General features: G+C 45.6%; 1 protein-coding gene across 1 annotated transcript; it reads left to right on the top strand.

Moving 5' to 3' along the window:
• Window positions 1–21649: 21649 nt before the first annotated feature.
• PAPPA2 (pappalysin 2) lies at window positions 21650–127307 on the top strand (the record flags this gene model as incomplete). The annotated part of the gene is made up of 22 exons (XM_081915009.1): window positions 21650–22103; window positions 38187–39249; window positions 53247–53392; window positions 57759–58052; window positions 62182–62374; window positions 66156–66277; window positions 66651–67143; window positions 68263–68391; window positions 69817–69908; window positions 72745–72938; window positions 74963–75094; window positions 79418–79553; window positions 80836–81046; window positions 87014–87185; window positions 89615–89792; window positions 89994–90207; window positions 102128–102296; window positions 104044–104176; window positions 104906–105015; window positions 106958–107029; window positions 125628–125726; window positions 126855–127307. The coding sequence occupies 22 exons, from the start codon at window positions 21650–21652 to the stop codon at window positions 126927–126929; spliced, it is 4881 nt and encodes a 1626-aa protein (XP_081771135.1). The 3' UTR covers window positions 126930–127307.
• Between the last annotated feature and the right edge of the window lie 1875 nt (window positions 127308–129182).

Here is a 129182-nt window from a genome sequence, read left to right as displayed (position 1 = left end):
AGAGGTAGGGAGACACTGGGCTCTTTGGAGATACGGCTCACAAGATACCTACCAAGACATTTTCAGACCACATCCTGTTGAAGTGTGCTCATAATCTCATAATCTGACATTCTTTTAGGTCAACTCTCAAAGATCATAGTGACTCTGGCCCTTTGAAATCCCTGAGCAGGGTAGGGATTGAGAAGCTGAAACTCTGTTTTTCATCTGTGTCCACCCACTGCATGAGACTGGTAAAGAAATCCTTCTGAAACAACTGTTCAGGCAGATGTTGAGTGTATATTGCTTCCAGCAGCATGGTGCAACTCTTACTGTAATGATACAATCTAAGAAGTTTTGCCACATGGCCAGCCTTTTAATTACGTAAAGGTTCTTGCAAGAGATCAATTATTCTGTTTATTGATCAACTTAAATTAGATTAGTAAAGTGCACAAGATACACACTGTGAACGTACTGGAAGAACAGGAAAAGGAGCTCCCACTATGCTCATCCTTTTTAGCCTTAACATTTAGCAACAGGAGGTGTATTCATGTTTGTGCTTAAAATCTTCTTATATTGGCTGGGTCAGGAAAAAGAGCTTAAATTTCTATTTTCTAGATGCTGGCAGATGAGATCAACAGAGTGTTTTACACACAGGCCCAACTACATTTGCTCAGTTAGGTGGATGGCATCCAAAATTACAAATCTGGAATGAGAAAATTGATGCAAACTGGAGAAAAAATTATAAACCATGGGGCAGAGGGCAAGAAACATAACTCATTAATTGGTCTACTGAACTTCAGATCACAAACCCTGTTGCAGCAGATTGGATTTTTTAAAAAAAAAAAATGCAGCGTTTTATAATTTTATCAGTGACAAAAGGAATCATGGAGGGACGTAGGTGGTGCTGTGGTCTAAACCACGGAGACTCTTGGGTTTGCCAATCAGAAGGTTGGCGGTTCAAATCTGCGTGACAGGGTGAGCTCCTGTTGTTCTGTCCCAGTTTCTGCCAGCCTAGCAGTTCAAAAGCATATCAGCACAAGTAGATAAATAGGTACCGCTGTAGCAGGAAGGTAAATGGGGGTTTCCGTGCACTCTGGCTTCCGTCACAGTGTCCTATTGCACCAGAATTGGTTTAGTCGTGCTGGACACATGACCTGGAAAGCTGTCTGTGGACAAACGCTGGCTCCCTCGGCCTGAAAGCAAGATTAGTGCCACACCCCATAGTCACCTTTGACTGGACTTAACCTAGGGGCCAAGTTTACCTCTTTTTTGACCTTTAGTTCCATCAACAACCATGTTGTTTAACAGAACGTCCATAAGGTGAGACAGTAGACCTCTTGAGCACCCAGTGCTAAGGACCAAGAACAGGCTGCTGCCTTGTGTTCCTCTTCTAAGCTTCCCAGGTCCTGCCCCACCATGACCACTCTTGGTAAAAAGGCTGGGCTAAGTGGACCTTTGGTCTGGTCTGGCAGGGCTCAAGACCTTGCTTCTCTCCAAGTTCCTGAAGTGTCTCCCCTCCATGCTGACCATTGGGCCATGCCTTGTCCTCCCTCCTCAGTCCCCCCTGACATGGTTTCCTCCTCTCCCATCAACCCATCTGTACCTGTTTGTCCAAATGGAGTGGCTGGTGTTGAGAGAGGGAGGAGGCACAAGAGCAAGGTTTCCGAAAAGAAGCCTGAGCCCAAAGCAACAGCAGGCAATGAAGCTCTTTGAATATTGGATTAAGGCTGTCTCCAGCCTTATTGATATTCCCATAAGAAAGCAGCCAGCCAGCCAGTCCACTCACTTTAGTGCCCTATGAATATTTCATCACTTGAATTAAGCTCTGCGAGAAAAATAATTTCACCACTCAAAGAGCCTTTTTGGCTCACGGAGTTCGTTCCAATCAAGCACTCGGCACTCGCTTCAGCAATGAGGTCACCACGGCTGGCCGCTGGAGCCACCCAACACTTAGCGCTCCACATATCTGTCTAACCAGGGTGGTCTTTAGGCACAAACAAAGGCAGAGATTTTCAGGAGACAGATAGCTGATATAGCTTCAAAGTGCATTAGCTGCCGACTGAATAACACAGGGAAAGGATTCCAGGAAGAGCCTCGAGGGCCAGGGCAGCCAGGGCATTCGCACCAGGCCTCACGCCACAAAACTGCCTGCCGCAAATGGCGGAACAGCCCATGGTCAACAGAAGCACCCGACCCTGCCTATTCCTGCCCCCATTTAATTTGCTTGGGTGCAAATCAACAGCAGTCCCCTCTTCACCAAGGCCTTTACCTACAGGTAGTTGAGTGGGTGCCAGAGCAATGCTGGTGTATGATATATCCTGTAACGTAAGGCTAAGACTGTGAGGAATGATCTGGGAGGCTCCTGGTCCAAATGTTGCCTCAGGGCCTCTTAAGACATTGCAAAGGCTTCTGCCATTAGTCTTTAAGGTGCTTTCTTTTTCAGCTTTTGCTGCACAGATTAAGATGGCAACCTCCACAAATTTCTAGGTGTATATTTAAAACGTTTAACTGTATATCTAAAATGTTTAAGTATACATCTTTAAACCATCGAAAGTGAAATTGTCAGACCCAAATTTGCCATCAAGCACAACTGACAGGTGCACTCGGCTTGAAACTGCCCTCAGCCTTGAACTCACAAGTCAACCTGAAGAAGAAGAAGAGTTTGGATTTGATATCCCGCCTTTTACTCCCTTTAAGGAGTCTCAAAGTGGCTCCTTTTCCCTTCCTCTCCCACAACAAACACTCTGTGAGGTGAGTGGGGCTGAGAGACTTCAGAGGAGCGTGACTGGCCCAAGGTCACCCAGCAGCTGCATGTGGAGGAGCGGAGACGCGAACCCAGTTCCCCAGATTATGAGACTACCGCTCTTAACCACTACACCACACTGGCTCTCTACCTTACACAGTTGTTGTAATGATCTCAAGGCAGTGGCTTTCAACCAGTGTGCTGTAGCACCCTGGGGTGACTTGAATGATGGTCAAAGAGCACTAGCCCCCATCCCCCATCCCTTCCCTGCCGCCTCTGATGAAAAAAACCCACAACTTCCAACGCAAAGCCGGAAACTCCCTACTCAAGCAGACAAACGAGATACGGTATGTTTCTCTACTTTTTCATGCATCTCTGTGCTATGTGATGTTGGTCATCTTTGAAAGAGTGCTGCCCAAGCATGCACTGAACATGGTCCTAAAAAGGGTCGGGGACAGAACAGGGGAATCCCCGCTTATGCACGTTCAAGTGATGCACACCATGGCCTGGAATGGAACTCCTGCATAAGTGGGGATTCCCTTGTACAGTATTCCACAGAAAGAATGTGGTTGGTCAAGGCAGCCCTGGACTCAGAATGGTTGAAAACTTCTGTCTCAAGGTAATGTACGTAGAGCACACAGAATATTCAAAAGTCTGCAAAATCGATGATGGCTGACAGGCAATAGATTACTATTCAGAATGGATTACTATTCTGAATCTGGCAAACAAGTTAAAATCCAATGTTATAAACCCAGATGAAAGCTCACCTGTGTTCATTCTTCAAAGCAGCTCCAAATTGTTGGACAATGCATGTTACCAAAGCACATCTTGGGGACTTGGAATGCACAATATGACATTTGTTTTCTACAATGTGCACCACAACATCATGCATTATGACACATCCCTCCCAATTATGTTGTGCTTCAAGCAATGGCCTCAGAAGTAGGAGGGTTCCATTCCAAGCATCCCATGATGGGTGTTCTTGTTCTAGTGAAGAAGGCAGAGGCAAGGCCAAGAAGGGAAGTTTTCAGGCTCCAGCAAGAACTTGGCAGTGCGCAGCAGAGAACTCTCATGATGATGAGGTTCAGGATGCTTCCTCAGGAGCAAGGAAGCTCTCTGCACCTTACTCAGCGACCTCCTGCCTAACCTATAGTGGCCTGCCACCATTCTCTGCCTCAGAGAGTGAAAAGTCTTGCAGGACTTCTATCCCCAGAGCCTTGGAGGTATTGAAGAGTTAAAAATAAGGGATGCAGAGCTTACTCACTTCAGGTCTAGTCAGGTTTGTAAAGCTTCAGTTGGGTCCTGTTTCTTGCTGAGACAACACCTTCCTGTAACTGCCTTACAAGGAGAGGGCTTCAGCCTTGGGGCTGTCCAAGGTCCTGTTCTTGTTCACTTTCTGCTTTGCCCTGACTTATCTTCAGTGGGCCCTGCCTGTTCACCCTGTAAGCCTCCAGTGCTCATAAACCAGCCAGCTGTTGAATCCAGTAGAAGCAGCAACAAAGTCTGCATGGCAGCTTGGCAGAGGACTCCGTATGTTGCCACTGTCAAGAAGGCACCTGTCTGACAACCAGTTTCTGTCTCAATTCCAGCTGGAAGAGCCTGGTTCCAGCAAGAGTTGGATAGTCAACTCTTTCACTTCCTTTTGAGCCCAGCTGTGTTGCTGGAGACTGACGGGGGTTGTGTGGCAATCCAAAAACAAGCAGCTACATGCCTGCCTATCTCCCACAGCATATGCCAGTCAGAACATGGTAAAAGTAAGTTCCACAATTTACTCTCCATTATTCATTCATCTCCTGTCACTATTCTCAAAGAGCAATTTTAAACAAAATGCTTTCTTTGTGTTATTTTACTCCCCAAGGGTGAAACCACGGGGCAAGGAGAATAACCACGCATGGTAATCATGTACTGCGTAAATCTCAAATCTGATATCATTAATAAAGATTAATCCATGATGGTTTATCATGTGTTAATTCATGCTGCTTGCAATTAACTTGCATATGCATTTTGTGCCCATCTGTCAAGGAGCTGGAGCGACGTTCAGAAGAAAGGAGCCAGTGGCTGTGTTAAAGGCTGCCCTGTGTAAAGGTCTTACCAGAATAACATTATACAAGCAAGTTTTTAAAATTAGCTGAAATCTGATTGAGCTCTGCTGTTTTTTGTGTTGTCTTTTTGCCACATGAACAGCCAAGCATGAGGTGTCAGGCAGAGGAGGCCTCAGAAGGGATCACTGATGGGCCACCGTGAAGGTGATACACCTGTAGTATGGGATGGAGTCAGAGTTAATCAGCTGGACTAGCACTAGATACATCCCATCATAAACACTGCCTGAACCAGCTTGAGTTGAGCTGACATGATGATGTGAATACTGGGATGGATTTTAAATTATTAAAGTAGATTGTTGGCAAACATCCTCTGTAAAGAATGGCTCTCTGAAGAAACTGCCCGTCCTCCTCTTCTGACTCGTATTTCTCCTCCATGTCTGCTGCTGCACCTATGCATCTTGGCTGGATTCTCCTGAGTGAATTTCTAATGGTGTCCACTCAACCCAACTAACCCCAACTCTTGTTCCAAGAATGAAGAAGAGCCATAGCATGCGCAACCAGCATTGGAAGAACTGTTAGCAGAAGATGTGTTGCTGCTTGAGGAAATATCTGCAGTTATGGATTCACCCTCACATGCAAACTGGATCTAATTCCCATTATCCCTATCTGAAAACACATACAATGTGGTCTAGCGCACCCAGGAAGATGGTGGAGCTACTGTGAAACCTGGCGGGATACCACTGAGTTGGGGTTCCTTTTCAGGCTGTCCATTTGTGTGGTTCTATTTCTGCCTGAAGCTGAACCCTAATATTCATCCACAGGTTGCCAGCCAAGTGCCTGTGCCCACCAGTACCTCCTATGGCAGCTGCAAAATGCGTCCATAAATATAAGAAAGAATATTTTATTTTTGTGATGAACTTTTGTAAGGAAAAGTGGGGTATAGGCACATATCCACAATGCACGAGGGGCCATTTGCTCTTCTTGCTTGTTCCTGCCTGTACTGGCTTAGCCTCTCCTATACAAAATATACGTCCACATTTCGTTAGATGCTAGAATTAGACACCCACACAATCTTCCATTTTGAGCAAAGCAGAGGTGCAAACAGCTTCTTTCTGTGGGTGGCCAATGTAGGAATGTCGCCCCCCTCTCCCCCTCCCATTGATGGTGGCAGAGGAAGGGGTCTCTTTTTCTGCTCTTTTAAGTGTGGCAGCCATTTTGTGTTATGTCTCCCAAGTAGCCATTTTGTGTTATTGGTTGGTTGTTCACTATTTTATTTTATTTTTTATCGTGTTTTTATCACGTTGTAATCCATCCTGGGAACTATGTTGAATAGTGGGTAATAAATATGCTAAATAAATAACTAAAACATAATCACTAAACATAATAACTAAAACATAATCATTACAAAGAATTATTTAGAGAACAGTTCTAAATAATTAACATAAAGAGATAAGCATCTCTTCATCAATTCAAATAATCAACACTTACAGACACAATACAAAACCAACAATCCTGATGAGAAATATCATATATACCATAAATATACTACTGTAGATGCCTCAAATTTTTTACATGAGATGCGTTACATTACAACCACCAAATTATATATAAAACATTTCCGTGCTCCAAAATATGCATAATATATCAAACATAAGCCCACCTCATCAATAATTCTTCACCTGATAATAATATTTCACACAAAGTTAAATGTAGAATATCTGTCATTGTCCAGATTACATCTTCTCTTCCTAAAACTGATGAATGGCAGTCAGTTCCCATAAAACATTCCTATCAATTTCATTTCCTAACTTAATGGGATATTCAGTCATTTTTGCCATCTCTGCCATATATCACACCTTAGAACAGGTACCTCTGACCTTTCCAGACCCAGCACTCACTTTTCACCCAAACTTGTTTGGAGACCCACTTCTTAGTCTTTCACCATAACCTTCCTGGGCACTGGTCTCCTGTTGCCCCCCTCCTGGGATCAGGCTGCCCTGACCCACCAGCTGAAGACCAGTGCCTTAGACTGGCATGTTTTCAGGAGGGTGTCTTATTATTTCTGTTTGGTGGGAAGTACTTTGCTGCTGTCACTAATTCCTAAGGTGATTCACAATGTGACTCATTTAGCTCACATTTTACATAATTCATAAACCTCTTTGTTTTTGTTTTTGTTTTGGTACAATCAAGTGCTATATAAATTCTGTGAAATAAATAGTCTAACAGTGTTGTACACTCTCCACAATTTTGGTATTCTGGGACACACTGCATCCAATATTAGAGGTGTTATGGAGCCCTTGTCACTAGTAGCAGCCATTGATTAACCTTATCCTCCCTTAATTTGCCCACCCGCCCCCATTAAAGCCATCCACCTTAGGGACCAATGCATGAAGAAGGATGTGGGAGTTGCAGCTGCTTTCTGCGTCACTTCTGTCCCAGCCTGACCAGATAAAGGCATGAGCAGACCAGAAGCGGTGAGACCGGATGGCAGTAATTTAGATGTACAGGTACACAACGACCACAAACAAATCCCCCTTTTAAAAATTGATGTTACGTGCCCACCTCCCAGGCATCTCACAGGTGGCTCATTAAATGATCTATATTTTGACAGGAGATCGGCAATTTAAGAACTCTTAGCAGCTCCCACCTGGACCTGGTGATTTGTTCATTTGTTAAATTTGCCAATAAGTCCTAGAACTTCAGCTTTAATTCAGAAAGTTAAAAAAAAAAAACTTTGCAAAAGGTTTTGTAAAGGTTGTTCCACAGGGCAGATCTACACCGTACATTTAAAGCACATCCAATGTTCATTTAAAGTGCATTACTTCCTCCAAAGAATCCTGGGAACTGTAGTTTTTGAAGGGTACTGGGAATTGTAGGGCTGTGAGTGAAAAGAGTTGGTTCCTGGGATTCTTTGGGGGAACTCACATGCTTCAAATGTACCTTGAATGTACCTTGAATGTATGGGGTTTTCTGATGGCTACAGTGTGCAGGTTTGTCCAGGGATTTCACATACCACAGCAGGACTGAACACTTAGCAAGTCCCCCATTTTGTCCAAGCCACCACAATCCAGTTGGAAAGATTACCTGAACTGATTGGACGGGGTTGGGGCAGTGGTGGAGACCACCTCTCTCCCAGATTCTTGCTCCCATCTGTCCCTAGTTCTTCTCACTAAAATAACTACCTGCCTCAACCAAACATTCTCCTTCCATGGTGGGATAATAAAAATTACCTGCTATTAACAAGGTATATATGATACAACCCATTGCCTTCTGTTCCCCCCACTTCCTAGGCTCATTATGCTCTCACTCATAAAAAGCAGCCGTGCAGACAGCAGGTGGAGGAGCAGAATATGAATATGTATTAACAAGGAATTTGAAACAGAGGTCCTTAATTACCTTATCATGGCAGCATCTCAGGCGTCAACTTGTACATTTGTGGCTGGGTCATTCATTTCCTTGGCAACACCAGAGCGTTGCAGTATGGGAATATGTGTTTTCAAAGGGGAGGTGGGGAATTTGACTTGTGTTTTGAACCATTAAATAAGAAATATGTTAGTACCTTAATAGCCAAGGTGTTAGTATAACATTTTTTAACAGAGACGTTACGAAGCAAGGTGTTGGGGGCAGGTCATCTTCAGAGAACGAAAGCAGGGGAGATTTCCTTGCAGCATGCCGGTACTGGCAGGGCATGATGTGGCCCCCAGGTCCATCCTGGTCCTTCAGCACGAAGCAAACCTGTCCAGTCAGTCCCAGACAGTTCTGTAATAGGACAGCTGGGCTCAGTTGTAGGGCTCAGTCCCAGAACTGGTTTTCAGTGTTGGCGTTTAGCTGTAGAACATATGAAACAGAATATTGTGTTTTGTATCAGTATCATGTGCTAATGAAGACAACCTGTTTGATAGTATCTCTCCCAGATACTGCTAACTCCTGCTGTACTCTAGAATATAGAATGCAATTATCCACTGTGGACAAGATGTTCCTCCAGCCAAACAACCAGAACATGTCTTCTATCTGAGGCTTATGCAGCCAGGTTGTTTTCATAACATGAGTAGCGGCTTCAGTGTTCAGTTTCCAATTTGCTCACTGAAAACTGTGTGGGGCCCCAAAATCTGTTTCAGGTGCCAATACAAGGCCCTGGAACCACTCTCCCAACCAGGTGATGTGGTTGTTTATAAAACCCAAAGGTAGGGAAGACAGCATCTCCCTGATGACTCTTGTAGCTCATATCCCTCCCAAAGATGTCACTCCTCTGTTGGGTTGCTCCCTAACTGTGAGTTTGTTGATGTCCATATCCTATTTAATGGTTCTATTCTTTAGTGCTGTGTGTGTTTAAAATTGAAGTCACAGAATCCAGATCACAAGAGAGTTATTGGGTCCTGCCAACGTCATGAGAGCAGGTACTGCCAGTGCCAGATAGGACTCAAGGAAAGCCACTGTGAAAGTGCTTGGCCACTCAATTGTGACCTCCCACTTGAAAAAAAGAGAAGAGCAATCTCCCTGCCCACCCCCACCCCCCGCCAAAAGACTCTCAAACCCAAACCTCACACTTAAGGTACTGTCAGCATTTGCAGGAGAGAGTCAAACACATCCTTGCACAATTAGACAATGAACTGCACTGAAAAGTGTGAAGTCAACAAATGACTCATGGGAAAACATATAACCACCCCACAATCAAATCAGGGTGAACACTCATTCTCATATAACTCTTAACCCCTTTAACTCCCCATATGGACCAACCTGGACCCTGCAATCACCATCTGAGGTCATTCTTTGTGTATCCTCTCCATGCGAGGAGCCCAGAGGGTGGCAGCCTTTTTTGTGGTGGCTCCCAGCTTGTGGAATGCTCTCCCCAGGGAGACTCGCCTGGTGCCTTCATTACATATCTTTAGGCACCAGACAGAAATGCCAGGCGTTTGGCTGATTAACAATCTAAGGCCTTCTAAATGTGTTTAGGGAGATATTGGTTTGTTTTTGTTTTATTATGTATTTTGTATCCTCCTTTTGTATTTTTCTGCTGTGGACCGCCCTGGGATCTTTGGATGAAGGACGGTATGCAAATTCAATACATAAATAAACAGGTTTAAAAGGAAAACAAAATTATCCACTGGCCTTAAAGAACAGAGCCGAAAAAGGAAGAACAAAACCCAACAAAATATTGGTAGTGGCATCATCCTGAAGGAAGGAGTGAGGATGCCCTAGGGTTTCCTGACGCCACCCACCAAGTCTGGCGCCAACAACTGACACCCATGGGCAGCTGATGGGGTTCCAGCGACCTGCCAAGGCCCATGGCCCCCGGCCTGAACCCCTGGGTCTGGTAGCCACTTGTTTTAATCTCCTGCTACGATTCCTGCTGAGGCATCATGGGAAGTTTAGCTTGTGGTCCCCAGAAGACATTTTAACTCCCCACAGTGCTCCAGAATGGGGGTCCTTGGAGGGGAATTAAAATGGCAACTGGCTTCCGTCCACCTGGTGTGGATGGAGGTGCTTCTGCTTCTGCTGTCACCATCAGCTGAGGCTGCTGGGGGCACATTTAATCATGTTGTTTTGCTGTTTCAGTTTGTGATTCTTATATTCTAAGCCCCTTTGAGGGCAGAGAGGTAGATAAGGAAACCACATAATCATGACAACCAGCTGCACTGCAGTATTCGAAACAGAATATGCATGCAGTTGACAAAAATAACAACCATACTAGCATTGCTTTGCCTGCATCTGTCTGTCTTGAAAGACCGTGAAGTGCTCCTCTGGGGGTGAAATCAAACCGCTGTGTTAGCAGTACTGAAGTGACCTCCCCCGGGTGCAAGCCTGGGCACTGCATATGGAGATTACCAAAAGCAGATCAGAAAACAAATGGCTTTAGGGCTCACCTAAAGGAAATCAAGAAAGGGACCAAATGTCACCCTTAGGAAGAGAAGCCCATTAGATGTGTTTGGAGGAGGGCAGAATAGGGGGGAAATGATACTGGGGATCACCCAAGAGAATAGCAGCACCTCCAAGTTGCTCAATTAGCTAAGATACACTGTTTTCTCTATGGGCACCTCCTTCTTCTATGGAATGTTGAGCACAATAGTGATGCCATTGTTGGTTAGTGTCCATGCCATCCACTCCACGGTCAAAAAGGAGACTCTTGAGAGTCCCATGGACTGCTAGAAGATCAAACCTATCCATTCTTAAGGAAATCAGCCCTGAGTGCTCACTGGAAGCACAGGTCGTGAAGCTGAGGCTCCAATACTTTGGCCACCTCATGAGAAGAGAAGACTCCCTTGAAAAGACCCTGATATTGGGAAAGATTGAGGGCCCAAGAAGAAGGGGATGACAGAGGACGAGATGGTTGGACAGTGTTCTCGAAGATACCAGCATGAGTTTGACCAAACTGTGGGAGGCAGTGGAAGACAGAATTGCCTCGCATGCTCTGGTCCATGGGGTCACGAAGAGTCGGACACGACTAAACGACTAAACAACAACATACTCCAGGATGGCAGTTATGGATAGGGTATGAAGCCTCATCCATTCTTCCTTGTCACTGTCTCCATGATATCCAACTCTTTGGTATGACATTAACAGTTGACATTAAATTCTGCAGATAACACCATGTGGTTGTAATGGCTGTCAAAATCTGACCAATTGTTACATTGCAGAATTGGGATAGTTTTCGTCCATCAACTCACTCTTGCAGCCATGATAATTGAGGAACCTAAGAAGCTGCCTTTTATCATTGTTCCATCTAGAGCTATATGGTGAAGTCCTTGACTGGCAAAGGATCTCCAGAGTTTCAGAGAGTGTTCCCTCCCAGCCCTACCTGAAGATGCCAGGGACTGGTCATGGAACCTTCTGCAGGCCTGGGTAGAGGGATTTTTTGCCTGGCACCTAAAGACAGGTAATGATGGTGCCAGGCGAGACTTTCTAGGGAGAGTGTTCCACAGTCAGGGAGCCACCACAAAAAAAGGCCTGTTCTCTTGTTGCCACCCTCTGAACCTTTCTAGTATAGGGGGGCATAGAGAAGGGCCTCAGGCGACAAGCACAGGGTCTGGGTCGGTTTGTATCGGGAAAGATGGTCCTTAAGGTACTGAGGTCCTGAGCTGTGTAAGGCTTTATAGGTCAACACCAGCACTTTGAACTGGGCCCAGAAACAAAAACTAAAAGTATGTAGAGGATGTTTGTGCCTGCAGGCCTCCACCTGTGGGCTCCTCTTAACCCTTTTGTGCATTGAGCATGGCTCAGTTGGGTGTACAACTGTGGCCCTACCCACAGCGGGAATTAAAGCGGTCTGCCTCATAGAGGGAGGAAGCAAAATTGGAAGTTTTTGGCCCTCAGATACAGTGTGCAATGAATGAAAATGCATGCAAGATGTCACCAATGGTTCTTCAGGCTGGCAAACCCTAAAACTATGGTAAGGCCAGGGGACGCGGGTGGCGCTGTAGGTAAAACCTCAGTGCCTAGGACTTGCCGATCGTATGGTCAGCGGTTCGAATCCCCGCAGGGTGAGCTCCCGTCTTTCGGTCCCAGCTCCTGCCCACCTAGCAGTTCAAAAGCACCCCTAAGTGCAAGTAGATAAATAGGGACTGCTTTATAGCGGGAAGGTAAACGGCATTTCCGTGTGCCACACTGGTGCTGGCTCGCCAGAGCAGCTTCGTCACGCTGGCCACGTGACCTGGAAGTGTCTCCGGACAGCGCTGGCCCTCGGCCTCTTAAGTGAGATGGGCGCACAACCCTAGAGTCGGACACGACTGGCCCATATGGGCAGGGGTACTTTTACCTTTATGGTAAGGCCTCCTACTTGCCATGGGGGTGCTTTCATGATGTTTATTTTTATTGTTAATCAGTTAATTGAGATGAGTGTGTTAGGATATGAGAGAGAGAGAGAGAGAGAGAGAGAGAGAGAGAGAGAGAGAGAGAGAGAGAGAGAGACTTTCCATGGAAGGAAACTTTAGCAATAGCTAGTGTAGCTATGGGGGAGCCCTGCCTTTGCCCCCAGATGCCCCCTGTACAAGTAAGAAAAAATCTGCTTCCAACATGGAGCAGAACCAATGTACATGCACAAGGTTTCATAACACCAGGCAGAGCAGTCACTTTCCATTCAGCCAGCGCATTAACCGCAACCACTCTTTCCTTTTCTCTCTCTCAGCCAATCCTCACTTGCCAATTGTGCCATATTTCTTCAGACGTGTGTGTGTGTGTGTGTGTGTGTGTGTGTGTGCCTCTTAATCTTTTCCCTGATGTCAGAAGAAACATTACCAACTAGGCTGGAGGATCTCCAGGCACTTGATGCACTAAATAGTAAGGAACTTGCTACGACGTCTTCCAACGTTACTTCATACATACCATGGAAAGTCTTCCGTGGAGCAGCCAAAAGGAAACAAGATAACACCTCAGACTAAGTGCCTCAGAATGACGGGGAGGAGGAATCGGTTCTGCTGACCAAATCTGAAATTTCGTTTTCCACACCAGGCAAAACTTGGGCGCATGTCTGCACATGTTTAAAAAGAGTGGAGGTTGCTTTTACAGGAACAACAGACCCAGGTAATTCTTATCACTCCCCAACCCCCACTTTAGCTTCCAAGCAGGCTAATCTGCCCCTGCTGCCTTGGGGCCGCCAAATATCCTCTGCACCTACTTGCTCTTGGCTCAGACACCATGAGTATATTTGTTCCATGCTCTTCGTGTGTAGACTGACAGGGAGGAGTGAATGGGAAATCTCTTGTCAAGCCATACAAAGGCCCTCTCTCCTTCCCACAGCTTGATGATGGGCCCTCACAAAGAAACCCTGAGGAGATGACTAGAAAACACCCACTGACACACCTGTTTCTTGGGTCTAGGGTTTATCACAGCCTTTCTCAGCCTTGGGTCCCCAGATGCTGTTGGACTACAACTCCCATCACCCCTAGCAAACAGGACCAAGGTTGAGAAAGGCTGGTCTAACAGCTGATAAAGGTAAAGGGACCCCTGACCATTAAGTCCAGTCGTGGACGACTCTGGGGTTGTGCCGCTCATCTCGCTTTACTGGCCGAGGGAGCTGGAGTTTGTCCGCAGACAGCTTCTGGGACATGTGGCCAGCATGACTAAGCCACTTCTGGCGAACTAGAGCAGTGCACAGAAAAGCCATTTATCTTCCCGCCGGAGCGGTACCTATTTATCTACTTGCAGTTGACGTGCTTTTGAACTGCTGGGTGGGCAGGAGCAGGAACCGAGCAACAGGAGCACACCCCATCGCAGGGATTCAAACCGCCGACCTTCTGATCAGCAAGCCCAAGAGGCTCAGTGCTTTAGACCACAGCGCCACCTGCGTTGATGTTGCTGCCTAAATAAGGTCACTTACTGGCATATGTTCTGGGATTGTCATTTTGTTCCTGTTTTCTGGGATTGAGTGCTGGGAAATTGCATCCAGATATTTGGAACACTGATATGTTTTTTGTTTATTGCTGGTTTTAATTTCCTGAATCTTTTAATTGTTTTTACTAATGATTATTTTTTGTAAATCTCTTTGAGGTTTCTTCTTTTACAATCAAGTAGTATATTAATTTTATGAAATAAAAATAAAAGGACAACAGATGGTTAACAACCAAAGTTAGGTCTGCTCTCCATATTGTTCACACCTTTGATTATATTCCTCCTGTTCGCAGCCCACTGAACTATAACCCTGGACTGGGAGGATACCTTGACTTTTACTTGTGTAGTATAAAAATATGCGGGAGATTATTTCTGTGAAGTAGCTGATTCATGAATTTACAAGTCACCACAATATTTTGCAGCCACGTGGGGACCTTTCTTTGCCTTACATGAACACTCAGACGATGGATCACCTTGTTCCAGCCAAGTATGATTTTATTTGGAAGAATTATTGAACTTGTTTGGCCCGTCATCTCTCCTGTTAAAAAAAAAGACAGACAGACAGACAGACATCAAGCAGTCTGGCAACCTTACAGCTAGAAATGAGGTGATGATAGCAACAGGGAGAAGAGAAAAGAGAACTGTCAGAATACTGGGCAGGAGAGAAGATTCCATGTTTTTGGTGGTGGCCCCCAATTATGAAACGCCCTCCCAGCTGGTATGGATATGGCCCCACCAGTGCAAACTTTTAAATGGGCCTTGAAAACCCACACACCTCAACCTGCTTTTCACTGAGAAGACGGGTTTGAAGACGGGTCAGTAAGCGAAGGAATCATAGTGCTGCTTTTAATTTGCTTTCGTCAATTTGCAATGGTGCGTTGCTGGTCTTTAAGTTTTTTTAGACTGTTGTTTTACATGATTATATTTTATTCTGTGTAAGCTCTCTTGTGAGGGCTCTGCCCTGAAAAGCAGTCTGGCAATATTTAAAATAAATAAAATGAAATAATCAGCAGTAGCTTAGGAAGCACAAGGAGGCTAAAAACAACAACAACAACAACAACAACAACAACAACAATTTATTATTTGTACCCCGCCCATCTGGTTGGGTTTCCCCAGCCACTCTGGGCGGCTTCCAACAAAGATGAAAGATACATTAAAATATCACATATTAAAAACAGCAGTGCTCAAATTCGTTGGATTCCAAACCTCCTCCCTTTTTTGGGACATTTTGCACAGTAGCAGCTTGTCTGCTAAGGAAACTTTTGCACATCTGCACAGCACAGAAGAGTTGGGAGCATTTTCTAGGGAGCAGGGCCTGGGCTGTGTCCACACCAGGATATGAATGCATACGTGGGGTCCTGTGTTTGCTTTTGTCAGCGCACAACTGCTTACAGTTTCATACCTCCGAAATCTATACTGATGTTTCCCATCTGCACTACTGGCTGGTGCTTGTTGGGACACTCATATTGTTGCCCTTCAAGTTAGAACTTCCTCGCCTACATTCAGTATGGAGAAATGCAGGCTGAACTTTTGGATGAGGTGGGTGTCACAAGCAACTTCAAATCCGCATTAAAAACAGGCAGTAGCGAGGGAGAGGTAAGGACAGGTAGGCAAGGGGTAGAAAGCTCAGTGCAAATCTGACCAAACATAGGTAACATTTCTGAGTCTCCTCTATGGCAATGGTGACTGCAAAGAAGCAGCACTTCCCTGGCGACTGGAGCTTGTGTCGTGCCTCCCAGCAGAGCTCTCTGAGTGGTTCATGGCCTTCTTCAATCTGGCCTGCAAAGCTATGGGAAGAACTTTTGGAGGTTAAGGTGACCTTTGGCAAAGCTCTACAAGAATAAAATAACATTCATTCATCAAAATCTGGGCACCACCAGTTCTGCAGTTCAGTCTATGGATGTGGGGCCCGTATGGCAAAGATGTCAGACAAGAACCCTGGGAGACCAGGGTTCAAGCCCCCGCTTAGTGATAAAACTGACTGGGTGGCATTGGACCATTCACTGTCTCTTGGCCTAACTTATGTCACAGGGTTTGTGGGTAGATGAAATGGGGAGTGGAAGAAGCATCCATTCCATGTGGAGGAAGGGTGGGATTGTTGCATCTGTAGGTTGAGACGTAATGGAGTGCACCTCCAGGGGTGAAGTCAAAGCACTGCAGAATCACAGTGCCTGCTGTGGCTGCAAGGACCAGGGTCAACCCCCGTGATTCAATGCAGTTATCCTGGTTTTTTTGTACTGTGGTGACAATGATTGAGAAAAGAAGTTAATAACCTTCACAGTGTGAGATATGGAACATGATGGGCTTGCCAGGTAAACCAAGCATACCACACTTCACAGCAAACTTGGCTCACCGTGCTATCAGGGGGCAATTTGGTATACCTTCCTAGACAATACATGTTTGCAATTCTCCGATGCATGCAATAAATAGCCTGTTAGGTAGCTGATTAAGGAGAGGCCAAACTGATAACATCTCAGATCTTGCATTATTTGTTGGGATTCTTAAATGGTTTGTGGAGAACTCCCAACACCCAGGCAGAGTCCTTTGCAATCTTGATGGCCTTTCTCCTGCCAAACAGCCCTGAGAGACAAGTCTTTACTAATTAATCCCTTATAATAGATGGAGAATTTGAGGCTGGGAGACTGACGGAGCTTTCACAAGTGATGATAAGAATGCCTTTAAGTCTGGAATGCATCACTTCTGAACATCACTGATGTTTTGCAGAAAGCAAGCGCAGATGCATAAAAAAACACTAAAGGTGTATCTTGGCCCCACGCAGCGTAGAGGACTTGGACAGAATCGCTGTTATTTCTTTCCTGTTTGTGCATGTGTGGATTTTGTTAATGCAGCATGGAAAGTCCACATGTTCCATGCGTCCACATGGCTCATTCCTACCAGGGCATGTTTTCCAGAGGCAAGAATCGCACAAATACTGATAAAACAAAAAAAAATCCTTCCAGTAGCACCTTAAAGACCAACTAAGTTAGTTCTTGGTATGAGCTTTTGTGTGCATGCACACTTCTGGGTATCTGAAGAAGTGTGCATGCACACGAAAGCTCATACCAAGAACTAACTTAGTTGGTCTTTAAGGTGCTACTGGAAGGAATTTTTTTTGTTTTGACTATGGCAGACCAACACGGCTACCTATCTGTAACAACAAATACTGATGTATGTCTCACATGTGGAAATGCCCTTACAAAAACAGGACACTTTAAAACCAGTGTTAGTGATGTTGATGAAAACAGACAATGTTCCCCCAAGACCATCCCAGTTTGCCTGAGGTTTCATCGGGGATTGAAACAAACATAATACACAGCAATGTATACCATTGTGGTGTGTCTGTGTGTGTTGGGTTCAAGGCATGTCACCTACGTTGCCTCAGTGATTCTTAAAGCCACCCTCCCCGTATTGTGAAGGGGAGACTTAGGCCCAGCGACTTCCCAAAGGCCATTTCTTCAGTTAATGTCAGAGATGAGATTTGAAAGGGGGTGGAGGGTGGTGTCTTTCCAGTTCGCACTTTTAACTACTAAACCACACAATTTGTTCCTAAATGGATTTCCTCCGTGTCAGTCCGGGTTGAGGATGCTTTGGCTCCAGTCTCTCTGACTTCAAAGAGGGAGTGGGCATTTTCTCTGAAAAGAACGAAATCTGCAACCATCTTTTTTGTAATATTCCTGTGTGTGTTTCTCCGGATTGCTGTCTGTATGTTTTCACCAGAGGTTTCCTGGTGGTGCTTAGATCCTCCTCTCTTTCCTGATCTTCAGATTTCCAGCTCAATATTCTTTCTGTCCTTGTTTGCCCTGCCTTATAGTGCTGTGTTTTCTCCCTTCTCTCTGGCTGTTTATCCAGTCGTCTCTTCCAGTGCCTTTTCCTTTATAAGTTTACCTGCATCCAAGGCGATCCCGCTCCTGCTTTGAGTTCTCTGCCTCCCTCTCCTCATCCTTTGAGCTTTTCCAACAAGTTGTGTCAGCCCCACTTCCCCCCCTACTCCGACCCCAACTTAATATAAATAAATATCTTTTTTTTCTTCTTCCCCAGGCAGTGCCTGCTGTGCTTCCTTAAAATCCGTTCCCTCCAAGTTTCTTTCTTTCTTCCTTTTTTCCTGATTTGAAAGCTTGTACCCTAGAAGGGCCTCCCACTCCCAGCTTTTCGCTGGCAACCTTTGCTTTCGTCTGATCGTCACAGATAGTGTTTTGCAGCGAAGAAAGGAGTTAAAGGGGGGGGGGAGAAGTTCACGTTGAGATTTCAAAACAGCTCCTACCAGCCTTTGTGGACCCTCACTGGAGCAATGGTGGGAGGTGGGCTTTTCATAAACAAATATGCAACTTTCTAAAGTCTCTCCCCCCCTCCATTAAATGGGTTGTTTTTGGCACGGAGCGAGTCTTTCCCTCTGGCACTGCGGGTGGGTTTTTATACGCTTTTAAAAACACACACCAAAAAACTCAAAATCCACTTGTGTGTCTCCTGCGAGGGCGGTGATCTGTGTGGGGTAAGTGTGGGACGGGGAAGCTAGGGGGCAGGTAGGCTTCAAATAAAATTTGACACCCGCTCCCAATCTTCTGAATTCACGCCGATCGGACTTTTGTGTAGCTTACCTTTCCCGCACATGTCACACAGAAGAGGTCGGGGTGGAAGATGCATTTGAGAAGAAAACGCAAAAGCAGAGCGGGGAGAGCTCCCTCTTTGTCCAAACCTTTGCGCTGGATCTCTCTGCGTGCAAAGGTTCTCGCGCAGCCACTTTCACCGAATAAAAGTGAAGGGGGGGCTCCTGCAGGTTCTAGATACTGTGGGTCTCTCCCCTTCCCGGCTTGGAGGGCGCGATGGGGAGAAGCTGAGGGGTGGGAGCTGAAGAGCTAGGAAGGTGATGCGGTATGGCGTGGGGGGGGGGAAGGACCCCCATTTCGGGGGAGGAGGTTGCAAGAAGAAGAAGCAAGCAAGCAAGCAAGCCACCCTCTCCCCAACTTCGGGGCTGCCAAGAATGGAGAAGAGTGTGAAGACGGAGGAGACGCGCAGGGTGGGCGATCGCGGAGATCCCCTGCCGCTGCCGCTTCCTTTTACTCCAAGCGGGAAGGCCCTTGCGAGACCCGCTTTTCTTACTTCGAGGTTGGGGTCCTTCCGCGGTGCGGGGTGGGAGGGAGCGAGGTGATCTCGCTTGCTCTCCTTCCGGACCCCCCCTTTCCTTCTGCACTCCCTGCTCGCTACCTGGCAGCCTGAAGAAGCGCCGGGTGTAACTCGGCAACCCTGCTCCCTTTCCCCCCATTTAGACCCCGGGAGGAGGAGGTGGCTTCGGATGGCGCGGAGGTCCCTCGAGGGGTCCCTTCGCCGGCACGGCTCCAAGCCCGGCTCGTAGCGAGAGGCCCGGGCCGCCCGGCGCATCCCGGCAGAAGGCCCCGCTTGGCCCGCAGACGCGGAAGGAAGAGCCGGTGCGCTGCTGCGCGTCCCGTCCAGCACCGAGGTGGCGCACTGGGAACGCGCGGCAAAGCGCCCCGACTGCTAAGCACGAGGTCTGTCTACCGACTGGGTCGCAGCCCCGACCAGGGAAACCTCCGCGAGGAGGAGCAGGCCTGGAATCGGCTCCTTTCTTGCGCGCAGGCCCCAGGCAGAGGTGGGGCACGAGGGGCCCTCCAGATGTAGCTGGATCTTCGCCTCTGGCTCGAATGGCTGGAAGTCCGGCGACGTCCGGGGGACGACGGGTTCCCCACCCCTGCACAAAACACCCGTCGCCAACTGGGCGCCCTCCAGGTGTTTGGACAACTCCCATCAGTCTCTGAGGGCGCCCACTTGGCGAAGGCTGCTCAACATCATCTGCCTCTGTGTCTTTTTAGTAGCCCATACCGTCCAGGCGCAACCGCCCCTTTTGCCTGCCGCGCCCGTGGGCGCCCTGGGAAGGGCCTTTCCTAATCATTCGTAGGGCCAGCTTCGCAGGAGATTAAAGCTACCACGCAGTGCCCCAAATTGAGGAAGCCGGCGGGTTCTTGATCCCCGCCGGCAGCCAAATTATAATATTAACTTATTCCCTCCAAAGCGCACTCACCCACCCCTCTTTTAGTCGACTGGAGTCCCGCCCAAATCCATTTCGGGAGCGATATCCGCACCCTCCTGGAGCCAATGACAAGGCTTCTCCCTTCAATGTTTTGCTTAACGCGTCGGGAACCTGGAAGTGGAGACTCCGAATTCGAACGCGAGTCCAAGCGCCCGAGCGGGTTTTACTCGGACGTCGCTTCGGGTTAGAAGTGCAGCAATGCGCACAAGTGTCAAGCGGATGAACTGCACTGAACGCAAGTGGGTCTGGCTTAAGAGCAAACGTGTTGGAGGGATCGTCTCCCGCGTCACGGGCATCCCGGTTCTGATATTACTCAGAAGCCACGGGTTTCCACGTAATGCTGTGTTCAGCATCAAGGTTTTGCTGGAAAACTAAGTTCCACGCAAACTAAAGGGACTTACTTTCACGTGGATGTGTGTAAGGTTGGGATGCTGCGTTTGAAAATCCCTAAATTCAGACGACTTCGGTTCCAAAAGCCCCGATCCTGAACATGTTGATGCAGTAGTCCGCACCGAGTTTAATGTCACGCAGCCCGATCCTATGGGCATGTTGATTCAGAAATAAGTATCATAGAGGTGGATGGGATTTACCCTCAAGTGATTTGTGCGTAGCATTGGAGCTTTATCGGCGGGATCGGAAGGGGAAAGGGAGGCGCTGGATTGGGACTGACGGGCTGCCACGCAGGTAGCAAGGCCAAGGTAACGTGAAAAGCAGCCCACACGCCTACGCTTCCTCGGAAGTAAGGTCTACTTGTTTCAGTGGCTGACCTTACTTACTTGGGCGTAAGCCCACCCGAGCACGGCAGTGCTTCTAAGAGTGAATGGGATCCGGTCGCGAAACCACTCCCGGCATCCCCAAGGGGTACCACCCTGCATCTCTCCGAGCGCGCGGGGAGGAGAGAGAGGATGAGGGGAGGCGGGGACGAGGGGGGTGGGGGCACCGAGAAAGGCAGGAGGTGGAGTGATGCGCAGAATTTATGAGATTGGCCATCAGCAGCAGCATCAATCCTCTTCAAACAAAGCCGAGAGCGAGCAGCTCTCCAGACGCACGCTTCTTCCTATTGCCTCCCCTTCTCTTTCGCAGGAATCCAGCGGGATCGAAGGAGAGCCGCACCTGGGGTGGCCACGACGCGAGAAAGCGGGTGCCCCGCGCAAGCTGAGCTCCGGGAACGAGGGGCGGCGCACGGCGCTCGGCCGCCTGGGACCTCCGGACGGAGCAGGAGGGCAGGGCGACACCGGAGAGAAGCGGGCGAGCGGCTGGACCAAGGCGAGGATGCTGGAAGGAAGCCCTTGAGGGCCCCCTCGGTCCTGGGACCCTGCTGCGCAGGGCGCTCGGGGGAGAAGTTGGCCGGGCGAGGCGATGCACCTGACCGCTCTCCGGCGCTCGGAGCAGAGGGGCTGCAGCAGCTGAAGCCCGGCTGCCGTCGACGCGCCCGGGGCCGACCCATGTGAAAGGGAGCCGAGGGACCGGCACGGACCCAAGGACAGGAAGCGGCTGCCCCGAAGGTGCGCCCGGAGGATGGCACGTCTCGCCTGGACGCCGCTGGTGGCGACCGCCGCCTTCCTGGTGGCGACCGCGGGCCTGCTGGGCGGGAGCCCGACGCCGGAGTCGCACGACGGGGAGCGCTGCTGGCTGCGCAGGACTCGCTCTGCCGCGCGGCCGCTGCGCCCCGACGCCACCTACCCGCGTCCCGGACGGACGGCGGCAGCGCCGGGGCAACCCAGGCGCGCCCGGAGCGCCGAGGGCAGCAGCGTGGAGGACACGTGGGGCGAGAGCAGCCCCTTCCCGCGGCGCGCGCGCGCCAGAGCCGGGCCTGCCTCTCCGGGCGCCGTCGCCGCGCTCTACTTCTCGGGCCGGCGGGAGCAGCTGCTCTTGCGCCCGGGGGTGGTGGCCGAGCTGCCCCGCTTGGAGTTCACCGTCGAGGCGTGGCTGAAGCCCGAGGGCGGCCAGAGCAACCCAGCCGTGGTCGCAGGTAAGCGGGAGGGGCGCCGGGAAGGGAAGGGCGTGAAGGCTGGGCCAAGGGAGGAGGCAGACGCCCTCGAACACCGAGATGCGCGGGATCCCAGCGCCCGACGACGCTCGTGTTTCCTTCAAGTTAGGCTGGAGGGATTGCCAGCTGGACCCGAGGGATGGCGCTGGTGGTACTTGAAGTTAGATTTTATCGATCTAACGTGCCCCACCCCGGGGAAAAATGGAACAAATACAGATACCCTTTGCCCACTACTTTTCAAGAAGTTTCGACAAAGTGTTGGGTGGGGGTAGGGAGGGGCCAAGACTGGCCACAAAGAGCCACAGTAGATAGGCAGAGGGTCGGACTGTTAAGAATGCTCACCTTTCCTGGTAGAAGTAGGCTTTTGTTCTGTCTGCCACACCCACTCTGAAATGGAAGGAAGGAAGGATGGCTCAGTAGGTAGAGCAGGCGTCAGTTCCAGCCCCACGTTGGGCAGAAGAGTCTTGCACTGCCGGGGGTTGGACTAGGTGACCCTTGTGGTCCTTTCCGACTCTACAGTTGTATGATTCTACGGTTCTAAATTTGGCAACTTGGCAACTAATAACTGGAAAGCTCTTCAACTCTCTATTCAGAATGATCTGAGTCAATTTTCCTGATTCTTTTGTGGTTCCCCTTGAACCCCTTGATACATTACTCGCTTCACCTTTCTGACTTGATGAATAACCGGACTGTCCAGCAAATTTCTATTCCTAGAGTACCTCCAGATGGGTGTTTGGTGTAGGTTTGGTGCTGTTCATGCATAGGTAAAGGTAAAGGTACCCCTGCCCATACGGGCCAGTCGTGTCCAACTCTAGGGTTGTGCGCCCATCTCACTTAAGAGGCTGGGGGCCAGCGCTGTCCGGAGACACTTCCGGGTCACGTGGCCAGCGTGATGAAGCTGCTCTGGCGAGCCGGCACCAGTGCAGCACACGGAAACGCCGTTTACCTTCCCGCTATAAAGCAGTACCTATTTATCTACTTGCACTTAGGGGTGCTTTCAAACTGCTAGGTGGGCAGGAGCTGGGACCGAAAGACGGGAGCTCACCCTGCCACGGGGATTCGAACCGCTGACCATGCGATCGGCAAGCCCTAGGCACTGAGGTTTTACCCACAGCGTCCCCCGCGTCCCCCGCTGTTCATGCATACTAACACTTTTTTTTGCAGCGTTTACACAGATGGGAAGCCATCAGCATCAAAAAGCCAACCAGTATTCCCCGCTCCACCCAATGAATCCGGATAACCAATAAGTTGGGGGGAAAGTGTCATGCCAATGGCCTGTTTGCAATATCTTGAATGACCGGTTTGCAGTACTAAGCTCTGGTCTGGAAGCACCTTGACAGCAAGCATATTTTATACTCTAACATTTCACAGATGAAAATGGGAGTAGTTGATTACTGGTGGATACTCCTGATAATGCACCAAGAATGAGTGCTGAATGCAGCTCTTCCTTGTGTTCTACACATTGCTCACATTGCTGAAGCATGTACTGCGCTACAGAGCGAGGAAAGCTTTTTAACTTACAAGGAAAACAGTTTCAAATCAACAAGAGTTGTTGCACTATGCATGGCTTGAAGCTGGCCTGTGTATTTCATTTCCATTTCCCTTTTAATTCGTGTCCTGCCTTTCTATATTGCTATGCATAAGGTGGTTTACAAGCTGAAGAAACAAGAAAATAGACAACAAAGATCATACACCTAATAACAATCTGACCCAATACAGAAAAGTCATAATAAAAACACAACTTTTAAATAAACAGCTTATAGGGTGAGTCTTGCTGAATTCACAGAGATCACCTGGGACCTATTTCCAAATAAGTAGGTATAGGTTTAAACCCTTTCAGCCCAATAGTTTTGACCAACAAAATTATATGGATGCATCTTATCATCTTTATCAGAAAATATACACTGTCCAAGGTAAATGGGGACCATTGGAATATATGACATATGGAAGGCTCTGAATTTTTCTGGGTTTTTCACATGTGAAGTTCTTTAGATTTTCATGGAATTAATCAGACAGTGATGTTATTTGTCGTGGGCCTCCATGAGAGAGTGCAGGTTTCTACTTGGTTATGAGTTCCACTGTGCCTTTGCAGCAGCAGAAATTGGTGCAAGAAAGAGAATTCTCTCTTTCTTTCCTGACCCAGGTGCCCAGAAAGTAGATTGGAAACTACTGGTAGATTTCAGGGTTATTTGCAGTAGATGAGCAAAGGTTTCTGACTTTGCAGTTGTTTAACAAGGCAACCACAAAATGACTTATCTCACCTAAATTCATTGCTGAAATGAAGAAAGCCAACTAGAAGTGGATTTGGTGTGAAAGGATTTTGAGCTCATTTAGCTCTGGTACTGAAAATAAATTCCCAGAGTCACCGTGTGTCCTGCTCTTTAATTCTAACTGTGCGTCTTTTACACTTGTCTCTGATAGAAAGATCGTGGTATTCTAGTAAAGAACAACACCACCACCACCAAAGTCAGCCACTCAACCCTAAAGTCTGCCCACTCCTGCTCAAAAAACACCAGAGCAATGCTGCTTCATTCCAAACTATCATGGGAAGCTTATTTCTTAAGCACCAGAAAAGACTAGCTGCATTCAAAGCACATTCTTTCCATCAAAGAATTCTAGGCACTGTAGTTTAACCCTCACAGAATTACAATTCCAAGCAACTCTTAACAGACTACAGTGCCCAGAATTCTAGTGGGGGGGGTGAGGGGAAAACTGTGCTTTGAATGTGCTTTAAATGTATAGTGTGTGTGCATCTTGCATGTCAGAAGTTTTAACCATGCTTCCAGCTGCTGCAACTACAAAAATTCCCTCTCTGCCAGAAATTGGATTCTTCTGCATCACACGTACACAGGTGCCTGAAACTTAGTGACAGGTTAATGCCAGTGGTGGGTGGAGGGACAAACAACTCCTTCATCACCAAACACTATTGCCAAATAATTGTTTTGGTTCTTATGGCCTCATCCAGGGGGTGTTGCCCAATGGTTCAGCAGGCAAACTGTATGGTTTCTGATGCAACTGTCAGAAGTTGCCATGCCATGCAACTTGAGCAGTGAAATCACAACTGGTGTGCATGTGAGCAGAGATATTTTCCCATTTTACAGATGAATATTGGAGGTACAGAACTGGGCATTTGGGGTCAAACTAATTTGAGCTCCAGGGTGGAGTTACACAGTCTGGTCTGTAATGCAGACGTTCATTCATTCATTCTGTCACATCATTTTCACTCTGCCTTTCCAAAAATATACTCGAACTGGCTTGCACAGTGAAAAGTACAAATAAGAGTTATGAGCAAAGAATAAAATAGGCAGGCAGAAAGGTATAGTTTAATGAATGCTAGGCCGGTGTGGGGGGATTGGATTACCGTTAAGAAAGGAAGGCAAAAGTCTTCCTGTTGATTTAATTATTTCTTTGTAAGGAAATGGGTGAGCGGCAGCAGGGAACCTTTTTCTGGGGGGTGGGCAGGGCTCCCTTAGCCCCCACTGGCTACAGGTCTGTGGCAGCTCATGGGCATCGGGTGAAGACATCCCTGCCCCTCCTCTGACCTGTAAAACAGTGTGACTTGAAATTCTGTTTTTCAAGCCACTAATCTAATGTGTCCAAGGCTTAAGGCACAAAGTGTGGCTTGTTTAACTGTGCTGTGCATGAGCTCAAGTTCCCCCACTTTGTTCCTCCCTTATTTATTTTATCAAAACAGAATTTGTGTGCTGCTTAATTGAAAAGAAATAGCTTTCAGCCGTTTACTTAAAATGTAAAAGCATCACAACCATGTCTGAAGTTAAAAACAAGCTGACTTAAAAAAACAACACAACAGCTATAAACCATTTTTAAGTTTTCAAAAGTGATGGAACAAACCGCAGAGTGGCAGTCTTAGCGTTACATCTGAATTTTTTCTCTCCAAACAAGCCATCATCTGAAATCAAGGTTTGTTCTTGGCTTCCTGATCAAGGTTTGCTGAGGAGAAGCAAACCTCAAAAACTGGTTTGGATTCAGTGCTACTCTGTGGTTTGCTTCCTTCCCCTGCTAAAAGAGGAGCAAAGTGGGAGCCCTCTGGGTGCAGAGAGAAATTTTAGTATTACTTCTGAGCATGGCCCCTGGCTGAGTTCAGCTCTGAACTTTGGCTTCGTGTTAGGTGCTCCTTCTCCCGAGTGGCCACAAGGAGGAAACACGAAGCTTCAGTTTCCATTTTTGACTAACTGTGATTTGTTGTTATGTCGCAACTCAGAACTGTGGTTTGTCTTAACTATGGTTGAAGGAAACAAGCCAGGATCTGAAACCACAATTTGAAGTTGGCTTTGTCTTCCAAGCCATAATTAAGACTAGCCACAGCTTGACTGCCTTGAGACATGGCCACAAAATGCAGTTATCTTAAAACGGAAGCAGAAGCTTCCAGTCTGCTCCTCGTGACTGTGGTGGTGGAGGGAAAGTGGAAAGGGAGTGCATAAGCCCAAGGCTTCATCATGGAACACTAAAGCAGCCTTAGAATCATAGAATTGTAGAGTTGGAAGGGACCCAAGGGTCATCTAGTCCAACCCCCTGCACTGCGGGAATGTTTTGCCCAGCTTGGGCTCAAACCCACAACCCTGAGATTAAGAGTCTGATGCTCTGCCAATAGAACCATACACTTTTGTCTTCCTGGGCCTGGGATAGCTCAGACAGGAGAGCATGAGACTCTTAATCTCAAGAGTTCTGGGTTTGAGTCTCACATTGGGCGCAAGATTCCCGCATTGCAAAGGGTTGGACTAGATGACTCTTGTGGTCCCTTCCAACTCTGAGATTCTGTGATTCCATGTTTTAGCTGGAGTCATCTCTGATGCTGGCTGTGCTGGCTGAGACCGTCAAGAATTGTACAGTATCATTTTCAACAGTAATTAAACATACCTTTACATCTTATACAGGTTTTTTTTACATCCATCAATCAGATCTGAAAATTTTCCAATCTATTCACTTAATTTACAGTTCTTATTTTCACTATTACATTTAAATCTCATAACTAATAGCTCTCTTCTTTGCAATTTTTCTCCTTACAAAACTTCTTGTAGTCCTACTAGCGTAATTTGTTGATTACAGTTGCTCTTCAAATAATTCCTATATTTCTTCCAATCTTCTGTAAATCTCTGGTCCCACAGGTTTCGAATCCTTCCTGTCATTTTATCCAATTCTGCGTAGTCCATTAATTTTGTCTGCCATTCTTCTTTTGTCGGTATTTCTTCTTGCTTCCATTTCTGAGCCAACAATACTCTTGCTTCTGGTAAAAATGCTTCTGGGTTTTTTTTAGAAATGTATATTTCAACATCTTTTTCATCTCATTATATATCATTTCCCAGAAGTTTTTTTACTTTCTTACATTCCCACCACATATGATAAAATGTTCCGACAAGAATTGTATTCCAAAACCACTGGAGGGCGCCAGGTTGGGTAAGGCTGCAGTAAACCACAGTTTGGCATTGGACCAAATGCAGGCACTGGATATTTGTGGGAAGTGGCCCAAGTGGTATTATTTTCTGACATACCTGGGTGTGTAAATTCCCCACAGTTTCTTAAAATAAATCCAGTATTTACTGGGGACCAGTCTCTGCGTAGTCTCTTGCAGGAGTTCCACAGGTTTTGTGATCTGCAATAGATTGTGTAGTGGGGCTGATTTGTATGGAGTGCTGCTTTGAGGGGTGTGTGTGTGTGTGTGTTAATGTGGTCACTGCCGTTTACATGATCAAGATGGTCCTTTTTCAAGCTGCCTTAGTTGTTCTGGCCAGGCACATTGGCCCTGCCTAGAGATGCCTGTTCCTGCAACCAGTTCTACATGCGATATCCATTAGGTCACAAGCCTGCTGGTGATCTCCATGAGAGGAGGTCAGGAGGGACATCATTTCAAATGTCCCACCTTGCTCCCTGCTTTAGTTACGAGTGCATACAATTCCTCACTCTCACCCTTACTGCCTTCAAAGTCCTTGCCTCTCTGCTAGTCCTTGATTGAAATCGTTTTCTGCGGTGGTAATGCAGAGCTTAAAACAACAACAACAACATTTACAGGAATAGTATAGATCTATATATAGAATTAGTATTTCTAGACTGCTTTTCTACCCATAGGCTTCCAAACTGGCTCCCAGAATAAAATAGAGTCCAAAAATAACATTGAAATGTAATACAAATGCAAGCAACACGGCTGAGTGGCAGCAGCGTAATGATGACATATAAAACAGAACAATAAAAGCCAGGGCAGGGCAAGCACCCAAGAGACAAGACCAAGGGCATTAAAAGCAAGGCAGTCTCAAAAGATAGTTGGGGAAACCTCTAGTATAGGGATTAGACTAACCTCCTGGGGGAAGGAGTAGCATAGCCTTGGCAAAATTCACTGCACGGATTGAACCAGACTCTTCCACATTTCCAGAATGAATTGCAGAATTCTGTATTCCTGTTTTGCTTCAGGTTGGGCTACATAACCTAGTGTAGCATTTTTTGAATGTTAAAAAGCTATACTGTGCACAGTCTTAACACGGGGTGACTGAGAAGCCCAACTGCTGAGCAAGCTTCAAGTCATGCTGAAGTTCTTGTGGTGCCTGTTGCTTCCCTGTGATCTCAAGCGCTCTGAGTAGAATCTGGACCAGGGAAGGCTCATCACAGTGCCTGTGGAGCTTTGTGGATTACCTCATAGCATGAAACGGCTTCGCATGAACATGCTCTCACCATGTAGCTTGGGTAAGCTGCCTGTTTTGTCACTCACCACATCAGTTTCCTGAAGACTGTGCAAAACTAGAAATATTAATTTGATGAGATTTCCTGCCTAAGTGCTAAGTTGTGGTTAAGAGGTTCATCACCCCCTCAGCGTGGGTCTGTGGATTATAGAGCCAGCAGCTGAGTCTAACTCGAAACATTTGTGAAACAAGCCTTGCTGAAAGAGTCGAAGCAGCAGAAAATACTGGCTTCGCTGCCACTGGGGGGCACCCTTGGAGTACACGAAGGTATGCCTGGCAAGGCTTCCTAGTTTAACTGACTGGCACACTTGAAGGAAACAGATTGTGAGTCTGGGTTCAGGCCTGGAGCTGGCCTGGAACTGGCCCTGGCCACCCTGACAGATGACCTTTTTTTGAGGGAGAGACCCTCAAAAGAGCCCTCCTGCTGCTGTGAGATCTGTCAGCCGCTTTGGACACCATTGAATGTGCTGTCTCCCTGAACCATCTCCATGGGTTGGGAATGGGAGGCATTGATTTACAGTGATTCCAGAGATTAGAGGTGGGGCAGGACGCGTCTGCATTTGGGCCAATGCTATATGAGGCCATTAGGAGCAATCATCAGAAGGTTGATGAAGCTCAGCTCTGCTTTCCCAATGGGAGTTGGCAGAGGTGGTGCCTAAGCTGAACCAGTCTCTGGGTGCAGTGGTACAGTGGGTGAGGGTTAACAGGCCGAAGCTGAACCCTGTGGCTAAGTGGGCCCCAAGTACTGGGGAGCCTGCCTGTTACAAATGGGATTGCCCTCCCTCTGAAGAGCACCTGTCATTAGCTTCAGCTGCTGCACCAACTGTGCCCTTTCCTGGACAGGAGAACTTGGCCTCTGTTACATGTGGATTGGTAACCTCACATCTGGGCTATTTTAATGATGCTCTGTAGTTGAGGCTTCCCTTGAAGCTGATCTGGAAAATTACAGCTTTTGCAGAACTCACAAGTGGTGCTCCTTTATTGGGCATACATTATGAGATCTGCTCTTGCTGTCTATTAGTCACGGAGCTGGTTTAAGGTGATGCTACTTACACACAAAGCCTCAAATAATTCTGGATCATCTTCCTCCTCACTGGCCAGTAAGGGCACCACTGTCAGCTAAAGGGGCCAGAGTAGTTTTTGCCATGATCTGATAAGTATCAGCTTGTGGTAATACGGGGGTGGGCTTTTCCAGTGGTGGCCCCAGTGTGGAGGAATGCCATTCCTGCTAAAATGCGAGATGACCCATCCATGTTAGTTTCTTTCGGCTCCTGAAAATACACCTGTTTAGGCAGGCATTCCCCTGAACTGGTCTTATTGTATTAACAGTTTTTTTTAAAAAAATATTTTTATTGTGTATCTTAATTATGTATTGATTTTATAGTTGTAAACCGCTTTGAAGCCATTTTGGTATATAAAGCAATATATAAATTAATAAAGAAAAATTGGTGCAGAGGAGAATTCCGCTTTTCTTAGCCCTAGAATAATAATTAAAAAGCAATATTGACCAGACTTTGATGGGCAGGGTACAAATAATAAATTTGTTTGTTTATTTATTCATTGACCAATGCCTACCACCATGGCAGTCCACAAACACCAGGTGGGTTAAGGAGACCGTTCCGAAGACTTCTAGGACAGTTCCCTCCTGGTCTGCACAACTTGTGGTCCATTGATTTTAATTCAGTCCACCTGCCATTTGCCAGGCCCCATCCTTTCTGCCATCCCAGGCCATTGGCAAAGACAATAAGTTTACTGGGCTCTCAGAAAAAGAGCCACTGTGCAAATGATGGGTGAGCTGTGTTTGCAATGGTGGGCCAAAAGTTCCTGGCCCAAACTTCTCAGAACTCTTCATTGCCTTTTTATGCCATGCAGCTGTTTTCTACAGTCCTCCTGTTTCATTTCCTGCTAATTATGTGATAATTATAGGAATGTGTTTTGGGGGGCGGGGGCAGCATTGCAAGGAGGAGCTTGGGGGGGGGGAAGATGATGTGTTTTCTAGCCCAGACTTTCCTGAGGTGCTTTTCTAGCTTCTGTTTCTAGAGACCCTTTGTTAGCGTTTTCAGATTTTTCAAAATATGTCGGTATGTGAGGATGGCTTGTGTTTGAGACGTGCAACACAACATATTCCACCAGCCTTAAAACAGCAAGGAACTATAGAACAGAAAGGTTCAAAGATCACTCGATTGAAACCTCTAATGCTCAGGCTTAGTTCACACTGCAGGATTTGATATGGCAAAACTGTTTCTAGAAAGTATTATTTCAGGCCAGGAACGGGGGTTCCCAGGTGAATTTTCTTCTATACAAACATATTCCCTACACATAGAAAGCTAGCAGGTTAGAGAAAAAGTTACGTTATAACCCTGACAGCTGGCTTTTTAGATGGAGGAACATTAAACGATTTGGCCTGTTACCTACAGTTCGAAGTCACATAATCCAGCAGCAGCTTTAAAACCCCACCTGCTCTTTTTGAGCCAAGCACTTATGTGGAAATTGCCAGCATCGCCCTTGAGCCAGTGCCACCAACTGGACTCATCCACTTCAGCCCAATTGGGCTAGGCGAGCTGGGTAGCACTTCCAGAGACCACCTTCTAGAGAGGAACAGGTCAAAGTGCTGTGGACTCACAGCTTAGAGTTGTGAGCACCGGATTCACAGTCGTCGCACAGCAGAGTATAGCAGAGTATAAACGACTTGGAGAGCAGCTCTGTAGAATAACTTCTTTATTCTATCTACAACTATCATACAACTATATAAAGAGCTTAATGAGGTCTAAGCATAAATGAATGCTGCACTGCACTGAGTGTCTGCAGCTGCTCTTAGCAGCAACCTTATCTATACACACAATCTCTAACACTCAGTCTCTCTCCGACACACTGACTGACTGACTCTTTGATGTGGTGCTGGAGCAGAATAAGTAGAGAGCAGAACACTGCTCCTCCTCTCTGGAGAATCAGCAGAGATCTCAGGAGATTCTTGGATATGGGAGGGGTGAAATCTCCTCAGAAATATCTCCAGAGCAGACCAACATGACATGGAACCCAACTCCCCAAGCTGAATGTGGTCCACCTGCCGTGCATTGGGGTCTGCCAGCTGCTGGACCTTTGCAACCATTATAGGTGGGCAACCTGACAAGAAGCACAAAGGGTTACTCAGAATGGCTGTTGGGCTGTACAGCTGCACAGGAGAGGAAAGTTGGAAGCCTCCAAGGCATATGACCTTGTTCCTCTGGAGAGTCAGTCCTGGGGAGACCCTCTCAATTAGGTACTTCTGTCACCCAAAGTCTTCCCTGGATGGGAGCCAAGCAGTGCTTTGATTGGTTAGAGAAGGAAGGAAAGAGAGTGACTGGCAGGAAAGCTGATGGCAAAGCTATTGCCTGGGAGCTTCTGCATTTATATCCTCAGCCCCTGGCAGCTGACCAGAGAAGTTTAAAGTTTATGTGGCAGGGAATTTCAGGTCACTGTTTCCAAACCCAGGGCTGCTGATTCTGTGCTTCAGTTCCTCACTTTCTTTTTTTAAAAATACAATAAAGACTGCAAAGAACAACATAACGAGACTGCCATTTTTAAGGAGAAAAGGGAATCTTTCTGATTTTAGTCTGTAAAATATAGCTAGTGATATTCTTTTTCTTGCATCCCCGCTCCCCAAATAACATGAGGTAAGTTTGTGAGACAACATAAAGTAGCCTAAAGGGAAGGAGATTTTACCACCCTAGTGTTGCTTAGAAGCTTCTTTGGGGGACTTCCAGATATGAGCTGCACTTGATTTTTTTTCCGTATAGGTTTGCTTGAAGTTTTTGTGCAGGAATCCAAAACTCCTGCACGTTCGCACTAAGAGCAAAGCCATGAACCAATTTGTTCACACGCATTCCAACAATACTGACTGTAGCTTGGATGTATTAGGTGAAGCCTTACAGGGCCAGCGTGCCAGCTATGAGGCTTGTGTTTTTCCCCTTTATATTTATGCCATCTTTCTTACACCATTGGCCAGTTTTCTCATTCCTCCTTTCATCTACAAAAATAATTACCACCAGGTTCTGAAAACAGGTGGAGAGCTGATGTAATGCATTTTGCTCCTCTCAAAGGCTTGCCCTAGTCATTCTCCCACACCTTGAGGTGGGATGGGTTGTCATCCAAAAATGGCATTTCTGGGGGTATTCTGTATAGATAATACCCTTCCCTTGTCACTTTAAAATACCAGAAACTGTTTAGGGAGAGCATCCTGCATAACTTGAATGTGTTGCATATCAGGGGTGGGCTAACTTCATTGTTATGTAGTCTACCTGTTTCTCTTTTTAAAAATCAAAGTCCCTCTTGTCCACCAGCATGTTTTAGATTTACAGAATGAAGATGCACAGTGAATATTTTACGCTTGTTTAACAGCCATGCTGTGTCAACATCGTTTGCAAGAATCTCAACAACCTTCAGGCTCTAGGTGGTCTCCTGGCAATTGGCCAGTAGACCACCACCTACAGTCTGCCACCCCACTCTGGGTCCTATCCTGCCCTTTCCTCCCCCACCCTGGTGGGAGTGCATGGCAGAGAAGGATTGTCAGCACAGTATACTCATGATAGTAATATCCAGGAGTCAAAGCAATCTCAGGATGGGAGCATCACTGACCATGGAGCAAAGAAAGTAGGCAAGATGACACCAAGAGGAATAATAAAACTCGTATTAAGCATTTTCATCTTGCCCCTCCCTATTTTAAAGTACAATGGTGCCTTGCTAGACGAAAAGAATCCGTTCCGCGATTCTCTTCGTCTAGCGGTTTTTTCGTCTTGCGAAGCAAGCCCATTGACAGCTTAGCGGATTAGCGCTTCAGCTGTCTAGCGGCTTTCAGCGATCAGCTGTTAAGCGGCTTATCAGCGGATCAGCTGTTAAGCGGTTTAGCGGCTTTAAAAAAGGAAGAAAAAAGTGAAAAAAACCCGCGGCGGGATGCAAGATTTTTTCATCTTGCGAAGCAACCCCATAGGGAAATTCGTTTTGCGAAGCGCCTCCAAAACGGAAAACCCTTTCGTCTAGCAGGTTTTCCATCTTGTGGAGCACCACTGTACAATCCAGAGAGCCACATCAGTAACAGTAATTCAAACCACATGGCCCGTGTGGGTTTTTTTTTTTTAAAAAGGTCTCTCTCTCTCTCTCTCTGTGGTTTATAAATTATCCAGATCTGAGTCAGGAACTGACTTCTGAATCCTATGCCAAGACCCAGTCTTCTCATTCCTACCCTCGTCTGCAAGAATAATTATCAACATGTTCTGAAAACAGGTGGAGAGCAGAGAGAACAGGTGTTATGGGATAATGGAAAGGCAGCAGAACCAGTGAAAAGGGGGTAAGGGAGCCTGGGGCTGAATCTCTGTTCAATAGAGATTCCCCTGGGAGAGGATTAAATGCCAATCATTTATAGGTGGGCTGAAGCCTTCAAGGTTCAGAACAGCAACATGCAATAACAGCTGATCGTTACAGTTGTCTCTTCCCCCACCCAGAGTTCCAGACAATTTTTCCTTTTAGCTGTCCCCTTTCACCACAGTAGGGAGTTTCACGATCCAAAGATTTATAGACCAGAGGGTCTCCAGGGAAGGTATTTGAAGGTATTTGCTAGAAGAAGAATAGGAGGAGGAGGAGTTTGGATTTGATATCCCGCTTTATCATTAACCCAAGGAGTCTCAAAGCAGCCCACATTCTCCTTTCCTTTCCTCCCCCACAACAAACACTCTGTGAGGTGAGTGGGGCTGAGAGACTTCAGAGAAGTGTGACTGGCCCAAGGTCACCCAGCAGCTGCATGTGGAGGAGCGGAGATGCGAACCCAGTTCACCAGATTACGAGTCTGCCGCTCTTAACCACTACACCACACTGGCTCTCACACCACATTGGCTCTGCAAAAGCAGTTCAGTTCCAAAGAGAGGGAGCCACCACAGAGGAGGGTTGAGGTCTTGCTAACCATCGCCAGAACCTCCATGAAGGAGGGTAACCATCAGTGAGGCCTCCTCTGAAGACCTTGGAGGAGGCGTGGCTTCAAATATCCTGGCACCAGACCATTTACAGCTTTAAAGGTTAAAACCAGCACTTTGAATCGAGGCCAGAAGCATGCAGACAAGCAGTCCAGGGTGTTACAAAACTGGTGATTGTGACGGCTCAGGGAGCAGCCCTCACCCAGAGGCTTAGCAGCTTGCCTTTGGGACCAGCAGCACTCAATGTATCTTATGCTGAGTGTATCTTAGGAATAGGCCTTCTCTTGATTCTTATGGTGTGATGCTAGAACCTTGGCCATAACTAGCTTTTCTCAAGGATGATGCTTTGAAGCAAAGCCTTGAAATTGTGGGCGGAGAAAACCTGTGGCTTTCTGTGTGCAGTTGGACTCCCTACTCCCATCATCCCCTGGGAGTCCAGCAAGTTCCCAGAGGGCCACAGGTTCTCCACCTGTGCTCTAGATCCTCCCACTTCTCCCACTTCCTAACCTCTTGGCAATGCCCTGTTGCAACAGATGCCACCTTCTGCTGCACAGCTCTCCTGGAGGGCCTCTGGGTTCTCTCCTTTCTGCTTGAGCCTAAGCCCTTATTACAGGTGCCTCTGAACCGGGCCCCCTCAGTTCCTGCTTCCACCCCCTCGCTCCTATGTTGGATGGTTTCACACGTTGGCTTCCTGACGAAGGGAATTGCTTGCTTGTTCGAAGCGATGTTGGAGTAGAGCTCTCAGATTGCAGCATCAGACACATTCCTGGGCATATTCCTACTTGCTGGCTGGGCTTCTGACGCAGGGGCCCGGGAAATGTTCTTGACTTTTCCGGAGCAGTAGTTTCTGGGCCTCTAGCAGGGTGAAGTCTCGGACGGCAGTGGGCAAATGCAAAGAGCTGGAACATCATCAAGGGGAGGGAGCAGGTTTGCCAATGCCAGATGAGACTCCAGATGTGGAAGTTCTTTGGTAACAATGCAGAGCTCCAGGCAGACACTTGTTGATGAAATTGAATGTGTGGAAGCTCCTCCTCTGGATAGCAGTGAGAGAGAGCGCAAAAAAGCATCCTTGTGGTTGTTTTGCGCTAACTCATCCTTAAAAGAGATTTTGGGGCTGTGAACAGAAGTAGATTCTTGAGGGAAATCTTCTGGGAAGGGATGCTTCTAGAACAGTGGTAGCAGAGTATTTTTGTATACGTTTAAAATACATAACATTTCTTCACCTTGAAGGCTCAGGATGGGTAAGAACATTAATTAAAGCCTTTCCTCAAGCTATAAAAAATATTTAAATGTACAGCTAAAATGTCCTTTCATTAGATGTGGTGGATATATTCTCCAGCTTCACTGAGCAGAAGGCATTCTTCTGTTGACCTGGCCAAGAGCTACTGTGAATGGCCAACCTAGAGGCTTCAGGCGGGGCCAGTGTTGCGTATTCTTATTCCTTTCTGTGCCTTAAGAGGGTTCTTGCAATTGAATGCATTCAGGCCCACTGGACAGTTTGCTAGTTTGGGCTCCAGTTTCAGGCCATGAGGTTCCCACTTCAAGCTTCAGAGTCCCTGACAAGAAGAAGGGAATTTTGGAGCTGGCAATGAGCCCCTGACAAGATATTCCTGCAACTGTTCACACTTAGTAACAGTTGTCCTCATGGACAAGAGGACAAGAGCATAGAAACATTTCCATGTCATTCTCCTTTAATTACTTACTTGCAACTTTTCACCTGCAAAAAAATTAAGTATCCTCAAACATGGGTGATTTCGCCCAATTAATTTATGCAAAATGCATGCAAATACCCAGTCAGCAGAATATGAGTGGCCTGGTTGCAGAATGGAAGTTAGGGTGGTTCTCCAGGCTACATTCAGTTCTCCCAGTAAGCCAGCTGAGAAAATAATTATTCTCTTGAAGAGGCAAGAAATGAGCCTGTTCAACACAGACAGGACTGAGACCAAGAGTAGCCACTCAGGGGCTGTCCGCTGCGATTTTCCTAGGGGCTTAGTTGCTCAGTCAGCACTGACTCTCTGGATAGCTCCACTGGTAGGGAACAAAGCTGAACAAAGCAGGTTCTGATCCCTGGATGCAGCGTGACTTGGTGCCTGCTGCGACCTTGAAGACTACAGACCGCCTTCAGTTGCAAGCAAAGATCCTGATCTAGTAATACAAATAATAGTGACAATGAACTAATAACACTAATACATTTTTATTGATAATAAATAATAGTGATAATGATGATGATAATACAATCTAAATGGGAAAAAAAAGTTCACATACAAGGGAAATGTGACAGAGAAGGAAGAGGGAGAGGAATAAAACTCTGGCACAGTTCTTATAATGATTAGCTTTGCATAGTTCAGGAGTTGGAGATGCCTGAGGTCGTCTTATGGAATGACTGCCCACCCCATGACAATGGGGTGACAATATCGTGGACAGAGGAGGAGTAGAATGTTTGTGTGTGGAAGGATAAGGCTTATACAAAGTGAAATGTGATATGGTGCATAGCTGTACAATAGCAGGAAGGCATCGATTGCTGTTTTCCAGTTTATAGAAGTTTTCGCAGTGCAGGGTCAAGAAAACTGGCGTATTATTTAAAGAGAAGTCACCATGGTGGCGCTCACTCACAGTATGAGTTTTCTCCCAAATTTGCAGTTTGCATGACTGAAGTATATTCTTTTAAGGTTAATGCTGTTTCAGCCATAATTTTTGCCACGCTCCGGCCAGTGTGTTCACTTTCCTTTTTAGGAATTAAAAAAAGCAATCTGAAAAAAAGTTTCGGAACAGCTACAGGAATTTGGTGTGTGTGTGTTTCTCAGTGGCAGTTGCAGGGACCGGCCAGTTGTCACCACTGGCATTTGCTGCAAACCTGGGAGACTTCCCCCACCCCAAAAAAACAGCTCAGTGCTGGAGAAGATATGTGATGGGGGCGCCTCCACACTGCTTGTCTTCCTCCTTTTCTTGCCTCAGATTTGGAACAAAGCACTTCTTTCTCCAATAAGATCTTTAGATGGATATGGTGCAGGGAATGTGCCCTTTCTCGCTGCCTGGACAGCACCATGACTGATGTAGCAGATTCCAGACAGCCCAGGTTAATGATTAGTGTTGGATACTATCGTTGTGGCTACAAATTAGAACCCAGTTTGAATTGGTGTCTGGTGGACCAAATTTTAAATGCATTACCAACCTCTTTTGGTTTAGATTTGCTAGCAAGAAATCTTGGAAATTGTCGTCCCTCTTAAAGAAAGACTTCTTCACATCTCTTGCAGTTTCCAGGGTTCTTTGAGGGAAGCCACTATAGTGCCCTTGGATCCAAGCCAGTTTGAAGATCTAGTGTGGATTCATCCTAAACTCACTCCTTCTGTTCTGGAGTTGAGAGGTAGTGTGGTCTTTGTACCAGCATCCCCTGTGCTGAATCTTCTTCTTTTCTCTCTCTCTCCTCCACTCAGGTGTGTTTGACAATTGCTCCCATGTTGCCAGTGACAGGGGCTGGACTCTTGGCATCCGCACGCAGGAGAACACTGGGAAGAAGGATGCCCGTTTCTTCTTCTCACTCCGGACAGACCGCTTCAAGAGATCTTCCACCATATCGGTACCACACCGCTATGAACTCAATACGTGGGCTCATGTGGCCGCCACCTACAATGGGAAGCAGATGCTGCTGTACCTGAATGGGGAACGGGTGGCTCATAGTTCCCAGCAGTCTGGGGCCCTCCACAGTCCCTTCATGGCCTCTTGCCGCACCTTGATTCTGGGAGGTGACAGCTCGGAGGACGGACACCACTTCCGTGGCCACCTGGCTCTGCTGGCCATTTGGAATGCTGCTTTACCTCAGGAGAAACTCCAGAGAGCTTTCTTGAGAAAGGTTGAAGACAGAGAAGCTACCATGGTGCTCAGTGCAAGGTTCAGCCGCTTGGAGCAGCAATGGGTAACATTCAAAGATGGTGGCTACCCGCTGGTGGAGTCCTTCCAAGCGCCAGAGCCTCCAGTTTTCTCACCGCTCGTGCCCCCTCTCTGTGGGCAGACCGTCTGCGACAACGTGGAGTTGATCTCCTACTACAACAGCCACTGGCCACTGAGGAATGAGAAGGTGGTCCGTTACCGGGTCGTCAACATTCATGACGATGAGGGGCTCCATCCTACTGTCAGCCAGGAGCAGATTGCCCACCAGCACCGGGTGCTGAGTGAGGCCTTTGGCCGCTATAACATCACCTGGCAACTGAGCGTACACAAGGTGCAGAGCTCCTTGCTCCGCCACCGCGTGGTCCTGATGAACTGTGAGCCCGGCAAGATTGGCAATGAATACTGTGACCCCGAGTGCGAGCACCCGCTGACTGGCTACGACGGGGGGGACTGCCGCCGGCTGGGGCGTTGCTACGACTGGGTGCGCCGGGATGGGGTTTGCAACATGGAATGCAACAACATGCTTGACAATTTTGACGACGGGGACTGTTGCAACCCCAGAGTGACCAATGTGAAGAAGACGTGCTTTGACCCTGAATCTCCACACCGGTAAGTTGTGGGCGGACAAGGGAGGGAGGGAGGGCCCTGCCCTCCTGCTTGGAGACTCCTAGGCACTAAAGCCCATTGCAATGAAGTCCACAGGGTCATGTCCATTGATTCCCCTCTCATACTATTCATTTCTCTGGGTTTAGGCTAATGTGAACTGTGGTCCGCGCTGACTACTGCTGATGCAGTGCTAGCAGTGCAGTGGAAGGGAGAGAGATGTTTGCTGATGGGGGGTGGGGTGGGTGGGAGCAGGAGAAAGGAGATGGCCGGCCGGTGATGATGGGTGTTGTAGTCCAATGGCTTCTGGAGGTTCACAGGTTTCCAATACCTGCTTCTGCCCTATTTCACGTTCCGACATTTAACGGCTTTATACTACTTAAAATGTTCACCCCACCTCTGTATTGGAACTTAAGTTTGGCAATTGTGCGCATAATTATTTGTTTAGAGATCTCTGGGCTCTCCTCGCAGCGCTACAACTCTCATGGGAAGGGAGAATGACTGTTGAAGCTGATTTCATGTCTGTAATTTGAATATCCCTCGTGTTGTTTGTAGACTCAGCCAGTGAATGTGGAGACTCCTTAAACGGCGATGTGCGTCTCCTTGCCAATTGACATGGAAGTCTTCCGCATAGAGCTGCTAATATTGACACACACACACACACACACACACACACACACCCCAACCGCCACCAAGGGGCCTGATCGTGTCCAAAAGTAAATATGAGTGTCAGCTAGAGGAGTTTTTTGGGATTTCTTCAGGTCCAGTAGAAAGCCTTTCTGGAATGATTTAGCTAGCATTTGAGTTGGCAAGTTCTGGTGAAATTGTTAGTGTTGTTAAATGAATATATTGTTTTTAGTTTTCTTTGGCTTGGTCAGGGCCATTATTTTAGGAAATAGGAATTGTTCCTGTTCAGAGTGAGAGGCCATGGAACCCGAAGGCTCCATAGCCCTGCAGTCCAAACAAGCCTGGAAGAGGCCATGGGGGAGACGACTCCAAGAGCCAGAGACCCTCGGCTGCCAAGGGTAACATTGTGGGGAGAGAAGCAGGCTGGGGGTTTAATTTTTTTTTTTATTTCTCTGGTACAGAGTTTAGAATGTGGTTCTTACATTACAAATCCCCCCCAAAGAAAATAATAATAATGAGTGCCCTTTCATATCCCAGAGAAAAAGAGACTTCTGGCCTGTATACAGTCTTCTGCTACCTGGAATGCTCAGTGCCTTGGATCTCAATATATATTTGGATGAGAATTCATTTCATAAGAAATAAAACAAGGGAGCATCAGTGCTCCTAACTTACAGATCTCTAGTAACTATTCCATGCATCTCGGTCCAGTTAAGGAAAACCAAAGTCACATTCAGCCTCCCATGTGTGCATCACTTGATAAATTGAGATGGCATTCTCATTGTGCGCTAGAAAAGGTGCAAATGAGTGAGACCCTTCTTTGCTTTGAATAGAATGTGAACAAAACGCTGCACATGTCAAGGCAATCCTCCAGCCACATCTTATGGGAGGTTCGGATAAGTTCTGTAAACAGGTGCACTGTACTGTGTTTCAGCTTGTGAATAAGAGTAGAGTGGGATGCGGGTGGCGCTGTGGGTTAAACCACAGAGCCTAGGGCTTGCCGATCAGATGGTCGGCGGTTCAAATACCTGCAATGGGGTGAGCTCCCATTGCTCAGGCCCTGCTCCTGCCAACCTAGCAGTTTGAAAGCACGTCAATGTGCAAGTAGATAAATAGGTACCATTCTGGTAGGAAACTAAACGGTGTTTCCATGCGCTGCTCTGGTTCGCCAGAAGCGGCTTAGTCATGCTGGCCACATGATCCGGCTCCCTCAGCCAGTAAAGCGAGATGAGCACCGCAACCCCAGAGTCGGCCACGACTGGACCTAATGGCCAGGGGTCCCTTTACCTTTACGTTTATGGCCATCCTAAATTAAAAAACAACATCTATGACCCAGGGAACTGAACTATGCAGGTGGGCGGTGTCATAATCGTGAATCTAATATAGCACTTTTCATTTGCAGAGTGCATTATAACCTGCCTTCATTTAATCCATGCCCTATTCTTGGGGTCACTGTGCAAAGAGTGGGAATTGGATCTGCCTGAGGCCCAGACAGTGATCCCAAGGCAGAGCCAGGACTCACACCTAAGGCTCAGAGGTGCAAGACTCTATCCCACATTTCACACTGTGCCTGACAGAATGATTCACATTGATCAGTCAAAAAAGAAACAATGCACAGAACGGAACTGCAAATATCTTTTTGGGTTCCCTCAAAATTCCATGGTTGTTTTGCTAAAGCAGGAGTCTTTCATTTTGCTTTCAAGTGTTACTTAATGCAAAATCTGGTGGCAATATTGAGATGTTCACTTTGCAAGGCTTAAAAAAATTCCTTTGATTCTTTTCTCAAGTAGGGACCTCCTAGTTTCTCACCAGAATTTCACATATGGCAAAACATGGTGATAGCTCCACCTAAAATGAAAGGTCAATTCAAGATGTTGATATCTATTGCCCAGTTCCCTTAATCCGAAGTCCTAAAACTTTGCTGGACACCTGCTTGTCTTTCTGGTGATGTCATCCTCTTCAGCTGTGGCAGGAAGAGGCTGGCTCCCTGCCGGCTATCCATTCAGCATCTCACTGAGGCAACCATGGGAGGTTATAATGTAAATACCAAGAGCTCTAATGCTGGAAATTCTCTGTTGTGCTTTTGGAGGGCCTGCCACTTAAAAGGATTTTTACTACCCTTTTCGATTTGTGTGCATTTATAAACTGTCTGCTGGCGAATTTGCACGCCAGACTCAAGCAGCTCCTGAGCCATTAAGGTCTCTGGGTCAATAGGCTGCCTTTTAAAAAATCTATTAAGTTCCATTTGCAGGGGATTACCGCTTGTGTGATTGATTCTGTCTACCAGCTACCATTAAAAAACACCAAACAAAACAAGCCCCAAGGAGCCAGAGCAATAAGATGCAGACTGGGCTAGATTTATCGCCGGAGGAAAACGATATTCCATTATGTGGTTGCAACTGAAGTTTCTCTCATTATCTCACACGCAGACACATGTGGAACAACAACAACAACAACAATATATTTTTTATTATAATCACAGTTCATCCCATCCTAATTTCAAGAAGCTAAGGGCCGTGTGCACAGTTCTCGGCCTTTTGGCTAAGATCAAGTGTTGCTCAAGGTGTTTCATGGCCCAAACATAAGTCTTTTGCAGGCTTGTACAACATGTAGCCAACTGAAAAGAGCATAGCCACTGGGGCAAAGGCAGGCAATAAAATAACTTTTCCAACTATCATTTCAAAATACATTCACCCCTTCTCCCTAAACATCACCCCGTTCAATTGCCAATTTCTGCTATGGCTTTTATACATTGCTATAACCTGTCCTCAAAATAATCAAGCAGAGTAAATCCTCTTTTACCTATCAGTAATGGGTATTCATCTATTTTGAAACATTTCCTTCTGATACCTCTTGAGCAACATTTTGCCTGAGAAAAACAGACCTTGCCTCCTCCCAGACAACACACACACACTCCTCCCTGGCCTTGAACAGGGCTGACTGGCATCTGGCCCCAGTAATAAACAATTCATCCTCACTGGGGCTGCATGCAGAAGGTGAAAACGAAAACCCCTAGAATATATATTTTTTGTATAAATATATAATATGCATTCCCCCCGTCTAAAACACTGCCAATCTTCCAGGGTCTCCCACCCTTCACATTTCACCAAATTTAATCCTCAGTTTTACATACAACCAGCTCATTATTAAATAAACATAATCCATATCCCCACAAACTCTAAGCTTGATAGAGAATCAGAGAATTGTAGAGTTGGAAGGGACCCCAAGGGTCATCTAGTCCAACCCTCTGCAGGGCAGGAATCTCATCCATGACAGATGGCCATCCAACCTTTGCTTAAAAACCAATAATAATAATCATAATCATAATTACCCCGCCCGTCTGGCTGGGTTTCCAAGGAAGGAGAGTCCATCACCTCCTGAGGGAGACCGTTGTGGGGTTGTTACTTAGGTGGGGATGATCACCACAATGATTGTGGCAAGGAGATTATATATTTGTTCTTTGTCTCCCATTTTGTGGAGGCTTAGCTAGTTATATTCTTCACTCAGCAAGGTCTGCTGTGCCAGAGTAAAGCAAAGCAGTTAACAACAGGGCAACTGGGAAGGTGAACTTAATATTTTACTTTATGTAACTGTAAAGTATTCAGGCAGCTGGGGTAGAGCTATGGATAGACCATCAACTTTGGTTTTAAGTTCTTCCTGGGTTTTGTAGCACAGTGAGTAACCTGGAGCCTAGTTCCCCAGGAGGTGACAAGCCTTACAAAATGACAGGCTTACAAAATGGTGTCATGCACAGCTGGGCAAGTTAAAGGGAAAGGGACCCCTGACCATTAGGTCCAGTCGTGGACGACTCTGGGGTTACGGCACTCATCTCGCTTTATTGGCCGAGGGAGCCAGCGTACAGCTTCCAGGTCATGTGGCCAGCAGGACTAAGCTGCTTCTGGCGAACCAGAGCAGCGCACGGAAATGCCATTTACCTTCCCGCCAGAGCAGTACCTATTTATCTACTTGCACTTGATGTGCTTTTGAACTGCTAGGTGGGCAGGAGCAGGGACTGAACAATGGGAGCTCACTCTGTTGTGGGGATTCGAACCACTGACTTTCTGATCGGCAAGCCCTAGGCTCTGTGGTTTAGATTACAGTGCCACCAAGTTAGCTAGTCAGCACTTGGTATATAGTCTCTATTCCTCCTCAGTAGATGCTGGTTCAGAAAGTAAGTAGATTATTTGGAGTGGGCAAATGCACCAGTTGGGGGGATAGGGGCCTTGGCATTTTGAAGTAATGTGGTAAATGTGGCAGTGGGCATCTGGCTTTCATTGGTATAGGGAAAGACTGAAGTTCCCCAATGTGAGACATTGGTGTGATGTTAACAAACTAAAGGGCATGGGCCACCACACTTCATTTCTGCTACTTTGTGTAGAGCAGAGTCGTGCAATCTTTCTGTTTCTCAGTGGAAGTCTACCCAGAACCTCTTATTGGCCAGTGTCCTCTTTCATGTTCCATGGTGTGTATAATGCTGAGATTCAGGGACTCACCATTTTAAGAACGCACGAGTGATCAAAATGTATTTTATACCTAGTGAAAGGCATTGAGGGCTCTTCCAGAGGACCTGTTCATTGAGTGTTATTGTAGAACACACCCAAAATGAAATGTGTGTGGGACGTATGTTTGCACGTTATCTGGGCGTGCTTTTTCTGTGCTGAGCTGCTTTCCATGCAGGAGATTTATAGTGTGTGAAGAAGAGGCTGTCGGTACGCTGCCCTTTGTGCTGAAAAGAACATTTGCAATGTGGTGGCCATCGACTAGGGTCAGCCAAATACTTCTGCGTCCTGTTCAGACACAGGTCAGGCGGCTCCTCTTGAGACATGTCTCGGACTTTATTAGTCTGTCTCCCGACTTGTCTCTTTGAATCAGTGTCATTTTGCTTCCAGTTGGTGTCCCTTGCCCTTCTCTTTCCTTTCCATCATTCTTAGCTTTGCTTTTCTCCTCTCTGTTTTTCCAGGGGGGCGGGAAGTGTGTGTGGCTGGACTTCAGGGCTGCGCCTCACAGCCTCTCTCCTTGGCCAGCACTCCTGGCTCCAACCTGCCGTCCTGCTTACCCTCCCTTCTAGAGCAGATGGGCCTCTCCCCAAAACACCTGAGATTTTCCTCTTGGGGATGGTAACAACAGAGGTCCCCAAAAGACCCAAAAGAGTTTATTACAGCTAGAACATTATTGGCACAAAGGTGGAGAACAAGTATAGTCCCCACTAAGGAAGAATGACAGTGCAAATTGTTCAAATGTGCTGAACTGGCTGGTCTTGCGAACAGGATAAGAGAAAATGAAGATAAGGAATATAAGGAGGAATAGAAAATGTTTAGTGAATATTTTAAGAACCGGTATAGACAGATACATAGCTTTGCAGGTCTCCAGTGAATCCAGCAGAGTTGAAATAGATAATTTAATAGATAACAAGTTGGATGATTAAAAGGATGTGGCTTACGTGGAGTAGTAGAAAAGCAAAGGAACCAGGAAAAGTGTGGAAGGGACGTCATATGGTATATGTATATATGCTGTATTTGGTATGAAGTTGTAAGTGGGACAGGGGAAAGGGGGGTTAAATATGCTCTCTGCTCCTGTTTTTGAAAATGCAAATATAGATAAATAAATAAAAATAGAGAAGATGGGCCTCTCTGCTGCTCAAGCTGCAACATGATAGGGCTCGGTGGGGTGGTCCTGAGACCAGACCCTCTGCTCTCAAAAGGAATCTCAAACTTGCAGGAGATCCTCTTTTGTCAAGAGAAGAGGTGCGCTTCCTATGTATTCAACCGGGTACTGACCATGATTTGGTTTACTGGCAAAATGCCACCATTTTCCCACCATGCGAATGGTGAGTACGAAAGGGTGCTCAGAAATGACAAAGTAGGAACAAAGCACCAGAATGTGGCCAATAAGGATTGTGACAGGGTCCCTGTTGTCCTTTCCCCCTCCTGCCTGCTCTTCACTCTTGTTCCTGTGCCTTTGTCTGCACTCCTTCCTTCCTTGCACCTGCTTCCCTGCCCTGATTTGGTTACAAAATCTCTCTTGACATTGATTATGACACCACCATGATCTGTGAACTGCTGACAGCCAGATGGATCTCTTGCACCCAAGCCCAGTCTCTGACTCATGCCCATGTGCACACTGCCATATACTGGCCCGGATCCTGACAGTTGGAGACTCCTATGTTTGAGGAGTCTGGGAAAGCAACGGAAAGGGGACAGCCTAGAAGCTGTTATCAATTCGGTTTTATAGGAGGGTGGGTAGAAATTAAGTCAGACTTAATAATAATGTTGTCCAGAGATCTAAGCACATGATGAATGTCTACTCCATCTGTTGCTCGTAAAGTGATCATAAGTACTGGCACGCAGAAGGGCAAGTAAGAGGAGAGATGTGTATCGAGTTGTGAGGAGCAGCAAGGGGCAGAGAACAAAAGGGTTTGCAAATCATAATGTGGGCACAACCAGAGCTGGAATGTCCCTTGCAGATGGCTTGCTTGTAGAAGACATGGGTGTCCTAGGTGCTGGACCTAGGGGAAAACTGCATGTTACATGGTCAGATCCATGATCAGCTTTCCCAAAGTTTTCTGTATTTCCAAAATGTAGCCTCATATGTATTTGTGCTCAGTCTCCCCCCACTCCACCGCATTCTTGTCCTGATCCAGATGGCCCTTCCAAAGGCACTGATAGCACCAGAGAAGCACCAGAGTGGTGAAGACCTTGTTGCTGGCTCTCTTTCATGGCGGTGGGGAAATAAGGAAGGCAAATGTTTGTGAGGGGAGGCGGGAATCCTGTGCCCCCTACTGCAGATGATCCACTAAAGGGTTAGAAGAGCTTTGACTGCTGCTCCTTCACTTTAGGACAGCAGTTTTCAGACACTTGCCCCAGGAAGTTCCTCAGAAGCTGGTTGGGGATTCTCAATGAGCAGATAAGTAAAGGCAGACATACTTTTCGGGGGGAATCTGTTTCCCATTATTACTGAGTTTCTTCTGCAATGCACAACCTAGGAGAGTTACAGGCAAAACAGGAAGGCACCACCCCTACCTCTCTGCTAAAGCCTTGCTTACTGGCTCACACGGCAGCTTGGTGCTCTCATGAGATCTCACCAGAAGCAGCCCCTACCTCTGCTTCTCTAGCAGTGGCAATGGAGGTGGGCGACCACCCTGCAGGATTCTGCCACCCAAGGCAGCTGCCTCAGTCCACCTCATGAGTGGGCTGGCCCTGGTTAAAGGCCCTGGATCCTCTGCAGCACTCAGAGGATCTTGGGTGGACTTGCAAGGGATTCCTCAGTAGATAACATTGATGTCGGAAGACAGAAAGTTTGAAACCCTTGTTTAAAGGGATCACCACTCCGGCAGGGGAGTGAAATAGTGACCCTTAACTCTGAATTGGGTGCGCTGAGTTGGTAGTCTCTTCAGGACACTTTGAGAGCTCTCTTCAAGTGTTCTACTCAAAAGCAGCACACACCTGTGATCTTCCAGGGTGTCTCCATAAGTACACCTTCCAACCTGTGGTGTGTGACCGGTGCTGGTGGGCATAATGTTCTCTCTATTCTTTTACACCTGAGCAGAATGCCTTTGTGTAATCTTAATTCTGCCTTGAGGCAATGGTGAGATGCAAGGGAGCACAGAACTCTTGGACCTTTAAGGAATAGTGGAGGGAGGCTTTCTCTCTCTCTCTTTTTGACCGGGGGAGCTGGTCGTGCAGGCATGCAAGAAGGTGCACCTGCCGAGAATTCCTCTTCAATACAGTTGTTGAAAGTAAAGAAGCCCTGAGATTCTCTGTATCGGACCACCTTACCCTCTTCCTTCTGCTTAAAGCCAACAACCAGAATAAGAGCTGGAACACAGGGAGAGACTCAATGTGTGTACAACATACCAGGCATAGCAAAGGAAAGGTTTTATCTCAAGGTGCCCCCTGCTGCCAGCCATGGACTTTAGAGCAAAACATCTGTCTCTGGTGTGCATGTGTGCCTGTTCATGCACAAGTGTTTGTGCACTTCGTTACAAAGTTATATTGTAGTGCAGAAGTGAAATTTGAAAGAGAACCCAAGAAGGCACAATAGGCTAATTGGCTCCAGCTGTTCACTCCCTTATTCCCTTGCACAGATGTTTCCACGGCTAGGAGGCTCTTCCCAGCTTTGCACGGTGCATCTGGAAACTGCTGTCTCCCATCTGGGGAGGCGCCCCAGGCTGGCAACAAGCAGAAGAATTATTGTCAATTTTGCTTCTTTCGTTCTAAGCTCAATTAAAAACAATTGTTGTGTCTTTATCCTCTTCTCCGGGTTACCAAGTTGCTAAATTAGTGTTTCAAATTAGTGAAAATCTTGCCACATTCTACCGTCTTGCATGTGTGAATAATTGTCAGATAAACACAGCACCCCTGGAAGGAGCTTCCTATTCTGTAATCCTCCTTTTAAGCAACCAATAACGGTATGGGAGCCCTGCCCGCCTCTTGCATCTGCCTGCCTTGTTAATTTCCCCCAGATGGAGCAAGAGGAAGAAGAGGCAGAAATCGGGGAGGGGCCTCACTGTCTACATCTGTGAGAATGGACTGGCAGCACATCTGAAGAATGTGTTTTCAGCGCCCTTTCAGTATTATGTATGACTTCAGCCGTAGAGAAGAATCTGGGTCAGAAAGAACCTCACCACCCAGGTCAGCATCTGGGCGCTTGCTATCCACTATGTAGCTTCTGGGAACGTCTGAGAGAATAGCTTTTAGTTGTCCCTGGAGGACATGAACTAGATGAATGATGAACTGGGAAACCAGGTTTCATCAAAGGTATTTTCCTTTATAGCCCCACTTGCATAAAAGGATGCAGGGTTTAAACCTGGTCTCCCTTTTTTCTATACGTAAGGGAAAAAAGCAAGTAAACCTCTTCTACCAGCCTCACAAACCTGTCTGTGTAGAACCTGCATGGACTGTCCGTGTTTTAACACCATGTGAAATGACACCATAATCTTAATGCCATGCTCGTGATTGTGTTGTATAACATTGAAACCTATTTTTAATTTTTTTTAAATGATGAACTGGATGACATTTTGATGGTGAGTGCCAGAAGAAGCAGACTGATCTTCTGAAGCTGCTGACCCCTTTGTCCAAAGACTTAAGTGACCAGCATGACTGATCTCTCTGGGATGCAAAGTCTTCACAACCTGATTCAGACTCCTGTCCGTCCCGTCCCGCTCATGTCGCTCATGTTTTGCTGCAGTTTTGTTTTTGAAGAAGATGAGCAGCAGCAACAACAAAACACACTCTGAATCTAGTTTAACTAGATCATATATAGAATTGTAGAATTGTAGGGACCCCAGGGTCATCTAGTGCAACCCCCAGCAACGCAGGAATCTTTTGCCCGACATGCGGCTTGAACCCACAACACTGAGATTAAGTGTCTCATGCTCTACCAACTTAGCTATCCCATGTTGTGCTGAAGAAGACTCATTGCCTGCCTCCACAGCACAGCCCTGAAAGAGAGTCACCCTGTTGCATAGCCAGATTGGCTGCCTATGGGGTGGGCAACCTGAAATTGTGTCCCATAGTTACAGAGAGCTTGCATTTTGTGCTAAGAAATGGTTGGCAATAATTTTACCCAGCCCTACTGTGAGAAGCAAGTTTAGCTCATCTTCACCCATCTCATACGGTTTCCAGGAGGGAAAAGGAGGAGAAGCTGGTGTTGGAGATATAGTTAGTCCTCAGGTGTTGTGGCTGTCTTTGGAAACATGTTGACCAGTTTCTCTGACAGCAGCCATCTTGAGATCAGTAGCTCTTGAAAGAGTTGGTAGTTGTAACTGCCAAGAACCAGAAAGATGGATTTGGAGGAAGTGGCAGCTTTCCCCCTTTTTACTCCTGCAGAAAGACTGCAATGTATCTTGAAGGACACAGGATTGGTGCAGGCTGTGATCCTGCGTGTGGTTGTATAGAAGTAAGCTCCACTTAACATGCCCAGGACTGGATTGTTAACGAAGGGTGAAATTCAATGCCATTTGTTCTCTTAGCACAAGCTTGCCCAACTTAATTACCTCTCCTCACTCCACACACTGTTTTGGGATTTCTCCCCACCCTCCAGAGTGGATTTGGGGGAGGCACAGGGGCACATGGGGGGAGGAGAGGGGAGGGAAGCCCTGTTATGTTGGTGGGAATCCTTGTGGTGGCTTCTTCCAGCAGAATGGGGTGGCTGAATCCGGCTCTCTCCCACAAGTCATTTGTCTCTGACTTTTTCCTCTCAAACTGGTGCACGTACTTCATGCTTGCTGTGAGACTCTGCTGCCCCAACTGCAACGCTGTGTTGTTGCTGTGTTCATCAGAATGAGCAACAGGCTCTCTCTCAGCATCCAAGGTTCATGCATGTTAGGAATCTGTGAGCAGAAGAGCAGCGCTCAAACGGAGGTTTAAAGTTGACATTGAGACATACGCTTCCCCTGCTAATGAGTTTAGTTTCAGACGATCGTGGGGAGGTGCAAAGATGATAATCCCCCCCATTGATGTCTCAAACACAGTGAAATGGATCCGTGGGAGAGAAGTGTAAAACCCTTTGCTTTTAGGAAAGCGTGTCATGAAACAGAGGCAGTGCTGTGCAGTGGTTAGAGTGTTGGACCAAGACCTGGAAGAGCAGGGTCCAAATCTCCACTCGCACATGAAGCTCGCTGGGTGACCTTGGGCCAACCATTGTCTCTCAGCCTACCCTAGGGGATTAAATGAACAGGGGAAGAACCACCTTGAACATGACCTTGAGCTCCTTGGAGAAAAAGGTTGGGATATAAATGCAATAAATAAATAATAAAACAAATAAATGCGGGCTGCAACATATGCTCTCAAAGCAAACCATTTTGGTTGTCACTGGATGTCAACGCAAGGACTGTTGCGCTAGTGTAAGCATGAGAATAAGTTTGATAGTTATTGTTGTTTTGTCAATATTCTGTTGTGCTCTGGTGTTACTTATAAGACGCCTTAAAAGACTTGGCGCCCTAAAATGCAGGATACAGCTAATTGTATTAAGTAAATAAGAATGAACATCAGTCTCTCAGCCCAGCCTGCAATGTAAACATAAGAGGAGCCTGCTGGGTCAGTGGTCCAGCAATTCAGCATCCTGTTCTCAAGGTGGTCAACCCAGTGCGAAGATAGGAGCAATGCATATTATTGCAGGGATGTTGTAACCCACCCTCTCATCTTTATCCCAGCCCCTGTTGGGCACCTGATCCACCTGGACAGCAGATGCAAGTCCTTTCAACCTGCAATATTGGGACAGTGGCCTTGCTCTTTACAAATGTTTTGCCCTAAATAAGAGACCAAATAAGAAAGAGCAGGAACTATCGTCTTTGCCTTCTACTCTTTGGGCGTGGGGTAGACACACTGGCGTTCAATCCCAGCTGTGTTTAAGAACATGGATTTTTCCATTGATTTTTATGGGCTGCTCTCACCTCTGTCCTTGGAGATATTTAAAAATAGTGTGAGCCAGGACACGACCTATCCAGGGAATACCATGGTTGTCTCTACCCCCTTCTTCCAGGCTCATTTTCCAGCCACACCATTTTCTGGCCTCTCCATCCCAACAGGTTATTTGTTTCCTCACAATGGTCAGTAAGCATTTTATGATCCTTATTTGTCTAATTTTGTGGGTCTCCCCCTTTTAGGATTTCCCCTGAAGATATTTTTGTACTTCTGCAAACCTTGGAGTTTCCTTGAGCCTGCCAAAACCTCACTTGTGAGTGGGTGCTGTCATTTGTCTATTTAAGCACAGACACTCTTCCTAGAAGATCAGAAATAGAATACAGAGTCGTTTCCAGCTTCCCATTAATGTGCAGACAATGTGTCACAGAATCCTCGGGTTAGGAGCCATTGTGGGGATGGGGTGGGTGGGGGAGAAGTCTATGCAGAAGGCCTAAGGGATACGAATGAATAACTGTGGAACAGAGTAACATTGGCACTAACACTTGTTTATGACGGATGAAAGCACCAGTGGAGACACCAGCAAAAGAAGAAGCCCAAGGGAGTTGGTCATTCCAAATTTGATTTGGTCTCTGTTCCATGTTGTTTGGTCTTTCGCTGGGCCGCTCATCACTGGGTGTCTGCAGCTCCTCTCACACTGTAATTGAAGGTCTGTTTTTCCCCTTCCTTCCTCACATCTAGCTGCTTTTTTTTCTTTTTGGATCAGATCAAATCTGCTTGGCCCAACTTCATGGAAAAAGCCAACAACCCTGGGGTGATTGATAATGAAGTCAAAGTGAATGGGGAGGCGGGAAACATTTTACTAGTGTCAAGGGACCTCCAGGCGGCAGTGAGAAAAATGTCTCCCCTGGAGAGTGGCAGGAATATCCCTTCAAACATGACTGACCTCAGTCCATGGAATTTGGATGGCTTGCAAGCCTTTGGAGTGGTTTTTTTGGAGTGGTTTTTCCTAGATGCACACAGGTTGGGAACCAAGATTTATTTTAAGACTTGAGGCTACTGAGCGGCGTTTCTGAGTTCCCCTGAGGAAATTACATTTTGCTTGTCTGTTTAGAATTGTGCCATAATAGGAACTTTCATTCCTTGTTCTCTTATTTAGGGATTCTTTATGCGTGCGTATGTGCTTATCACTTGGAGGCATCCAGCTGTGGTTTGCATGTGAGAATGTGGCCATCACAGATCTCACCACACAGATGGAAGTTTGGCATCAGCTAAAAATCCAGTTCTTCTCAGTGGAGTCAGTTAATCCAGGGTACAGTGATCTAGAATAGGGAAATCCAAGTTGATTCAGGGGTTGTGTGAAATAATGCTGGCTCAGACCTCACCTCCTATTTTTGTGAAAGTCTTTGCTCCCTGTGAAAGAAGTATTTTTTTCTCTCTGCTGCTTTCACAGGAAGCAGAAAAACTTTGTTCAAAATTTGTTGGTTTGCAGCAAGAGTAGTGCTTACCTTTATTTAAGCGAGCAAGGTGGCTGAGGGGGTCTTTTCTGCAGCTCATTTTTCTTTTAAAGCCCACTTGCAGCCGTGGAAGGCGTCCGGCACAGCAGCGCTTCCTGAAATGAGCATGTCACCACCGCAAAACTTCACATGGTCATTCCAGGAAGTATTGGAAGCCTGTGTGCAAAGAGCTATCTGCCAGGGTGAGCACAGGCTTTCTTGAATGGTTTCTTAAAATGTTTTCTCTCTGCCACTCTTTCCAAATATACAGTCTGCCTGAAAGTGCGTCATCATGCTGGTGTGAAGCTGTCCCTAGTAGAGACACTGATGAAGATACTGGGCTGTACTCATGTGCTTCCCAAGACCCACTTCAAAGGAGAAGAGGTTTTAGGGATTCGGCATCAGGCCACATGGCCTACCACTGAGATGGGCACCCAGGGAAAGGCCTGCATGAATGGGAAGTGTTGTTACTACAATAATTAATTTGTACTGTTTTGTGTTACCTCTCTCCTTCTCTCTGCAGGGCATATATGAGTGTGAAGGAGCTGAAGGAGATGCTTCAGCTGAACAGCACTCACTTCTTGAATGTCTACTTTGCTAGCTCCGTGCGAGAGGAGCTGGCAGGTGCTGCCACCTGGCCCTGGGACAAGGATGCCCTCAGCCACCTTGGTAAGCCTCGCTCTTGGGTGCACCTGGATTGGGGATTGCCCTCTGCCACTGGCCTTTGCAAAGAAGGTTCCATGCAGACTTGCAGGCAGAATCTGTGCTATCCTGTCCTATTAGGAATGGACCTTCTCCCTTGCTGCCTTGCTCTTGGTAGGGATGAGGTGGAGAACTTCGGGTGGGTGGATGGCGACAGGGTGAGCCAGGCAGTGGGGCTGGTGTCCATGGCTGGTGGTTCCAAATGTGGGATCCCCCAAAGCACAGTTTCCCCTACTTGACCTTCCCCCTGGAGACAGCCCATCTTTGTTAGAAGATGTTTTGCAGCTTTCTCGGTGGGTTCCAATTGCTTCTCCACCTGGTCATCCTCCGGAGCTGACTGTGAACCTTTGCTGCTCCTTGTGGTACCCTTAACCTGCTGCCTTAACTTGCTTCATGCCACCAGCCCCTCCCCCTTCCCTCATTTCTTTGCGTGTTACCACGGGCAGGGTTGCAATCGTAAACATGCTTACCTAGAAGAAAATCCAACGGAAATGTATTGGATTTATTTCTCCAGTAATGTGCGTGTTGTATATAATTCTTGGCACAGGATTTGCATTTTTTTAAAAAAATGCACGTAATACCTTTGGTTCCACTCATAGTACTTTGCCTTTGATTCAAAAGCAGATTTGTGATGTGGGAATTTTTGCAGCAGAGATCTAGTTCAGAGACTTCAAGAGTTCCACATTCCCTTTTAGGAAGCATTTTCCAATGCACGTGGCTTGGGTTTCTCAGGAATCTTGTAGATCTTTTCACAAAGTTGAACACTGGACAGCTGCACAAAAATGTTCACCAAACCATTTCCTTTAGCTGCCTGAGCAAGCTTCCCATTCTTGATTCTCAATCTTTTTCTCCAGCACACCACACTTCACCTCAGTGACAACTTTCCAAGGTTCAAAGCCCCCTGGAGACCCTTTATCTCCTTTTCTTCCTACTTAGGGCAGGAATGTCCAGCTGATGGTCTGTGGGCTAAATACAGTCCTCAAAACCATTTTTCTGGCTCCTGCATGTCCTCATAATATTTATAGCAAATACAGTAACAGGTTTGACTAAACAGTCACCAATTTTTCTTTCATCATGTTTTAAATTCAAAAATTAAATATTGCAAAAATACTCTTTTTAGTATCACAGTGGAGTAAAGAGAAATGGAACCCATTTTCCCCCCACTTTAATTGCGGGCAGACGGGAGAAGCCATTTTTCTGGTGTTGATCACAAGCATATCCATTTTGGTCATTTCCAGAACTTTTAATTAGCCGTTCCTTAAGTAGGTGTGGCTGTTTTCCATTGCTGAGCCAAAACATCATTGGCAGCTGTTAAAAGATCTATAAAAAAACCTAGCCCTTTTGTACATCAGTAAATATCATCTGAATAATAACAAAACACTCAGTGTCTCACATTAACACTAACAATTTTGAGAAATAACACATTAAAATCTGAGACAATTTTTTTTTGTCTGTCATGGGCTTTGATAGAGCTTTATGCCGTTAATTTGAATGCTCCTTCCTATAATCTGTGTCATCCAATCCAATGGCCATCAACACAACTTGAGGCAGCGAATGCCGTATATTATTTATTAAGCAATATATTTCTTTTAACTGAATCTGTTGCTCAACCATTTCATCGGGTGACTTCAGGTTGTGATTCCAGAAAAGTGTGATTCCTGAAAATGCAGAGGTTGGCTGTCCTATAGCACATTCTAGTGACCCAGATACTTGAGGGCCATAACATCAGGTCTTGTTGCAGCCATCAGAACTGACCTTTCAGCTTAGTTGGTTAGATCCAAAAGTCCAGAGGTGTTGACTTGTGTGGCGAAGTGCTTGCTTAAGTACTTGTAGCCTGCTGGGTTTTTTTATGAAGGCCTAAGCTCCTATGTGGTAAATTCTCTGTTCCTGAAGAGAAGCCAAAGCACTGGCCTTTGACAAACTAGGATTATTGGCTTGCTGAGGTTTTGATCTCTAAGCAAAGGCCATCATGAACTCAGTCCACACCTCTTAACTTCCCTGGTTGATGGGTGGCCCTGGCCTTTGTGCAGTCACTTGCTGACCCCTTAGAAGTTCTTGTTTTTTAAATCAAAGCTGATTCATAACAAGTCCACAAGTAAAGTAAATGAGCTGGCCAGCATGGTATCTGGAAGAGGGAGGTGTGACTGCTATAGATGATCTTCTAGGGCAGCAGAAGCTTAAAAAACTATTCCACCCCCACTTTCCCAGAGACCTTGGGCAGCCAAGTTGGCCCTTGCAATATGCAGAAATTTTCACACAGGAGAGGGATCACAGAGAACGGGCAACCTTTCCCCCATTAAATGGATTTTTTTGTGTTCACCCAGTTTGAAAACAAGCTAGCAGTCTTGAAGAAAGTGGGGATTGAGTACAAGGTTGCCAAGACACTTCTCAGCAGTAGCTGGCTCTCTCCCGCTCATATTTTCTTCAGTGGAAAGGGTTTCAAGTTTCTACTTGAAGGTGGGAAGAGTAGGTTTTGAGGCCCCTCGTGCCCTCAGCAATCAGACTCACTTTGCTGTTTGCTGTTAGCGGTTGACACAGCGGGATTATGGCTGGGCTCTAACATCCCATTAACTTAGCTATTAGCAAGGTTTTCTTTCTTCACTCACTCACATTCCTCTCCTTTGCTTTCAGCAAGGGAGCCTCCTGTCTCAGACTGGGGTTTGGCTGGGAAATCAGCCTCAGTTTTCTTTTCCTGGTTTAATTTTTGCTCGTTAGCTAAGGAGCTCCCCGTTCAGTGAATGGAGCTCTCCTGCCTGCCGTCTTGCCATGCAAAAATGACAATCTTGTCCAGGCAGAGAAAGGTGGCCTGGCCATTTGATCTGTCGAAAAGTGTTTCTTTAAGCAGGGTCAAATACTGTCAGATAAGGTTGATTTGCCAAGGGCAGAACTGTGTTAGCCTTTTGTAACAAAGAGAACCCTAATAGCTAAGGCATTTATTGTGACCTAAACTTTGGGGAGGAGAGCCCACGTCACCAGAAATCTTTATGGCAAAATATCAACACATTGATTTTTCAGAATTCTAAATAGTGTGACTTACTCATTATGAAAAAAAGCAACCCAAGTTCACTTTTTATAACAAAAAAGAATTATTATTTATAGGCAACAGTGTTTCAATATGCATGTATGATATTAAAAAGATGGAACAGTTCCTGGCCTGTAACCCATGGCCTAAGATATTAGAAACAAAGATGGAATAATGAAAAGAAGGGGGCATCAGCATCAGCCCCCGTCATATTTGACAGTGTTTGATAACGGTCAAATAATTGGTGTTCACTTTGAGAATGTTTGGCTGCTTAATTGACAAGTATTCTTACAGGGACGCAGGTGGCGCTGTGGGTTAAACCACAGAGCCTAGGACTTGCCAATCAGAAAGTCAGCGGTTCGAACCCCTGCGATGGGGTGAGCTCCTGTTGCTCGGTCCCTGCTCCTGCCAACCTAGCAGTTTGAAAGCACAAAGTGCAAGTAGATAAATAGGTACCGCTCCAGCGAGAAGGTAAAAGGCGTTTCTGTGTGCTGCTCTGGTTCGCCAGAAGTGGCTTAGTCATGCTGGCCACATGACCCGGAAGCTGTCTGCGGACAAACGCCGGCTCCCTTGGCCAATAAAGCGAGATGAGCGCTGCAGCCCCAGAGTTGGTCAAGACTGGACCTAATGGTCAGGGGTCCCTTTACCTTTACTATTCTTACAGGACAGAATAATCATGAATAAAAGAGGGAAGAACGCCTGTGGAAATGTCTGTAACACACACATTAGTGGCAGTTAATTTTCGGGGTGTCTTTGATGCAGCCACTTCCTTTTGGGAGGAGAAGCAGACTTCTGCCCCCCTCCCCAAAATAAGTTCTGCTGTCACTCACACTTTTTGGGTGTGTACGCCTTGAAAGGCAGCAGTAGAATCACCTTTCTGTCCAGCCTGCTGCTTGAAACATGTCTACTTGTGAAATAATGCATCTTGTTGCTGAGGCTCATCCTCAGGAGCAAAACAGTGGACTGGGAACGACTTCGACCTGAATCCCTTCTTGCTTATGAGTTGGCACGCAGATTGGTATACTTACTCATAAGTAGTTCTGCTTGCAGGAAGGACTCTAGTCCGCTGCATGGATACTCTGTTTAAGGTAGCTGAGTGGGCTTCCTCTCCCATCTGTTGATCTGTCATAGGGTGCTCACCTAGGGTTGGAGCTAAAGATGGTTAGCTCTACAGAGGCCATTCCCAGCAGCAGCAGTCTTCTTATGATGAGGAACACTATTTGGAACTTCTCATTGGAAAAGCTGGCATTTACTTTAGCTCAGGATTCCACTCCTCTCTCTGAGTGACATTGAATGCATTTGCTGTTTCAGGCGGTGTGGTCCTCAATCCAGCCTATTATGGTATGCCCGGTCATACAAATACCATGATCCATGAAGTGGGACACATCCTGGGACTCTACCATGTCTTTAAGGGAGTAAATGAAAGAGAATCCTGTGATGACCTGTGCAGGGAGACGACACCATCCATGGAGACTGGAGATCTTTGCGCCGATACAGCACCTACTCCCAAAAGCAAACGCTGTCGGGATCCAGATCCGACCAATGACACCTGTGGCCAGACCCACTTCTCTGGAACTCCCTTCAACAATTATATGAGCTACACTGGTAAGGAAGGGGAGGGGAGAACTTTTGCTTCATGAGGTTCAAGTAGGGGCTTCAGATGAATGGCATGTCAGCCTTTGAATCCAGTGAGATGCTGAGAACCTCTGTGTTCATTTTCAGAATAGTAAGTTGGAAGGTCTCATGATTTCACAGATAAGCATTAGGTGAAGAAAAGAGGGCTGTGTTTTTGAAAATCTCAGTAATCAAAAGGCAAATCATGCAAGAATCACATGCATTTTGTTTCCAGATCTCATGAATTCTAAATCTCCACACCCTTTTAAATGTTTTTTAAAGCTTCTCATCACCTAGGAACTACTAGTGAGAGGGATCTTGTTCACTGTGCCTGGCAGAAAGGCTCAGCTAAGAGAAATACAGCTTGCCCAGCACCAGTCATGTGCAACTTGCTTTGCAGTTCCAATATTTCAATATATTTTCAGCATGGCCCAATGACCGGATCTCATAGTTGACAGTAAAAAAATAAATTTGGCTGTCCTGCATCTACTCCAGAGTAATGACATAACAACACAGTGACCAGCCACAATTATGAATGGAGGTCGGAACTATAAGTAAAATCTGCCGGAACCAATGTGTTTTGGCTGCACATTTAAAAGCAGAGGGAGCCTGGTAGACTAACCCAGTGAAGATGAGCCCTAGTCAAGGGCCACCTCTCTTTTGTGCCTACTTGCCAGATCTCCACTGGTTACAGAGTATGGGGAACAGTCTGAGGCAGATCTTAAGGCCTGAGCCTGTTCATATGGGAAAAGGCACTTCTTAACGTTCTGGGTCGTAGGCCATTTATATGTTAGCTCCAGCACCTTGAGTCAAGACTGACTACCACTCTGTTAGTCTTTTCCTGGTTCACTTTGCTGGTAGGGGCAACTGAGGGGAAAGCAATAAACCGTGGTTGGGAAGGCTACTTATACCTACCTCAAATCTATTGTAAATAATGTGTAAGTAGATAAATTCATTTAAGAAGGGCCCCCTAAAATGCCCCTTACCCCAAGAACTGCATAGGAGAATACAGTTGCTTCAGAACTTTTGTATGAAAGTATTTTTGTAGTAGCAACATTTTCTCAGAAGAGCTCTTCCCTTCCAAAAGTGTCTTCTGTCTTTATGCCTCATTCTCAGGAGTTGGAAATCTTGATCAGCACTGTTCTGAGGGGAACCCTTACGGAAACTATTTTCTGTTTTGCAATGAGCGAAATTCATTTAAAGGCAAGGTTTACTCACTCAAAAATATGCAGTGTGAACATTTGTGTGTAAGACAATCTCTACAGCATTAGAGACAGACAATCCCTCTATATGCTGTAGACATAGTCAACACTCAAATCCAGGATGTGTTTCTGCACCTAGAGGGTGCTACTGTCCTCGTGAGAAGAGCCCATGTTTTCTTGTAAATTGCTTGCTTCCATTTGGTGACCTTTCCTCTGGTCTGGAGATACTAAAAGCAGGTGTCTGCATTTGCTGTCCTTTTGACCCGACCTCTCTGTTGTGGTTGGCCTCAAGTGGCCATGGCAGACACCCTGCTACAAAACCAACAGCACCAGCCCATGCATGTCTGCTAAGAAGAAAGTCTCTTTGGATTCCCTGGGGCTTACTCCCAGGTAAGTCTGTAAAGTATTACATCCCAAGGCATCTATACTTTTGAGGACACAATTCTATGTAGAAGCAAGCTCCACAGAGTGGGTATTATTTCTCAGCAAATGTGCATTCCTCTTTGGCAAGCCCTTTAAAGGAACCAAAAAGCCAAAGGAAAGAAGACGACAGGTCTATGGATGCAATGAGCTAGCAATCCTCATTCAGTCGTGTGGAAGACGAGGGAGGGAGGGAGGGAGAGGACAGAAAAGGGTAGCATGGACATGAATGCAATTACAGATAATTTGGCTTCATTATAGTTGGTAGGCCTGCCAAGGAAGGAAAAAAAATATGACCTGTCTTATTTCTCTGCTGTTTTGGGCAGCTTGATCTGTAGGAATAAGCAGAGAAGCGTATGAGGATTATGGGCTTAAACTTAATGGAGAAGATTAATCTGTAGGAGTGACCTGATGGAAGCTAGAGAGCAGATCCTATGTATAGTTAGTGCCAGGAACTATGGGTTATGTTTTTGTAAGTGCAACATCAAAAGTATGTATTTGAGTTTCTCCCAGCCCAACAGGCCTGGCCCTCTTAGCTCCGCTGCCCAAATTCTGGTGGCCTCCCCTGGCTCTGAGCTTTGGGGCTGGGTTGACTCTTCTCTCATCCTGGCTGATAACAACTATTTGTTTTCAAGAGTCATGCATTCATCGCTGAGCTTTTGAGCTTCCTTCTTCGAAATGCCTGCCTTGCGTCTTTAGTGTTCCTTGATGTTGAGGGCAGCATTCCTGGCTATTCATGAAGAAGAAGTCTTGAGCTTACTTAGCACCTGTGATGAAATTAAGCAGTTGCTGAAGGACTGCCATCTGTCGGCAAATGGATGGCACAACATGCTCGGAGAATTTGTACTTTCCTCTCCAGAGTGGACATAGATATGTTTATGTTAGGAGAGGGATGGACGGTTCATTCCATTTCTGGTCTGTGTCACTTTCAGATGTGGAAACTCTACATTTGCTAGGGCTGAGGGAGGAATTCCATACAGCTAGCATTTATAGGCAAACCTACATAATTTTCACTTTTTAAGACAGTATGAGGAGCAGCTTTCTATCTGCTTTGCATGAACAGAATCTGGACTTCCGATCGGCAAGCCCTAGGCTCAGTGGTTTGGACCACAGCGCCACCCGCATCCCTTTCCAAGTGGTATGATACTGCTTTAAATGGAAACTGCAGATGGGGCCTCAGTGTGAGCTAAGCCAGAGGGTCATGCTGCTTCCAGTCTTCCTAAGCACCTGTGATGTGAAGGCCTGTGCTGCCCCAGAATCTTCTCTGATGCACAGAGTATTCTGGGAGGAGCGCAGGGGTGGAAGACCAGGTCACTGTGGGAGGCACACAATGCCTACCTGGCCCCCTTGCACCGAGGGATCTCTTGCCCAAGCTCCCCCCCTCGCCCCCCGTCTAGCACTACTTTTTTTTTAAAAAAGATATTTATTAACATTTCAAAAATTATACAGAAAAAATAAAACACAACAAAACAAAAAAAGACATATCAAATATAAAAAATACAAAACCAGAAACAGTTTTAAAACAAGTAAAATTTCATTCCCTTATTTTCTTATAACTTACTTCCCAGACCTCCTCGTACTTCCCCTTTTAGTATTCCAATTTCTAATTATTAATTCAGCAAATCCTCACCCTTAGTTTTCATTTAATTTTAAACCTTCCTTTTCTTTTTACTTAATCATTACAGCTGAAAACCACTTAATTTCTAAACCAACATCATTCTAGCATTCATTAATTTTGCAATATTTCCCAAGATAGTCCTTAAATTTCTTCCAATCTTCTTCCGCCGTCTCTCTTCCCTGGTCTCGGATTCTACCTGTCATTTCTGCCAGTCCCATATAGTCTATCACCTTCATCTGCCATTCTTCCAAGGTGGGTAGATCTTGTGTCTTCCAATACTTTGCGATGAGTATTCTTGCAGCTGTTGTAGCATACATAAAGAATGTTCTGTCCTTCTTTGGCACCAATTGGCCGACCATGCCCAGGAGAAAGGCCTCTGGTTTCTTCAGGAAGGTATATTTAGATACCTTTTTCATTTCATTATATATCATTTCCCAGAAAGCCTTAATCCTTGGGCACGTCCACCAAAGGTGAAAGAATGTACCTTCATTTTCTTTACATTTCCAACATTTATTATCAGGCAAGTGGTAAATTTTTGCAAGCTTGACTGGGGTCATGTACCACCTGTAAATCATTTTCATAATATTCTCTCTTAGGGCATTACATGCCGTAAATTTCATGCCCATGGTCCACAACTGTTCCCAGTCAGCAAACATAATGTTATGACCAAAATCTTGTGCCCACTTAATCATAGCTGATTTAACCGTTTCATCCTGCGTATTCCATTTCAACAGCAAGTTATACATCTTTGACAAGTTCTTAATTTTTGGTTCTAACAATTCTGTTTCCAATTTTGATTTTTCCACCTGGAAGCCAATTTTCCTGTCCAACTTGTAAGCCTTTTCAGTTTCTTCACCAGCTGCCTCTCTTTCTCCCACAGATGACAATTGCACAGACAGTTTCACCCCAAACCAAGTGGCTCGGATGCATTGCTATCTGGATTTGGTGTACCAGCAGTGGAGTCAGGGCAGGAGGCCCACCCCTATCCCCATGCCAGCGGTGGTCATTGGGCAGAGCCAGGAAACCCTCACCATACACTGGCCGCCCCCTCTTAGTGGGGTGCTTTATGAAAGGTAAGAGAGGAATCTTTGTGGAAGGGGAGGAAGGCAGTCGTAGCAAGGGGGAAAGAACATCTTTGTGAGTTAGTCTTGCAGAGGTTTCAAGGACTGCCAGTCCCCTGCTCCCCACCTGTTATTCTTTGTTTCCATGAGTCGTATTTTTCTGTTCTTCCTTGGTTGCAGCCGTGAACACTCCCCAATACCATGCAGCTTTGCAACCTCTGCCTTTAATATTTCCCTTCCCCAGCTGCTGGCATCCCTTTGTCGTCGCTTGCCCTGCTCCTGTGTCTGAAGGAAGTGTGGGGAGATGCCCTCACGCCACATAGGATGCCAGCAGCAAAGTGTAGCCACAAGGCAGAATATAAATGAAATGTAAATAAAAATTAAACCTCTCCCTTTTGGTCTAAATTCCTTCCCAGAATTTACACAACTGTTAGCTTGGGGTATCAAAGGAATCAATCAGAACTGACTATCCTTTCATTCACCTATTCAACTGCCATTGCACCACAGACTCTTGATGTAAAAGCTATTTACTTTAAATTCTCTACGATGTTGTTGTTGTTGTTTGTGTTTTACATACACTATACATAACTAGGTGTGTAAATTCCTTTGCAGATATGTTATTTACATATTTGCTGGTGTAAACAGGTGCCTCTTCCCTTTCCTTGTTTCTGTTGAAATTCGTTCTCTCTCTCTCTTGACTATCTGTCTAGGTGGGTGGGAATCTAGAGTGTGTGTTGAGCAATTGGGACAGATTAGGGATTCTGCTGGTTTACCACCCGCCTAGCTGTCCAGCAGTCTCCCTGCCTAAGCTGACAGAGCTGGTCCTGGAGGCAGTGCTGAAGACTCCCAGACTGTTGGTTCTGGGGGGCTTCAACATCCATGCTGGTTCTGGGGTGGCTCAGGACTTCATGCTGCCATGATGACCATGGGGCTGTCCCAACATGTCAATGGCCCAACACACGTGGACCTTATTTTCTCAACTGCGCAGGAAGAGGGTAATCTGAGGGATATTGACCTCAGTCTCTTATCATGGTGAGATCACTTCCTGATGACATTTAGGCTTTCAGCACCTTTTCCCCTCCTCGGAGGCAGGGGACCTATTAGGATGGTCTGCCCTCAGAGACTGATGGAGTCAATGGGCTTCCAGACAGCTCTGGGGGATTTCCCACCCGATAGGACTGGTGCTCCTGTTGAAACACTGGCTGACCCTCTGGAACAACCGAATGGCTCAGGCCAGTGACACGATCACTTCTATGCGCCCTCTTTCACTTTGTGGAGCCTGTTTGGCTCCTTTGGCTCCCAGAGCTTAGGACGATGAAACAAGCTGGGAGACGGCTTGAACGCAAGTGGAGGAAAGATCCATCTGAATGCAACCGAACAATGGCAAGGGCTCACCATCGAGTCTACCCAGTGGCAGTGAAGGTGGCAAAGAATGTGAAATGGTGGTGAATTAGAATTGGAAGCCAAAACATCTGATCTCTTTGTGCCAGTGTGAGGGTATATAAACAGTCTCACTTCGTTTACTTTGTGTGTGTTTTTAATGCTTTGTGGGTGGAATAAATAATCATTTTTCTGATCCTTAATGAAGCCCAAAATCTGTAGTCAGAGGGTGAGGCAGGTTCTTCACTATGTGCCATGGTAGGACTGTGGCTCTGCATGTATGTTTTTCAGATGTTGTGAAATACACGTGGCTTTCCTATGTGAAAATACCTGTGTAGGCAAATGCTCTTGCTTGGAACAGCCTGCCATGGCAGATACATTTTGCAGATCTTCCTTTTGACCTTGCCCCACCCTCTCTGCGTATGGTGTTCCTTCCCATACTACCCGCACGTACTTGTTTTGATGGGAAAATGTTTATTTGAGCTTGTGTACCTCAGGGAAAGCTGAACTTGGCCTCCAGCGTAGGAATTCCAGAATGCAAAGAAGGTGATGAAGATGAGCTGGCAATTCTTCTCACTTGTTTGCCAGTTGGCAAAACCTTCTCTGAGGCTTTATGTTTGAGTCAAGTTGGGGGGGGGGGGAGAGAGAGAAGGAACGTATCAATACAACAGAAAACCTGATCTTGATCCTTCTGCCGTAACCAGCATAAGATATAGGCAGCCTTAGTGATATGTGTGCTTGTGTACTTTGGAACTCTTGCCTTCCCTTTCACCCGCCCACAGCCCTGCTGTAACTTCGTGGCCAGGACAACGCATGTCCTTCTCCTCCTGCAGGGCAACTCGATTAAATTAAACGTATATGCATGCAGTTGCTTGCTTTATTTTTGTTCTGTGAAGGTCTCTTTCCCCCCTGCGACAGCTGACTTGAGAGTCATGGAACAATTAGGTCCTTAGGTGTCCAGAGGCAAGTGACTAGTGCCATCGCTGGGAATTTGAAATTTTTTGCTGGGTGAAAATTCCTCACTTAAGATAACTGAAAGGCCCATTTGAAGAAGGAGAGTCACCATATTTTAAGCACTTAAAAGTAAGCAGCATTAAACAAAAAAATCCACTTATTTACTTCTGTAGCAACCTCCTCTTTTTTGTTTTTCCCTCAACGCACTCTGATATTTATCTAGAATGATACTACCAAAACTGTTCGCGTGTCCCGTCTCTCTAGGACCATGGGGTGCCTGTCTGTCTAAGAGGATAAGAAGAGCCCTCCTGGCTTAACCCACCTAGTCCAGCATCCTGCTTTCACTGGGGGCAACCAGGTGCTTCTGGGAAGCCCACAAAGCAGGGCAGCCCTCTCCTCTTCAGAGGCAAAACCACCTCCAAGACTGGAGGGAGCACACAGCCATTGTGGCTGTTATCCATCCTCCATGAATTTGCCCAAAACCCTTTCATAGACATCCACGTTGGTGGTCATCGCTACATCTGGTTTCCTCACATCTCTGTGCTTGATCCCTATCCCTTCCAGTGCACATTTCTTGTCCTAAAGCTTTTTTATGACCTGGGCTGACCTTATTTTTCTATCCATATTTACCATTCTGGTCTGGTTGGTTGAGAGAGATAGGAACCCCCCCCCCCAATTTGTATGTAGTGTCTCCCCAGTTCCATTCTTCAGTACAAGGTAGTAAGGAAGTAAGTAAATGTTTATTTATACCCCGCCCTCCCCAGCCAAGACCGGCTAACATCAAATATCAAATACATTAAAACACAATAAAAATTGATTAAAATACAGCTTAAAAATTAGAATCAGGATAAAATTAAATGACTGCCCATGAATTGCAACCATAGGGGTCAGGAACCTCAAGTATTCATCAGGGCCAGCTATCCACGGTGGTCCCACATGAGCCGATAAAAGGGCCAAAGAGGTAACTAACAGGGTCCCATGTGGTGGAGGTCAAACTGGGCCTGGACCAAAGGCTAGGCGGAACAGCTCCATCTTGCAGGCCCTGCGGAAGGATGTCAAGTCCTGCAGGGCCCTGGTCTCCTGTGGTGGAGCGTTCCACCAGACTGGGGCCAAACATTCACTGGAAGAATAAGATGTGAACCTGTTTAGGATCTGGAACTGCAGGTGCTTCTGGGGCAGAAGATGAGGGCCTTTTCACCTCCCTCTCGCCTTGCACCCTAAAGGTCCTGGATCCAGTAAAAACATCACACACTCCAATAAAGTGGGTGAGGGGAGGTCTGTGCAGTTGCCATTTTGTTGTACTTACAGCAGAAGACCTCTGCTTTACATCCTGAAAAGTTTTGCCATTGAAACTGTGTAGCTTGTCGCTCAAAGTCTGACTTAGAAGAGATTGAACAGAGTATGTTTCTCTCTCCTCCTCCCACCCCTCCTTCCCCTTCTCTCTCTCTCTGTTTTTTAGAGAGACAGGGAACCTCTGTGGAGATTGTGCTGAAGATGGGACATTCAGCCAATACGTACATGAGGCCTCCTCGCCTCGGATCTGTGATTCTTCTGGCTACTGGACCCCAGAAGAAGCAGTAGGTAAAGTTCCCAGCCCTTCTTCCTGTAACAGAAGGATTGTCAGATGGGAGCTAGAGATAACCGTGTCTGTTTCATTTTCCTTTTCTTTAAAAAAAGGTCTATCCTCCGTGTTTCAGACATTCACTTCGGATAGTTTTGCAGCCCTAAATACACACAAACATAAATCTCGCCTCTTCATATAGGCAGAAGCCTATTAATGTTTGTATCTGCTTCTGTAGTTGTGGACAGATGCACACACCCGCTAACGCTGGCACAGATATTTGGTTTTTGCCTCCTCATTTTGGTCCAGCTCTGGTCCTTGTATGCAGTCCTACCCCTAAGGTTGTGAGCTGCCCAGTTCACCCAATTCTCCCCTGTTCTGTTTTTCTTTAAGGGCCTCCAGATGTGGACCAGCCCTGTGAGCCCAGCTTGCAGGCTTGGAGCCCTGAGTTCAATCTGTTCAACGTGAGCATGACCACCCCTTGCCCTCAGCCGCTCGGTTGCATCTTGGAGCTGCATTTTCTGCATCCTGTTTACCCGGAGTCTCTAATGGTATGGACAACCTACTTCTCTACGGACTCGCCCAAGGCTCTGTCAGACATTGAGATCCTGACAGAGCACGGGGACTCTGTACACCTGGGGCCCATGGACACTTTTTGTGACATCCCCCTCACGGTTAAACTCAACCTGAACAAGAAGGTGTCTGGCGTAAAGATCTACACGTTTGATGAGCAGATGGAGATAGATGCTGCTCTTCTGATATCCATGCCACAGAGCCCGCTTTGTTCCAACTGCAAACCTGTCAGGTACAGGATTCTCCGGGACCCCCCTTTTCTGGATGGATCCCCAGCGATGGTGACGCAGCCGGGACGAAAGTTTACTGACATGTGAGTGAAGGCGTTAGTGTTCAGGAACGCTCTCTTGGCTGCTGGTTCCTCACGGACATCCCAGGCCCCTTTCCCTTTTAAAAGCTTAAATTAGTCTAGCTTTCTCAGCTATGAAGGGAAACATGCGGGAAGTATTCTGCCCAGTTGCTAAGCTGAAGCCACTTCTGGTTTTGGTGTCTTAACCAGTGAATACAAAAGCAATGGGATGATTGACAAGCAAGTGGTGTTTCAAAAATAGCTGTATGCTAGTGTTTGAGGGACGTGGGTGGCAAGCCTAGGACTTGCTGATCAGAAGGTCGGCGGTTCGAATCCCCATAACGGGGTGAGCTCCCATTGCTTGGTCCCTTCTCCTGCCAACCTAGCAGTTCAAAAGCACGTCAAAGTGCAAGTAGATAAATAGGTACCACTCCGGCGGGAAGGTAAACGGCATTTCTGTGCGCTGCTTTGGTTCGCCTAAAGTGGCTTGGTCATGCTGGCCACATGACCCAGAAGCTGTACGCCAGCTCCCTCGGCCAGTAAAGTGAGATGAGCGCCGCAACCCCAGAGTCGGCCACGACTGGACCTAATGGTCAGGGGTCCCTTTACCTTTACCTTAGTGTTCACCCTGTTAAGAAGTACTTCTCAAGCTTTCTTCTCTGGGCCACACTTTGAGAGTAACAAGTTGCTGGCGCCACACCAAATTTTACATTGTAAAGAAATACATTAGCAAACTAAAAACAACAACTCATAGCAGTGCTTGATTTTGAAAATATATTTATCAGTATTTTACAAAAAAAGAGAAGAAGATACTATAATACACTACACTGAAATGTTTAAATGTTTATTTAATTGTCCTTGAACTCCCCACCCCCCACCCTTGCCACCCTTTCCTGCCACACCGGTTTGGTGTGCTACAGCCTTTGGGAACCACTGCTGAAAATTAAAGAGCCCCTGTTGGATAATAAGAGGGAAGTCCCTGGAACCTGGTGCTGCATTTGGGGATCAGCTGGAAATTGGGGGGGGGGCAGTTTGAGCCTTTCAGACGTTAGCTGCCCATCCTTAGCATACATGGGAAATTCAGCTTAGGAAGAGGCAGGAAAGTATTCTGTCTTAAGTTTTGACTTCTGTTTGCTTCTGCAGGGAAGTGATGGCAGGCCAGCTGTATCGCTACCAAGTGCAGGCTGTGGCTGGAGCTGCTGTAGGTGAAGCCTCCCCTCCTCTGTTCCACATCCATGGCTCTCCCTATTGCGGGGATGGGAAAGTAAGCAGGTGAGGAGCCCTGAGATCTGAAAATGCTGAGCTTTCTTTCTTTTACTCACCCCATTTTAACTGAGCCAGCAATTGCAGTCTCATATATCAAAGTGTTCCTGCTTTCCATTCATTCATGTGAGTATAGGGGGTGGGGGGGATCTGTATTGTTAAGTGATATGCTGAACCTCTTCTCTTAATTCCACAAAGCTTTCTGCTTTCATATTCCATTTTCCTAGACACCCACAGCAACTCATGGTTTTGTCTTGGATAGCCTTGCTTTTAGGAATTGCAGACAGGAGGTGGATGAGCGTTCAGATGCACACCTGAATGCATCTCCAATTGAAGATGCCATCAGTTGCTTTTAGGGATGCTGCTGCCACCTGTCGCTTATTACTTTCATCCTCATTCTTATATGCCTAGATAGCCTGTGGAAGAGTTTGCATAGCCAGAGAAATTAGATTAGATCGAACCTAAATCGTTTCTGTGGAAGTGGATTCTGTGAAATTGTCTGCATCAGTGGAAAATAACTTCTTTGTGGGGCTGTTCTGAAGGACCTTCCTGGGGTGGGGAATGGGAGGGTGTGTGAAACCTAAAATCCCAAACCCCTCACAAATAGTCTTATCTCAGGGGTCCCCTTGTGGGGATGAGCTCACTTTCCTTCCCCTTTAATATTTCAAATTAATAATAGTTTTGTTCATTTATGTACTTGTCCTGCAGCTTTCAGGTTTGTGGGCTGACCCCTTTCAATCAATCAATCAATCAGTCAATCAATTCACTACCATTTATATCCCATTTTTCTATTGTGAGTGTTTTCGTCCCACCAAAAGACCTAGTTTCATATTCCCTTGGAGGGAGCGAGACACCAAGAAATAGATAAGGGGTCAGGAGAATGTAAAGCTCTGGAAGGAGCACAAATGGAAAGGAGAGAGATAAACAGGAATAATGAAGTGCAAGCATATAAAAGTATGCAGTAGAATTTTAAATTGAACGTGATAAGGGAATGCTAGCCAGTTCAAAGAGAGCAGATGAGAAGGAACATGGTCCTATATATTAACAAGAAAGATGAGCTGTGGAGTGGAAAATAGAGACCCATTTTGGAATAAAGAAAAACCAACCAGAAAGGCCTAACAAAATTAATGCCTAGAAAAAAATAAGAGGAAAAAACTACTTTTAACAGTTTGTTTTTTAAAAAATAAAAAGATCCTAACTGTAAAACAAATAAGCAGAAGTAAAAAAGTTGCACCGTTATTTTATTTTTTTACATTCCTTCTCGTGGCAGCAAAAATATAATGCAAGCTGATAAGATTTCATCAGTGGCTGGCACAACATGTGGGAACTCATAATGGAGGAGCTGTTGTAAAGGGTTAGAAAACATTAAAGTATATGAAGCTCTTGGTCCATGTTAAAATGCTTTACAAGTGCAAAGTATTATTATTTCCTTAGAAGTCTTGCAGAGGAATGTGATGATGGAGATCTAATAGAAGGAGATGGTTGCTCTCGAACCTGCAAAAAAGAAAAGGGATTCCACTGTGTCGGTGAGTTTAGAAACGCTAGTCTGTTCTTTGTTGTTGTTGTTTTTTAAAAAATGACTGTTCATTTTGTTCAATTTCTTTAGTATTGGTGTTTGGGTTGACTGGTTTACGTACCTGCCTTGTTTTTAGTACTTTCATATCTTCTCAGGCTCTTCCCCTTTGTGAAAAATGTAGACCCCTACAGGGACAGGACTCTGGCTTGGATCTTTGCACTTCATTATCTCGCTATCATTTCTTGCTGAGCACATTGTGGGCTGGTGGGCAGTTTTTATTTCATTCATTCATTCATTTGTATATCACCCTTCATCCATAGATCTCAGGGTGGTTCATCACATAAAAATACTGTTTTGGTATGCTAGTCTATTGGGGACAATGATATTGCTTTCTCAGTGTGGCCTGAATTAGGGGCTACAGTCTCTGGGGGTTTTACCTGAGTTGTTGGGAGTCTTGAATTCCAGTAGCCCCCAGTTTTTGTTTTTTGGGGGGTTCAGTTTCAGGGCCCAGAGCTTGTACTTCTGCAGGTGGTGCTGCTGTCTGTGGGTGGTCCCCACCTCCCTGTCAGAATCTAAGTCATTGCAGGTACTTCAGGTTCTGACAAAGATTCTAGCTCAGAAGCCAGTTGATTAAGGTGTTGCAAACCTTTTCTTTAAAGCAGGCATTGCATTTTATATATCAGGCCAAGGGAGCCAGCGTTTGTCCACAGACAACGTTCTGGGTCATTTGGCCAGCACCCCATAGTCACCTTTTACTGGACATAACCATCCAGGGGTCCTTTACCTTACCTTTATATATCAGGAAATGTTGGAAGAATTGTGTGTGCCATTTCTTTCTTTCTTCTTCTTCTTTTTAAAAAGAAGCAATTTTCAAAATATTGGAACCATTGGAGCATTTGTCAAGCGTTTGGCATGGGTCTGTAAAGCATTTTGGGTAAAAGCCACATTCCATTAAAATCAGTGGCAACATTCCCATTGACCAGTGTATGAAGTAGTCGAGAGTGTGTTGGACTTGGACCAGGGTCTCCTTGGCTTCAGATGCTGTACAGATGCCATGAACTCTCTTGGTGGCCTTGAGAAGGTAGTTTCTCTCAGCCCTTGTTCAGGTCCTACCTCACACGGTTGCAGTTGGCAGACTTAAAAATCACTTTAGACACTGAAAAGTCAGGGATTCAGGACTGCTTACCACATATGGTTACCAACATCCGAGAAATAGCAGGCTGACTTTCTTCTCTCTAGACTTTCTTCTAGTTTTTGTTTTCTGTTTTTATATAAAAACAAGTTTTTTAAATTGTTTTATAGAAAAATGTACAGAAAGACTTGAAAGTCTCGTATCCCAACAGAGCTTCCTTCTTTTTAAAAATGCCCACTCTATTCCTAAGCCCATAAGTATGTAGAAATGCATTATAAAGGAATAACAAAGTTATGGAAGGAGAGGAAAAAGTGTGTCAGGGACATCAATCACAAATTGCATAGCCTGAGACGGGTCTAGTCACATGGGCTTCCTGTGTTTTGGTCTCGTACCTCTCTTCCTGTATGGGAGGTAACAAGGGTGCAAAATCAGTCCCTGTAATTGACAAGCAGTATCAAGCTTCTAAGGGACGCGGGTGGCACTGTAGGTTAAAGCACAGAGCCTAGGACTTGCCGATCAGAAGGTCGGCGGTTCAAATCCCCATGACGGGGTGAGCTCCCGTTGCTTGGTCCCTGCTCCTGCCAACCTAGCAGTTCAAAAGCATGTCAAAGTGCAAGTAGATAAATAGGTACCGCTCCGGCGGGAAGGTAAGCGGCATTTCCGTGTGCTGCTCTGGTTTCGCCAGAAGCGGTTTAGTCATGCTGGCCACATGACCCGGAAGCTGGACACCGGCTCCCTCAGCCAATAAAGCGAGATGAGCGCCGCAACTCCAGAGTCGACCACGACTGGACCTAATGGTCAGGGGTCCCCTTTACCCCTTATCAAGCTTCTGGATTGGCCAGGCATGGTATAAATACTCAGAACCTTGCTCTTGTCTTGTTCCATATCAGAAAACCAGTATCTTCTGCCTCGTGGACTATAGGCCTTTGTCAATGTACCTCAGAGACACTTTATTTGGAGAACACACATGGGTCTAGCTGCCCATGGGTCTTAGAGTATGGATAGCCAATGTGGGTAACAACTCCCATCAGCATGTCCAACTGTCAGGGATAATGGAAGCTGAAGTCAACATCAGCCCGAGTGCCCCAAATTGGCCACCCAGGCCTTAGAGAGTAATAGAGGAACACTGGAGGGGGTGTGACACAAACACTCATAGAATCATTCAGAAGAAAGAAATACTAAAAATGGCAGCAGGGCAGGGGAAGGTAAATGGAAAAGGGATCAATCAAATATCCAACATATACTAAGCTTAATGTAACATAACTTAATTATCATGCTCTGAATTATCTTTTAAAAGGAAGAAAGAGTGAATTGGTTTAATAATAATAATAATAATAATAATAATAATAATAATAATAATAATAAAATAATAATAATAATAATAATAATAATAATAATAATAATAATAATAATAATTTATTGATACCCCGTCCATCTGGCTGGGTTTCCCCAGCCACTCTGGATGGCTTCCAACAAAACACTAAAATACAATAACCTATTAAACATTAAAAGCTTCCCTAAACAGGGCTGCCTTCAGATGTCTTCTAAACCAGGAGATACTAATTTCTGTTATAGGGAGAAGTGACAGAGGGCAGGCAAATGGATATATGTTAGTGAATTGTTCTTATGTTGAATCCCAAAGTATCACGAGTGTTTTTATAACACAAAATAAATTTACAAATGCACCATCTTAGCTGTTCTTTTAAATCTGCAGGAGAGCCAAGCCTGTGCTATGTATCTGATGGCGATGGCATTTGTGAGCCGTTTGAGAAGAGCAGCAGCATTGTGGATTGTGGTCTCTACACCCCCAAAGAGTATGTGGATCAGTGGGCATCAGAGGCTTATGCCTCCCACCAGGACCAGAAGGCATGCCCGGTTTCCCTGGTGACAGGAGAACCTCTTGTGAGGGTGAGGGGAATTTTTATTTCATATTCAAGCCCTTATGTTATTCCTGGAAGAAGAACATGTCCCAAACCTCTGTGATCTTCCCAAGTCTGCCAGCTATTGATTCTGCTCTGAACTGGGATGAACTGAACTTTACTGGCAACATCAGTGGATAAGTTCCAACCCCTCATGCCTACCTTTCAACTATAGAGTACTTCTCCATAGATACTGAGGTCTATGGAGAGGCCAGTTAACTTCAGCCATTCCTGAACTTCTACCTCTGTGTCTGTTTCTTGGCAATCGTGAAGATCTTCCTCGTTTCTCTCTTAGAAGTGAGGGTAAGGCTTATAGAGCCAGTGGCAGAGCACACAATTTGCAGGCATCCCCAGTTAAAGGATCTCAGAAAGGTCAAAATGCTGGCAATGAACTTTGTCTTGGGCAACCTGTGTCTTGCCATTATTGCTTCAGCGACCAGGTGGAGGCTTGCATGCTTGAATACTCTGCCATAAAAAACAACAACATTCCTGCCACCCGGAAAACTAGTTGTTAGGCAGCCAGGTTCTACTCTCATTTTCTTCCTGGTAGGCTTATGTCCTCTGTGAAGGTTTTTGTATGGTGGACTAATCAATGATGTGAGCCCCCTTTTTTTTAGCAATACAAAGCCACTTCCGGGCCTGCCCCAGGAGGTGGGGTTGCGGGCATCACGCCCTCCCCACGTGAGCGGGGGCTGGTTTCAGCCACCGCGAGAACAGGGGAATCCCGACCGTCCACGCCTCCCAGCCAGCCAATCAGCTGGCGGGGGGGGGCATGGCTTGCCCTATTTAGGGCCGGAGGGGAGGGGGCTCGCCCTCTCTTCTCCGGCTAGCCCCCACGTTTTCCCACCCTCCCTCCCTTTAGTTGGGCTTTAGGTAGGTCTGACTTTGCTATGGACTTCGGTCTGTCACCGCAAGGGGCATGGTGGGAATTTTTCCCAATTGGCAATTTACAGCCTTTTGGTTTTTCGCCTACCTCGTAGCAACTCGTCACAACTCTTCGGCATTGGCGGTAGGCATTGGTAAGAAGGGGTTAAGAGGATGTGTGTGGGGGGAGAGGAACGCCATCACCTCCCCCCAATGAACGAAGGGTGGTCCGGGACTCCGGGGGGCGTGGCCCTGTCCGAAGGCTATGGAGGTGTAGGCCAAAGGCACGCCCCAGAGCGGTGACCTGAGGGAGCTCCTAGTCGACGTGCCTCGGTGGGAGACTCCCCCAATTAGTGTTAACCCTTCCCCGTGTCTCCAGCAAATGGGCTGGAGCCGGATAGTCAATAGGACCAATGCCTAAGCCAATGCCTCTCATTCCTGAATTCAATAAAGTTGTGGCCTAATTCGCCCAATTAACCTTAATTATGGTGTCTCATGTGTTTATTTATCTTGGTGGGGGGCGGGAACTCGCCACACAAAGTGGTATAGCCCAGGTGTGGGTTTACCATCTCAGTGAGGGCTGAGCCACAGAAAGCTACCACCAGGCTGATAGTACTGGAACTGGTTTGATTGAATAAAATATGGCTTCGTTTGCTCAAGTGGAAGGTCTCTGGACCCCAGTTAGTTGCAGTCATGGCTAGCAGAAAATGAAAACATTCAAAGGGAATTCTGGGAAGCTGGATGTGGGCTAAGCAGGATTTCTCTTAATAGGCTTCTCCCCCCCCCCTCTTAATTTTTTTTTTATTCTGTGTGTTGTAACTTTCACTGCTGAAGCTTCCACCACATGACGGCTTAGCACAGGTTCTGTGTTGGTAGTCCAGCTGCCATCTCACACGATGCATTGTTCCAAGAGACCATGTGGGGAAAAGGACAGCTACTACCAAAAATGGTGGCAGGAGAACTGAAACGGCTGGAGAATTTTATGCCCTCACCCCTTTTCACTGCTGACAAACTTGGTGGTACAATTAAGGGACTGTTTTGTGCTGAGCTTCACTTGTGTGTTTCTGATTTCCCTTCTTCTAATGTGACTGAAATTTCTTTTCCTTTCCCAACCCCCCTCTCCCTGCTCTGAAAACCCCTCCTTTCCAGGTGTGCAAGCCTCACCCCCAGGACACACTGGAGCATCACCCCCATGCGGCTTGGTTCCCTTGTACCAGTCATGGTGCCCTTCAAGATGCAGACAGGGAGAAAATGCTCTTGGACGATAGAGTTTGGCTAAAAGTAAGTGCTTTGGGCACTCAGAGTATCAAGGGTACATTGAGAGGATGTGACAGATAATATGTACAGTTTTTCCAAAAGTAGGGATTTGCTGAACCCTCACAATGTTTTATTCTAGTGCTCTGCACATTTTGTCAGTCTCACAGAAACTAAAAAATCCTACAGATGTTTTGTCTGAGCAGGACCTTCCAGATTTACTTTAGATTTTCCTTTCCGCAGCAGTTCCCAGAAGTGAATCTTGGAGGTTAGACTTAGTGCCTTCAGATCCCCATTTTCACACAACTGGTACCAGGCCCTGTGGTGTTTGAAGCAAGAACCTCTCTCATGTGGCTGAGGAAGTTTGAAATTTCCAGATAGCCCTAGGGGATTTTCCTGCTGGCATGGCTAGAAGTTTGCCAAAGTTCTGACTGATGGCCCATGCAGTAAACAAAGTTACTTCTAGGCACTCTTTCCCACAGTTATATTCTCTGTGGCATGATGGACAGAACAGGGACAGTGGCTGGAACACAAGTGGGGAAAGAACCAGGATGAGTCTGTCAAATGCATACTAGAACCTGCTTTGGGGCCTAGTTTTGTATTGACAATGGCGCTAAAGAAAGCTTACTTCACCACTACAGTTGTGTCTGCACAAATGCCATGCAGTGGGAGCTCCAGGGATAAAACCACTCAAATCTGCTCCAGCTTGGATGTAACTTTGGATAAAGTACAGGATGTACTAGACCTGTTCTTTTTTCTCATATGAGTTTCAGTTGTTGCAGTGTGGTGTTGACATCCTGAAGGCTTGACACACACACCTGTCTTTGCTAAATAACATCTAGCGTCTTCTCAGTAGCCCACCGACTGGGACCTTCTCTTCATAAACACAATAATGTCACAGTTATCCATGCTCTAGTAACATTTAGGTTATGAAATCCATTCAGAAACTTCAGCTGATTCAGAACATGGTAACCAGGTCATTCACTGGGCTTCACTATGGTGAACATATTGTACCAGTCACAGAAGATCTTCTTGCTTCTAGTTCATGGTCAGGCACAATTTTTTGACCTATAAGAGTCTGAGATCAGGATCTTGGGATGGCCAGCTTTTCCTGTAAACACTTGCCCACGTGGTAAGACAACCAGTGGAGGATCTGATTCCCCTACTGTAGAATGCCCTACCTAGACATGTTCTTCAGGTGCCTTCATTACTGACTTCACCAGGCACTGCTGTTTTCACTTGGTTTCAGTTTTTATTGTTTTCTTTATTTCTTGGGAAGCCACCCTGCGGGCCTTTTTACATTTAGGCAGAAGGCACTGGGTGGGAAGGCAGTCTCTCCTAGGCCATGTGCAAGTGAGACTATCTCTCTCTCTACACAAAGTGAGGAGCTCTAAAAAGCTTTGGAGATGGGAAGGTGCTGTTACCAGACACCCCAGTCTCTGCTGAGCAGTAGGAAGATTCCAGGGGTCTGGCACCCAAGCAGCATTTGTGTTCCTTTGGAATGAGGCATGACAGAGACTGTAGTGTCTTTAAGAAATGTGGTTTATTTGCACATATTTACACCTGAGTTTTATGGACTTCACAGTGCAGTACCCAAATATATGACCACGGGAAGCACATGTGGTACAGATGGGCAAGCTGACTTTCTAGTCAGCTGTCATATTTAATGGCCATTAATAAATCCACCCTTCTGTAAATGTGTCCAACCCATTAAAAAGAGTGCTATCTGTTTTCTAATTTATTTAATACATTTGTGTACTGCTTCTCATGACAAGTCTTCCTAAAGCAATTTGCAACCACAGCATACAACAAAATAAACTTTTAAAAAAACCCTTACAAAGCAGCAAAACTATATCATAATGGTATTAAAAGCGAAAAAGCCACCAAAATATTTAAAGATATTCAAATGAGGCCCACATAGTCAAAGTTGCTGACCGTCAACACATCTTGCATCTTTGCTTGTTTCTCTTTCCTTATGCCATGACCTGCCCACCCGCACCCCAAACTCTCCTGCTCGTCTCAGCAGTGAACGTGATGGAGCAGCTTCCCGGCATTCACTCCTTGGGGCAGTAACAAAGGAGAATGCTCCTTTTCTGCAGCACTTGCGGGAGGTTTGCGTTCCACTCTTCACCAGAGATTAAAGCACGTTCTAGTTTTATTACATTTCATGGTCGGTTCCCTTCATCCATGGATGTTTATATTAAAAACTCTCACTTTTGGCACTGCTTGCATACTTTATTATTTTCCATCCATAAATTTACGGCCAAGCAATAAAAATGTCTGTTTCTCCCCCTCCCCTCCCCTCCCTTTATTTTATGTTAAAACCCTTTATATCACCCTTCCGTCATATTAGATTTCAGGGTGCTGCAACATAAAACAAATGCAAACTGAAAGAAGAAAACAGCAGATAAAACTCTTCAAATGGATTAAAACTTGTTCCGGAACCCTGCAGATATTTAACAGGAAGTAGGTTCTGTTGAACTCAGCAGGGCTTACAACTTAGTCTGTGTTGAAGTCGATAGAACATTCATTGGGCATGTGGATAGGACTGTGCTGTGAATCAGTAAAATCGATTGAAATGCCTAGGTAAATCTAAAAGAAAATGGCTTTGGGCTGTGATGCTGAATTTTGAGAAGTGGGGGAAGTAGATTCGGTAGAGAAGATAGAGGTGGGCTGCATTTTGACAACAGGCAGCTTCTCCCAACTTTGGGTTCCCAGATGTTATTGGACTACCACTTCCTCCATCCCTGACTGCTTCCCCTGTTGGCTGTGGATGATGGGTGTGGTAGTTCAACAACATCTGGAAACCCAAGGTTGGGAAAGGCTGGTTTATAGGATCAGGAATGTGCTTCCATTCTCCCTCTCCCTCTGACATAAACAGCATAATAATTAATTATTTCCTAATTTGACAAAACTGTGGTTTGTTGTTGCATCTGAGGAAGATTAGAGTACCATGAACCTACTCATTTGAGCAACCTCTTACAGGATCTTGGCAGGTTCCGACTAGAGTTCATGGCCATCCTGTTGCTTGCCCAGAAAGAGGCTGGACCTTCACAAGGGTTCTTACTGAACCCTCACGAATGCTAGAGCTTGGATATAGTTGAGGTTCCGGAGACCCCCAAATTATTCAGAATGGTTGGTCATTGTGGCCTCGTAGGGAGGAAGTGTTCTGCAGATTTGTACCATTTTTTTCTGTTGGGACAGTAAGTTGAAACAAGTGAAGCAGTAAGTGCCCTAAGGATGGAAGGGGTGAATCAGGCAGGACCTGGCAAGGCTCATGGAACAGAACTTCTCAAAGTTTATGTGTCTCTTCTTCTGCCCTCTGTCTTGCAATAAGTCAATAGATAATTTCCTGTTCTACCACTGGACTATTCCACAGTGAATACAGAATCGTTACCACTGTGTAGCGAAGTATCAATTAACTGTTACCAGTTCTGTTGATGATGTTTATGCTTAAAATCTAATAAAGCAGTCGGATAAATTTATTAAGAGATAGCTAAGTTACACAAACTGGTGTGAATGCCCTCGTTACCTTGTTTACTGAGTACCGGCAGAATTTCTGGATTGGGGAATTTGTTGTTGAACTAAACAACAACAACAGCAGCAGCAACAACAACAACAATGGTGCATTTCTTTTTTAAAATGACCACGAAATGGCAAGAAGAGCACAGGTGCTCAACCACCTGCATGAGATAAAATAGGGATTCAGTTCCTCCCCCCCAAAAAAGGTGAAGGTGATTCTGTGGACACGAGGCCCATTTCCTTTCCTCTTTGGTTCAGAGATGGGGATCTTGATAACCTTGAAGTGTTCACTGATACTACTGCAGAGTTGAACTGGAAAAGATGGATTTTGGCAAACCGCTTTGTGAGCATCAGAAGAAGGCACTACAGCTTGTTGATGTTTAAAATTTAGGGGATTCTTAGAATGATCTGTGACCAGCTGGGTTTGTCAATTTGACAATACAGGAAGTGTTGCCCTGTAATAAGTTTCAGTTGCCTGAAACGATGCATCACTTACCTTAAAATCTAATTGACTACATATCACTGTACTGTATACGGTCCTTTATTAGTTGGGCTTTCTTGAGGAAGAGATGGGGTTGCCATGCAGAGGATGTGCCAAGTTCACCTTATAAGAGTACCAGCCCTGATTAAGGGATCTTTCAGAAGACAATCCAGGGAGCAAATGAGCCAAGTGGAATGAAGAAGAACTTCAGGGTTGCTGGCCAGTGTCAATTGGGGTGAGGAATACAGTAGGTGGGAGTTTTTGCTTGTCTACCTATCTATGTAACGTACCTGTTTCTTTTTCACACTCCATAATGCACTCCTCCTTTGCGGTATCCTGGAGCCCAGGTGTGCTTCAACAGACCCAGCATAGCTACCTCACTCTTTGTTTTCCTGGTGTCCGATGGCACTTCCATGGATGACCAGCCTAAGTCTACTGTGACAGTTCAGCTGGGTGACATCAGTGGGCACAGCCACTTCCTTGGTGAGTGCGCAATCAGTGAGTTTCATTTTCATCCAGGTTCTTGTGTGTCATTAGGTTCTAACATTTATTTGCAGTTTTTACCATTTGCTTCTTGTAAAGAGCAAGGTTATTTTAGTGGACTTCAGACAGACAGGAGTGTTGTTTCTTTCCACCCTCCCCTCACTCCCTGGGAGCTGTAGGTGGTTTGGCAGCAGAATCATTGCTTATGATGTATACGTTAATTCTGTTTTTGCCTCTGTTAAATAGTTTTTTAAGTGTTTTTTATAAGACCTGCAAAACCTGTTTGACCAGAGACCACAATGGAGCTGGGAAGAAAGAAATATGTGTGTACAAGTCAGTGGAAAGCAAAACCACGAGTCAGATGTGTCTGTTGCTGTGCTGGCTCCTTTCAGACCACCTGTGGTGGCTTGAATGTCTGGCTGCTTCCCACCGAGACCCCTTGCACATAAACAACTAGCTTGCCTGGGAAGAGTCTTGCCTAGAACCTTTTTCTTGGTAGCTTTGTAGAGTTATGGAGTTTTAAAAATGTGTGTAGGGAGGGGAGCATTGAAACATTGGAGCCCTACCTGTAGTCAGAATCAGCATAGCCCTCACCGGGCCTCTGCCTGTCTAAATTGCTTCATAGAGAAGAAGGGTTTTCACAAATGCACTATATCACTTGCTACTCTGTTGACAGGGTATTGCATTCCTTCAGAACAGTGGTTTTCAGACTTCCTACTTGTCTTGGAACTCTTCCCACAGTTGCGTGTCGACTGAGGAAGCTGTGAAGCTCTGATGCCCAAGCCCTGTTTCACAGCAGAAGATCCTGGTGTGCTTTCTAAAAACACATACTAGTTTCTTGCAGGGCACTGGCGTGGCCTTTGGGCCTTACTGTTGCCCATGTGTGACACAAAACATACTGAACTCCCTTGCAGCTACATGCTGTAGAGAAAGATTGGTACTGTGCTGGATTTCTTTAGGGAGCTCTCTGCATGCTGCTTCCTTCTCTTTCCTCCTCCTGTGCTTTTATCACTGTTCCCTTCACCACTGAATGAAGGGGAAGGGGTAAGTGTTTGGCCACTGTGAGGCAGTGGAAGTTGGCCAAGGAGAATGGCAGAGTGTGTGTGGCATCACTCTGAGCCCTTGGTTTGGCTTTGAGGTGTTTCCAGGTTTCACCTTTTCCCCCTGGGAAATACGGACAAATCTCAATCCAGTCGGAGGAGAGACTCAGAGGGCTTATCTTCTCTAATTTAGAGGGACTTCACAGGGACCCAAAGTTACTTTGTTCCTTAATCACCTTTAGCAACGTACGAGCTGTCGTGCCAGCAGAATCCACTGGTCATCAACTTAAGTGACAACGTTTCCTTCCGCCAAATCACATCCGCCCTGCTCAACTTCTCCTCCCTCTCCGTGGGCATCTCTGCGGTGGCCTTGCGGACACGTTCGCCACCAGACTCTCCTAACCCGAGCAACTGCCTCCCAGAGCACGAAGGGCATGGCCGCCAGAGACTCAGGTAACTCCTCAGGATTTGGTATTGTCACGTCAAACCCCTGCGAAGAGACAGTTGCTTAAGGCTGTAATCATGACACTCCTTGCCTTGGATTGGCAAGAAGCAAGCCCCTCTGAATTGAGTAAGACTTTCTTCCAAGTAGACATGGTTAGGATTGCACTGTTAAGTCTGCTATTTTATTCCCTTGCTGAGAAAGTGGAGAGTATCTGTCAGGAGCTGCTCTGTCCTGTGGGCAAATCCAGGGTAAGTGTGTAAGAAGGGGCTGAGGGATTAAGTCAGAGGTGAGGGAGAAGTACTGACTTCATGTTCCCGAAGGCACAAGAGACAACAGCAGAGTGTTTTTAAGAGAGCGGGAAACTTTGGGGCAACTTGAGTTGATAAAGGTGTGAGGGGAACCACCAGGAGCATATTGGAATACAATAGCAGAAAAGCATGGTGCAATCAGGCCATCAAGAGCTTTAGAGTTTGTGCTGGATACAGAAGACAACAGGAAAACTGCACCAGGTAAACGATGAGGGAGGGAACGGCAGAAACCCCTCGGGTGGCACTTCCACAGGTGCCCCACCTGCCCCACCCCCTCTGCCAATGGCAGAGAAGCAGCGCTGCCGTCGGTGCTATTTTTGGGCAAGATCGCATCCCTTTGGGGCAAGATCACATGGATTGTGGTTCAGTTGCAGGCTGCTCTGCAACTGGAGTAAAGGGGGTTTCTTTTCACTTCATGCTGTCTTGGCCAGTGTGCTTATTCCCCTTTACCCATTTCATGGCTTCTTCATATACCACACAACCCTTTGTGTAAAGCTTGTTGCAGAGGAAGTCACTCTGGAATGGGGGATTAGAAGCCCACATTCCCAAAGCAGAAGTGGGAACAGATGCTTGGAATGAAAAATAAATAGCCATTGTGTCCCCTCTTCCCCGATACATGGAAAATTCCATGAAGCCCAACTAGGTTCAGTTTCACTCAGAGAACAGCGGGCACTCGTGGGGGGCTGCAGCTTACACTTTAAAAATTGTATAAAAGAACTCACTTAGCTTGCAAAACAGAATTTGGGGACTCTTTGGTCATTATGTATTTCAGGCACATGCCTAAGATGCTGTAAGTAAACCAAAAATGTAAACAAGGGGAACTATAGAGTCACTTTGGGAGTGTCCAGTGCTTGGGTGTGCTCAGTGGGAATTTAAAAGCACTTACTTGAAAGAAAGCCTCTTTATCACTGCCACAACATGTATATGTCCCATATAAAAGAACCCCAGTGTTTATGGGGTCTTCAAAATTCCAGACACATATAATCAGAGCAGGTATGGCAAAAGAAAGTGTGCAGTACATTTGTAGAATGCTCTCCTCAAGAAAGTTTGGTCGGCACCTTCATGATACACCTTTAGGCAAAAACATTCCTCTTTAACCAGGCCTTTGACTGGTTGACATCCTATGCCCTTTTAAAATGTATTGTGAAAGAGGGGTTTGCTTTGTTTTTCTTTTTATTCTGTATTTTCTGTTTATTATATTGTGATTTTATGTTGTGAACTACCCTGAAATCTAGGTAAAGGTAAAGGTCCCCTGGACGGTAAAGTCCAGTCAAAGGTGACTATGTGGTGTAGTGTTCATTTCGCTTTTGAGGCCAAGCGAGCTGGCATTTATCCACAGACAAACATCCAGGTCACATGGCCAGCATGACTGAACCACTTCTGGAGCAACGTGTCACCATGACAAGTGCCAGAGCGCACAGAAACTCCGTCTACCTTCCCGCCACAGCAGTACCTATTTATCTACTTGCACTGGTGTGCTTTCGAACTTCTAGGTTGGCAGGGACCGAGCAACGGGAGCTCACCCCGTTGTGGGGATTCAAACCACCGACCTTCCAATTGGCAAGCCCAAGAGGCTCAGTGGTTTAGACCACAGTACCACCTGTGCTTTAAGTCAAATGGCACAGGCAAAGGTACAGGGCACTGCAAGTGCCACTTTCTGGCAGCACCTTCAAACCCTACTACCTTGGCCTTGAAATTAAACCATGTAGGCAAAGGCACAGGACTTTGCAAGCTTAGCCAATTAGCAGTGCCCTCAAACCCTGCTTTTGGCAGGGAGCCACATCCTTCTCCTGCCCTACACCTGGAGAGGACTGCTATGACCATTGGTCTGTCAGCATAAGCTTTTCAGGTTGCCAGATGCAATTTCCCCCTCTCTTGCTGGGCCTAAATGCATGGGTCCTGGTGGATACAAGCTGGGCATCTGAGCCATGGAACCAGCAATGGCTCCCCTGAATACATCAGGGATTGGTCAGCAAGAGAAGGGGTTAGTTAAGAAGAAGAAGAAGAAGAGTTTGGATTTGATATTCCGCTTTATCATTGCCCTAAGGAGTCTTAAAGTGGCTAAAAATCTCCTTTCCCTTCCTCCCCCACAACAAACACTCTGTGAGGTGAGTGGGGCTGAGAGACTTCAAAGAAGTGTGACTGGCCCAAGGTCACCCAGCAGCTGCATGTGGAGGAGCGGAGACGCGAACCCAGTTCACCAGATTACGAGTCTACTGCTCTTAACCACTACACCACACTGGCTCCTTGTAAATAAATACAAGACCTTGAACATGGCCCAGTGGCATATGAGCAGCCAGTGCATGCTTTTGAGCGCTGGAGTTCTGTGCTGGCAATAGTCTGTCCCCCATCCACCGTCCAGCTGCAGCCTCCAGACTAGGCCCAAGTGTAGCCTCACGAAGAGCTCATTGCAGTAATGGAGTCTTGAGGAAGTGTGGGTAGGAGGGGGAGATCTGTGTTGCATTTGATCCTTGTTGAAGTCCCCAGAAGCTCAACGATTTGACAAACACATGTGCTTGTAAAATATATATTAAAAAGAAGCAAATGGAAATCTAAGCTAGTGAAAGAATTTTTAGCAGCTGCCCTAAAACCATTTCTCACTTCATAAACATGTCTGCGTGTAGGGAGAAAAGAAATATTTTGTCTTGCGGTCCCTTTTCTTGCCATTTTCACTTGTCCTTGCCTCTCCCCCTCCCCCAAAAGGAAACCTTTTCAAAACAGTCTGTTCCTTTTCAGTGTTGGACTACTAGTCTTGGCAATGCTCTTTCTACACATATGGTTTGGATCCAGGGGGGCTCCATCGTGGCTGCCCATTGCTAAGCTGATGCTGGGCAGGTCCTCTGGCCGCTTCCCTCCTTCAGAACTTCCTCTTCTTCTCTTTTCCGGCTGGTGGTGCTCTCCATTGTCCCTCATGACAGCAAGTCAAGATCAATTATTTTTAGATTATGCAAACATCATAACTAGCATATTAGAAACTGCATTCCTTCCCGTGTGACAGAGAAGAAAGAATATTGCTTCTGAGATAGTGTTCTTTACTTTTATAATAATTTGTATTCAAATTAACTTTTTTAAAAAACAAAACACCTGTTCTTTCAGTTATCAGGTGTACAGCAGGCACACCACGGTTTAGAACTACTTCCTCTCATCTTTGCGGTGGCCATTTTGGTAATTGTTAATTGAGTCATCACTCAAAACTAGTCTGCACAATCAACCATTTGCAAATGCGCATCAAACCGCAGTTACAATTCTGGCCAGTTGCAAACCATGGTTTGTCTCCAAACTATAGTTAAGCTTCCAAAATAACAATTCAACTGAGCCGTGACATATTCCATACTTTTATATTTCATTACGTGTTATGTCCCCAGCATGATCAAGTTCCTCTCATATAGCCATTTCTGCAGGGAATACTGACTGAACACTGACTGTGAGTGGTATAGAATATATTGTATATGTTCAATACCACTTAGAGCAGGGGTTGTCCACCTGGTCCGTACCTCCCACTAGTGGGCGTTTCAGGATTCTAGGTGGGTGGTAGGGTGTTCTATGGCACTGACTCCTCCTTCCATCGAGCACTGGTGGGCGGTAAGGAAATTTTACCATCAAGAAAGATGCATTGGGGGTGGTAGGTATAAAAAGGTTGACTACCCCTGACTTAGAGAAAGGGCTTCAGGCCACCATGTTGTAAATTTATGTAGCAAGATACAATTCTGTGATTTGAAAGAACAGAATCATCCTTCCACCTGACCCCCTGGTATTTAGAAGTTGGCATCTCTGGCTTAAATCAGTAAGTTATGATAAGTGGTTTAAAGTAAAGTAATACAGGCTTGGTCCATCAAAATTTAAGTCCTTTCCTATAACAACTTAGGACCAGGTTACCTGTGTAGACTTGCCAGTGTGGACTTGCTCACTCATTGAGATCAGGCCCTCCTGGTTTTGCAGTGTGAGCCCAGCGCATGGAATGAAATGTCCCTTGACATAAGACAGTCCCTCGCCAACCTTGGCTGGTTCTAAGTGCATATTAAAACATTTTGCTGGTTTTTAATATCAAGCTTGTAGTGTTTGTTTTAGCTACTGTGGATATTATATATATTGTAATGTGCTGATCTTTGTATTTATTTGATTACGTTATCTGTAAACTGCCCTGGCGTTTTTCTTAATGAAGAGCAGTATAAAACTGCCCTAAATAAATGAATAAAGGTCTACTTTTGAATTTTGAGGCGCAAGCATTTTGCAGCACTAATTTGTTAAGATTCTTTCTTAGAATCAATGGTGCATAGCTTGGCCCCCTGACAACTGTTATTAATGAAGAGTTTCTAAAACAACAGTGGGAATAATTTGTTCTCGTGCTTTCCATTCAGAAATCAGCTTTGCAGATGAAATTTCTTTAAAACACATTGATTTATTGTTAAAGGAGACTAGTAATGATAGTCTCTCATGGCCAGCGCCCTCGGGGAATAACTTGCAAGCAGGGCATGGGGTGCTGGTGGAGGGAGGGCACAACAACAGCACATTTGATATAAAAAAGTGTTGGCGTAATCACACACTGTGAACCCACCAGCCAAAACTAAATCACACAAAGAATGGCCTGTGTCACATATAACTTGGTATACAACTTGTACTAAACATTAGGAAGAAATGTGGAGTTTGAGGGAACTGGGAGAGACATACATTATTGGCGCTTGAGCAGCGGTTCATTAAATTCTGAAATGAGTTAGTGTTTACTGAGGTGCTCAGTTCAGCTGGCACTCAGCACATGCTTCAGAACTCATTGACTCTTAGCTCTGCTCTACAGGTGACACTGCAATGAGTATGGGCTCTTTGCAAGCATAAAGAGAAAATGAATTTTGGTGCAGGCTGACTGCTCTCAGTGAAAGGGATCTGCTGTCAGTGAAAGGGATCTGCTGTCAGTGAAAGGGGAGGCCATAAATTTAGTTGTATCCTGATGCCTAATCTGGGACCTAAGGCATTTGCCAGCTGCTGACACAAGTACACAACTCTATCCTGTCATTAATTAGACTTGATGATGCGGAACTTCCTTCTGCTTGGCTGGCCAAACCTACACATCTGCCAGTAACTTTAATCAATAGCCTTTTGCATTCCATCAGGATAATGTCCTGCTCTCCACCTGGGGCACCACTCATCTAGTATGCAAATATGGTATGGACTTAATATACTCTGTGGTGATAGTTCTGTATCATATTCACCCATGTTTCCTAAGATGTCTCTCTCTAACTTGCAATAAGAAACTTCTGTGAGCATCTTGGACATCTGCTTCTGCCCTCTGGAATCAACCTTATCCCATTATCACTTTCTACAGTGGCAGGCAGAGCCTTGATCACCTTTTGTCTCAAGTAACCCCTCCCTGTGTGTAAGAGAATCTTCAGCTGTTTCTTGCCAAAAGACTGAACAACATAGTTAAGGATCCCAGATCTATTCATTCTCCAAGGGGAGAAAATCCTCATGTCCTCACTTCTCCTCCTTCTTTGATGCCACACCAAGGGGGTTCTGTAAATTCAGATTAAAAATAAGGTTGACAGTAGGGTGTATGAGTGACACTCTGCGTTCCCTTGTGTCAAGCTTGTTTTGTCACAGTGCTAAGAGGAGAATGTGGTCCCACCTTGCAATGCAGGAAGCTGCATTTTGAGTCTCTTCCATTTCTCTCCACAGCTGCACCCAACACACCTGTGGAGAGGATGGCAGCTGTGTGCAACCATTTATCCATCATGCTGCTGCTGTCAACTGCAGTCCCAGCAGCCAGGGGCATATGGAGTGTGCTGTTACCTGTGAAAAGGGCTTTGTTCTCCATGCCAGCCATGGGCAGCTGCTGCGCCCAGGACAGGTAAGTACACGGGGTTGTGATGTTATTGCACGCATGCGTCAGCAAGAGGGTAGATGGGGCTTCCAGACAGACCTTGCCACTGCAATCCCACCAGTTATTTATCTTTCCCAGTGTACCCAGTAGATACATTGTACAGTACTAAGGGGTCTTGTGGCAATGTTTCACAGGTGGTGGCTGTGATGAAGGAAACAAAAATGTGTGGGCTTTATGGTTGCAAAGATAGGCTTGAAGACCAGCATGAAGCTTATCATCATAGCTTCATGTACTTTTTCGAATGGTCTCCAGTTATGATTGCTGCCTTTGAGTGACCCCTGTTCTCCCTCACTTTCCCATTCTTTTTCTCCAGTTACCACATTGCTCCCTGCCAAAAATATTTCAATGTTTGGCAAAGAAAAGAAAAGAAAAAAAGGCGAGACCGAAATATTGGGGTGGAAAGAAAAGAACTTCCTGCAAATGATAACTATTTGCAGAATTTACTTTGAATGCAGAAACTTCAGTTTCCTTCGTGCCAGACTACGGTTCCTTTGCCACATAATCTACTCGTATTTTAAGGCCAAATTGATCTCTGATGTAACACTGAGTCAGCTAGTGGGCTTTCTGAGGAGTTTAATAGACCCATTATAGTACAATAGCTAAGAAACCTTGCTGGGAGCTAGGTAGGAAGTTTCTGGTTCATATTTTGCTTCTCTCGTGAACTTGCCAGATAGGTTTGGCAAGCTTCTTTCTGTTATCCACAGCACTATCCAATTTGCATTAATGGGTTGATAATAATAAAATGACATGTCAACAGATTATAGAGATAAAACATATGAAATACTTTTAAATGGTTAGGTAGATACTAAGTATTACTATCATTAATATGGTCCAGCAGGAAATGAGCGGTGATGGATGCTGCCTTCTTCTTTGACTGATTTTCATTCAGATCAAGTCACAAGACTGATAGATGCACAAATTCAACCTGGTGTCTCAAGCATCTAAACTGGGAATTGTGCCATCACATGCCATTCATTCATCATCAGGAAAAGTGGCTGCCCATATGTGAAAAACTTACCATTTTATTTACAATTTGTTGTTGGTTTCAGCAACTGAGAGCCCCCTGGGGTGATACATGCAGCCCCTGAAAGCGGGGGTGACTAACCCCCAAATCTCCAACCCAGAGGCAAAAATGGCGTGTGGTTTGGGTAACAGATACAGCCGACCAGTGGCCTAACCCTGCTGTCATTTGACCAAAATAGTTGCTATTCAGGCTGTTAAAGGCTTTTGAATTAGTCCCTGCCACTGAAAGGGCAGTCCGGATATCACTGGGAAAGGAAGCCAGTCTGAAAAGAATTAAAAGGGATACTTGATCAAAATTTATGAAGGCCTGTCAGTGGCTTGGAAAGAGGCATGCGTTAGGTGGTTCTGTCCGGGTGGCTCAGTCTCTCTTCCATCTTCTCTAATGGTTAATCATATGACTCTCCAGTTAATCCAGATGTGGGCAGATGCAATTTGGATTGGGTCCTGGGTCCTCTCTTGCACACACTGCGTTCTCAGGTGAAACAAAGTATCCTTTTTGCTTTAATTTTACACACACACCAGCAAAATAAACCTGCCTCGTTTAACATTTCCATGTTTGGCACTTAAGCAGGAAACATCTTGGCAGAAAAGACTGCCTGAGGGCTCCTGCTCTTGTGCCTTGCTGTGGAGGAGGCACTGCTAGCATCACAAGTGAGGCAAGTTAGGGCAGAAGTGCACAATGGGATTGGCACTCTTGACATATGTCTCATCCCCCCCCTCCAATTAAATGCCTGGTGCAGGGAGACTCCTGTTTGTTACCAGATTGCAGCAAGTGGGGAGAAGAGCTGGCTTTGTAAAATCTCAGCTTTCAGTTATGATTCTATTTTAACAAGAAATGTTTCTAATGTGAACCTCCTGAATGTGATAATATGCTGAGAGTGGGCAGCATTCTGATGTCTTGGGAGTCAGAGGCGAGGTTGGGGAGGCAGGGCTTCCCACAACCAAAATTGACACGAAGTATGCAAAATAGCAAAGTTGCAGTTGTATGAAATGAGGGAATTACCCTAGTTTAACTCATTTTGTAAAACAACAACTATAACACATCATTAGCTGACAACCACTTTTTCGCTTCCCATCATTTGCAAGCCTGAGGTCAGGGCATGATTCTCACTTCCACCTGCCACCAGCACTGCGTGGGAGTTTTGACTGATGTGGGTCAGTTTGGGGAAACAGTTCTCATAATCTGCTGATTGTCAGTGCTGTAAGCCAAGACTAGACACCTGCCAGCCCAGAGGCAGAGGCCAACCTCCTGGCGGTTCCCATCTGGACTCTGGCTTGATTCCTGAGCCAAGGACAGCTCTTAGATTGTTGTATCAGTCTTGCAACAATCAGTAGAAATTCACAGCAACCTTTCCCCCTCTTTTCCCCCTCAGAAAGAAATTCTCTTGACCTGTAACTATGGGCGTTGGGACAGGTCTGTGACTTGCGACCCCATCGACTGCCAGTTTCCAGACCAGTCACATGTCCTGTATGCAGAGTTCTCTTGCCCTAAAGGGACCACCTACATGAAGCGATGCTTCTTCTCCTGTATCAAGCCAGCAAAGCTGCAAGGTATGCTGATGAGCTTTACTTGACGACCCTTCTCCCTTAGGCAGCTCCGGATGATAAATTGGAGCTTCAGAAAGTTATGCTCTTGTCTTTGCAAATAATTCTGTCTAATTTTCTGAGTGGGTGCTTCTTCTCCCTCCCTCCCTTCCCTTCCCTTCCTTCTCTCTCTCTTCACCCCCCTCTCCCTCTCTTACTTGGAGTCAGGAATGAGTCAGTGGCTGACCTGCCTGGACGATGGCCTCTGGTCACTCCCAGAAGCTTACTGCAAACTGGAATGTGACACTCCACGCCCGGTTCCCAATGCTAAGCTGCTGGTGCCCCGATGCTTGCAAGGGAATCACGATGTGGGCTCTGTCTGCCGCTACAAGTGTAAGCCTGGATACCACGTGGCAGAAACCACAGAGGAGAAGCCCAGGAAGTGAGTATAAGAAGTATATTATCTCTCTTTGCTATTTTCCCTGTTGCCTCTTCCACCTTAGCATTTGCACTTCAGTCTTACTAGAGCGCTGGCTGGATTTGATGTTGCCACTGGAGTATTTGCACTTGGCCAGTGGGTTTGATGGTGGCCAGTCCCGCTCCTGCTGGGAGATCTGGCATTCCCCCCAAGCATACTAGTGTGTTGTGAATGTCAGCTTTTGTGGCTAAAAGGTCATTCAACGTTGGCGTCCAGGAACAGGTGCAGAAGGCAAGGTGGAGGAGTGGAAGCAGGAGAAAGTAAGGTCAGCCTCTGACCTTCTCTAGAGAGTGAGGTGGAAGGTAATATAAGCCATGACTTAGCCCGGAGAAGGTTTAGAAGGGCTGGTAATTGAAGTCACCGCAACACTGTTTGACTTGCAAGGGATTGGAGTTAAAAGCTGATAGAATCCAAAAGGCTGTCCTTTAGAGCCAGGGTCATGGGATGATGTCTCGTGAGTCAGTGCATAGCCAACTAAGTTCTACTCAGAGTAGACACATTCAGATTAATGGGTGGTAGCCAGCGAGCCACTGTGGTGTAGTGGTTAGAGTGTTGGACTAGGATCTGGGAGGGCAGGGTTCAAATCCCTGTTCGGCCATGAAATTTGCTGGATGTTCTTGGTCCAGTCACAATGGGCTCAGTCTAACTTAGCTCATAGCGATGCTGTGATGGGGAGGAAGAGACCCGTGTACTCCACCTTGAGTTCCTTGGAGGAAAGATGGGATATAAATACAAGAAATAAATAAACTTCAGTGATTTTACTCTTGAGTATGACTAACACTGACACAACCCAGGGTCACTTCTGGTCTTCCAGAAAAGGTAAGAAAGTAATATATTCATATATATGAGTTGACTCTCTCTCTCTCTCTCTCTCTCTCTCTCTCTCTCTCTCTCTCTCTCTCTCTCTCTATATATATATATGTGAGAATTGCTCTTTTTGGACTTGTCCATAGTATTTTGCAGTTTTAAGGTTGCAGAGGACTTTTAATTAACAAGACTTACTTCCAGTAAAACGTTATGGCATAATTTCCAGGGGAGGTCTAGAGAACGGGCCTTTCCTGCAGTGACTCCCCATTTGTGGAATGCCCTCCTCAGAGAGGCTCCCTGGTACCTTCATTTCATATCTTTAGGTGACAGGCAAAAATGTCTCTCTTCAATCAGGCGTTTGGCTGATTAACATTCCATGGCTTCCCTTTTAAATGTGTTTGTGTGTGGGGGGGGGCGCGCATTATTCGTTTGCTTTAATTTTTGTTTTATTGTGTATTTTGTATTCGTATTTTGCGTTTTTCTGTTGTGAACCACCCTGGGCTCTTCGGATGAAGGGCTGTATACAAATTAAACAGGGTGGATTTTTGTAACTTTGTAAGGTGGGTAGCCATTGGGTGAGCCTAGTCTTGGTTGGAGGGCAGGTTGTAGCCTCTGCCATGCCACTCCACCAATGGGGACCGCCCCAATTTGACCTAGGTCATAGGGCAGCCCCTACTTGCTAGCTCCCAGCGGGCGGGCAGGAATGGAATGTACAGTTGCTTACCTCAGTGCCTATGGCCAAACCTTCACATCTGTAACTCACTAGCATCTCAGCCTGGATAGCTCAGTTGGTTAGAGTGTGGTGCTGATAATGCCAAGGTTGCAGGTTTGATCCCTGCATGGGACAGCTGTCTATTCCTGCATTTCAGGGGGTTGGACTAGATGGTCCACAGCGCCCCTTCCAACTCCACAATTATTTAATTGCTTTCAGTTTTCTGAATAATCAAGTTTTTAAAAATATGCTGTGTGTTGTCTAGTTATTTGCACCTCAGGGAACAGGGTGGTCACGGGGCCTCACCATGCAAAGCCAAAACAGACAGATCCTCTCATCCTTTCCCTCGAGTCTTGAGTTTTCTGTCCTACCTCATGGAATCAGCTCTGTTATCCTCCAGTGCTATGAAAATCCAGTCCTTCCCTCTCCACCCCCTTTTTCCAATCCAAATGAAAAATCTGCCTTTGGTAAGAAAACAGTTAAAATAGTACATAAATGAATTTATGCTAACCTTCATCATTTTTAAATGTCAAAACTCCAGCTTCTTTTTTTAATGTAGAACTCTACCCTCTAAACACAACATTTATTTTTCCCCCCTAACAATATTGTTTCTGGATAGAAAAAATGCTCACAATTACAAAATAGTGTGTGCATGAGTAAAATTTGCATTACTTGCTATCTTGACAAGTTTGCAGAATTTGGCTTTCGTTGTGGCATAAATTTGAGTTTCTGTTCACAGTAAGCCTGCTTCACTCTCCGCCTTTTATGTCTGCAATTCTATACTTTATAAGCTCTATTAAACTCAATTGACCCTATTTCTTAGTAGACATTGGACTGCACTGGAAGGATGTTTCCAGATGGTGACCTTATATAGCAAATGAACACTTCAGATGTGATTTTTCTGTATGCACATTAATGTGTAGAATATACCTGGGTCCCAAGTTGTTTAGAGAGATTTAATAAGTCAATAGTATTTGGAATTAGATTCAGAAGTGGGCAGACAGCCAGTGGAGCTCTTTTGACACTAACAAGATATGATCTGACTTTGCTACACCTGTCAAAATCCTGGCAGCTGTGTTCTTAACCAACTAAAGCTTTTGGACTGTCTTCAGACAGAGCCTCACATATAACATACCGTAGTAATCCAATCAGGAAGTTGCCAGGGCATGGAGAACTGGCTAGACTTACCTCTGTCCAGGAGAGAGGATGAACCAGGAAGATGGCACCCTGATGGGCTCACAACATAAAATCACAATATAAAAAAGACAAGCTATGTAATAAAAATAGAAAGAAAAACATAGCAATAACCCCCCTCCCCCCTCCCATCTTGATTCCTACTCAGATGTATCAAATAATAAAAAAACATTGTTTGCAGGATCACATCCTATTCAAGGTTCATTCATCTTTCAGAGCCAGAGGCAGGAGAATCTGGAAGTAGGTAAACAAATTGTCACTTGAGGATCCTTTATACTAGCTGTTATTTGCCATTGGTGAACTTATTCTAGTGAACAAAATGCCAGCCCAGAGCAGTGGTCATGCTGAATAATAACAAGAACATGAGCAAGCCACAGGCCCCCGTGCCTTTGCACCAAAGGCTGATCTTATCCTCACCCTCTGTTTTCCTTTCTTGGTATATCCCTCTCCCGCCAGTAGGTCCCACATTATCCAAACATTGCAGTTGATTTGAAGTTAGATCATAAAAAGTGTAGAGAGAGGTGGATGTGGGGAAGGGAAATGGAAATGGAAATAATCAGCAGGGTGGGACCTGGAAATTCTTCAGAAAGGCCACTGTGGGTGAATGAGGATAGAGCTAGGATGATCAAGAGTGTAGCTTGGCCACAGGCCACCTAACATTAACTGGAAATGTATGCAGCCCTGTTCATATTTTTGCACCAAAATAATTCCAGTGTCTGTGCCAACTAAACCCAAATCCTTTGCCCTGTAAACTCAACAGGCTGCACTCCAGCTAAATTATGAAGATCATCTTCTTCGTGTATGTTTGTGCTTGCAGAGTAAGCCTGCTCAGTTTGCATGATTTATTTTGAACACATGAAAGGGTTGGTGGATCCTGCGCCACCCAGAAAACCTTTAAAAATGAACAAGGCTGTAAGAGAAGATTCAGCCACTGCTCCTCTTGCCCTAGCCCTCCTCCTGTTGCAGCAGGCGAGACTCCACTTTACTCCACAGTAAGAGAAACCTAAATGTTTGAAACTGAGCGGAGTTTGGGCCCTCTGCTCCCACAAACGCAGCAGTATAAAACTTTTTATATCCTGCTTCCTAGCCAAAATGAGAGAAAACTTCAGGGAGGAAGGGATAGTAAGCAAAGCTTGTGGGCAGAACTCGCACCCTGCTGAAGAATTGAACCATTTTACAAACCCAGAACATCTTCATGGTTCTACTCATCTGTTAACTGCCCTGAGAGCAGCTCTGCAGAAGGGTAATGCCGAAATCTAAAATGAAGCAAAAACTATGGTTTGTCAGTTAAGATTCAGACATCAAAACAATTTGTCAGGTTTTTTTTTATGTGGAGCAGTTTACTTCAGAAACACACACACACAATTATACCTTATCATAATTTGGTCATTAGCAAACATTGAGAAAAGTCTAGCAGTTGTATACTCTTAGCTACCTTCATTGAAAGTACCAAAATACAGGTTAAAAAATATACTCTAAGGGTAACTAATCTGTATTAACATGACTTAACTCACCCTGTGTTGCAGCCCTGACATAAAGAGGGAGTGGGATTTACCCCAGAACTATTGCATGGAGGAAAGGTTTTTTTTTTTTTTTTTTAAACCCTCACAGCACAACCCCAATCCTGATCCACAGATGCTGAAATTTATTCATGCATTCAGGGCTGGCCCACCCAGCAAGCAAAGTGAGTTGACTGCTTCAGGCGGCAGGATTCACAGGGATTCACCCCTTATTCCTGATGTAGATCTTTATTCACCCCTTCTTTCCTGGTGGGTATGAGGGTACCATTTTGTGCTTGGCCTCAGGTGCCAAAATGTCTTGGGTCAGCTCTGCATGCATTTCATACATTATCTAGTTCTGCCCATAGTCTACCATGAAGGAAGGGAATATTGCTGTAGACTAGAGGTGTTTATCTGTCTCGTAGTGAAGAGTGAGAGGTGTCTGTTTTGATGCTTTTGCTGTTCACTGAGAGACAAGGATACTAACCCTTAAGGCTACAGTTTTGTTTCCATCCAGTTTACCAGTAAATACCTCTCCTCTTTCCTGCTCTGCTGCTTGGAATCCTCGAATCTCCTGCCATTGGCAGATAATGTGAAGCTTTTGGACTAATTTATTGCCATCTTCCTTGGCACCTAAACCTGGCTACTGCTAATACACACTTGGGGGAGGGCCAGTCCCCCTGCTGTATAGATTGTGATGTTTTCAAGATTGATGTTGAGGCCTTCACATCAAACACACCTCTTGCAGTGCCTCATATATCTTCCCGAGGCTTTCAAATTTTGCCCTTTAAATGTTGGAATTTTTTTTTAAACCCTTGATTTTTGTTGTTGTTGTTTTTTTTGCTTTGGCTCCGCTGCTAATCCTAAATAAATGTCAGTTTTGTAGGATCAGAAGAAGTGGTCGTGGCTCTGTTACAAAGGAGGGTTAAGAGCAAGTTTTTTAAGTCTCTCTCCCCCCCCCCCAGCCCCCTGCCTCATCCTTTCCCAGTACCTCTCAGTAAACTGGCTGCTTAGCTGGCTATGTGAACAGGTACTTAACTCCCCTTCTCCCCAGACACAAACACTCTGTTTCAGGGTTAGGTAAGGACAAGTATATTTTGCAGGCACCTGAAGGTTGAACTCAGAAGGCTACAAGTGTGATTGAACTGGAGAATCCCTGCTCCTCCCTATATGTGAGGCTTGTGTGCTCCACCCCTCTCCAGATTTTTCCAGCTCTAGGGCTCCGGAGCTTCAGAATACTTGAGAGTCAGAACCTGGCTTACATGTAGATACTTTCCCTATGATGAGCATCACATGTAGGCAGGATCTCCGCCTCTTCCTTCTCTGCAGCCACTGAGAGGTGTTTTGCTGTGAGCCTTTGTCGATTGCCAAAGTGATCCCAGAAGACAGGGTGCCAACCTTAAATGAGACATTCCGGGATCCATTTAAAACGGGGCAGTGGCAGGGTATGTAGGAATGCTTGAAGAATCCGATCCTTGCAAAGCCTAATGCAAACTACCTGATTATTTGTCTGCTCAGACTAATGTGCAGACCAGAATTCAGCTATCCTTTGGATTTCACCTTTCTCTGAATGTTGTAATCCAGTTCTTGGCACAGATAAGTATCACAATGCATTTACAATGCCTATTTTCAGAGAAAGTATGTTCCAAAATAAACACTTAATTGCAGTATTCTCCCTCCCCCCCTCTCCCTCCCTCTGTGTGTGTGTGGGGTGGGTTGTTAATGGGACAAAGAGCGAACACATTAGAAAGCGACACATCCTGGAAATCGGCCAATGAGTGCATCTTTACTTACCTTTTATTTTTCTAATGATGTTTGTAACATTCAGCTAGGATCTCAGATATAATGGAGTTCCTTATATTATTTTAATTTATGTTGAAATATTTCTAAGCTGCTTTTCTGGACCAAGTCTGTAAACAAAATACAAGCATAAGGATGCATTAATGTAAGTCTGTAAACATTTTAAACCCAAAATAAATCCAATGGTACATTAAAATCAGCCAATGTAGAAACACATTACTAGTTTCTTAGGGAGCTAGGTTTCCATTGACTGTTTCCATTCGTATGGAAGCAGCTCCGGGAAAGAACAACAGTGCCAACCAGTGGCTGCATCAGATTCCTGTGGTGTTTGTGGGGGGGGGGGGACTGTTTAGAACAGGAGTCAGCAAACTTTTTCAGCAGGGGGGCGGTCCACTGTCCGTCAGAACTTGTGGGGGGCCAGACTATATTTTTTGGGGAGGGATGAATGAATTCCTATATCCCACAAATAACCCAGAGATGCATTTTAAATAAAAGCGCACATTCTACTCATGTAAAAACACGCTGATTCCCAGATCGTCTGCGGGCCAGATTTAGAAGGTGATTGGGCCGGATCTGGCCCCCGGACCTTAGTTTGCCGACCCATGGTTTAGAAATTTTAAAGTGAATGCTTTGAACTTCTCTAACTCTACTTTCTGAGTCTGATGAGTCCACAATACTTGCAACTGGGTAGCTTAGGTGGCAGCTGGTTTCACTCCAGTACTCCCAGAGTCCCTGGTTCAAGAAAACAAGCCATAGTTGAGTTTTCTGACTCAAAATGATTCCTCCCCCCTTGACATGGGCATAGCGGGGGGGCAGGGAGAAGCTGCCCCCCTAAATCAAGTAATCTCAGATAACTCAGTTCTCCCCCCCAACATAAAGCTTGCCTCCATTAAATAAATATTGGCTATGTCCATGCCCCTTGATGTGCTTGATGGGTTGGGGGTAGAGAATAAGAACACAAAGTAAGAAAGGATTTGAATATGTTCTTATTAGTTTCTAAGTTTTTGAGAAACAAAATTTTAAAAAATTCCTTCCAGTAGCACCTTAGAGACCAACTAAGTTTGTTATTGGTATGAGCTTTCGTGTGCATGCACACTTCTTCAGATACCTGAAGTTAACGAGGGCATGGAAAGGATGCTATCTGGTAAATGTACTGTTATGTACTGAGTTGAATAGGATCCAGAAAGCAGCAGTCTGATTGGTCCTAGAACAAGGATTCAGAATGCAGCAGTCTAATTGGTCCTAGAACAATAGGGTCCAGAATGCAGCAGTCTGATTGGTCCTAGAACAATGCAGCAGTATGATTGGTCCGCAGGAGCCACTCAATCCAGCTCCAGGTGGAAGTGAATCCGCAACCTGATTGGCCTACAGGAGAATCCCAGAATTAGCCAATCACGTGCAACCCATTGTGTAAATAATGTATATAAAGCAGATATTTTGGGGGAACTTTCATTCCTCACTACTATGAGCTGAATAAAGAGCATGAAATCCACACTCGACTCTGAGTATATTTCATGTACCAATGATCCAACTTAGATCCAGTTGTTGGGGCCAGTGCTTTTTTCTGGGGATACTCAAGAGTACACTGTATCGGCACCTTTCCCCCCAGATGTCAGAAGTCTGGCCTTTACTGTAACAACTTCATGGTGAGTACTGGCATCTTTTTTTCTTAAAAAAGCAGTGGGGGGAGGGGCTAGTCTGGTCCCACAGAAAGGAACCGAATCTTGGAGAGAGTACCTTCAAATTTCCACTGCTTACAGTACATATTCTCATTGTTTGTGTTCTTTCAGTCTCTTACGCCAAAAGAGTTTGGTGAATTTTTATAACACTTCAGTCAGAATTTACAAAAAGCCAAGTCTCATACCTATGACCTATAGCGTTGTAAGACACATCCCTATGTGTTGCAGTTGCTGTTGTGGCTGCCTGTTGAATAGGGCCTGTGACTACAAGAATCATATCTGAAAATCTTTAAAAACTGTAGAACTTGAAAGGATCTTTGCACATCTCCAGGGGACTGAAGTAGCCTTTTCCCCTTTGCAAAGTGGAAAATGTGTATGGTTTTACTTGACTGGCTAGAACAGAAGCTGTTTGGTTTTCTGGTCTAGTCAATTTACATCTCATTTGAAATGTCTGGGGCTGGATCAGACTTCTGAACCTGTGACCTATCATCCACGTATGGCAACCCACAAGGGACACAAGGAATCTCCTGCCTCATAGACATGACTCATAGACAGTGTTAGACTTGGTGGCTCATAAGTTACTCAGTCTAGACGAGGTGGAATAGCTGCCTTATTGAGAATTAAGAGGAAAACAGGCTTTTTTCCTCTGGAGAAGCTTCTCCCACCTCTTCCTATCCCATTACATTTGTAGTTATAAAGCTTCCAATGATTGATTAAAGCTAATTTTACGGTACTGGAGAGTGGCTCTCATTGCTCTTAAAAATGATCAACTGTGCATTATCATTGGCTCAGTGAGTGGATACTTTTATTATTAGCTTCTCTCTCATGGGTTGTCGCTGATCATCAGTGATGATGGCCAACACAACCAACTGGTCAGAAAGTTTTTGAGTTGCTTTTAGTCATTGACAAGGATAAAATCAACAGACATTTCTTCTTGAAAAGTGTTCAAACTTAAGCAGCATTATTTTATTACTGCTTGATGCCCTTGGTGTATTTTCTGGCAGAAATTTCACTTTTCTTTACCAGAAATATTTGACAAGCTGGACAGAATTCAGAGGTGAGCCACAGAAATGACAAAAGGCCTGGAGAGACTGACTTGATTGAAGCTCCGTTGTAAGACTCAAAGCTGTAGAGTTTTAGGTTGATGGAGGGAAAGGGACACAGTAACTGGCTGCATGATTTCAAAGGATATGAAGAGAAATATGAGAGGAGGCCTTGTAGGGAAGGATGCAAAGAGGAGTGGCTTCTTTGTGGGAACGCGATATTCTCAGGAAGCATGAGTCTCAAGCAGGCAAGGAACCATCTCCACTGGAATGTCTAGGGACATAAACGATGCCCCCACGCTAAGGAATTCTGCATCTGTGCAAATTCAAATTCTGAACGGCAAAAGCTGAATTCTGTGACTGGTATAAATTATGCAAGACAAGCAGATTTGCCAAAATGTCGTGAATTTATATATATCTACTTTTCATTAATTCAGAGGTTTTTTTGGTCTTGGATTTATGAGGATTTCTATGTAAACCGACCTAATCTGTACTTCTCAGATTAAAGTGCAGATCAGAACATAACTATCTTTTGGATTGTTTATGTCTCTGAATTTTGTAATACACTGCTCAAAAAGCGTGCCAGAATGCATTTAAATGTGCATTTAAGGATAAAATATGTTGAGTTAAAGAAATATGAGAAATATGTTAGAACAAAATACACCCTTTTTTGAATGGATTTTTAAAACATCACAGATGGTGGAAACAATATAGAATGGACTTAATGAATGAACATATGTAGAACTGGCATAAAGTGGAAATAAACTGATCTGCTCATCCCGAGCCTTGGGAAGGGGTGATGAGCTATGCAGCTTGTATCTGTAAATGTTCAGCAGCACTTTTTCAGCCTGTTCTGATATATTACTTACTGCAGACAGCTTATTTAAAATAAAAATAAAATTATCCAGATTGTCCAAAATCCAAACAATCAAGTTAAAGGAAAACAATTCAGCTTGAAAGGCACATATGTCCTCAAATGTTAACATATTCTGAGTAAAATATGTGATGCATATCATCTTCCCTTCAGTGGTTTTCATACCTGAATACAGTTAACAAACAAGAACGCGCCAGCCTCCCTCAGCGGCAGCAAGGGAATATTGATTTCCTAATTTAGGGTTAAAAAAAACACCAGGGATCGTCTTATACGTGGGGGCTTCTTATACATGGAAAAATACTGTAGTTCCTAAGAATTTGAGTTGAGATATGGGAATCCCAGGGCTTTTTCAGACTGTTGCTATTTTCAGATGGCATTGGACCACATGCCACTTGGGACCTGAAGCAAGAGGAGTTGATTTGATTTGGAACAGTGAACATAGTGTAATCAAGTTCAATATGTGCGCAGATTGACAGCTGGAAAATAAATAAATAAATAAATAAATAAATAAAGTTGCTTTTGACTTCAAAAGAAGAAACTTGTGTAAAATGAGGGTATTGTTAAAAGGAAAATTGAAAGGCAAAGTCAAGAGCAGGGGTAGGCAAACTAAGGCCCAGGACGGTCCGGGAAGCAGCATGTTTTTACATGAGTAGAATGCGTGCTTTTATTTAAAATGCATCTCTGGGTTATTTGTGGGGTGTAGGAATTCGTTCATATCCCCCCCCAAAAAAATATATAGTTCGGCTCCCCACAAGGTCTGAGGGACAGTGGACTGGCCCCCGGCTGAAAAAGTTTGCTGACCCCTGGTCAAGATGGTCAAATCTCTCCAAAATGCTTGGGGGTTGTTTAAAACCACAATATTAGAAGCTCAGCTAGAATGTAGGTCGCAGACCAAGGAAGGTACAGTGGTGCCTCGCAAAAGACGAAAAGAATCCGTTCGGCGAGTCTCTTCGTCTTGCGGTTTTTCGTCTTGCGAAGCAAGCCCATTAGCAGATTAGCGGCTTAGGGCTTAGCAGATCAGCTGATAGCAGCTTAGCGGATCAGCGGCTTAGCGGCTTAGCGGATCAGCTGTTAAAGTGGCTTAGCGGCTTAGCGGATCAGTTGATAAGCGGCTTAGTGGATCAGCTGATAAGCGGCTTAGCGGATCAGCTGATAAGCGGCTTAGCGGATCAGCTGATAAGCGGCTTAGCGGATCAGCTGTTAAGCGGCTTAGCGGATCAGCTGATAAGCGGCTTAGCGGCTTGGGAAAAAGGGGGGAGGAAAAAACCCCCGCAGGAACTCGCAAGACATTTTTGTCTTGCGAAGCAAGCCCATAGGAAATTCATTTTGCGAAGCACCTCCAAAACGGAAAACCCTTTCGTCTAGCGGGTTTTCCGTCTTGCGAGGCATTCGTCTTGCGGGGCACCACTGTACCACCAAGGCCAAGTGGGTGCCTGTGTGCTTAAAAAGCAATCAAGTAAGTGATTTAAGCCAAGAAGGCTTCCTTTGGAGAATGGAAGTCTTGTCCAAGTGAGAACAAAAAGACACAAAAACTTTGGCATAAGGAATGCAAGTGGACCATAAGAAAGGCTAAATTTGAGGAACACGTTGCTAAAAACATGAAGACCAGCAATAAAAAGACAAACTGACATACCTCAGTAGCAAGAGATTAGCAAGGCTGGTGGTTGTGCCTTTGGATGAAAAGGGAGTCAAAGGATGCTTAAGGAGATCACAGAACGAATTATTTGCACCTGTCTTCACAGGGGAAGATACACGGCAAATTCATGTTCCTGAACAAGCTTCCACAGGAAGGGAGCCTGAGGAAAAGAGCATACAACTTCTCCTAAAGAATAGTGGGAACTGTAGTTCATTAAGGCTGCTGGGAATTATAGCTCTGTGGGGAAGAAACTACAGCTCCTAGGTTTCTTTGGGGGGAGTCATGTGCTTTAAATGTGTGTCGTTGCTTTGCCCCTCTGTTCTGTTGACTTGTCCTTTTCTTCCCATTTGCTTAAAAGCAACACTTGCTTCTCCCTTTTCAAACATATTCTGGCTTTATTCTCCCTTAGCTCACACTTCATGCTTCCTGTTCTGTAGTCAAACAGCTATAAATATAATGGCAGATTCAGTTCACTCCCCCCAAAGTAAAGTACTTTGCAATCAGTTTTTAAGCAGCTAGCCAGTTGATCACCACTCTCTATTGCAAAGGTTAAAACAAACAATGACACCCCCCTCCAAACAGTGCTACACTATGCAATGACATAACCAGCCTTTTCCTGTGTTTTTAATTCTCCTCCTAGAAAGTTCCTGAATATTCAGTGTCTCGAAAGTGGCTTCTGGGAAGAAGGTAGCTGTGTTCCAGTGGTGTGTAAGCCACCCCCACCCGTCTTTGAGGGAATATACAACTGCACAAATGGCTTTGAGCTTGACAGCCAATGTGTTCTCAGCTGCAGCCCACAGAATAAGAAGGTAAGGGTCATTCAGTACAGTGGCTGATTTACTAAATAGCCCAGAGCATCTAAGATTTCCATTGAAGCGCGGAAATAGCAAATTTGACAGTTCAGCATTTTGGCTGCCTCTTTTTGCCTTGCTTGCTGCTATCTCTTGAGCAGAGGTCGGCAACCTAAGGCCCAAATAAACGGATAAAAAGCACTTATCTATCATCTATCTATCTATCTATCTATCTATCTATCTATCTATCTATCATCTATCTATCATCTAAATGCTTTAAACTTAATGAGGCATTTTAAAAAGAAAAAAGAAAAAAAGAAAAGTATATTATGTTGGAGCTTGGCTAAGTCCACAAGGAAGGTGCCACTGGAGCAAGTCTGAGAGGCTACAAATAGGACTTATAATGTATGTGGCACCACAAAAAGGACTCCATGGATGGCTGCAGTGAATGGGGAGATATATAAGGGGGGTCAGGTGATCTTCCTCTGGTCCCAAGTTGTTTAGAGCTCTGACATTAACAGTAAGACCTAAAGCCAGTGCATTAGCAGTGCATTTCTCAGTGCTGGTGCTAGGTGTTGTCAGACGGCAACCATGACCACTTCATTCTGCACTAACCACAACTTCCAGACCAAATGTGAGGCCGTCCTGATACAGAGCTCATTTCAGTAATTTGGCTGTAGGGTTACCATTGCATGAGCCACTGTAGGCAGGCTATTCCTGTCCAGAAATGGGTGTATCTGGCACACTGAGCTACCTGTTCCTTCAAAGAATGCATCCTCCTGGAACGGTTCTGCAAGATGGGAAATGGGGTATCTATAAGGGTCATCCTCCAAGGTGACAAAAGCCAATTAAATCCCAAATCCATGTTGGAATCCAGACTGAAATGAGTCTAAATAATCAGTATCTTCCAAAATTGCTTTGCAGTCGTGTGGATTTTAGTGACTAGATGAGTATTTCTTTCACAACTTCTGATCCAGGTTGTCCACCCTGCCCCCCAGGAGTGGTCATATACCCCTTTAAGGGCATCAAGCACCACACCCTGTGTAAAGCTGCACTCACCCCCTCCTGAACCCATCTGGTCTCTCTCTCTCTCTCTCTCTCTCTCTCTCTCTCTCTCTCTCTCTCTCTCTCTCTCTCTCTCTTATACACACACACACACACACACACGCGCAGTGTGTGAGAGTTCACTTTAAGCAGCCAAGAAGGGTAAAGGTCCAGAGGGCAAGTGGTTGGCCACATTATTACAAAATATTCATCCACATCACCAGACCACTTCAACTGAAACTGATCCCATAGATAGAACTAGATGTGGCATTGGGCATCTCATCTGGATTTTTGCTCAAGCATCGCAATGTCTGCAGAAGAAAAATCTTTATCATCAAATTTGCAAAAGAGTCACAGTGGGTGACTGAGGGGTCCAGAGCTGCATTAGCTGAGGGGAGGTGTTAACTGGGCCGACCCAGTCAGAGGGGCAGCATATAAATAATAAAATTGTTGTTGTTGTTAACAATCCACAGACAAACCTAAGAAGGTCTGCTGGGTGGCTACTCTAAAGTGTAGTGGAGGCAATGAAATAGACCTACTTTTCTGCTTACACCACCACACAATTATATCCTCTGGCGCATGTTCAATGAACTTTGCAGTAAGATCTCCACCACTTGCACTCCAGCCTTCCTTCAGTCTGCGTCAACATCTGATGCTCCTGGGAATCCCACAAGAGCAGACTAGAATTTCATGATGAGTTCTGCATCCTGTGTACTTTCAGGTCCCAATCCTTTGCACTAAAGATGGCTTGTGGACAGAGGAATTTAAATTGTGTGAAGATCTGCAGGGGGAATGTTCACCACCTGAAGAGCTGAACTCAGTGGAGTACAAGTGTGAGGAAGGCTATGGAATTGGTAAGAACTTCTCCCCTTATCTCCTGCAACCCCCTTTTTTCAGGTTCTTGGAAGAAAGCTTCTCCCCTTCCCTCCAAAAAGCTAAGTCTCTCACTTTCTCCAAGAATTAGGAAAGAGCTCATGAGTCAGCAGTGATTTAATTGATGGAACATTTCAGATTAATTGCTGCTATAATAGTCTATGGATAAACTCAACAATTTTAACTTTTGTTTGATTTATCTGATTATTGGAGGACTGGAGAAACCCAAAATTATCTGGAGATGGGGGGAGGTAAGTGCCTTTTCAATGAGGAGGACATCATCTGAATGTTGCAAAAATAAATACATAAATCAAATACTGATGGAAGCAGCTTCACATTAAACTCCATTGTGGATGATGTGTGTGATGTGTGATGGAAGCCCACAATTTTTATTGGATTTGGGTTTTCATCTGAGCTGGAGAAGAATTTTGGACCTCACAGCCTTCATTCAAAGGCTATTGAACAGCCTAGAAGTTTGGGCTGTGTATCTTAAATGCCAAACGGTCCAAATTTTAGAACTATTCATATCTTTGCACGTGACTTCCTGTGGCTTTTGGATCACAGGCACCATGAATGCAAGGTTGGTGTTGTAGCCTCTTAGAGTCTCAAAGTGGGAGCAACATGAAGAGCTTAGGTAGAGCTTCACAATGCCCAAGAGATCTCAGTGGCTTCAGGTGCAAAAGGTAATTACCTGCTCTTTTACCCTCCAGGTGCTGTGTGCACACCTTCCTGTCTAATTCTCCCGAAAGATCCGGTAACACTGCCTGAAAATGTCACTGCAGATACCATGGACCACAGATTGAAGCCTGCTAGAGTCCAGGTAAAGTGGCCCAGGTGATGTGGAAGGCAGTATATAAATTATTAAAAGTAAAGTAAACCTGTGCTAGAAGTATTACCGCCAGCCATTCCCACCTTATGTGTTCTGGCTTGTTGCTATGCAAGAAGCTTCCCTGGTGATCTGGGTAGTTGCTATGCAGAACCAAAATGGGAGAGATTTTTGTTAAAAAGCTCTGCCAGGCTCTAATTCTCTAACCCCCCCTCCCACCTTGGATGATTTTTGAAAATTCAGGTCATACATTGAGTGATCCTTGGCTGGCTACACTTAGGGTTATCCATATGTTTGGTCAGGAAGCCATTCACTTTACTTGAATTAGCTTCATTTGCTCATAGTAATGTCAGCACGTACCTAAACATTACCGACTCCATACCATTTTGATGTCATCACTTCTAGTACATGGTCCCTGAACAGCCAAGATTAGTCAAAAAGTTACAAGAGCACAGAGAAATGACCACTAAAGTAGCAACAAAGAGTGTCAGCACTGGAGTATCATTGGCTGCAAACAATCACAAAAAATAAGGGATTAATGACTTCTCATTCTGTCCTCCCAGAACCACTGTTTTGAAGGAGGGGATTGAATGAATGTAAAGAGTATTCCACAGTGGTTTCACTTGAATGAAGCTTAACAGGTGGTGCAGATGTTGGAACTCTCTGACATCCTCCAAAGCTCACATGTTTCTGGGAAGAGGAAATACATGTGTACAGAAAAGATGTACATGAGTACTCTAGCAGGAAGGGGTAAATTAAATGTGGCAAGAGCATTACAGTGGCAACTCGGGTTAAGAACTTAATTCATTCTGGAGGTCCGTTCTTAACTTGAAACTGTTCTTAACCTGAAGCATCACTTCAGCTAATAGGGCCTCCTGCTGCTGCTGCATGATTTCTGTTCTCATCCTGAAGCAAAGTTCTTAACCCAAGGTACTATTTCCGGGTTAGTGGAGTCTGTAACCTGAAGCATCTGTAACCTGCAGTGTCTGTAACCCGAGGTACCACTGTAGTCTGGAAACAACTGCAGATTCCCTCTTTTCTCTTCAGCTGTGGTTCCATTCCAAGCTGCCTTGATCCAAGCTGGTTTTGGTCTGAATATTTGGCTAGGATTTCCAACTTCTTGCTAATGGCTGACTTAGGAAATATCGCCCTGTTTCCCCTCCATGGAATGGCTAAAATGCCTCAGATATTATAACTTCTTTGTTTTCCCTTAATTGGGTCTATCAAGAATGATATTTCTGAAAATAAAACTGAAGCATACTGAAAGCACAGTGGAAGGGAAAATAAAAGCAGAGAGTACTATCAAGAGCCAGAGTTTCAAACCAAGATTACCCTGTTCCTCCGAAGAATTTTCAGGAAGTGTGGGAACGCTCAGGGTTTCATTCATTTGGACACTGCTGTGTGTTAGGTTGAATCAGCCATATGGGATATTTTGCAGCAGGGGAGGGGTGTTGTTTTGTGGCCCTGCTCTGCAGGGTCTGTCATTCTGAACTGGAAAGAAAGCCTTGAGTTGGAATTCTCCAACACCGGTTGCTAAGACACATATCCTTTGTTTATTTTCTCAATTCCTTGAACGCTTTGTACATTTCTGATTCACTTCTCTTCCTCCTGGACTTGACTGTCTGCAAAGCTTTGTCCCAAGTGCAAGATTGCATGTGAAATCTGTAGCACTTCACAGGTGGAATCTTTGAATGTATACATTACAGACCATTGGTCATTCTGGGAATACTTAATCTTTAACACTTAAAGCAGGAATGAAGAACCTGCAGCTCTCCAGACTATAGCTCCCATTTTCCTGACCACCAGCCAAGGAGCTGCAAATTCAACAATATCTGAAAGGCCAACAGTTCCTAATTTGTGACATTCAGTGATACTGTAGAGAGGCACACCTTACTTCCGGCACCACATGAAACTTTCTGCTTTTTCCTTTCTTCAGAGTATCGTGTGCACTGGAAGACTGGAGTGGCATCCAGATCCGAAAGCCATTCATTGTATTTCTTCATGCGAGGTAAGGGGGGGGGTGTTTATGCAGAATGGATAAATGGTGCCGGACTCTAGTGTCTTTGCATCTTCTCTTGTGACACACCGGGCTGACAAAATTGAAGATCACATTTTCTGAAATGCAGAGGTTTGAATGTTTATGTTTTTGCAAAGTAGAGACCACCACCAAAAATTCATCTAGTCATACCCCCTGCAATGCATGCTTTAGTTGAAAGCATCCTTGACAGAAGAAGAAGAGGAGGAGTTTGGATTTGATATCCCACTTTATCACTACCCGAAGGAGTCTCAAAGCAGCTAACAATCTCCTTTCCCTTCCTCCCCCACAACAAACACTCTGTGAGGTGAGTGGGGCTGAGAGACTTCAGAGAAGTGTGACTAGCCCAGGGTCACCCAGCAGCTGCATGTGGAGGAGCAGGGACACGAACCCGGTTCACCAGATTACGAGTCCACTGCTCTTAACCACTACACCACGCTGGCTCAGCTAAAGCATCCATGACAGATGGCCATCCAATCTCTGCTTAAAAACCTCCAAGGAAGGAGCATCCATCATCTCCTGGGAGAGTCCATTCCACTGTCAAACAACTCTTACTGTCAGGAAGGTCTTTCTGATGTTGAGTCGGAATCTCCCTTCTTGTAACCTGAATCCATTGGATTGAGTCCTACCTTCCAGAGCTGTGGAAAACAAGCTTCCTCGTTCTTCCATGTGACAGCCCATTAGATATTTGAAGAAGGCTATCATATCTCTGACAGGAGGAGCTGTTTGACAGTGGAACGGTCTCCCTTGGAAGGTGGTGGACTCTCCTTCCTTGGAGGTTTTTAAGCAGAGGTTGGATGGCCATCTGTCCTGGATGCTTTAGCTGAGATTCCTGCATTGCAGGGGGTTAGACTAGATGACCCTTAGGGTCCCTCCCAACTCTAAAATTCTCTGATCTCCTAGTCTCCTCTTTCCCAGGCTAAACATACCCAGCTCCCCCAACCATTCCTCATAAGGCTTGGTTTTCAGACCCTTGGTCATCTTGCAGCCTTCTTCTGCACATGTCCTAGCTTGTCAATATCCTTCTTAAATTGTAGTGCCCAGAACTGGACACAGGTGTGGTCTGACCAAGGCTGTGAATTGTTACCCAGCTACCATTTTGAGAATTCTTTGCAGGGAGGGGTGGCCATGACAGTTTGAGTTGTGTTCCACAGAAGACCCTGGGCTGTAAAGGGGGTGGGGAAACATATACCTCAGGCTATTTAGTTATGTCATCTGGATTTCTTTCTCTCTCTCCTGTGTCTGGTGCTTGAACAGCTTAACTTCCCAGCTTCCCTCTTGTCCTTGGCCTATCAATCTTCTGTCCGTTTCAGTCCCTTTTTGCCAGGAGTTGGGGGTAGTGAGGGATGAGGCATTTGGAAACCCAAAAAGAAGGGTGAAAAAAGTGGGGAAAGGGAAAGGCATTTGGAAAGCTCACCAGGGATGTCAGCTGGTGGTGGAATGGACTGTGAATTACTGAAGCTACCCGCAAAGTTCATCCTAGTACTATCATGAGAAAAACAGATGACAAAAATGCTCAAATGGCTGGATGAGGGACGGATAGCCAGAGCACAGAGTGACTTGGAAGCAATCTGCTGGGGAAGGATGAGGTGAAACCAGTGATCAATTTTAGAGCTGTTGACAGTTCCTGATATAGTCTAGTAGCTTGAGTCCCTGGATTTTGCCTGGATAGCTATGGATTGGGTGAATGGAGAGATTTGTGGCCTGCTCTTGTGCCAGGTAACTAGACAAAGGGTAGTGAACTGGCATGAGAAAAAGCCAGCTTAAAAATGCATTTTATTTGTCCCTCCCCAGGGCCCCTCCAAGCACGAGAGTATTCTTTATTGTTATTTACATTGCTATCTCACCCATCCTCCAAGTCACTCAGGATGGCATTCATGTCCATGTCTTCTCAGTCTGCTATTGCACACTATCCACTGCATCACTTAAGTACAAACATTGCAGTGTTTTACTTGTACAGAAAGGAAATTGCAGAGCTATTCAAGTTGCTGTCTCTGTTTGAGCTTTTGTATTCATGGAGCTGTGCACTCTGTATAATTATGAAGCCTTCAGTCCCTGGTGATACCAGTCTTCTTATAGAGCTTGCCTTTGAAGGGGCTGTATTATGCAAGAATAAAGCCCTCTAAGAATACAAGAGTTATTCACCCCAATGCTAATGGTAAACAGATGCTGCTTCAATTTGAATTTCTGCTGCTGCTGAAGGTGTCATAGATGCATTAAAAGATTTTTAACACAAAAAGGGTGTGCCAAGTTCCTAATGAGGATGATTACTTTAGGGGAGAGCAGTGGTATCGCAATTAGTCCTAAGGTATGCACATTCCATATCTCCACATACAAAGCCTCAACCTTGAAATCTCTATTTTGAAAAATTGCTTTTGCATTTGAGAGCTTTTCTTTCACTTCTACACACTGCAGGCCTTTAATGCAGCTGGACCCAACTGCTGTTTTCCTAGCAGAATGCGAGGCAGCCTACTGTGGGTTAATCGTCCCCTTCCACTTTGCCCAGGAAACTTTATCATCACTTCTTCCGCTCCTCTATATACTTCCAGTTTTGTTCATGCCTCAACCTGAGCAGAAGTCCTTTTTGATCCTCTGCATTTTCCTGCCAACTGCTGTGCTTCTTTCCTCCCCATCCTTTCGAATGTATCTTTCCCCAGTCTTTTCTTCTTTCTCTACTGCAAAACAAACAAGGTTTCCTGCCCCTGCCCTGCCACTTACCTTGAAGAGATCACACATTGGGTCATTGGCATCCCCTGCTCTGTTTTCTTTCGTGGCCAAAATGTAGGTTAGATTCTTGGGGAGGACACTGGTCTTGTCAGATATGAAGGCTTGTTTCCAAAGAAACTCAAAACGTGCAACTTGTATAGGCCTGCATTTGATGTTATAGCATGTGGATTCATAATTAGTAGCAGCCCCAGCTGCAATTCACAGATGTCCCTGGAAAAAGGGATAGACTGATAAAGCACTCTGGGAATTGTAGCTTTGTGAGGGGAATAGGAGTTTCGTCGCAGTGCTCAGCACACTTAGCAAAAATGCAGCTCCCATGGCTGTTTAAAGTGGTATTCATGATGCTGCAAATACGTGATGTGAATGTGCTCTTGGTTGGGTTGTGGGAATTCCATTCGCCCTTCAGCCGTCACGCTTGAATCAGCCCTTGGAAGGCTTTCACTAGTGCCCAAAGGCACGGGTCTGTGCTTTCAGAATGTAAGCTTCCTTTATTGGCAACTTCAGTGTGTTCTGTTTATGAAGAGCACATGTAAAGTGAGTTGCTCTGGCGTTGTCATGCAAAAGCAAGGATGAGATTCTCAATAAAATGACCAGAGCTGGGAATGGGGGAGAATAATGCCACACAGAAGACTCCCTTCCTCATGCCTGGAAGCTTAACAGGAGAGCAATTGCCAGGCCACATCAGGATCCTGTGGTTGATCTTCCCTCATGCTCTGGTCTCCAGCGGTGGTTGGTACCAGTTGTTTCAGAGCATGGTGGTGTCTCCTTTTAATCCCACTGCGGTTGACGCTGTCTTTGGCTCTGGAGGGTTGGGTTTATGACAGAATTTGACAGCTGGTGGTCTTCCAACTGGCTCTTCCTTTCTGTGGCAGCAGCCTCTCTTTGCAGTCAAGAGGCCTGAGGGCTGCTCCATGTGTGGTGACATTTCTACACTCGAGTAGTGATATCTATGTGGGAAAGCAGCAGGTGGAGAAGAAACTGGCATACAGCAACTAAGTGAAGGATGAGGATAGCAATAGAGAATGAAGGTCTCGAGGCAGAAAAGATTAATGAAGGAATAAAGTTAGTGATTAACAAATACATTTCAAATGCCTTGCCATATTTGTTACACAAATGTCATCCTCAAAATACAAAGTTGTCTAGGATGCAGCAGCAGCAGCACCATCTTCCTTTAACAATTAAGTTCAGGCAGATTATTCTGAAAGATGCACACCCAGAAGTGATAATACTCTGCTTGCATCAACTGTCACAGCTCAAGAGGAGGCCGGTTTTCATTAAGTTCTCATGAAACGAGCTGGCATAGCTCAATTCTGTCACTTGAGTAACTGACAATTGTGTGGATCCCTTGGAACAATCCATATACACTCTATGGTTATAGTTCATTATTAAGCAGATGATACAGATCATTATGGATTTTCTTTAAGAGGGGGATAAAAGTAAAGGGACCCCTGACCATTAGGCCAAGTCGTGGATGACTCTGGGGTTGTGGTGCTCATCTCGCTCTATAGGCCAAGGGAGCCTGTGTACAGCTTCCGGGTCATATGGCCAGCATGACTAAGCCACTTCTGGTGAACCAGAGCAGTGCACAGAAATGCCTTTTACCTTCCCGCTGGAGCGGTACCTATTTATCTACTTGCTCTGGTGTGCTTTTGAACTGCTAGGTTAGCAGGAGCTGGGACAGAGCAATGGGAGCTCACTCTGTCATGGGGATTCGAACCGCTGACCTTTTGATTGGCAAGCCCAAGAGGCTCTGTGGTTTAGACCACAGCACCACCCGCATCCCTTAAGAGGGGGATACATAAGCACAACTGAATGGGTGACATGAATGTTTACAACTGCCGGAATAGATCAAGGCTGTATACACACCATATGTTTAAAACACATTTAGAGCCCATGATTTCCCACAATGAATCCTGGGAACTGTAATTTGCTAAGGATGCTGGGAATTGTAGCTTTGTGAGCATTAATTTATGCTTCCCAGGATTCCTGGCGACATATGGTGGACTGATGATAAAAAGACAAGTAAAAGAAAGGACTTAATTCCCACAGCACATAGTTAAACCCTGGAACTCGCTTCCAGAAAGGATTAATGGAGAAGGATTGGACAAATTAATGGAGGTGAGGGCTATTGATGAATCCTAGCCATAATGGCTGTGCTCTGTTTCCATCGTCAGAGACAGCAATGCTTCTGAATACCAGTTGCTGGAAACCAGAGGAGGGGAGAGGGCTCTTGTTCTCGGGTCCTGTCTGTGGGCATCTAGTTGGTCACTGTGAAAACAGGATGCTGAACTTGATGGGCCCTCAGCCTGACCTTGCTCAGTATTACCTACGCTGGCAGAGGCTCTTGAGGGTTTCAGGCAGGGGACAGGCCCAGCCCTACCAGGAGATGCCGGGAATTGAACCTGAGACTAGTTCAGGCTTCCTCAACCTCGGCCCTCTGGGTTTTCTTACGGCCTACAACTCCCATGATCCCTAGCTAGCAGGACCAGTGGTCAGGGATGCTGGGAATTGTAGTCTCAAAACATCTGGAGGGGCCGAGGTTGAGGAAGCCTGGACTAGTTGAGATACCTGCAATTGCAGGGGGTTGGACTCCATGGCCCTTGGGGTATCTTCCAGCTCTACAATTCTACGGTTCTGAGACCTTTTGCATGCAAAGCTTGTGCCACTGGACCATAGACCTTCCCCTTTCACTGGCCATCTCCATTTCTTACCCAAATGCTCCAAATTCCTACCAAATTCTATGGGAAACCTGAAGCCACCCTGAGTGCAGCATAGAAAGTTGAAGCCAGCTCCTCACAGGGAAGAGGCTTTTGGCTTATAATTGTGGGCAGGCTAGCAGGGGGCTGGCAATGGGGAGATAGAGGTTTCAGACAGTATGTGGGTTTGGCATCGGGCGTGGGGCTTTTGGAGAGCTTTAAAGCCAAGCATCTGTCATAACAGTCTTCTGGATCAAGCCAACGGCCCATGTAGTCCAGCATCCTGTTCTTTCAGTGGCCAACTAGATGCCTGTGGGAAAACAGCAAGCCGGACTCAAGCACAAGAGCCTTCTCCCCTCTTGTGGTTTTCAGAAGCACGGCTGCCTCCAGCTGTGAAGGCAGAGCAGAGCCATCGTGGCTAATAGCCATCCATAGCCCTCTCCTCCTCCATGAATTTATCTAATCCTCTTTTAAAGAGACCCAAGGGTGGTGGCCATCACTGACTCTTATGGGTGCTGCATGGTGAGGTCCTTTATTTGGTTTGTCCTGAATCTTCCAACATCCAGTTGCATTTGATGCTCATGGGCTCCAGTATTAAGACAGAAAGATCAAAGCTTTTTTCTAGCCACTTTCTCCACGCATAATGTTATAAACTTCTATCATGTCACCTTTTGCTTCTCCACACCAAAAAGCCTCATAGAATCATAGAGTTGGAAGAGACCACAAGGGCCATCGAGTCCAACCCCCTGCCAAGCAGGAAACACCATCAGAGCACTCCTGACATATGGTTGTCAAGCCTCTGCTTAAAGACCTCCAAAGAAGGAGACTCCACCACACTCCTTGGCAGCAAATTCCACTGTCGAACAGCTCTTACTGTCAGGAAGTTCTTCCTAATGTTTAGGTGGAATCTTCTTTCTTGTAGTTTGGATCCATTGCTCCGTGTCCGCTTCCCTGGAGCAGCAGAAAACAACCTTTCTCCCTCCTACGCTGCAGCTTTTCTTCATAGGGGAGTCCTTCCACTCACTTGGTCATTCTGGTTGTCTTTTTTCTGAACCTTTTCCAACTGTCATCAACCTGGCCGAAAGGTAACGAAGAGAGACAAGGATTGTGCCAACAATCAGCTGCAAAGCATATACAGGGTTTTATCCCGGGCCTGTAGTTGTTCAACGTCTTTATAAATGACTTGGGTGAAGGAATTGAGGGGGTGCTCATCAAATTTGTAGATGACACCCAAACTGGGAGGGGTAGCTAATGCCACAGAGGACAGATTCAGAATTCAAAATGACCTTAACAGATTGGAGAACTGGGCGCAAGCTAACAAAATGAATTTCAGTAGGGACAAATGTTTCTGCACTTAGGCAGGAAGAATCAGATGCACAAATACAAGATGGGAGACACCTGGCTTACCTAGCAGTACGTGTGAAAAGGATTTAGGGCTCTTGGTGGATCACAAGCTTAACATGATTCAACAGTGTGATGCAGCAGCAGCAAAAATGTGCATGCTATTCTAGGCTGTATCAACAGAAGTCTAGTGTCCAGATCAGGGGAAGTAATAGTACCACTCTATTCTGCCTTCCACACCTGGAATACTGTGTCTGTTTCTGGGCACCACAATTCAAGAAGGATTTTGACAAGCTGGAACGTGTGCAGAAGAGAGCAACCAGGATGATCAAGGGTCTGTAAACTAAGCCTTACAGGAGCACTTGAAGGAGCTGGGTATGTTTAGCCTGGAAAAGAGGAGACTGAGAGGAGATATGATAGCCAGCTTTGAATATTTCAAGGGCTGTCACATGGAAGAGGGAACATGCTTGTTTTCTCTTGCTCTGGAAGGTAGGACTTGAACCAGTGGCTCTAAGTGACCGCCTCTCCTGGTATTCCCCACAGAGGACCTTAAGGTCCATATATAGCAACACCCTAGAGGTCCCAGGCCCTAAGGAAGTTAGATTAGCCTCAACCAGAGGCAAGGCCTTCTCAACACTGGCTCCAGGCTGGTGGAACGCTCTGTCTCATGAGACCAGGGCCCTGCAGGATCTGATTTCTTTCCGCAGGGCCTGTAAGACAGAGTTGTTCCACCTGATGTTTGGCTTGGAACCAACTTGATCCCCTCGCCCTCTTTCTTTTTCCTTTCTCCTCCTGTGAAGAGGCTGCATCCTAATGTTTTAATGTTGTATCTTAATCTTTTAAATTGTATTTTAATCAACTTGTTTTTCTTATTGGTTGTTAGCCGCCCTGAGCCCGGTCTTGGCTGGGGAGGGCGGGGTATAAATAAAAATTTATTATTATTATTTATAAGTTGCAAGAAAGGAGATTCCAACTAAACATTCAGAAAACTTTCTGACAGTAAGAGCTGTCAATAGTGGAATGGTCTCTTTTGGGACTCTCCTTCCTTGGAGGTGATTTAGCAGAGGTTGGATGGTCATCTGTCGTGGATGCTTTAGATTCCTGCATTGCAGGGGGTTAGACTAGATGACCCCTGGTCTCTTCCAGCTCTACAGCTCTATGATTCTATGATTCTGTGAGTGGTAGAATAACGCTTCTGCTAAAAGGAAATAAAGAGCTACAGAGGGCAGGGGGTGTCTAGGTATCTAAAGCCATTTGCACATAACAAAATACAGTGGTACCTCGGGTTAAGTACTTAATTTGTTCTGGAGGTCCATGCTTAACCTGAAACTGTTCTTAACCTGAAGCACCATTTTAGCTAATGGGGCCTCCTGCTGCCGCCACGCCGCCGGAGCACGATTTCTGTTCTCATCCTGAAGCAAAGTTCTTAACCTGAAGCCCTATTTCTGGGTTAGCGGAGTCTGTAACCTGAAGCGTATGTAACCTGAAGCATATGTAACACGAGGTACTACTGTATGTATTTTATCAAAGTAATTGTTGAACTGAAATACAATTAAGAAGTATATTAATAGTGAATTTTTTTGGGGGGGGGCAAGAGAGTGGGTCCCTAAGCTATAGCTTGTTTAGCTTATACATAAATCCGGCACTGGTCATCGCACAGACAGTGGCAAACACGGCCCTGGGGGGAATTGGGTTGGTGCTTTTCGGCTGCAAAGCAGATCTTTAGTGCAGAAGCAGTGGAAGGGAATTCCTTCATCTTCTCTCAGCCGGCCACTTTCCACAATGCAAACCCCCCCCCCCACACACGTGCACTTCTTAGACATAAAACTGCTTTGGGGAGAGGGGTTGCAGAGGACGAGTTACAAACCTGCCACTTGGTGCTCTTCTCCTGCAAATCATCCACCAGTGGAGGATCAGCAACAAGCTCACAGAGTCACAGCGCTTACTGCTGTCTGAGGGATCATCTGGGCCTGCACTTGCCCTGCTGCTTCCCCCTAGGAAAACCAGATCTCTACTGCTGAATTGGAGCAAATGTCTGCTGGGTTTTATGCAGATTGATGTTTGCTCTGGTTTTGGCACTAAAGACCAGGATTCCCAGGGGAAGCATCAGGGCGAACAGAAAACCTATCCAGTAAGTGGAAGAGTGGAGGAGCCCAAAGTCATTCAGTGTGTTTGCTTAGCTTGAGGGACCCCTCCTCTTTCTTACTCCTTGCTGCAGTGCTTCTTCTGCCTCCCCTGTCAAGTATTTACATTAGCTGCTTTGCATTTGTGCAGCCTTTTGTGTCTTCTCCTGACAAATATCAAGTAGGCAGAAGAAACAGGTAGACATTTTTTAAAGCTATGATCTGAATGGGAGCCAAGGAGTGGCTGCCTCCTGCTGAAATAAGCTGAAGGGAGCAGTCAGAAGCGCTGTAGCCCCTCCACCATCTACCATCCAGCACGGTTTTTCCTCCCTTTTTAAGTCCTGCAATATAAACTTGGCAGAAACCAGATGCGAAATGGGCCAGGAGGGCCCTGTGGCTTTGAGGCTTGTTTTCCATAACCCATTCTATCCTGTCGCATATTTAAGCAAGTGTTGGCTTGGGCAAAGGTTTAAAAAGGCCGACTGCTGTGGGTAGCAACCCAGCCTGGTGTTGTCAAGATGAAACCATTACCCCAAAGGTGAAAAACACCAGAGACAATAACCAATTACTCAAGCGAGGTACGAAAATGGAGCAATCAATGTTCCTAACGTCCCCACTACACAAGGTTGGTTGGTTAGCTGGTTTTAAACAAACAACGGCATTGCAAAGTTACAAAATTCCCAAATGAAATTCCCTGGTTAATCTGATACGCTGCCATATAATGGCTATATCTGGAAGTCCACAACATTCCTGGTCATTGGACCTGTTTCCACAAATCCTTCATCAGAGGCCAAATTACAGCTTTGTTTTGTTATCCAGATAGAAAGCTTTGGTGTTTCCTTACACGTACGAACACACACATGTAAAAAAACAAAACCACTTGACTGGAGGCAGATGGGGTTTATTTTAGGGAGTCAGCAATACCAGCCATTGCATTCACAATAGCCTTGGCAAAAGGAAACCGGCCAAAACTTCCCCATTCTGGTTTCTTGTTTGCACTCCGATTCATTTAATATTACAAAGACCAAGATTCATTCTTTCTTCCTTCCTTCCTTCCTTCCTTCCTTCCTTCCTTCCTTCCTTCCTTCCTTCCTTCCTTCCTTCCATTTGCTGTGTCCCAGGCACTCATTTGAGGGCAGGAGGATGGGAATCCATATGGCACCATGCTTGAGCTCTGCATTCAGTGCACCCACCCACCTCCCCAGCTAATACAGATTTTTCATTGCCAGGGGGGGAAAATCCATTTAGTCCTGTAAAGATGTGAAAACTCTAAAGGTGTAGCTGTGTCAAAGCGGAACCATTTATGTTTCGTTTGTTTGTGATGCAACATGTGGTATTTCTTTGGTGGGGAGTGGGGATGAGCTATTGCCATGCCTCCTCAGTTTCACTTTGACACATCTGGGGATGCCTGAGCCATTAGCAGTTTAGTCCTGCTGGCCACACGACCCGGAAAAGCTGTTTGCGGACAAACGCTGGCTCCCTTGGCCTGAAAGCGGAGATGAGCGCCGCACCCCAAAGTCAAATTCGACTGGACTTAACCGTCGAAGGATCCTTTACTGCCTGAGCCGTTTCATTTCCAGGGAAAACAGGGAGGGTGTTGCTTTTGTTTTCATGAAAAGAGGGGTGCCTATCTTACTATGCATAGGGTTTGTTTATTTTAAATCTTAATACTAGTGTGGGGCTTGCTCACCATCAGAAACCCTGGGTAGTTTGAGTCTCAAAGAAAGCTTTTATGAATTTCTCTTCCGTTGGTGTTGAACACCACTGCAGCTCAGTGAGTGATTTATGCTGGAGGTGCCAGGCGTCTGATGCTGGAATTCTACGCATGTCTCAGAATAACAATTAAAATTGGATTGATATAGTGGGGGGGGGGAATGTTGAAATAATAGCAGGATATATAGTGCCAATGGATCTTTTGACGTTTTGTTTGGGCTAATAAAGGATCAAATATTATTAGAAGACAGGTCATTAGTTCAGCAGTTCCTGACAGCTAGCTACTAGGGAACTGTTTATTTTAATGGGGGGGGGGAATCAAAAGCACTGGTGGAGGAAGAGGAGTGCGGGGGGAGCGCACTTCCCCCCGCAGCAGGATCCCAGTGTGGTGCCATCGTGGCTGCCCCCCGCCTGCGCTGGGCGTCGTGCCCCTGCAGGCAGTGTGTCACGCCCCCAGGACATGCGCCAACTCTGCCCCCGCCTGCTCTCCACCACCCTGTGCCGTACCGGAGCATGAAGTTCTGCCACTGATCAGAACACCTTGGAAGAAAGGATAGGTGGGATGTTGTAAAGATGTAAAATGGACAAATATTGTGAGAATTAGTGGCGGGAAACAACCTGATGATCTTTTTGGTTGAAAAATGGTGCAACAAGGTACAAGAGTTATAAACTAATTCTAATGGTTTTTTTTTAAGTATAGCTTTAACTTTGTTTTCCTTTTCCTTTATATTCTGTATGATGTTTTGGTATATTCGTTAATGAGCTAATAAAAATTTTGCATGCACATACACAAACAAACAAACAACCCAAGTGCAGATGCAGCAAGTGTGATGCACAACAAATGCACAACAAGTGTCCCATCAGATACTTCCTGTGGCTGGACAACTGCAAAAACCACACCCTGCTTGCTACTTTGTGCGCATGCTCAGTGAGGTATGACAGGTAGCGTGTGGTGAGGAGCATGAACACAATAGGTACTTAGCATGCACTGCTCACTGGTATGGATGGGATACTAAGGATGTGAACATTTGCAAAGGTGTGGGCTGGACTGTGTTATTGCATATTCTGATAAAAGGAGAATGAGAAGGAAAAGAAATCTGCAGAACTGAGAGAGAAAGCACCCTTTCCTTCCTTCCTTCCTTCCTTCCTTCCTTCCTTCCTTCCTTCCTTCCTTCCTGCCTGCCTGCCTGCCTGCCTTCCTTCCTTCCTGCCTTCCTTGATGACATTTGTGTTTGAATGTTGGTGATTCAGTTTCAAATTCTTGAGCTACTGGAACTCATTCGTCCCACAGAGGTCTTGTAAAGGTATAAATGATGGCTGGTCCCCACTGTGGCTACCTAATAATTTCCAAAAAGAACTGAGGTAGAATAGCAGCCTATTGCCCAAGACTCAATTTATTTTATTATTGATCGCATTTATATACCACCTTTATCTCACAGGGATCTCAAGGTGGCAGACATGGTTCTCCCCCTCCCCATGTCATCATCACAACAAGCTTGTGAGGAAGGTTAGACTCAGTCTCTAAGAGATGGTGACTGGCCCAAGGTCACCCAGGGAGCTTCATGGCTGAGTGGAGATTCGAACCCTGTTCTCCCAGGTCCTGGTCCAACACTCTAACCATTACACCAGGCTGGCTCTAGTCAGAATCATATCTCTACCATGAAGGTGGAGGCCCTTCCCTCTACTTTTCCACTTGCAATAAAACTACCTTACTTTAGGACTGCATTGACCGGAAAGCACATTTTAATTACAAATGCTTCCACTTGGTTCTCTGTTCTCTGTTAATGAGAATCACAAAGCCATACAAATACTTCAAGAGAGGTTCATGGGTGATTTAAGTCTAATTGTGTGAAAACCCTATTAGGAAAGGACTGGCGCTTTTTCGAAAAGCTTTGCCAGTGCTGCTCTCTGCTGGCTCTAGGTTGTTCAGGCTGGTTCAGTGTTGCAGCTTCATCTATGCTACTTTCAAAATAAATAACCAGGAAAGTGTTTTAAATTGGTGTTTTAATAACTCTTTTCACTGCAGATTAATTTGGGGAGGGGGGAGCTCTAAGCTTTTTCGAATTAAAAATGGCATAAAAGATTACGGATAGTTTTGTGAGTTTGCCTGGCTTTGGGCAGAGGCTGTTCCCTTGCATGGAAGTGCATCTACTTTTGACATTTTTTAGCAAAAGGCAGATTGAGGAGGAGGAAAGCTTTCTCTTAAAAGCAGCACAGGGCTGAAATCTTGTGTCTTAGTGTCACAGATGAAGTTAAATTATTGGCAACTCGGCTGGCAATTTGTTCACCAAATGAGAACTGCATCAAAAAATATGAGCTGCGAGTGGCGGCATTTCTGTTGCTGAATTGGCTGCTGTTGACTTAATGCAGTTGCTGAAAGTGCCATGCCTGGATTAGAGGCCATGATATTAACGTTAAATAAGTTAGAGTTCTTGTTATTAAGTTGGAGTTCTTTTTTCTTGGATTAAAGACCAGCTAGGAAGGTCCTGGATCCAGAGTAGTAGTTGTCCTACAATCTGTAAGGAGAGAGCCTGTGTCTTCCAATTAAGGTATTGGGAAGACATCTACTGGTGGTGCTATTTTGAAACGTTGTCCCACTGCATAACAGGCACTGAACAGGTTTCTTGCAGATTGTTACTGTAAGCCTGGTGTTAATCTTGATACGCAGATTTATAGAGGAGCTTCCACCATCTCCAGTTGCCTCCCAAGTTGTGTGCCCAGTGCAGCAGCCTTGGTGCAACACCCAGTAATCTTCTCTTCTCATTTTCTTCTGTGTTGTCCCTGAGTTTCCTTTTCTCCTGTGCATCTCAACACAGAAAGAGTGAAAAAAGACAGCAGGGAGGTGAGAAGCAGAGGATAAAATGAAAGGAATTCTGCAGCCATCAGATGGCCAAGAAAAATACTGAATCCAAACAACGAACATGGCAATTTTGTCTCACAGGCTGCATTCACTAGTACTCTTCCAGTGGGGAGTCAGAAGCAGCCAAGAAATCTTGGGCTCATTGCCTCATCAACTTGCATGGGCAAATGTGTGTGTGTGTGTTTGTCCAAGTAAGAAAGAGAATGGTGTACACATAGAGGCCTAGTGAAATGATGTAAGGCCACAAACTTGCCTCTGCTGTTTTATGCCATGGGCCTCAGGCACCTCCAAACTTCCAATGTGTGTCAGCTGGTGAGCTGCTCCATGTGCATTTGGTCATGAAAAGTTGCATGATTTCTTGCTCCGCCACCCCCCCCCCCCGGGCTTCCTGCCATTTATAGGCCACTTGTGTTTCTTTTTGTAGTGTGAACTCAAATATGGAAATCCAGTTATTGGGTTTGCATTATCATATCTCAGCATGAAACAGAAGCGAGATCTTGTTGCTAAAGCCATCTGTAGTTTTTGCCAGATCAGTTTGGTGCTGCCAGTCCATTGCTTGAAAGTACCACCATGTGGTACTCACTACAAGAGAGCATATGTTTGCTTCTTTCTGAGGGCCTGTCTCATCTACGAAGTGCCAGGAGTTGAAATCTAGATGTTCCCAGTCTGTGCTTATCAGAACTTTTTTTCCAGGGTATTTGAGCCAGATAGATTTCCTTCTGCTGGTGCTCAGTCATTCACACTTGCCAGACTGTGTTAGGCCTGGCTCCAAAACAAAAAAAACCCCATAACTTCTTAGTGACTTGTAATAATGAGACTTCAGAATATTTTGCAGACCACTTGAACTGTTTCTCCCTTTTTCATACTACAGGTTGGAAATAATTATAGCCATTAAGATAAGTCCACAAAAGTTGGTAGCCCACAAAAAAGTTCACAAATACCATGTGGCACACCAACAGCATGAAAAACAGGAATCTAATTCCTTTACAGTTTCCAAGAGTTTCATTACCTGCTTCAACCTACAGATGAGTAGGTGACCATGGCATGAAGGAAGTCTAGAAGGATACATGCAGGAGGTTTAGCAGGCTGCTGTGTTTGGTAAAGACAACTCAGGACTTCCTCTGCTTGATGTGGGATTGGGCATGAAAGCTGGGATTCGCTTCTGCTGGAAGCTTGGAGGTCCTCTTTTTCTCTGCAGTTCTGAATCAGAACTCTGCAAGCACTTGGTGGAAGAAGTAGGTCCTGTTTCTAAAGCAAGACACGGGAGGTGAAGGGTGAGAGAAGAAACTGGTCCTTATTCTAGAACAATTTGTTCCATCTGTCTGCACTGAGCAACAGGTTCTCACATATGGTAGCAAGATGTGTGGCTGTTGGTTATGAGGTCTTCTGGCGAAGGTTGGGATTAGTAGTTTCAGAAGATGGTGCATGTATAGAAGGGAGAGGCGAAAATAGGGGGGGAAATGCTCTCTGAATTCATACCTATCCAGCTAGGATGCTATACTAAAACTCTCCCTAGATCTTCCAGCAGTGAAATAATGAAAGAGCACAATAACTTTTACCAAATCTTATGTGAGCTGAAGGCCATCTCCTGCAATGGATCATTCCCCTACCCTCCACCAGCACACCCCTGCTGTACATGAAAAGCACAAAAAGCCTCTCCAGAGAGGTTTAGTCTGGACCCACTGAATATTGTGGGCTGTTTTTCTATGGGGCTCAAATTGGAGGGGGGGAGGAACCACCCAAGAATGCAGACATCTTGCATCGCAAACTGACTGGAATCCATTCTCTCTCAGGATGCTTCAACCCAAATTGCCAGCCTCTCTCATATTTTACCAACCACCCCCACCCCAAATAATTTTTAACATGGCTTGTCATATTTATCCAGAGCTGTCTTATGAGTCCGTGTTTGTTCCAGCTTGGATATGTTTTTGGTGGCTTGAAGTGGTTGGAAGGGGAGCAATTAGTGGTCATATGTATATACTATGAGGACAAACCATCTTCGCCCCAACCCAGCACCTCCTCTCCACAGATGTTAATCTGGAAGTCATTTTGGACTAGCATCCGGGGCAACAGGCAATTGTTTGCAATAATTATATGGAAACTTGATAAAAAGTGCATTTTTGGTTTTGCCAGTGAGTCATGATACGGATAGAGGAAAAATCCTTGCCACGTTGAACTCTGCAAAAAATTGTGTGTGGGGGGGGGGAATATGGAGATGGTCCCCAGATTATCCCTCTCTCTAGTTATGCTGTTTTCTTCTTTGCCTGCTATCCTGGTGCTGACAATTATCCCAAGCACTCTGTGTGCCTGATTCTGTCATTTTCAATAAGCGGGAGACAAGCATTGTCAGGAATTCTTGCAAGGGCTAGCTGGAAAGGGAAAATAGGGCCTGGGTGCCAGATATTTTGTACAAGCTGTTGGGAGTTGAATAATCCTTCTGGAATGTTTATTTCAGTGACCATCTAATTGTGTATTCCTAGAAAGAAATGTGAGGAGCTAGACAGCATCTGTGTTTGGCTCTTCCTCCTAATGTACATTGAATGTATGCACAGATATACGATGCTCTACAGATATCCAAGATCATAGGGTAGATTCGAAGGGACACACTCTTAATTGTAAGATTTATTAGCATTTCTTTGTTTGTTTGATGGTATTTACCTGTATTGAGTCTTGACTTTTTGAAGTCTTCTTCACAAAAGAAAGTACTACACACAATACACACTTTTAACATATGGACTCCATTAGGACAAGCCTGGCCTCCTGCTTATATGGCTGTTAAAAAGGATTCAGCAAACTTACATCAGTGGTAGTCAGGGCAGCTTAACTGCAAACCTCTAGGACACTTACTAGAGGCCACATTTACCTGGAGGGCAAGCGGCAAGCGGCAGCCGGCTGTCTTAATCTTGCTGTACATGCAAGCTGCCTGATCAGCAAAAGGCAACACATGGGCTAATAATGTATTGGCAATATTTATGTAACCAGAGAGTCCCATGGACTGCAAGAAGATCAAACCTCTCCATTCTGAAGGAAATCAGCCCTGAGTGCTCACTGGAAGGACAGATCCTGAAGCTGAGGCTCCAAGACTTTGGCCACCTCATGAGAAGAGAAGACTCCCTGGAAAAGACCCTGATGTTGGGAAAGATGGAGGGCACAAGGAGAAGGGGACGACAGAGGAAGAGATGGTTGGACAGTGTTCTCGAAGCTACAAACATGAGTCTGACCAAACTGCGGGAGGCAGTGGAAGACAGGAGTGCCTGGCGTGCTCTGCTCCATGGGGTCACGAAGAGTCGGACACGACTAAACGACTAAACAACAACAACAAATGTAACCAGAAAGCCTTTCCACATTTGATATCTGTATCAAAGTTTGTTTGTTTGAGAATGAACTGGAGCTGGGTGGTGCTGTAAGCACAGCAGCAACAAACAGCAACTTTTGCGTGAGAGCTGATCCACGATCACTTTATGTACCTTTGAGGACTATTAACTTGCTGATGGAGAAATATCATTTTAGCAGTTCATTATCCTGGAAGAACTGTTCTGTTTGCTGTTTGTTGCTGCTGTGCTTACAGCACCACCCGGCCCCACTTCATTCTCAAACAAACTTTGATATAGATATGAACGGTGGAAAAGCTTTCTGCCTCAACTTCAGTGTTTCTTTGTGGTTACACACCATTCTAAGCATTCCTGTTGATGGAATGTTCATTTGACTTCTGTTAGTCCATGACTTCTTGCACATATTCTATGGCTTTTGTTTATGAATTAAGAAACAATTGATAGTGTTTCATAAATATTGCCAATGCATTATTAGCCCACGTGTTGCCTTTTGTTGATCAGATTGTTTTGTGTTGTAACACAGGGGATTTTCTTTGTCTCATACTTCTCCTTGGAAGCTGGCCAGGGACATCTGATCAGCTGCTGTTGGAGGCAGAATGCTGCCCAGCTGGTGTAATAATGAGGCTGTGTTCACTTTCCTGGTAGGAAGCCTCATCAAAAGGGCTTACTTCTGAGTAGGCATGTGTAGGATTGCTCTGAGAGAGAGTGTGCTGGGAGGGTGATGGTTTAAATCTCGTCTCTGCTATGAGCGTATGAGGTAGCCTTGGACAAACCACATTCACTTAGTGTCAGATCCCTTCGCCCTCAATGCTTGCAGCACAGGGATAATAGTCACCTTACAGGGCTTTTCTGAGGATTACTTCAGTAATGTGTGTAAAATGTAGATTGTTATCTGTCTGTCTGTCTATCTGTGTGTCACTCTGGCTTTCCTTTTAACCAAAAAGCGTGTAAACTTATATGAGAACCGCTGTTTTCTTATCATTGGCCCTAAAACTACTACCTTAAACCTGCTCCATCAGTCTAAAGCAATCACCCAATACTCTTTGACAAAAGTGCTAAGATGTCTCTGGTAAAGAATCATGAGGGCTAGTCTATGGTTAAAGAAAAATATAACAAACAAAAATTCTGTGCCAAGCGAAACTGAATTCTACAACATGCAGAACTTTGAAAATTCAGCATATTTTACAAGGTAGCTTATTCTGCTTAGTTGCCCATGCATTACAAACATATTTGCAGCCATAAGTGCCAACAGCTTAAAAGGCAACAATGCCAAGACTCTTAGGAAACTGAATTTTGTGTTCAGTTTCCTTTTCTGTTTGCATAAAATCCTGGCATGTGTGCAGTAACTTTGATTCCCAGGATTATTTGGGACCGTAAAGGTTGCAAATGCCATTGTACAATGTTTCAAGGAATTGCCTGGTGGACCTTGGAGCTTCTTTCATCTTTCTATTGAAATGACCTTCCTTGCGGCAATTCTCACCAGCCCTGGCCAGCATGGTCCAGTGGTCAGGGATGATGGGAGTTGGTCCAAAACATTTGGGAGACATCAGGTTAAAGAAGTCTGTCTTAGACTACTGCTCAGCTTATTCACTTAAGTTACAAGAAACTTTGTGACTCTGGGAAGTATGAGATGTAATTTGTAGTCAAATTAATGCACTATGTTCATATATTATTATATCTAGTTGTTCTCATTGTCAGTAGCATTTTCTTTGTTTTTGACCCCATAGCAGTCTCCTCTTCTGTCTTCCTGCTCACTCAATGCCCTTTTCTTTTTTCCAGCCTTTTGAAGCTGATGGCTGGTGCGACACTGCTAACAACCGGGCCTACTGCCAGTATGATGGAGGGGACTGTTGCTCCTCCACTGTCTCCTCCAGGAAGGTAGGTGGGATGTTGGGCGTCCATTAGTTTCAGAGAGTGCTTAACCCTTGCCCTGCCAGTCTGTATTCTCCCAACCACCTCCCTAAGCTGCTGTTAACCCCGCAGAAAATGACCTCTCCCAGGTCTCCCCCTGCCCCCCCCAATACATCTGAGGGTGCTACCAAGAGGGCCTTCTCTGCTGATCTTAACACCAAAGTCTGTAGAGAAGATATTGGTACCCAATACATTTAGGGCTTTAAACATTGGTGTGAGTACCTTAAATCAGGCCGAGAAACAATCTGGCAACCCGTGCAGCTATTTTAAAAGAGGAATCATAGGAGTTCTAATGGGAACCCCAGCCTGTTGGCTTTTAACACCAGGTTGGTCTTAAATGTTGGCCGGGATCTTTTGTTATTCTGCAGTCCTGTAAATCATATATGGCCATCCTCCTTTGGGTTGGGACTCAGCTTAGTTCCTTCTTCTTCGTCATATCCTCATGCCACCTGCATGTTATCTGTACAAAAGATCTCGAGTCAGTCCTCGCTCCAGATATGTGCAAGGCTGGTTCTTCTCTTCCATCCTTTTTTGTTGTGCATCTTGAATCATTTTTCGTTCCATCACTCAGGAAGAAGAGAAGGGTTTGGGAGTATAGCTCTTGGGATCTTGTGCCCAGAGCAGAGCCCATTCCCCTCTTGACATCTTGGTGATGGAGGGAAGAGCTTTGCTGGATGGCAGAGGTCAATGGCTTGAGGAAACACAGTGGTGGTGAAGCTTCCTCTCAGCAGCAGCCAAACAAAACAGCTGAGAAGGTTTGACTCTGTAGGGCTGGAAAATACCCAGTCAATCCCTCTTTTTTTGTTTTATTTGAACTGATTCAGGTCAGATAAAGAGTTTGGTCTCAAAGGCCAAATAGCTCAAATAGCCCTTTCATCAGGTCAGAATGACAAAATCTGAAAAGCTTTCAAGAGAACAGCAAACGCTTAGTGCACTGAATCTGGTTTGTGTAAGGCTCTAGGCCAGAGATGGCATGCCAGATCTCCACTAATTTTGCCTGCTTTTTTCATTCTGTCTGTTAATACCAAGTGAGGAACCTGCTTTCAGGTGGATGCACTCTGTACCCTAAGCAAGCTTCTTGCCCACTCTCCCCAGGTGGTCGTATTTCCTATCGGCTGTGACCGGGACGAGTGCACCTGTCGAGACCCAGCCGCAGAAGAGAACCAGTGACTGCAGCCAGGGCCGCTTGTGCCATCTGGGAAGCGAGTGGAGGATACGACACAGGCTTGAGGAGGAGCGGGACACAGGACTGATGGGAAGGACTCCAGTGGAACACAGGGGCACAGAGACCTGGTGCTATGGGAGGCATAAGTGCGTATGGAAGAAAGCAAGCAATGACAAGGAGGCAGAGAGCAAGCGAGGGGAAGGAGTGCCAGAGAGGGAGCAAACAGCCTTACAACACCCGTTCAGCTTCTTTCCCATTGAAATCAAGGTGCCGGCCAAGGGCCTGTTCCACAGCCTTGTCAGCTCTGCCGGCAAGCTGGCTCTGGATCAGGCCCCCGAGGCTGCCTTCAGTGCATTACTGTATAAATGGTTTGCCACCTACAACTGTCTTTGCTCTGAATTTTGTCAGTCTGCCCAGCTACACTCATTCACTGTCTAGGGCTTGATTTTTTGCAAATGCGGGGGGTGGGGGTGGGAAGAGAGGGGAAAGTGATTTGTCTGCAAATATTTAAGCATAATTTTATTACAAATCTATATTATATTTTTATTTGCTGATCATTAAGCTAAAACGTGCTGCTGTGAAGTATGGGACATCAGAAAACTTGGTGTCAGATGCAGAGGGATTTCCAGATGCAGAGGGATTTCTGGTTTATACGAACGGCAGAGTCAAGTAGTAATGTTGTTGTTGTTGTTGTTGTTTTTCTTCTGGTGTAAGATTGCATGTTTGAAGGCCCCCTCCAGCCCCACACAGCCCCCCTTCTCCTTGACATTCTATTTGTTTTTCCTTACGGGCAGAGAATATTGGTGGTGCAGTCCAGGAAAAGCTTTACCATTTGATTCTGCCCACTGCATAAACTGGCCACAAGATGGGTACTTCAGTGTAATAAGAGATCCCCACCAGTCTCAGATAATTGGTACCTATAAAGGCCAAAGGCTACAACAGAAAATCTGCACATTCAAACATTAAAAAGAACACTGTTTTTAAAGTAACTTAACATTACTGTACTGGGTCCATACATCAGGGCAGACTTGCAAACAAGCCTACAAGTAACTCGTCTTCAGTTTTGCTATCCTAGCCTTCCTTCCCATCCAGGAGTGTGTTTGCCATGTTGTGTCCAGAAAGATGCAGCTTTCTAAAAAGCTTTCCTGTTTGGACACAGGTGGGAGATTCTTCCAGTCCTGCAACAGGGGACCCAGAGGTGTTTCACATAGTCTAATGGGCAACTTTTGTGGGCTTTTACTGCTGAAGTACAGGTGTCACCAACATTTTTGGACTTGCAGGCACATTTCAAAATCCAAGTTAGTGCTGTGGGCACCAGTCACAAAAATGGCTGCCATGGGAGTATAGTCGTTCCAACGGGGAGTCATGTACATTCTGCTGCTGCTGATTCCAGAAACAACACAATATTGACACACACATACTGGTGCCATGCTCAAACATATACCATATACATCTCTCACAGATCATGCGCAATTACTTCTCTTTTTCTGCCACACCCACCTGCAGACCACACATGCAACTCTCCCTTTCTCTGCCCAAATGTATTTCTCAATCACAAACACACACAGCATGCCTAAGCACCCCACACACATTCAAAAAAGAAAAACCCTCCACAGATGAAGGAACTGCCTGTCCACCCCCTCAAAAAGAAATCCGTTTTTGTTGTGATCCCTGCTCTAGAATGCACACAGCACTGTGATACTTTACCACTCCAGAACACCATGTGGTATATGTTTGCTCTGGACAAGTGGTTCTCAAGTTTTATTCTGCAGAGTGTTACCACTGCGTTCTCACAGTGAGAAGATCAGTCCTGGCAGAGCAAGACACACACACAACCACGCAAGAGAGCTGGTTCACTACCAGGCACAGCTGCAGGAATGCATGGTGGGATAGGTTGCACTCTAGTTTCACAGGGCAATGGTGAGGCCCGACATTCGCATTTCAGGGAAAGCTCCAAATGGCACAAGCTAAGGCTTCCCTTGAAATGCAACTGGCGGCTTCAGAGATTTTTGTTGGGCCTGGGGCAGGGAACGAAGTACCGTATTTTTCGCTCTATAACACGCACCCGACCATAACACGCACATAGTTTTTAGAGGAGGAAAACAAGAAAAAAAATATTCTAAACAAAACAGTGGATGTATGATTTTTGTGGTTCATGCTGTGGCATGATGTGACGTGACGGTGTGATGTGACGGTGAGTTTGGGGTAGCCCAACGCAAAAATCCTGAGGATCCATGTGGATCCGTGCTTTGTAACCA

This window comes from Podarcis melisellensis (assembly GCF_964234715.1).
Source record: "Podarcis melisellensis genome assembly, chromosome: 6".
Taxonomy (NCBI): Eukaryota; Metazoa; Chordata; class Lepidosauria; order Squamata; family Lacertidae; genus Podarcis; species Podarcis melisellensis.
The sequence above is the reverse complement of the archived record's forward strand: the minus strand, read 5'-3'. Positions and strand labels throughout refer to the sequence as shown.